Source organism: Primulina huaijiensis, chromosome 2 (assembly GCF_012295235.1).
Source record: "Primulina huaijiensis isolate GDHJ02 chromosome 2, ASM1229523v2, whole genome shotgun sequence".
Taxonomy (NCBI): Eukaryota; Viridiplantae; Streptophyta; class Magnoliopsida; order Lamiales; family Gesneriaceae; genus Primulina; species Primulina huaijiensis.
Window position 1 is genome coordinate 27,103,871 of NC_133307.1, and position 138,552 is coordinate 27,242,422.

At 34.2% G+C, this 138,552-nt stretch overlaps 18 protein-coding genes, 1 long non-coding RNA gene, 1 other non-coding gene and 2 pseudogenes across 40 annotated transcripts; 12 read left to right on the forward strand and 10 right to left on the reverse strand.

Moving 5' to 3' along the window:
* Nucleotides 1–2,343: 2,343 nt before the first annotated feature.
* Nucleotides 2,344–11,239, forward strand: LOC140971158 (uncharacterized). The gene is made up of 18 exons (XM_073433260.1): nucleotides 2,344–2,559; nucleotides 3,300–3,369; nucleotides 3,791–4,459; nucleotides 4,551–4,736; nucleotides 5,176–5,289; nucleotides 5,853–5,911; nucleotides 7,306–7,372; nucleotides 7,449–7,500; nucleotides 7,587–7,679; nucleotides 7,783–7,866; nucleotides 7,943–8,358; nucleotides 8,591–8,652; nucleotides 8,848–8,917; nucleotides 9,092–9,172; nucleotides 9,263–9,364; nucleotides 10,009–10,133; nucleotides 10,223–10,310; nucleotides 10,787–11,239. The coding sequence occupies exons 1-18, from the start codon at nucleotides 2,513–2,515 to the stop codon at nucleotides 10,883–10,885; spliced, it is 2,484 nt and encodes an 827-aa protein (XP_073289361.1). The 5' UTR covers nucleotides 2,344–2,512; the 3' UTR covers nucleotides 10,886–11,239.
* Nucleotides 11,240–13,453: 2,214 nt separating this feature from the next.
* On the reverse strand, nucleotides 13,454–16,796 carry LOC140971160 (probable serine/threonine-protein kinase PBL7). Its single transcript, XM_073433263.1, has 5 exons — nucleotides 16,584–16,796; nucleotides 15,591–15,757; nucleotides 15,271–15,460; nucleotides 14,791–15,182; nucleotides 13,454–14,115 (listed from the first exon to the last, which is right to left on the reverse strand). The coding sequence occupies exons 1-5, from the start codon at nucleotides 16,678–16,680 to the stop codon at nucleotides 13,798–13,800; spliced, it is 1,164 nt and encodes a 387-aa protein (XP_073289364.1). The 5' UTR covers nucleotides 16,681–16,796; the 3' UTR covers nucleotides 13,454–13,797.
* Nucleotides 16,797–19,777: 2,981 nt separating this feature from the next.
* On the forward strand, nucleotides 19,778–25,110 carry LOC140971159 (pentatricopeptide repeat-containing protein At5g02830, chloroplastic). 2 transcript variants are annotated; one of them, XM_073433261.1, is made up of 12 exons: nucleotides 19,784–19,859; nucleotides 20,240–20,327; nucleotides 20,780–20,984; nucleotides 21,413–21,520; nucleotides 21,668–21,832; nucleotides 22,196–22,759; nucleotides 23,250–23,315; nucleotides 23,433–23,513; nucleotides 23,635–23,732; nucleotides 23,956–24,160; nucleotides 24,400–24,460; nucleotides 24,616–25,110. In XM_073433261.1, exons 1-12 carry the CDS (start codon nucleotides 19,805–19,807, stop codon nucleotides 24,909–24,911), a joined length of 1,992 nt encoding a protein of 663 aa, XP_073289362.1. In that variant the 5' UTR covers nucleotides 19,784–19,804; the 3' UTR covers nucleotides 24,912–25,110. The 2 variants fall into 2 exon arrangements, with proteins under 2 accessions (XP_073289363.1, XP_073289362.1); XM_073433262.1 differs by lacking the exon at nucleotides 20,240–20,327 and having other exon boundaries at nucleotides 19,778–19,859.
* Nucleotides 23,904–28,054, reverse strand: LOC140971161 (thioredoxin-like protein AAED1, chloroplastic). The gene is made up of 10 exons (XM_073433264.1): nucleotides 27,780–28,054; nucleotides 27,005–27,146; nucleotides 26,862–26,907; nucleotides 26,639–26,698; nucleotides 26,147–26,183; nucleotides 25,820–25,899; nucleotides 25,561–25,652; nucleotides 25,326–25,386; nucleotides 25,083–25,127; nucleotides 23,904–24,230 (listed from the first exon to the last, which is right to left on the reverse strand). Exons 1-10 carry the CDS (start codon nucleotides 27,970–27,972, stop codon nucleotides 24,174–24,176), a joined length of 813 nt encoding a protein of 270 aa, XP_073289365.1. The 5' UTR covers nucleotides 27,973–28,054; the 3' UTR covers nucleotides 23,904–24,173.
* Nucleotides 28,055–29,058: 1,004 nt separating this feature from the next.
* Nucleotides 29,059–32,121, forward strand: LOC140971163 (zinc finger CCCH domain-containing protein 21-like). Of its 4 annotated transcripts, none has more exons than XM_073433268.1 (8): nucleotides 29,059–29,474; nucleotides 29,594–29,678; nucleotides 29,877–30,017; nucleotides 30,125–30,225; nucleotides 30,918–31,106; nucleotides 31,258–31,388; nucleotides 31,473–31,572; nucleotides 31,687–32,121. In XM_073433268.1, the coding sequence occupies exons 1-8, from the start codon at nucleotides 29,400–29,402 to the stop codon at nucleotides 31,900–31,902; spliced, it is 1,038 nt and encodes a 345-aa protein (XP_073289369.1). In that variant the 5' UTR covers nucleotides 29,059–29,399; the 3' UTR covers nucleotides 31,903–32,121. The 4 variants fall into 4 exon arrangements, with proteins under 4 accessions (XP_073289369.1, XP_073289366.1, XP_073289367.1 ...); XM_073433265.1 differs by having other exon boundaries at nucleotides 29,060–29,461; XM_073433266.1 differs by having other exon boundaries at nucleotides 29,060–29,461; nucleotides 30,128–30,225.
* A 1,242-nt stretch (nucleotides 32,122–33,363) lies between these two features.
* On the forward strand, nucleotides 33,364–35,978 carry LOC140961009 (floral homeotic protein APETALA 2-like). Of its 2 annotated transcripts, none has more exons than XM_073419338.1 (8): nucleotides 33,364–33,835; nucleotides 34,051–34,076; nucleotides 34,167–34,197; nucleotides 34,296–34,383; nucleotides 34,478–34,623; nucleotides 34,739–34,783; nucleotides 34,879–34,982; nucleotides 35,465–35,978. In XM_073419338.1, the coding sequence occupies exons 1-8, from the start codon at nucleotides 33,405–33,407 to the stop codon at nucleotides 35,596–35,598; spliced, it is 1,005 nt and encodes a 334-aa protein (XP_073275439.1). In that variant the 5' UTR covers nucleotides 33,364–33,404; the 3' UTR covers nucleotides 35,599–35,978. The 2 variants fall into 2 exon arrangements, with proteins under 2 accessions (XP_073275439.1, XP_073275436.1); XM_073419335.1 differs by lacking the exon at nucleotides 35,465–35,978 and adding an exon at nucleotides 35,096–35,310.
* Nucleotides 35,979–38,434: 2,456 nt separating this feature from the next.
* On the forward strand, nucleotides 38,435–38,552 carry LOC140971921 (U5 spliceosomal RNA). The gene has a single exon (XR_012174395.1). It is a non-coding gene; the product is annotated as a U5 spliceosomal RNA (small nuclear RNA).
* A 1,686-nt stretch (nucleotides 38,553–40,238) lies between these two features.
* LOC140971164 (E3 ubiquitin-protein ligase UPL4-like) lies at nucleotides 40,239–48,294 on the forward strand. Of its 3 annotated transcripts, XM_073433272.1 has the most exons (18): nucleotides 40,239–40,395; nucleotides 40,851–41,474; nucleotides 41,599–41,709; nucleotides 41,811–41,927; nucleotides 42,021–42,179; nucleotides 42,292–42,453; nucleotides 42,818–42,970; nucleotides 43,056–43,177; nucleotides 43,271–44,420; nucleotides 44,567–44,662; nucleotides 45,189–46,343; nucleotides 46,421–46,645; nucleotides 46,736–46,840; nucleotides 47,362–47,442; nucleotides 47,537–47,605; nucleotides 47,685–47,813; nucleotides 47,905–47,988; nucleotides 48,091–48,294. In XM_073433272.1, the coding sequence occupies exons 2-18, from the start codon at nucleotides 40,869–40,871 to the stop codon at nucleotides 48,154–48,156; spliced, it is 4,590 nt and encodes a 1,529-aa protein (XP_073289373.1). In that variant the 5' UTR covers nucleotides 40,239–40,395; nucleotides 40,851–40,868; the 3' UTR covers nucleotides 48,157–48,294. The 3 variants fall into 3 exon arrangements, with proteins under 3 accessions (XP_073289373.1, XP_073289371.1, XP_073289372.1); XM_073433270.1 differs by having other exon boundaries at nucleotides 47,905–48,288; XM_073433271.1 differs by having other exon boundaries at nucleotides 40,854–41,474; nucleotides 47,905–48,288.
* A 2,052-nt stretch (nucleotides 48,295–50,346) lies between these two features.
* LOC140971165 (probable rRNA-processing protein EBP2 homolog) lies at nucleotides 50,347–52,280 on the forward strand. Of its 2 annotated transcripts, XR_012174256.1 has the most exons (3): nucleotides 50,347–50,479; nucleotides 50,953–51,990; nucleotides 52,049–52,280. XR_012174256.1 is itself a non-coding variant. In XM_073433273.1 (2 exons), the coding sequence occupies exon 2, from the start codon at nucleotides 50,984–50,986 to the stop codon at nucleotides 51,857–51,859; it is 876 nt and encodes a 291-aa protein (XP_073289374.1). In that variant the 5' UTR covers nucleotides 50,347–50,479; nucleotides 50,953–50,983; the 3' UTR covers nucleotides 51,860–52,021. The 2 variants fall into 2 exon arrangements, 1 of the variants encoding a protein (XP_073289374.1); XM_073433273.1 differs by lacking the exon at nucleotides 52,049–52,280 and having other exon boundaries at nucleotides 50,953–52,021.
* Nucleotides 52,281–55,473: 3,193 nt separating this feature from the next.
* On the reverse strand, nucleotides 55,474–57,648 carry LOC140971167 (beta-1,4-xylosyltransferase IRX9). The gene is made up of 3 exons (XM_073433275.1): nucleotides 56,999–57,648; nucleotides 56,127–56,358; nucleotides 55,474–55,773 (listed from the first exon to the last, which is right to left on the reverse strand). The coding sequence occupies exons 1-3, from the start codon at nucleotides 57,646–57,648 to the stop codon at nucleotides 55,654–55,656; spliced, it is 1,002 nt and encodes a 333-aa protein (XP_073289376.1). The 3' UTR covers nucleotides 55,474–55,653.
* A 768-nt stretch (nucleotides 57,649–58,416) lies between these two features.
* On the reverse strand, nucleotides 58,417–59,723 carry LOC140971166 (protein OSB2, chloroplastic-like). The gene has a single exon (XM_073433274.1). It carries the CDS (start codon nucleotides 59,718–59,720, stop codon nucleotides 58,428–58,430), a length of 1,293 nt encoding a protein of 430 aa, XP_073289375.1. The 5' UTR covers nucleotides 59,721–59,723; the 3' UTR covers nucleotides 58,417–58,427.
* A 1,296-nt stretch (nucleotides 59,724–61,019) lies between these two features.
* Nucleotides 61,020–64,337, forward strand: LOC140971171 (lipid phosphate phosphatase gamma). The gene is made up of 2 exons (XM_073433282.1): nucleotides 61,020–61,971; nucleotides 64,049–64,337. The coding sequence occupies exon 1, from the start codon at nucleotides 61,284–61,286 to the stop codon at nucleotides 61,965–61,967; it is 684 nt and encodes a 227-aa protein (XP_073289383.1). The 5' UTR covers nucleotides 61,020–61,283; the 3' UTR covers nucleotides 61,968–61,971; nucleotides 64,049–64,337.
* A 164-nt stretch (nucleotides 64,338–64,501) lies between these two features.
* On the reverse strand, nucleotides 64,502–68,216 carry LOC140971170 (uncharacterized). Of its 4 annotated transcripts, XM_073433277.1 has the most exons (9): nucleotides 67,985–68,211; nucleotides 67,264–67,665; nucleotides 67,132–67,184; nucleotides 66,590–66,649; nucleotides 66,408–66,485; nucleotides 66,070–66,199; nucleotides 65,809–65,861; nucleotides 65,290–65,478; nucleotides 64,502–64,967 (listed from the first exon to the last, which is right to left on the reverse strand). In XM_073433277.1, exons 2-9 carry the CDS (start codon nucleotides 67,568–67,570, stop codon nucleotides 64,800–64,802), a joined length of 1,038 nt encoding a protein of 345 aa, XP_073289378.1. In that variant the 5' UTR covers nucleotides 67,571–67,665; nucleotides 67,985–68,211; the 3' UTR covers nucleotides 64,502–64,799. The 4 variants fall into 4 exon arrangements, with proteins under 4 accessions (XP_073289378.1, XP_073289381.1, XP_073289379.1 ...); XM_073433280.1 differs by lacking the exon at nucleotides 65,290–65,478 and having other exon boundaries at nucleotides 67,985–68,216; XM_073433278.1 differs by lacking the exon at nucleotides 66,590–66,649 and having other exon boundaries at nucleotides 67,985–68,212.
* Nucleotides 68,217–68,333: 117 nt separating this feature from the next.
* Nucleotides 68,334–71,427, forward strand: LOC140971168 (uncharacterized). Its single transcript, XM_073433276.1, has 4 exons — nucleotides 68,334–68,961; nucleotides 70,097–70,527; nucleotides 70,772–71,027; nucleotides 71,133–71,427. The coding sequence occupies exons 1-4, from the start codon at nucleotides 68,490–68,492 to the stop codon at nucleotides 71,270–71,272; spliced, it is 1,299 nt and encodes a 432-aa protein (XP_073289377.1). The 5' UTR covers nucleotides 68,334–68,489; the 3' UTR covers nucleotides 71,273–71,427.
* Nucleotides 71,428–90,669: 19,242 nt separating this feature from the next.
* LOC140971172 (polyubiquitin-like) lies at nucleotides 90,670–93,568 on the reverse strand (annotated as a pseudogene).
* An 814-nt stretch (nucleotides 93,569–94,382) lies between these two features.
* LOC140971173 (uncharacterized) lies at nucleotides 94,383–104,495 on the reverse strand. 10 transcript variants are annotated; one of them, XM_073433287.1, is made up of 9 exons: nucleotides 104,281–104,495; nucleotides 102,051–102,254; nucleotides 100,517–101,714; nucleotides 97,874–97,992; nucleotides 96,661–97,389; nucleotides 96,176–96,585; nucleotides 95,189–95,290; nucleotides 94,961–95,098; nucleotides 94,383–94,739 (listed from the first exon to the last, which is right to left on the reverse strand). In XM_073433287.1, exons 3-9 carry the CDS (start codon nucleotides 100,537–100,539, stop codon nucleotides 94,590–94,592), a joined length of 1,671 nt encoding a protein of 556 aa, XP_073289388.1. In that variant the 5' UTR covers nucleotides 100,540–101,714; nucleotides 102,051–102,254; nucleotides 104,281–104,495; the 3' UTR covers nucleotides 94,383–94,589. The 10 variants fall into 10 exon arrangements, with proteins under 10 accessions (XP_073289388.1, XP_073289387.1, XP_073289394.1 ...); XM_073433286.1 differs by having other exon boundaries at nucleotides 103,483–104,495; XM_073433293.1 differs by lacking the exons at nucleotides 100,517–101,714; nucleotides 102,051–102,254 and adding an exon at nucleotides 98,540–98,614.
* Nucleotides 104,496–105,627: 1,132 nt separating this feature from the next.
* Nucleotides 105,628–109,128, forward strand: LOC140971174 (syntaxin-71). Its single transcript, XM_073433294.1, has 9 exons — nucleotides 105,628–105,907; nucleotides 105,993–106,118; nucleotides 107,269–107,431; nucleotides 107,565–107,650; nucleotides 107,752–107,820; nucleotides 107,903–107,947; nucleotides 108,446–108,508; nucleotides 108,616–108,692; nucleotides 108,931–109,128. Exons 1-9 carry the CDS (start codon nucleotides 105,755–105,757, stop codon nucleotides 108,944–108,946), a joined length of 798 nt encoding a protein of 265 aa, XP_073289395.1. The 5' UTR covers nucleotides 105,628–105,754; the 3' UTR covers nucleotides 108,947–109,128.
* Nucleotides 109,129–118,119: 8,991 nt separating this feature from the next.
* LOC140971175 (zinc finger protein JACKDAW-like) lies at nucleotides 118,120–120,415 on the forward strand. The gene is made up of 3 exons (XM_073433295.1): nucleotides 118,120–118,688; nucleotides 118,791–119,190; nucleotides 119,345–120,415. Exons 1-3 carry the CDS (start codon nucleotides 118,553–118,555, stop codon nucleotides 120,261–120,263), a joined length of 1,455 nt encoding a protein of 484 aa, XP_073289396.1. The 5' UTR covers nucleotides 118,120–118,552; the 3' UTR covers nucleotides 120,264–120,415.
* A 2,625-nt stretch (nucleotides 120,416–123,040) lies between these two features.
* On the reverse strand, nucleotides 123,041–124,248 carry LOC140971177 (fasciclin-like arabinogalactan protein 11). The gene has a single exon (XM_073433297.1). It carries the CDS (start codon nucleotides 123,930–123,932, stop codon nucleotides 123,201–123,203), a length of 732 nt encoding a protein of 243 aa, XP_073289398.1. The 5' UTR covers nucleotides 123,933–124,248; the 3' UTR covers nucleotides 123,041–123,200.
* A 1,909-nt stretch (nucleotides 124,249–126,157) lies between these two features.
* LOC140971178 (G-type lectin S-receptor-like serine/threonine-protein kinase At4g27290) lies at nucleotides 126,158–131,723 on the reverse strand (annotated as a pseudogene).
* Nucleotides 127,119–129,626, forward strand: LOC140971179 (uncharacterized). Its single transcript, XR_012174257.1, has 3 exons — nucleotides 127,119–127,244; nucleotides 127,575–127,818; nucleotides 129,489–129,626. It is a non-coding gene; the product is annotated as an uncharacterized lncRNA (long non-coding RNA).
* A 152-nt stretch (nucleotides 131,724–131,875) lies between the features above and the next one.
* LOC140971176 (probable E3 ubiquitin-protein ligase LOG2) lies at nucleotides 131,876–134,983 on the reverse strand. The gene is made up of 3 exons (XM_073433296.1): nucleotides 134,290–134,983; nucleotides 132,727–133,213; nucleotides 131,876–132,307 (listed from the first exon to the last, which is right to left on the reverse strand). The coding sequence occupies exons 1-3, from the start codon at nucleotides 134,757–134,759 to the stop codon at nucleotides 132,191–132,193; spliced, it is 1,074 nt and encodes a 357-aa protein (XP_073289397.1). The 5' UTR covers nucleotides 134,760–134,983; the 3' UTR covers nucleotides 131,876–132,190.
* Between the last annotated feature and the right edge of the window lie 3,569 nt (nucleotides 134,984–138,552).

Sequence of the window (138,552 nt, forward strand, 5' to 3'; positions counted from 1 at the left end):
CATTATATTATATTTATGGTGTTGTTTTTGCGTTTATAAAAATAAGTTTCGGCGGCAACTTGTATTTTGATTATTTTTTTAAGCTTCCAAACATGCATTCATTAAACAAAGAGCCAAATGTTGTATATTATATATGTTACTTTGTTCAAATCTCCATTCCATTTGTTTGTTTTGTCAGACTACGGCTGCGAGGGCTGCTGCGCCCTCGCAACCTGCTTTAGAGGCTCCGTGATACTATGTCGGGCTGTGGCCATAATCTACTCGTGCACATGCTGAGGCTACTGTTGACACTCCCAAAGTAGAGGGGTTGATGCACGGAAACACATAGGTCTTTAGAGGCGCAGGTGAGGTTTCTAAATGGAGAACGACGACTACTATCACTATTTATTGTACTCCTTGGTTTCATCATTTTTTTGAGTGTTCATCTAGTGGAATCGCCAAATCGGAATAAAAGTGTCTCTAGCAGTATAATTAATGTGCTGGTAGAGTGGTTAGTTTAATTTCGTGTTTTAACTGATGATTTGAGAATTGGTGATTGGTTTAGATTTATGTAGGTTCTAATCCGGTGTAAATCAGAGCAGAATGGATTCCTTGTGCGTCAAAACGTGATTTGCTTTATATCCATCTCCAACTTTAGTGATGGTCGGTGAGAAGTGCATGTATCGCCAATTAGCGACGGTTTTAAAAATATCTGTCAATATTTCTACTGCAACCAAAGAATATTTCGTCGCTAAATAAACAGTAACAACGGAGTAAGGACAGCGTGCTAATTGTTGTTTCTTTTTTGTTGCGTGAATGATAATTCCGTGTAACTTTATGTCCAGAAAAGATAATAGCTCGCATAGTAGGAATTTTGTAATAATCGGGTCTCGTAGCCAACACATTGTCCCAAACTTTTTATTTTAGTGCCAGATCATCGGCTCGTGTGTATTTTTTGTATCGACTTATATTTAAACCTACCGTCCTCAAGACCCTTAAAAGCCAAAAATATATCAATAAAAACGCATCGGTTAAAATGCAAACGAATATGTACAACAGTTTCCTCACAATCTTCATTAAAAATCATCAACACCTATCCCACAGTCATTTTCTGCTGTTTAATCACACAAACTCAAACATCTAAAGTACATTCTATAAATGAACAAGAACTGGGCACGTGGAACGATCAGAGATAAGCCATTCATCTAAATATAGAAACCCATACACAAAAAAGATGATCATCATCAAACCAACTCAGCACAAGGGCTTAACTTCTGGGTTGCATTTTCAAGAATGGTTGCAGCACGGGAATTCCCAAAAACTGATAAGGATGAATAGCACAGATAGAGACCTTATCATATTCGGGTCCGTTCTCTTTCCGATCTGCTGCTGCTGGGTTTCTTTTCGCCGNGCAAAAACTTGTGTGAGACAGTCTCATGGGTCGTATTTTGTGAGACTGACTCTTATTTGAGTCATCTATGAAAAAATATTACTTTTTATGCTAAGAATATTACTTTTTATTGTGACTATCAATAGGATTTATCCGTATCACAGATGAAAATTCGTGAGACTGTCTCACAAGAGACCTATTCTAAATAAATATATTAACAAAAACGATACTTAAAATAATATAGTTTTTTACATGATAATCAACACGTATAATTATATCTTTTGCACCACATATTTCTATTGCTTCCTCTTAACGATCAGATATTCATATTTTATCGCTATAACAAGAAATGTTCCAACATTTGTAGTAAAAGACTTTAACCCAATTAACTTTACAACGTAACCAGAAAGTAAATTTATTAAAAGTCATAGATTATAATAATTAGTATCGCATAAAAAAATTTATTATATAAAAAATAATTGATTCAAACAATTGTATAGATTGTTTTTATATGATTTGGTTTTTTATAATTATTTTTAAATGAAAGATATCATGATTATTTGAATTTTGGTGTTGAATGAAAAGACAGATGATGACATCGAATAAATTTTAGCATAAAAATCTCAAGTTTAATAATATATTTTATCCGTCTTTTATATAAAAATTTGTTTGATTTTTTCACATAGAATAATAAATCATTATACTTTTTTACTTAACCTAATTTTAAAATGAATCCAAATCATGATTAACTAACTTAATATCAGTTTGGTTAAAATCGTCAGTACCAATGATTAAATTTAAGACAAACAAATTTTAATGTTGGCCCATCTGTCCAAGCAATATGGTCCATCTCATTTATTACATGATTAATCCACCGACACGATCACATGCCACTCGCTCATCGCTCGGCAACTCTTGCATTTACCCTACCGGGGCAAGCCCGAAACCCCGCTAAGCAACATGCACGTGACCCCCGGTTCTCGGTCAACTATCATGCACGTGACCAAATCTATGCATAGGGAGAGAAAATTCTGCTCAAATCAGCTGCGGAGATTATGGAAAATTCAGCTATCTGTTGAGCTACGATCGAGGAGAGGCCATTCGATTCTCCGATAAACGCTGTAAGAGTCTCCGCCGCCGCAGATGACGCTCAAACGCTCCCAAGTTTTCCTCAACTACGAGCCTAAACGGTAATAACTGTACACACTGTGACACCTGCGCATATACTCGAATACGTGTCGTCCGTTTGTATGCGATCGAGATTTCGCTAGTGTGTGTGTGTGTGTGTGTGTTTGGCTGTTATTGTTTCTCACGACGGCTGATTGTGCGATTTCTGAGCTTAACACGTGTAGATATGTTAGATGTTTTGTCGAATTCAGTGAGCGAGAGTATGGATTTTGACGCTAGGATCCGAAATTCAAGGAATTTTTTGTTTTCTGAGAGATGTTTTTATGATTAATGAGGTAGCGAGTTAACTCATTATGCCATATCTACTAACGAATCGGGATACATTGTTGATTGGAGGAATCCCGCTTTAAATCGATTCACACCATTAGATCGCCTTCCTTTGTGGATTTTGTGATAGCTATAGTGACAGAAGTATTTTAGTATCTTAGTATTGAGGTGTATGCTGAATGTTTGACACAAAAAAAAAATGATTGGAATCTGATTTAACCGAAAAGAACATAGATATGGGAGGTGTAATTGGGTATCTTATGAAGTATGTTGTTGTCCTTGTTGAGTAAGCGTACATTGCAAGATGATTCCAGGTAATCTCAGTAAGCAAGATCTTGTTTAGCAAATAATAGCTTTTCGTTCAAATTTGTTGTCTGTTTATAGAAGTTTCATCAATGAAGATACAGTATAACTGCATTTCAGTGACTGAATAGATTTGTGATTCTTTGTGATGCATAATCTGAAATGTTTACAGGGATACATATGGCTTTACTGTGAGACCTCAACATCTTCATAGATATCGAGAGTACACTGATATTTACCAGGTAATTGCTACTTGTACACCATCTTCAATTATACATTTACATACTTTATAAAATAATAGGGTCTCTTGCTTGTCCTTTTTCCTTTTATTTGATCTCTTCTCTGATGACTGTCTTATTTATGATGGTCGGACCACTTTGTTGAAGCCAATTTCATGATATTCACAATTTTCGCAAATCTCAATTCTCGCAGCCAAATTTAGTATGAATCTGAAAATTTATAGTTACCAAACTTTTGTTGCCTATCTCTCAATGTTTCAATGATGTGATTCTCTTCTTTCTACGTCAGAAAAGAACTAAATTTTGGCTTTTGTGAAAAACAGAAGAGGGTTGGGCGGGCATATATACTTTTTCTGGCAATAAGAAAGACGAATTGTAAGTAAGTGTATGCCTACCTGGTTTAGATTGACTCAAAAAATTTCAGGAAGAAGAAGAAGAGAGACTCCAAAAGTGGAGGGATTTTCTCAAGCAGCTACCACAAACTACTGGTGCACAAGATCCTGACCAAGATAGTAATAAGCTAGTGGTTTCGGTGGTTACAAAGCTACCATATGAACCTGCTCATACCCAGTCATTGGATGAAGAAAGGAAAGATTTAACTGAAGAAAGGTTTGGGGGTTATGAAGCACAGCAAACTAAGCCTGGTGAAGGGTTGAGTGGTGAAGGGGATGATTCAAGTGAAAAGAGGTCTATTTCTTGCACTCAGGAGGAAAGTGTTGGCACCAATGAAGCTCCAACTACCCGACACCCAAAATCTCGTGATGTGCAGACATGGTCTAACATTAACCAGTCTCTGAGTTCTATCGAACAAATGACTAACATACGTATAAAAAAGAGAAAAACCATCAAGGATAAAAATATAAAATCCCATGATAAGCTTCCATCAATTGCTGAGCCTCGGTTCTCAAGAGAAGATTCTGAAGATAATGAAGATGATGTATTCTATGACAATGAGATAGTTGAAGATAGTCCAAATGCTTCTGAAGTAAACAGTATAGCTATTGATAAAATATCCTCAGAACCTGTCTTCCCTTGGAAAGAAGAGCTAGAGTTTCTTGTTCGTGGAGGAGTGCCAAAGGATCTTCGAGGAGAGGTGTGGTCCTGGATTTTACCTATGAAGGAAATTGTTTCAATTCCATGTCCAGCATTGAAGTTTCTTCTATATTTTCTTTTTAATATGGCAGGTGTGGCAAGCCTTTGTTGGTGTCAGAACACGTCGAGTGGAAAGATATTATCAGGATTTGCTGGCTAATGATATTGAAGCTAATGATGACCAAGAGCACAACAAGTGTTTGTCTGGCGACGATAATACGCAACAAAATGGGAAGAGATTTGATTCGCCAGATAAATGGAAAAAGCAGATTGAGAAGGTCATTAGATGCATGGCTTCAATCTTTTTTATTTGTAGGTGCTACTTCTTTTAGGGTTCATCTTGGATGGTTGTCTAAAATGTTGTGTTAAATAATTGTCATTCAGTTGTGATTTTTATCTTGCACAATTAAATGCATGTATCAAGAATGGCACTGAGCTTCTTGATATTCCATTCAATACACAATCTTCATATTGCTGTCACATTGTTGATAAAACCTTTCACTATGAATGACCATCTGCCTGATCGATAGTTGTACTTTTTTACTTGTTGTATGACTCTTCTTTTGTCATCTCCTGGTTTTTGCCATTGATTTCCTTCCTCTCATTATGTTCACATTTACTCAAACGCCCCTTCATGTCATCTTATATCCAAGGATATTCGGTTTTGAAATTTATCCAGACTTCTCAATAAACTAAATTATCATCGCCTTGTTGCAGGATCTGCCCAGAACATTTCCAGGGCATCCTGCATTAAATGAAAAAGGAAGAAATTCACTTAGGCGAGTTCTTTCGGCATATGCGCGGCATAACCCCTCTGTTGGATATTGCCAGGTAAAGAATTTCTTTGTTTTCCTTTTCATTTTTTGGTATTTCATCCCTCCGGTTTAGTCTTGGATGTTGCAGTTTAATATGAAGCTTGAAGCATTGAGGATAAACTACAAACCAGGATCCTTTTTTATTCAATCTGAAAATTTTTCCATTGGAATCAAGAATATCCAGCAGTTAGACTAATGGCTTAGAAAGCTAAATTTGCATCAATTATGCACCAATTGTTTAAGAATGCATTGACTATTCATGGATAGTGACAAAGGAAGTTGCAAACTATAGGGAGACTATAGTTTATTAATTTGGTAATGAAAAGTTTCACATTGCTGGAAGCTGGGAAATATAAGGAAATTGTCCAGACAATATTATTTTTTGAAACTTAAATGGAAAGAAAGGATAATTTAGCTATATAAGCAAATGCAATTTTGCAGCTGCGTAGGACACTGGACTCTTACTTCAACATGCATTTGATGACATCAGTTCATGCCATCTCATGCTCTCTTGTCGAACTATATCGATACATAAATTCCTAACATTTTACCTTTATTTTTTTATCAATCTGCATGCAGGCAATGAATTTCTTTGCTGGTTTGTTACTTCTAATGATGCCCGAGGAAAATGCCTTTTGGTAAGTTTCAAGCCTCACCTATCAACCCCTTGTCTGAACCCATATTGCGCTTGATAATTTTGGGAGGATTATCAGTAGAAGGGAAACATCAATTATTGTCAAGTTTTGTGTGTAATTTATTGGCGTTCTTACTTCTGAATTGTCCTTTATTTCAACCATGAATTCAATTTTGGTATTTGTTGTGTCGGAAGTCATTTATTTTAGGAAACATAAAATATGGAATATAACTTGAATCACTTTTCTTCGAGTCCCTGACTCGTATAGCTATACTTTTACAATATAAATTCAACTTCTAGCCATTGACTCATTGTCATGCAAAAAGGATTGTTAATTCTGTTCTTTTATATTAATGTAATTCAGATCCACATATTCGGGTGATATGATGCACTCTGTTTTGCTCTTTTCCCTTGGACAGCACGCCATTGTTCGCCTGGAAACTCAAAACCAAAGCCAACTTTCTTGCAAAATTATTTCGACAGATCTTTTGTCATATAGTTTATGAAATAATGTCTTTTCTATGGCTATAAAAACCAGCGTATTTAGTATAATTTGTTTTATTTATTTCTTTTTCTTTTACAATAATCCATCCAGCAATTCTTTCTAGAAGTTGGCAGATGATATGTCCTAGATTTTTAAATGGAAATTGTGGTCAATAAAGTTTTTATTAATTCCATGTTCCTACGAGAATTCTCACAAATCTGCCTGCCCTTTAGACTACATGGCCACAGGGGCTGGAGCTTTATTGCTTTGTGATTTTGTACGCATTTTGTTGTGTCACATTATCCTTAGGGACGCTGACAGTTAGTTGTCACCATGTTTGGCTCAAACATTCAGTGCATCAGATTTTGCTGACATATTTCATGATTATCTCTGTCTTTTACTTGTTGACTCGTGTTCTCTACCTTTTTTTGTCTCTACTTGATTACATTAGACAACGATATACTGTTAGTCGTCAGCTATATTAAATTTCAAATTCATATCCGTGACGCTAAACTTTGTCATATTCTATTTGGAAAAATAAGAGCAGCTGCATTGCTGTTTAAATGAATATCTCTGCAGAGGTGTGGGTAGCTTGAATACTTTCTTGTGTTGATTATTGAGTATAAATGTGATATCAGTTGTCGTATTTTGGTTGCTCTATATTTTGTTATCCAAATGCTATATTGACTAGATTCAGAAATTTGTTTCCTATGTAATTATTAAAATGCTGTTTAAATGATAAAGTGACTGAAAGCAAAACCAAACCATGTCTTCCACGTAAAACTAAACGTATTGCCTTTGAATCCCTACACCAATATATAAATGCAAACATTCTTTTTGCAAACATGATTATTTATGAAGCAAACAGTAACAAATTAGCTAACTTATAAACTAGCTTGTTCCAAACCTTTCAGGACTTTGGTTGGTCTAATAGATGACTATTTTGAAGATTATTTCTCACAAGAAATGATTGAATCACAGGTCGGTATTTCAATCCTACGTTGGAAATATTTTATGCTTATCCGAACCTGGCATTTCTAATGATTTGTCATTTTAGGTTGACCAGCTTGTTTTTGAGGACTTGATGCGTGAAAAGTTTCCCAAACTAGGTCTGTCTGATGCTATAATTTTCTCTGCTTTGTCGCTCTAATTGTTCTGAATTTATAAAGTACTCCATTGTTGTCGTACTTTGCAGTCAATCATCTTGATTACTTGGGAGTGCAGGTTGCTTGGATATCAGGGCCCTGGTTCCTTTCAATTTTCGTAAATATGCTTCCCTGGGAAAGTGGTTCGGTCTTATGCAAATGATTACATTATTCAATTAAGTTGTACTTTGCATGCCTCATTGGTATTTTTGAATAATTAACAATTACCCATTTTCTTGAATATAGTTCTTCGAGTGTGGGATGTACTTCTATTTGAAGGAAACCGGGTCATGCTATTTCGGACAGCACTTGCTTTGATGGACTTATATGGTAATAACCCCAGCCTTCCATCAACCAAAGCTTCCATTTGGAGAACATGTTAAATTATTTGTACCGTGTTTTGCAGGTCCTGCTGTTGTTACAACCAAGGATGCAGGTGATGCTATCACGTTATTGCAAACTCTTACTGGTTCTACATTTGATAGCAGCCAACTTGTCTTGACTGCTTGCATGGGTTTCTTAACCGTAACTGAAGATAGACTGCAAGAACTTAGAGAGAAGCATCGACCAGCTATAGTTTCAGCTGTTGAGGAAAGGACTAAAGGCGGTCGAATTTTTAAAGATCCTAAAGGTCTCGCGACAAAGTTATATAGTTTCAAGCACAATCCTGAATTGATTGTGAAAGAAAGCAAGAGGCCCAGTGCCAATACAGTGGTAGGTGAAATGTCAGATCTAGAATCCCATGCTAGAAACCTGGATGCTTTTCTAAAGGGCATAACCGTTGATTCTGAAATAGATTCTCTTCCGGATCATCAAGAACAGGTAGCTTACCATCCATTTGACTGTCCAATTAGAATCATATTTAGTTGTTAAATAATACTTTTTTTTCAACATCTTATCCCTTTTTTAATTTAAGGTCATCCATGTGCAAATTTGAAAGTCTTGGTATCTTGTGGAAATCAAACAATTCCACAATTGAATGATTATATTAGCAATTACTAGACTTGATCAGGTCGCCCTTCTAGAGATTCAATTATTAACAGATTCTTTTCAGGTGGTCTGGTTAAAGGCTGAGCTGTGTAGATTGCTGGAGGAGAAGAGAACTGCTATGCTCAGGTTATTGACAGAAAAAATATACATCCAAGACCTTCAAACAGAAATCCTCCAATTGAAATTTTAATTTCCATCAGACTTGATTTTGATTTCATGATGAATCTGAACAGTTTGGTTGATATGAACTCCTTCAAAATTGCCTCTTCGAATAATACATAGATCTTTATTTATCAATATAATGATGGTCATCTTTTTTAGGGCGGAAGAATTGGAAGCTGCTCTTATGGAGATGGTCAAACAAGATAACAGAAGGGAACTGAGCGCAAGGGTATTTTAGAACTTTTTGTTTTTTGCCTAGTAGCAATTTTAGCCATTTTTCTGATTCACCAGTACACATCACCTTGGTTAATTGAGAATCATCTACTATTTTTTTTCCTATTTCTGGTTTGATATTTTGCCGCAGTTTCAAACATCACCTGAATGTTGAATATATACCCTGAAGGTTGAACAATTGGAGCAAGAGGTTGCTGAACTACGGCGAGCTCTGGCTGATAAGAAAGAAGAGGAGCAAGCGATGCTTCAGGTTTTTTTCCCACTTTTTAGTCTCAATATATAGCTGGGTAGAATTGTTTGATCTCTTTTTCAATTTATATTTCCGAGCAATTTGTTTTAGGTTTTAATGAAAGTTGAGCAAGAACAGAAGGTGACTGAAGATGCTCGGCTATTTGCGGAACAAGATTCAGCTGCTCAGAAATATGCAGTGCATGTCCTTCAGGTTCTATTCCTTATAGTTCATGAAAGTACTTGAATTTCAAATCATCTTATTTTAACAGGTTAGAACTGTCATGGGTCAGTAACCCTGTTTGACTCTACTTACTGCCCAGTTTTCCGAACTCCCACGATGCGGACAAAGTTCTCTTGCAAAACATCAGGCTTGTGCCATTCTCTTTTTCCATAAATCTTGTACCATGTGGCATGTAGAGCCACAGTAAAAAAGTTGCAAATGCAGGAAACATAATCATGCGTATAGGTTTCCTAAATGAAGTGCGACAAAGAAGTTGTTTCAAAGTATTTTCTAGTGTAAGATAACCTAAGCCTGGCGATTTATCAGTGAAACTAAAATTAAATGAAATATGCTTCATGGATTTTGTGTTCCATTTAATTAACTTTTGTCTACGTATTTCTGATTAGCGGGATGTGGCTACACTGGTATGGTGGGTACTGGGGCTTGCTGTGGACCTGTCAACTGATCTAATATTTCAAATATGTATTAAGCTTGATCTCTTTTAACCATAAGTTAGTATCTGCTGCCGGCACAAGGCTACACATAGAATAATACATTGTGGTTAAATGGTTCGGGGTTGATATTTGGAAATGTTGAATGTTGAATGTTGAATGTTTTTTATTTTGTTTATGCAGGAAAAGTATGAGACAACCATGAATACCCTTGCTGAGATGGAGAGGAGGGCTGTTATGGCAGAATCGATGCTGGAAGCTACGTTGCAGTACGAATCAGGGCAAAGTAAAGCCTCGTCTTCCCCAAGGTGAGTAAGCTACATAATTCGGCAACATTCTTCCATGAAGTTTGACCTTTTTGGAAAGATTTATTTATTCCATGGTGAAATTATTGTAGGCTTAGTCGTACAGAATCTCCACATGATGTATCCACAAGGAAGACAGGTTTGCTCCCCTTTGGCCTTGGTTGGCGAGATCGGAATAAGGTAATAACTAGTTCTCGAATGACATGTAACTCTTCCATTTACACTTTTTTTCCTAAAGACATGACAATGGGACAAATATAGTCATAATGTTGAATACTCGATCAAATTTGAACCGCAGAGGCCCATGAGCATACCATAAATCCACAAGAAATTCACAAGTCAATTTAATCAGAATTGGTTAGCAACAGGAATTTTAATGGGAAAGCAGTTGAATTTTAAGGAGAAAGAAGTTGAACTTAGCATCTATGTCTGACTTGCTCAACTTTAAAAAAATGGTGGGGAAAAAACTAAAACATTTCTAAAAATTCAAAAAAATGCGAGGGTTGTTTTTTGTCTTGTGGTTCATGTATTATAACTAAACCTTGCAACATCAATGGCATCATGTGTTCACATCTCGGGTTTATCTCCTTGTTTATGCTGAATTGTTCGGATGTACTCGATGCTTAAAGAGAAAATGAATGAGACTACTTTGACAGGGGAAACCCAGTAATGCTGTTGCACCTACTGAAAACAAAACAAGAGATGAGGGTACTGATTCGAGCAATGCAGACGACCACGCTAATGTACACCAATAATCGCGAAAAATAAGAAATTTTCTGGACAAAAGAGTATGGCCTCGGCTGCCAAAGTGCCGCGGTGCTTGTGCTGCTCCATGTTCCTTTCCACTTGTATGTTGCAAAAAGAGGCGGCATGTTCTCCGATTCAACCTCAATTGTTATTTTGAATTATAATTGTTGATGTGCATAATTTACTTTGTAAACAGAAGATGATTACTTATATGAATTGTTAATGATATGATCTTTTTTACCTTGAAACGACCTTAAGTATTATTAATGCTCAAACGTGAGTAATGGATGTTATCTCTATTGAAACACTGAAGTATGATCATCATCTATAAAATTTTCCAGTTGATCTATTATTTATCCGTAGTAATGCGAAATTTTGCTTTGGGTAATTTTTAAATTAGTTGTAAGATGTTTGTTACATTTAGGTCACAAACTTAAGATATCGATTTGTGACTTTTGTACCATTTATAACCAATGGCACTATGCATACAGGTTTACTATAAAATCTGAAACAAGATGGGTTTCGGGTGCGTTATCGAGTATGAGTTTGTGTTCGAAGATTTTTTCAAATTCTCGTAGCACATCATTCCCGAACTTGTCTCGATGATGATGACGATAATAACAATTTATTTTATATTTTAAATGCAAGATTTTTGCATATCAACAGCTATTATTTTATATTTTAAAATTTCTCATATTTTATTGATAAAATAGAAAATAACCAAAAAAATCTTACTTTTAACATTAAAGTTTAATATTATACATATTTCATCCAAACTTCTTATGAGTATTACAACAGCGGTCATTACTCATTAATTTTTACCAAATACACGTGTGTGCAAAATTTATATTTTATTAAAAAAATGGGATATGATACAAAATAAGACTGTTTTATTATTTTCACTTCCTCTGATGATTAATTGTATACTTTTTGTTACAAAAATATTCTTTTGAACTCTTCAATTTTATGTAAACAGATTTAGATATCAAAATTAATATATATCTGTTTTTACTGTTAAGAATTTTTATATGCAAATATTTTAACTATAAAATTGATAATAATATTTTTCTAAAATAAAAAGTTTGTTAGTATTCATGTTTCTTTTATACAAGATTTTTTTATTATTTAAAAAAATAATCCTTTTAGAATTACAGTGGAAAAAGTAATAAGATATTTAATAAAATATTGGAAAATTCACTTGATAGTTTTAATATTTGTTTTGTGTATTTTCTATGTTTAAAATTATTTTATTTAACCCTAATTTTTTAGTAATTAAAGTTTTTAGTTAATTTATTTTAAGAATTTAAACTATTAATGGATTTACTACAATCAATTAAAGTGTATTATTGTCAATTTATTACATAAAATCAAATTTGGCCAACTCAATGAGTATTTGAAGTACTATAACAAAAACTTGTGAGACAGTTTCACGAGTCAATTTTGTAACACAGATATTTTATTTGGATCACCAATGAAAAAATATTAATTTTTAAGCCAAAAATATTAATTTTATTGTGAATATGGAAAGGGTTGACAAGTCTAATGAATAAAGAGCTGTGAGACTGTCTCACAATAGATCTATTATACATTATATTATATTTATGGTGTTGTTTTTGCGTTTATAAAAATAAGTTTCGGCGGCAACTTGTATTTTGATTATTTTTTTAAGCTTCCAAACATGCATTCATTAAACAAAGAGCCAAATGTTGTATATTATATATGTTACTTTGTTCAAATCTCCATTCCATTTGTTTGTTTTGTCAGACTACGGCTGCGAGGGCTGCTGCGCCCTCGCAACCTGCTTTAGAGGCTCCGTGATACTATGTCGGGCTGTGGCCATAATCTACTCGTGCACATGCTGAGGCTACTGTTGACACTCCCAAAGTAGAGGGGTTGATGCACGGAAACACATAGGTCTTTAGAGGCGCAGGTGAGGTTTCTAAATGGAGAACGACGACTACTATCACTATTTATTGTACTCCTTGGTTTCATCATTTTTTTGAGTGTTCATCTAGTGGAATCGCCAAATCGGAATAAAAGTGTCTCTAGCAGTATAATTAATGTGCTGGTAGAGTGGTTAGTTTAATTTCGTGTTTTAACTGATGATTTGAGAATTGGTGATTGGTTTAGATTTATGTAGGTTCTAATCCGGTGTAAATCAGAGCAGAATGGATTCCTTGTGCGTCAAAACGTGATTTGCTTTATATCCATCTCCAACTTTAGTGATGGTCGGTGAGAAGTGCATGTATCGCCAATTAGCGACGGTTTTAAAAATATCTGTCAATATTTCTACTGCAACCAAAGAATATTTCGTCGCTAAATAAACAGTAACAACGGAGTAAGGACAGCGTGCTAATTGTTGTTTCTTTTTTGTTGCGTGAATGATAATTCCGTGTAACTTTATGTCCAGAAAAGATAATAGCTCGCATAGTAGGAATTTTGTAATAATCGGGTCTCGTAGCCAACACATTGTCCCAAACTTTTTATTTTAGTGCCAGATCATCGGCTCGTGTGTATTTTTTGTATCGACTTATATTTAAACCTACCGTCCTCAAGACCCTTAAAAGCCAAAAATATATCAATAAAAACGCATCGGTTAAAATGCAAACGAATATGTACAACAGTTTCCTCACAATCTTCATTAAAAATCATCAACACCTATCCCACAGTCATTTTCTGCTGTTTAATCACACAAACTCAAACATCTAAAGTACATTCTATAAATGAACAAGAACTGGGCACGTGGAACGATCAGAGATAAGCCATTCATCTAAATATAGAAACCCATACACAAAAAAGATGATCATCATCAAACCAACTCAGCACAAGGGCTTAACTTCTGGGTTGCATTTTCAAGAATGGTTGCAGCACGGGAATTCCCAAAAACTGATAAGGATGAATAGCACAGATAGAGACCTTATCATATTCGGGTCCGTTCTCTTTCCGATCTGCTGCTGCTGGGTTTCTTTTCGCCGTTTCCTTTGGCTCTAGGTGGAGTACAAGGTTGTCCCCAGCGCGAGTTCTGGATTGAATGCGGTTCAGGATCATATTTATGTGAAGCGAGATATGTCAGAGCTGTAACAACGTCCACGATCATGGGTCGTAAATTAGGTTGCTCCTGAACACACATTGCTGCAACGGCAAGAGCTTGGTACAGTCCCCTAGCTGGATACTGACCTTGGAGCGCTGGATCAGCTATCTGTGAGAATTTTCTCCTATCCTTGAATAGAGGTCTCGCCTGGTAAAAACATGAGAAATGTAAAAGTTCTAGAGCATTAACAATCATGGAATTTTTCTTAAACTAGTTTATAAAAAAATCTCTCGTCAAAATGTCAGAAAGAAAATAAAAAATTGTATCGTGTGGTTGGTACAATCAACTCAACTCAGCTCGAAAAAATCCAGCACCCGGACTCTGATCAGCAGTGAAATTTGAGCTTGAGCACAAATCGAAATTAACATCAGTTACTCAAGTCCAAAAAGTGTGAACTTTATCCGAGCATCAATCGAATTCGAGTTTAATGTTCATTGATGCAATGAGTAAAATGCCGTTAGGCCTTTCTAAATACATAACCCAGAGTAAAATGTACTAGAGCGGAGCTTTAAGGCTTCATTTGGGAGTTGTGATTTGAAGAAAAAGAAGGGAAAAGGAAAGGGAATTTAAAAAATCTGGTTGTTTGGGAGATTTTAATGGAAGGAAAAGAAGGGAAAATTTGTTAGAGTGTTAGGACAAAAGTTTCCTTTCTAATGTGGGAGGAAATGGAAGGAAACTTAAAAATCTCCCTTCCTTTTCTCCACCCTTCTTTTCTGCTCTCTTCTCTCCCTTTTTCTCTCCCAACTTCCAAACTAAGCCTAAACGAGCTCACAAGTGACTAGAGTTTCTTGCACCTCTGAATCTGTTAAAATGGGAACTCACCCATGCAACCAGATTGTGTTCTCCACCAGTTTTTGAATTGTCAACAGCTTTCCTGCCTGAAATAATCTCAAGAAGAACTACACCAAAGCTATAGACGTCTGATTTCAGAGTCAGCTGTCCGGTCATCGCATACTCAGGTGCACAGTAGCCATATGTACCCATAACCCTTGTGGATACATGTGTGTTATCCCCAACCGGGCCAAGCTTGGCTAACCCAAAGTCGGATAGCTTCGGATGATACCCTTCACCAAGCAATATATTTGAGCATTTTAAGTCACGGTATATAACAGGAGGGCTAGCTTTGTTATGTAAATACTCCAACCCTTTTGCTGCTCCAGCTGCTATTCTCATCCTTGTGTTCCAATCAAGCTGTTTCCTACCCGGTACTGGATCTGTATAACAAAATTTGCAAGACCAACGTTTTATAGCATCATTTTAGGTATAAAGTATTATTAAAATAACATTAATTATGTAACAGACCATTTAGATGTTCATCCAAAGATCCCAGAGGCATGTATTCATAAACCAGAAGCCTCTGGTCTCCATCAGCACAGTAGCCAATTAAATTTACGAGGTTCGGGTGATCTAATAAGCTTAGCATCAAAACCTCGACTAGAAACTCTCTGTTTCCCTGAAGCCCATTTCGATCAAGCTGCTTGATTGCAACAACCTAAAATGAACGTTACAAGTTTTTTTAAAAACATGCTAGTTCTCAACGGGTAAAAACCCAACGCACAAAAGCAAAAGAAAAAAAGGCTCCACTTTAGTAGACAATGAGATTTGTTATCTAATCCACATACTTGATTCGAGCTTTCCAGCTGTCCTTTGTACACTCTACCAAAGCCTCCCTCCCCAAGAAGACACTCACCACGAAAATTTCTGGTAGCAGCTGCCATTTCACGGAAAGTGAAAATCTTGGCCGCAATTTTATTGGACGATCCGTCTTTCAGGGCATCGTCAAATATACCTAACACAAATGACATATTATAGACTAACAGAATAATTACCGAAGTTTAAGAAGACAGGAGATATTTCTTCCTTATACCCATAGGGAGAAGAATACAGAAAATCTCACCAACCAACTATAGTATTCACTGTTAAAAATGGATTAGAAGGCCTAATTCCCTATGGATAATACAGAAATGTTATACATCAAATAGTAAACTAGTTGTAAATATGAGGCGAATACAATGAGAATCCGTCCCCTGATATGATAATTTGCTTGCTAAAAATTCAAAACTCCTTGAAAGTTCATCCAATTGAAAATATCATCAAAAAGATACTACGACGCCATCTGTGCCTCTCCCAGAAGGGCAGCCCAGAAAACAAATGGCATGAATTTGCATCCCTTTGTTCTTTCTGTGTAAAAATCCTTTTATTAAAAGCATGAATCATTGGAATCTAGGTCAAATCCTTAGCTCAAACCAAAAAGACTTGTACCAAATAATGTTTGTTCATATTACAACTAAGCAATCATAAAAAAGAAACCTCTAATTCACAATAGAGATCTGAAAACCAACAAAGCACAAAATTTCCACTCACTCGGGCTCATTCAAGCATAGTACCAAAAGGTAAGCGCATAAACCCACAAAAGAATCAAACTTTTTAAGATATTTAAAGAAAGACAGCATCTTTATTCAAGAACCCTTAGAACATCATTAATCAAACACATAAACAAATAACGAGAAACAGAGAACTGCTCTATACAAAGAAATTTCTACTTCCAAAAAAGAATCAATCCCTTTAAATGAAGTGAGAAATTATTGAAGCAAAAAATGAAATGGAAACTACACCTGAAGCGGGTCGGATTGGATCAAGAGACTGATTCTTCTTCCTCTTCTTCTTCTTTGAGTCCAACTTTGATTGTCCTGCGCAGGGAAACCATCCCATTTGCTCTCTCTCTCTCTCTCTCTCTCTCGCACACACACAGCTGGAGAGAGAAGGAGAAGGTTTAATTAATCAAATCTCTGAATGTCGATGATAAGAGGAAACGAGAATATTCACAGTGCAAATTATTTTCAAGTTTATAAAATTAATTTCATGAATTTTATTTTATATTACACTGATGTTTGAGAGGTCATCTCAATTTCTTTAACTTTTTTATTTTCCTTTTTTTATTATAAAGTATTTTGATAGACCTCCAACAATAGATAGTGAATTATGAACATAGAAACAATTAGAGATTTTTACACAAACAAATCGTTCTAAATTTAAACATTCGACTAGTTGAATTTAAGGTTGCATTTGTATCGATATATTTCAAATATATTTATTTTGTTTATAGAAATAAAACTATAAATTTTACATTCATATTTTCATGTTTATATAATAATTAATGTTAATTAATATGAATTTCATATTCAATCAATAATTATGTAATTTAAAATATATTCTACTTTTGTTTAACTCATGAATGTTTGGAGTATTTTGTATTTGGACTACTTTTGATGTGTGAAATTTATTTACTGATAAAAAATAAAAATTTAAGATTCGATTTATTGTTTTATTATTAATAATAAAATTATAATCAAAATTTATACTCAAATACAATATAAAAATAATTGAGTTAAGCCTGAGTTGAAACTCAAATAGTCATTCGTGGGTTAGTGAACTGGTTTTCTGGCTCAAATTTTAAATATTTTCATTTTAATGTATAAAATAGTTATTTATTCTTAATAAAAAAAATACCCTTATTGATTTTATATATAAAGTTCAAGAATATGTTGAAGAGCTCGAATTTGTTTTTTGAGTGCATTAGTATGTTTATATAAAATTTGTAAACCAAAATTGAACTCGTGAGCTAGCTAGCTAACCATGTTATGCCTACGAATTTGATCTTGAGCTTCAATTTTTTTATTCTAGTTTTTTTAACAAAAAAAAATTTATTTTACTGCTCGCACCGAAACAGTGCTTTATACATATTTTTTTAAATAAATCTTCAAATACATTGAAAACAAATTAAATCCAAACATATCATAACTTTTTGTGAATTTCAATTTTAAAAAAAATCAAATTATGACTTTTAGAATAGTAAATATTTTTTTAAAAGTATGAAATTGCATTGCGACTTGTGTAACCAATGCAAGTTAAGTATAATTTAATTTGCAGTAATTATAAATTGCAGTCTATTAAACGATGCGAAGAACAAGAGATGCTAATCATGTCATATGTCATCTCATCATCCTAGTCGCTTTGTCAGCAATTATTATTTGTACTAAAAAAATAATTCTTTTGTGAGACGATCTCACGAATTTTTATATGTGAGAAGGGTTAACCCTATCGATATTCACAATAAAAAGTAATACTCTTAGCATAAAAATTAATACTTTTTCATAGATAACCCAAATAAGATATATGTCTCAAATAAAAATTAATATTTTTTCATGGACGACCCAAATAAGATATATGTCTCACAAAATACGACCCGTGAGATATTCTCACACAAGTTTTTGCTTGTACTAAATGCACACGATAGAAATATATGGATGGGAAAACATTATCTTAATTGATTTTTCATGTACATGGCCAATTACTGTAATTAACCAGAGCCGTACCTGTGGTTCACAGGGCCTGAGACGATATGTTAAAAAAATGTTGGTGTGATAAATAACCGTAAAGCTTGCAAATTAAAAATAATCAAACAATAGATATAATGCAGTGTCATATGAACAATTATATTGGAAAAAGATTGAAATTGGCAAAAATTGTAAGATATGTTGCTAAAATTGAAATTTATCAATATAAACTATCAAAATAACAAAATGATAAATATAATGAACCAATATTGTAAAAATATATGTTTTGTTTTAAATAATAAATATAATATTTTATTCAAGAAAATAAAAAATAAAGATATGTAAAATAGGTAAGTATCACAATTTTTGTGTTTTATTTTTTAAAATGGGTCCAACTACATAAATTCAATAAAAGAGGCCAAATAATCGAAAAATAAAGTATAAAAGTTTAACGCATGAGTTGACACAAGATGAAATAATAAATATATTGGACAAACATTACCATTTCATGCATACAAAATTTTTAAAAATTTAATTAATGAGCCGTGTAGCTTTATTGTTTGGGCTCTACATAATTTGATTAAATCCCCAATGAACACAATCATCATATTTAATCATGTTTTCAATAGGTCAATGTCTAATTTTTTTTAAATGTCCAATGCACATACTATTTAGGTGTAAGCTCAACCAATGATTTTTTTTTTGGGTACTAACACGATGGCTTATCTCGTTTCACAGGAGGTACCGCCCTTTAATTAACCATATCTTCTCAATAATTATATTTTTTTATAATCATAAAAATCCAAACATGTGATGATGTTGATCTTGATATCAATAGTAGAATAAAAAATNTTACATATATACGTATATTATATTATTATTTATCATATCTTTGAGATCATTAATTTTGTTCTCTAAAAGATATCAAAAAAATTATCCAAAAACACTTTGTTTATGTATTAATAATTATTATCCTTATTTAATATTGAAATAAACGCGGGACACTTTGTATCAAAGATTAAACATATACACACATAATGTGCCAAGATGTACTGTTTATTCATGAAGTTCTTATGAGGACTTCACCGATATTTTTTTTTATAAAATAAACTTTATCAAACTGCAAAAGTTCGTGATGTATAAAATGATACAAAACAAATACTAAAAAGCAAAACAAAATTAGCTGTATTTTTTTCATAAAAGAAAAACGTAAGAGTTATTCAACCAAAATAAACAAATAAAATATTCCATAATATAGCATTAAATAAAATTTAATATTAAGATCGGTTGGAGGCTTTTTTAAAGTTCTTCGAGGTTGGGTTAGCCATCGATAAAGTTATTTTTGATCTAAAACGATCGGTCAAATAACTTTTAAATCAAAGTGCGGGGTCAAACTAATACTACCAGGTACCGTTTGGTTCATGGTATGAGATATATAGTATGGAGATAAGTAATATTTTGTAATAATAACNGATGCAATCAGAGGGGAGTGTGGACGAATGTTGAAATGCGGTGAAGTAGATCAAATTGTGGACTTGATGGTAACTCTTCATGGTAAGACCTTAATGGTGCTAGATGAAACCATGTCTGAATGAATTTTTAACCTATTTGTTTTGCAATTTGAGCAGGCCTTAGTCGGGAATATGCTTGTGATAAAGCATTAAAAGCCTACTGATGATTTAGGGTTTATTTTTGTTCGTATATATTTTTGTGGTCAAATTTACTAATTGATTGGATCATTATTCAATATTATGAGCTGTTTGTTTGTGTTGTAAAGTTTCTGCTGCGATCAGAATGAATTGTGTATAGTTGCGAGTAGAATGCAAAACGAATGGTTAAAACCTTAATCCATTTTGGCCGCACGAATATGTTTGTGAAATCGATAACCGAATAATTTGGGTAACATCTAATGAATGCATGTTTCATGGTTTCAGGATTTCAATTTCCAATTCAAAAATTGGCGGAGCCTTCTCATATCATAAACCTTTGTATCAAAAAGAGGAACCCTATGACAGCCATAAGGTTGTTGGTTTCAGTGCATTTTTGCTTTCTGTTTCCTTGATTTAAGCTCTTGGAGCTGAATAACAAAAAATGAAAATGTTACCACAAGTGATAGTTGAATTACTTATGACTTTCAAAGCTGTCTTCCTTTAATGACTCTATCCTAATTTGAAGTGTTTGTATGTCCATGTTTCTGCTCAACTTGCTAAGGGGCTCAATTTTGCTTTCATTTTTTGTTCTATTCGGTTATCACTACGTTATCTTTGCAGTATTATCACTCTTTATTGGATGTTGTATATCTCATTTGGTATTGCTAATCTTAGTCAGCATTGACATGAAGAAACTGTTGATCAAACAGATTAGTCTTGTTATTATTATTTTTTTTTGTGTGAACCATCTATTATTGCTTCTGCGATTACGTGTTAATATCTTGGTGTGATCTCTATTTTAAAGCTTCAATGTTGCTTTTGCAGGTATGCACAGATTTGCCCTCATATGGAAATTCTATTTTGCACTGTAATTCTTGAATTTGGAAAGAAAGGGGATTTGATGTCTGCTCTGAGAGCCTTTGAAGCTTCCAAGCAGAACTTGAATTGTATTAATATGCATGCCTATCGGACAATAATAGATGTGTGTGGTCTTTGCGGTGACTACTTGAAGTCAAGGACCATTTTTGAGGTATTTGTGATAAATTCTACTCGACATATGCTCAGCTCTTTTTTTATTAAACCATGTTTTTGCCTTTATGCATCTCTTGTTGTTTTTGAAATGTTATTACCTTTATGTTTCTTTCCCTTTCCTCACCTTCTGGACATGCTTATCACCTACAATCAATGAGTAGTTCTGAACCATGCCATTTTGTAAATTTTGCAAAGTAGAAGTGATAACTTGTAAACGCCAAAAACAACACAAAGAAAAATTCGATAGAACTCTAATATTCTATTGGGTGGCATATTCAAGGCACTTGTAAAGAATCTGGTTTGACAATAATTGAGAACAATTATTGGAGACTCCATTCGCCACAGTGTACTTGGTTTTCTTTATAAAATGTTTTATGGATGTTAATGGATGAATGCCTGCTGCCATAACATCTGAAATTGTCACAGGAGTTGCTTGCCAGCAAGGTCACCCCAAATACATATGTCTTTAACAGTCTCATGAATGTGAATGCCGGTGATTTGCATTACACAATGAATGTATACAAGCAGATGAGGGTAAGGTTCTCTTAAACTCTCTCATCCCCGCCTCCCACCAGCTTCCCCAGTTCTATGTATTGATTCATGCCTCACTTTTGAAATTTCTTTAGCGCATGTAATGGGTGAAATACTATATCAGAATATTTACTCAGGTTCTTTATCCAGAAACTTGGGGTGATTGCTGACATTGCATCTCACAACATCCTTTTGAAATCATGCTGCCTTGCTGCAAGAGTTGAACTTGCCCAGGACATTTATAAGGGCATACGAGATTTGGAGTCAAAAGGAGCGCTGAAACTGGATGTTTTCACATATAGCACAATGATAAAGGTGAAAGGTTGTTTACATTGGCTATTTTGTGGACTAAGTTGGAGTCTTGATTCCTGTCAGTTATTTGGCTGGTCAATATCACAACTAAAAAGTTTCGACTTTATTGTATCATGCACAGCGCTTGTGATATGTTCTCTTTTTTTTAAAAGGTTCAAAATGGGAACAGTACCTATTTTTTGCCCTTGTATGCATTAGCCTAATGTTGCAAATTAAATGGCTCTTGAAATAATATTTGGGATGCATATTCAAATATTCTGCATCATTTATATATTCTTTTGTGCTGTGTTCCAGTGTGTATTCTCTGGTCTGAAAATAATACTTTTGAGAATGTTAAAGTCATTCTACCCTTCCATCAACTTTCAGATCTTTGCAGATGCCAAAATGTGGAAACTGGCTTTAGAAATCAAAGAAGATATGATTGCATCTGATGTCATTCCGAACACGGTTACATGGTCATCGTTGATCAATGCATGTGCAAATGCAGGTCTGGTCGAGCAAACAGTTAAGTTATTTGAAGAGATGCTTCTAGCTGGTGGTCAACCAAATTCACAATGTATCAATATTCTTCTTCATGCCTGCGTTGAAGCTTGCCAATTTGATAGGGCCTTTCGGCTATTTCAATGCTGGAAAGAAAGAGGTTTTCATCAAACTACTGCAGATCATAACCAATATAATGCAGAGGAATTTCTAGCTATTGATCAAATGAAAAAGAGTTCCTCACCTTACAGGCACTTAACCGTTAAAGTTCCATTTAGGCCTACAACTTCGACCTATAATATCATGATGAAAGCCTGTGGCACTGATTATTACCGAGCCAAAGCTTTGATGGGTGAAATGAAAACTTTGGGCCTTTCTCCTAATAATATAAGCTGGTCGATCTTGATTGATATTTGTGGAGACTCAGGGAATGTTGCAACCGCAGCACAGGTAACCTATTCTAACCCATCATGTAAAGGATATGATCATGAAACCCCCTTAATTTCTGATACCTGTTGCTAGCATTACGAAATGCCATCAATTTACGGAAACTTTTTCCATTATATTATACGATTATTTGGTCCTGTGAGTTGCTTGTTAATAATATAATTCTCATGCAGTTGGTAAAAGTCTGACCATACTTTGTGATTATCACACTTGAGCGTAGGGTCTTAAAAGGAGTCTAAGCAGATAAAAGGTGGTTCCAGGTCATAGTTCGAACTAGGAAGAAATTCTCGAATCATTTAATCAAACACCATGCCTAGTGGATTCGATAGTTCCAGAATCTCATTTGTTGTTACCAATAACTTAAATGACCTCTTTAGAAAATTCAATGATGGCCTGCATGCTTTCATGTTTTGTGATAAATTCTAGTTTCCAAAAGTCTTTAGAATTTTTTACTCAGAAATTTTAAAACATGTGCTCTCTTCTTGCATAGCAGATCTTGAGTTCCATGCATGAAACTGGCATTCAACCTGATGTTGTTACATATACAACAGCTATTAAGGTTCAGAGATCATTTAATCAAGTTTCTTTGGCATTCTTTTGCGGCTCTGAGGAGCGGAGCACAGAGTTGCTAAAAGTTAATTGACACGATGTTTGTTTCTTTTCTTTTTAATTACAGGTCTGTGTGAAACACAACAATCCGAAGCTTGCATTTTCGCTATTTGCAGAAATGGAAAAATATCAAATAAAACCGAATATGGTAAGGTGTTCAGTGTAATTGTTTTTAATTTTTCCTCTTTTTCTTCTGTCACAATAGGTTAAAAAGTTCATCCGAATGGACTTCTGTTTCATTTTTGTTAACATCAAACATGTCATCACAGGTGACTTACAACACTATTCTTCGAGCTCGTAGTAGGTATGGTTCACTGCAGGAAGTACAACAATGCCTTGCTATATATCAGGATATGAGAAAAGCAGGGTATGTTAGATTTACTTTGTACGACCGCATATTAGTTGTGAATATTAGGACACAAACAATTTTACGCTGTAACTGAAAGGTGATACGAGTCCCTCTCAAACATAAAAGAATCTCAAATTTTGTGTGCAATTTGTTTATTTCCTCTACTACTTCTGAATTAGTTGTGCAAGGTGCAATTTGCGGTGTCTGTTATAATACGTTTGATGTATGAATAATTCTACAGATACAAATCGAGCGACTACTATCTCAAGCAACTAATTGAGGAGTGGTGTGAAGGTGTAATACAGAATAGAACAATGGCGACTGACCAATGTTGTTCTCAGAGGACCCATTTTAGGCCTGAAAGTATACTACTCGAGAAAGTTGCAGAACACTTGCAAGAAAACAATGCTGATAGCCTTTCCATTGATCTTCGAAGTCTCACAAAGGTACGGCACGCACTTACCCTTGGCCTTGAATATTGTGATCTGATGGAACTGCTTTACAAAGTCCAGTCACCTTTAAAACAAAATTGCATTAACAAACTTAGGACAATGGATATATTTTTTAGTCTCAGTTCATTTGGTATTGTTTGCTTTCATTTTCGAAAAATGAAAAACTAAGCATAGGATTACTTCATTTTCTTGGCCGAATTTGACCAGATCATTTGCTATATATATATCATTAGGTGGAAGCACGGATAGTCGTTCTGGCAGTTCTGAGGAAGATCAAAGAAAAGTACATTGCAGGTGACAGATTCGTCCTCCACATTTGAAATTTCAAACTCACACTAGCCACACCTAATCAACACACAAGAGATTCATATCCAGTGGATAGTATAACAGCTGTATTTAACATGCTGCCCTTTTTTTTGAAAGACTGTATACCCTTTTTTTGGTTCTAGGAGATTCAGTGAAAGATGATGTCTTGATCATATTAGGAGCCCGAGAACTCTATCAAGATGAGAATGGAATTAGGGAAGCTGTGATTAGACTACTGCATCGCGACTTAGGGCTTCAGGTTCTTTCATCAGAGGTAAAATATCAAAATTTGAGATCAGAAGAAGTACATGAAGGTAGCAGTTTGCCACCAGCATCTAAATCTCCTAGCAGGAGACCAGTAGCTCTACAGAGGCTAAAGGTAAGCAGGGAATCACTACAGCATTGGTTGCAAAGACGGCTCGATGCGGCAACAAATTAACCATTAACATACTCTAATGCAAAATAGGTAAGAACATCCCAAAATTTTACACATCATACTATTACCAGATCCTTTCAAAAATTATAGCATTATTCTTTATTTAACACTGCAAGTACAGAATATACTATTTACATGATCAGAGAATTCTCAAGCGCCTTGTAAACAACATACTTTCAAGATATCTTCTATATCTGGATCATCCCCTGCTTCTTTATCCTGTATAAATTAATCAAAAACATTATAAGACCGGGTGAATGTAAAATTGGTTGATATTACTCATTAGGATCATAATATCAAGGATATCCGGCTGAGTGTCTGTAAAACTGTATCTACTCTAGCAATCAACAGTCTCCAAGTTGAATATCGACTATGTTTCAAGAAAGTCACATATGATGAAAAGAGTAGGTGGCATACCTTGTGGATATATGAGATGTTATTTTTACCAGGACCAGCAACAATAATCCCACCTTGCTGCCTGCAAATTAACAAAAATTAAAGGCTTGAATCTCTGCAAGAGAATGGTTTGAAGGGGAATTGCAAGGAAAATTATACAGGGACATCTGCCAACAGAAGTTAGTTTTGTGGAGGTTTTCTTCCATCCCCCCTTTGAATGGTATCGATCTATATATACATGTATTGATACACATACCAGCCACCCCTTGTCCTGGTATCCTTCTCAAAGGAGAGTGCCCAGTCCTGGCGATACCCTTCCAAGTAGGCTTTTATTATTTTCAAACCCGCCTGCAAATAACAATTTTAAAAATGTTTGAGGCGAGAATCTTATGTCAAGAATTAAAGACCACAAACAAGCAGCACAAATAACAAAATCTTATATAGCTAGTGAAATGCGGTGAGAACTCGTGTTGGAGATGTTACATTCGAACACAGTAATAGGAGTGTCACTGTACCCCAGAGCTAAATGTGGTAGAAACTCCGGAGATGAAATTCATCGCCTTATATGATGAATAGCTAGGATCTGCATATACCTCTATAGAAAACACATATATTCCAAACTATTCAGTCCATCCAGACTTTGAAGAAGTTTATAAAGTTGCACAAAAACAATCTTCTAATCATTTGGGGCATCTATTTTTCGTGAAATGATGAAGACTGTGAAATAGTTTATGGTGAAAAGGAACAAAGTTTAGGGAGAATTTTTTTAGCATAATGCGGCTCCTACAATGGAGCTAGAATTTTGAAAACTAGTTTGAATTCAACATCACACAAAAACTAACCTCCTTGGAACTTTGTTTGTTCGGAGAATGCTTTTGCCTGCAAGAGAACTTGTTACCAATGGAATAAATTATCTAAGTTATGGATTAAACAAACTAAGCAAATTGTGTGAAGTTAATAGTATTTTTGTGTTTGGAGGAAAATAAAATTGTTCAAATGCAATGCAGGACACAAAATCAAGAAATTTAGAGATTTCCCATATGTCACATAACTATGGCAAATAATTAAGAGATTCTTAGAGGAGTCCGTCATTTTATTATGATATTGTCTGTAACATCGTGAAATACAATATATGTCCTAATCTAAAAGTCTTGGTAGTTATTATTCTCTCGAAAGAGAACACAAATCAAATCATGTTTAAACATGACTTGAAAGAAGTGCCTCAGGATCTTGGAGAACTTGGTAAAAACAGGAAAAACGTTAATTCAAGTTCTATTGAAAAACAAATGGTGCTGCTTCTGTCACGAACCCGAAAACGAGCAATGTAAATAAACCTGATCAACACTGCCGGGTCCGATTAAGACTAGTGCCACGCCAGCTGCATCCAACTTATCCTATGAAACAAAAACAGAAATTTCGTTCATCAAAATAACAGGCAGTGAAAAACGGTTACTAAAATAATGTAGAATCATTTTTAATCAAGTGAAACCATCTGCAGCTATCAGGGAATTAGCGTTCCAAAATCAAAGAAAGATTCTTCCTTTCGGCATATGTTACCTTCTCATTAGCAAGATAATCAGCCCTTTTTCGACAGAGTACACATCTGCAGTGGTAAATGTGAAAATCACGCAAATTTTTTCCCTTCCCATTTCAACAATCCACAAGCAAATGATCAAAGCAAAAATCTACAGTATAGTCACCCAAAATGTCGAGCAAATGCGACGACAGCTTTCCTATCTTTCCACAAATCAGAAATGGGAATTTCCTTTCCATTCAAATCTAACACCACCACGTTGTCCAACTGGCTAGCGGTACCCTCGGCCGCCGAAGATGTTTCAACACCTACAATCATAAAGAAGTCACTTCGACTTTGCAATGCATTGCATCAGATTTTGCAAGAACTTGTAAAATAGACAAGATTCTTGGGATGTTCTTCAGCTTTGCAAACTTTAAACGCCTGAAAAAACATTTATCTTTCATGTAGTATAACTTTTTTTGCTTTCTGTCACGACATCACTCCCATTTAATCCTAATTCACAAAGATTATTGCTGTATGAAACAGGTTTGAGGAGTAAGATGAGCAGTCCGTGAGGCATTTCACTCGAGTTCAGAGCTCGAACTTGCACATATACACAGAGAAAACAAAGTAATCAATCTCACTTTTATATCAATGCAAAAATGACGATGACTTCATCATCATCTTCTCCTCAATTTGATCCAAACTCCAGTATTCTGAGTTTCATCACTGCTATTTATTTTCACATTGAATATCACATATATGATTTATAAGATATTATCAAATTAGTTAATTCACTCAAAATCAAACAGATATTAGTCTGAAGAAAGCTAAATCGCACATTCCCTGCTACCTTGCTTAGCTCTAAACTACAAGTTCTGCGCCAACATATCAATATCACAAATACGTCAAGATGCGAAATGAGCAACCCAACAAGGAAAACTGAAACAAAATCTTACCCGTGGAGCCGGAGATGACGGACCATGTATACGGCGAATTCTTGGTTTGGAGAGACCGGTGGAAACGCGAGCATGAGGGCGATGGCTTTTGGAATCTGCGGATAGATGTGGTTGGAATGTGTAATTTGCTGGCAGTTACAGTATTTTGTGTGATCCTCCCGTCCGCTGTGGCTACTGGAAGAGCAAACGCCATTGGAGATTTCAGAAAACCAGAATTAGCTTCTGTGGCTGGTGATTCTTGGAAACCAGAGTACGCGTCTTAAAATTCTCTGCGCATTTGTATTTTGTTTTCTTTATATATTTTGCGTGGGTCCAATTGTGGTGAGTTGGAGCAGTTTATTTAATGAATAATGCTAAAATTACTATCACTATATCGTATCGTGAGATTTTATTGTTATATCGTGAGATTTTGTATTCAATATACGGTGAGATTTTGACAAATTGAATTTTTTACATTGTACAAATATAGATGTATATTAACATAACTCCTATTGAATTTCATCACTCGTACATGGTTAGTGAAATATACATTTGAAATCAAAGGCTATTATTGCCTGATGATTAATGAGCCATAATGAGTTGGATAGCTATCGCTGACTAATTTGATTATTTCATGACTATAATTATTAATTTAATAATCACTAAAATAATTATTCTTGTATATAATTAATTTATTTCAGTATATTAAATTAGTTACTTAAGTTAATTAAAATTATATAAATTATTTAAACATGAATTTATTTATATATAAATATTTTGTAGAATAAAATAATCATGGCATGTAAAATTGTTGGGAATATTCCAAAGAGTTGAGTTGAGAGAAATGGTTTAGCTTTTTATTTGATCCACATATCTATTTTGGTATAAAACATGTTATAAAATAGAGAAATAGTTTTTTTTCCATCCTAATTTTCGGCTCCGAGCTAAAATTGGGCCTAAAGCCCAAACCTGCCCAACTATTTTTCAACCCTTTGTAATCGTAGCCCATCCATTCGGTTAATCATGTGATAGAATTTTTAGAAATTCAGATAATCCATTTAAATGAAACTATATATTTATTATATTTTACTGGAAAAAATATTAATCAAATGACATCTGAAATAACTAATTAAATATCTTAGTATATTTTTTAAAAATCAATGGTAAATATATTGAAATTAGGTTGGGCCCAATTTCTGGGCTTTATTGTGGGTATGGGCTAGATTTCACGTCTAAACAATTATTGGGTTCCGTTTCGGGCCTCGGGTCTTTTTTTAAACTTGGTAACCCGAACCCGCCCGACCCCACAGTTGCAAATCGCAATCACCCGCACCGAATAATTTCTGCTCACCGCACGGAACCCTCGCCCCCAAAAAACACACGTAACGCCTCTTCCGCCGCCGCCCCTACATCGGGTCGCACCAGTTTCTCCGGCAACGGATCATTTATCGTTTAAACATCTACTATAAATCTAAGATTTCTTAAATATCGTGGTAAAAATCATAATTTAAGGAGCCAAATAAGGGAGAAGAATGCCTCCGAAGCAGCAATTGAAAGCGGATTTGGCAAAGAAGCAGAAGATAGTCGAAGACAAGACTTTCGGGCTGAAGAACAAGAACAAGTCGAAGTCTGTGCAGAAATATGTGCAGTCTCTCAAACAATCGGTTCAGCCTAAACCAGATGCTACCAAGATCAATGCCCAGGTCGCGCAAGGATGTATAAGTTTTACTTTTGTTTGTATCTGGATATATGGTATTGTTGAATGTTCGATGGATTGTTTCTTTCTACGGTGATTGATTTATCTATCCGTGTATTGTTTATTGGAAAATTAACAGAAGAAGAAAGAGGAGGAGCTGGCGAGAGAGAAAGAGCTTAACGAGTTGCTTAAAGTTGCTATCAGACAACCTAAAGTTCCTGTTGGTAATTTCTTTTACTTGCTTTTGTTATATCTGTTATCCTATTTGGTATCGATATGATGCAGTTTAATCTTTCACTTGTTAGCAAGGATAGGAAGAATTTTGTGATGGTGGTGTGTGTGAGAGTAGTGTGTTTACGTTCTTCCTTTTGTTGTGGTGGTGAGGTTACCTGGGTGGCTTATCTTTGATGTTTTGCATTTAGGTGTGGATCCAAAATCAATACTTTGTGAGCATTTTAAGTTGGGACAATGCGCAAAAGGGTTCAAATGCAAGTTCTCCCATGATTTGAATGTGCAGAGGAAAGGCGAGAAGATCGATATTTATAGTGATAAGCGCGATCAAGGTTTGGTCTTGATGTATTAATTGCAGCATTCAATTATTTCCAGTCATTTTTTAATAGTTCCTGACCTAATTTTCAATCTCTTTTAATCGTTTTCTTTGCTACAAAAGAAGATGGAAAGGAAACAATGGAGGACTGGGATCAAGAGACATTGGAGAAGGTTGTTGAGTCCAAGAGCAATGAGTACAACAAAAATAAGCCTACTGACATTGTAAGTGTTTGTTTGTTTGATTTCCTTTTTATGAATTTTTGCTTGGAACTATTTTTACATTTCCCTTTACTTGATGTTTCGATCCACGCACAATAATTTTATTATCAATTCTATACTGTGGGTAAGTTATGGATGTTATTTGCACGACTTGTGAGGATGAGCTTGTGTATATTCAAGTGATGGCTAGATAATACGTTTCTCTATTTTTTGATGAACGGTCATGACAAGCGTATATCATTTGGTCTTGCATGTAAACTGTATGGGATGAGAACTTAAGACTTGCATGAAGATTAAAGTGCTGGATCTTTAAAATTCTAATTGTACTGCAGAATATTGGGATGAATATCATCCCGATAAAGAAATTAGTTTAATAATGAAGGCTGTGTTCTGCTGAAAACAGAGTGGAATTTTTCGACTCATTCTGTGAACAGACAGACATGTTTGGTAATGAAAAATGGTCTGGTTTCATAATTTGTTCAATTTATTTATTACATGAATGAAATTAATTTTTTTTTACTAGATTGGCGAAAGGAGGCTGTGCGTACTTGATTAGCATACAACACGCTCCATTCGGAAATCTGTTTTTCGTTTTTTTTTATTGTACAATTCCCTTGCCATGCCTTGTTTGTTTATTTTTTTTGCAACTTTAATTGACAAATTCGATCCTTGCCTTTTCTTGTCATTCTTTGTAGGTATGTAAACACTTTTTGGAAGCAGTGGAGAAAAAGCAGTATGGTTGGTTTTGGGTTTGCCCAAATGGAGGTAAAGAATGCCATTACAGACATGCACTTCCTCCTGGATATGTTTTAAAGTCTCAGATGAAAGCTCTTTTAGAAGAGGAAGCTGAGAAACTATCAATAGAGGAGGAGATAGAAAACCAGGTAATCTGACAATGCAGTAACAAGTTTTGTTTTCATCAGCAATTTTATGTTATAATCTTATATTGTAGCTCCGTCAGTTCCTTAGCTTCCTCGCTCTCTCCTACTGATAATTTTTGATTCTATGCTATATGGTATGATACTCGGTTGGCAGCGAGCGAAAGTGTCTACTACAACACCTATGACTCCAGAGTTATTCATGCAATGGAGGCAGAAAAAGATGGAGGAGAGAGAAGCTGGCCTGGCTGCACAGAGGGCAGAGAGAGCCAAGAATGACCGCATGAGGCAAGGCTTCTTGATTGAATGCTTAGATCTTTTTATATTCCCATAGGTGTAGTATTTAATCAATATTTCTGCCTTGTGTCGCAGTGGTCGCGAGCTTTTTCTCTCTGATTCTAGCTTGTTTGTTGATGATGCTGAGGCCTACGATAAATACCAGCGAGAAGAAGAACCAGATCCAGAGCAAAAGGTAACTTTCCTATGCTTTGTTCATATTTCGTTATTTGTTTATTCTCCATGACTCTTCTTCTCTAGCTAAAACCCCATCATTTTATCTGCTATTTACTACAAATTTGATTAACAGACTCAATTGCAAGTCAACAAAGATCAAGCAATGGATGGGCCTAGTTCTTCAACTACACAGGACACAAGAGATAATCCCGAACATGACAATGATAATGGTTATGATGACGACGAAGATGATGATGATCTTGACATGGATGAACTAATGGAACTGGAAGCCAGTCTTTCGAGAACAACGTTACAAATCAGGGAACCAGTTGACAATGCTCGATCCTGAACTCAGCAGAATACCATCTAAGATCACATTTTTTACTCGACTCGAGTCCTAAATAATGCTCAATCACGACAAGCAGCTGAATTCGTCTTGTTTTCGTGGTTGTGCTGATATTAAGTTTTGTAAGGTCGATTATCTTGCCAACTCTGTCAGAGTAGTGTCTTTTTAATCCTGATTTGAGCTGGAAGTTCCTTGTTATAAACTCATCCGGAGTATCGATTCGATTGTTTTCTCCTTACGTTTTACCGTGTACGTGTTACTGTTTAATCTGTCTCCCCTCGTCCTTCATGCTAATTGCATTCTCCCAATGATAAGTTCAAGTTTTTTGTACACGCGCACACACAGCAAAAGACTAATTAGGTCTGGAAATTATGATTCTGCTCTAGAAATAAAAAGTCCAAGTAGTAAATTACCATCATTCTGAAACACAAGTAATATACACACAAAAGCAAAATAACCAACGATGGTCGTAGGCCGTCTGTCACAAGCGGGACGGCTTGTAACTTGTCATATAATTCGTCAATTATTAGTTATATTAAGTGAGGTGGGTTTGTCTGCAACTCGTCACAATCCAACGTTTAGTTGGGCGGAGGGGGCGGGCTGTCTGTCATTTGGACGGGTCAAGAAATTGTCCATCTAACTCGCTTATAGTGGGATGTGGATCAGCTCGATGTGCCTAATTCATTTTTATGGTTTATATAATTATTAAATTATATTTCTTTATATGTAACGTGAATTTTGAAGATTAATCTCCAAGCAATATGTCAAAAAGACTTTCAACTAATTTTTTTCTCAAAATTCGCTCTTAGTTGAATTAAAATCCCAAACTTTAAATTCCCGAACTTTGATTTCTTTTGCCAGTCACTCTAATAAGAAGATGCTATAATGTTAAACATGTCATCTTTATGTTTAACCATCCTATTTATCCAATCATTTTAATAGACTGTTTTAATATAAATCCTATAATCTTAAAGTTCATAAGCAACGTATATCGGTATATGATATAAAAAAATGTTAATATTTCATTTGACTTTAATATATTCCGTTTTACTACAAAAGTTACAGAGATGATATTTAATATTACTTAATAAAGTATATCAATGTTCGTAACTAATTTCTTGTGGAGGATATTCCAACAAACTTTTTCACCGTAAAAAGTAGAAACACGTTATTAAAACTGTCGGGTCTCCCTCTCTATGAAAATACACGCTTTAATTTTTTTGTGAAAAATATTTTTTTCCCCTTAACAACGAAAACTAATAATACTTTTAACTCCTTATGAATTGATATAAATTCCATTATTCTTTTATATATATATATATATATGTGTGTGTGTGTGTGTGTGTGTGTGTGGTGAACACATACCAAACATGTATGTGAGCTAGGATAACATCATACATATAACAGATAAAGAATCGGTATCAAAACTATATATATTCCTTTCTTCTTCCCTTGCATTCTCATTCTCTTCACTCGACATTATTAGCATTCGGCGCCATTTGGAGATGTTGAACCTTAAATTGACGATGGATTATCCATCAGTCTCCATCATCGACAATTATCTCACACAACCTGGCGATCATAACATGGAATACTCCGGCAGCTCTAGCTCCTCCGTCGTTAATTTGGAGACCTCCGGTGAAGAGGACTCTCTTCCCAATCGTGCCTGCGGTTTCAATGTTTGGAAGAGCAAACGACATGAGGTGGTTGACGACACTGAGAAATCAAGCGGTGGTTACGTGATGAAGGAGCTCTTCCCGGAGAGCGCTGGAGCGCTGGTGTTGGATCGATTGGAGAATCAGCGTGGACCGGCGGAGCAGAGTTTTGTTGCCCAGCAGCTGGTCAGGAAGGGGAGGAGGGGGCCGAGGTCTCGTAGCTCTCAATACCGTGGTGTGACGTTCTACCGCCGCACCGGACGTTGGGAATCTCACATTTGGTAAAGTCTCGTTTACTTCTTCGGTTACAGTTCGTAAATGAATAATCCAAAATCGATCGGAAGCAAATTTTTTCGTAATGTTGCGTGACGGCTGACGGAGAACGATTACTAGTTGTTGAACTTACATTTGTTCCTTTGAATTTGATTATTGTGGCTACTTGAGCTAGAGTTTGTATCCACTATTTGATTTGAGTTTTCTTATGTGATTTGTGCAGGGATTGCGGTAAACAGGTTTATTTGGGTAAGCTACCTTATTAGTGATTTGGCTTCGTTCCATTTAGTTGTATTGATTTTCTTGAAATCCTTTGTTTAATTAAACTTGAATTTGTAGGAGGATTTGACACTGCTTTTGAAGCGGCCAGGTAAAAGAGGTTTCAATTGTTGCAAGTTGAGGTTAAGTTTATGGATTGGCTGAGTTGTGGTTGATGAAATTGTGTGAATGCTGATACTTCTACTGTAGGGCGTATGATCGTGCTGCGATTAAATTTCGTGGGCTGGATGCAGATATCAATTTCTTCGCTGGGGAATATGAAGAAGATCTTAATCAGGTTGTTTGAGGATGCGATTTTGTGGTTTGATCCTCTCTCTTCTCTTCATGAGCTGACTCTTGTATTGAGACTTTATACTTTCTTTGATCCACAGATGAAGAATTTAACCAAGGAAGAATTTGTTCACATACTTCGGCGCCAGAGCACGGGGTTCTCCAGAGGGAGCTCAAAGTATAGGGGAGTTACATTGCACAAATGTGGACGATGGGAAGCACGGATGGGACAGTTTCTAGGCAAGAAGTAAGACGGCATCACAAAAACTGAGACCATTTATGAAAGGATTGATATGTTATTAATCATGATGATATACAAGAAATGGTGTGATATTCATTGTTTTTGGTATGTTGCATTGAAGGTATATCTATCTTGGATTGTTTGACAGTGAGATAGAAGCTGCAAGGTGAATGTTCAAGAAACATCACTTAGTGAAGCCTTTTTCATGTCTAAATTTGTCTGAGGCAGCTGGTTTGATCTGCATCTGTTGATGTTGATTAGGGCATATGACAAGGCTGCTATCAAGTGTAATGGAAGGGAAGCAGTCACCAATTTTGAGCCGAGCACATACAACGAGGAGATGAACTCCGAGACGAACAATGGAGGTAACCGTAAATTATTTTTAATCCTACACGCTCGAAATATTGTCCAAATCTTCGCTTTAGACCTTTGAAAAATTTCTTGTTTTGATTCACATGTTGTCCTTGATTTCTCTTAGATGGAAAAGACTATGATCTAGATTTGAACTTGGGCATAGCTCCTCCTCATGTCACCGATAGACAAACTTGTAACCTCGAGACGAGAAGTTTTATGCTCCACCTTGGGTCAGAGAAACTGCCTCAAGATGAGGCAAGGGCAATTGTTTAGATTCAAATACAGAGTTTGCTTTCTCATGATTTTGTTCTATAAGCTTGAATGTGATCTCTCATTGGGTTTCTCATTTCTTACTGCAGAACTCTGAACACCCTTTATTCTGGAGTGAAGCAGATTCCAATTTTCATCCCATATATAAAGTAGTCCATTCTTGCTGTTCCTATCCTTCATTGTGTAATAACTTCACTTCATTCTCAACATCTGTTTTGTGCAGGGAACGGTTATAGGAATGAAGGGCGTGGAAATGAATTCTTTAGCCAATTGGACGGCTTGGACATCCCCCGATCATTTTCATGGCGTTCATCCCATACCTTTCTTCTGTGCCGCAGCATCATCAGGATTCGCTAACGCAAGTTTCGCAGCTTCCAATCCAAGTAACTCATCCCATCACAACTACTCGATGATATATGAAAGCAGCCGCAACGTTTTGAGCTTGTCTTCCTCGTCACACCGACTCGCAGAGGATATCTAGAGTTTGTGTACTAAAAATACAAATCCATACACATATGGTGGTAAAAACGCTTTTAGTTTCCGTCCTAAATAGCAAAGCGTTTCACAAATCTGAATATGAATCATCAAGTCTTCCACTTGAAATTTGAATTTCCAGTCTCAGCATACTGCTGCATTTGGCGATTTGTATGGTAAAACTCATGCAGATGTAATCCATTTCTTGTTTCATTGTACTCAAAAGATTTTTGCTAACACCAGTAAATTCATGGATTGAAGTAATGTATTGGGTTGAGACAACACTCGAAATTTAGAGAAATTAGTACAATATCTTAAAAACAAAAGGTATGTTGTCCAACTTTTTCATTGATTTTAGTATAAATTGTGTAGAATTTATCGTATATACCCCACATTATCAATGGACTTAGCTAACATTATTAGATAAAACAAACATTTATTTCTCAAAATATAAATCAAGCATTGGTCCTTTAGTGTATAAAATAATATACTTTTGGTGCTGAAATCATATAAACTAATATACTATTTGGCACGTGCGATGCTTGTAATTTCCAAGTGTAAAAACCATAGTCTAAAGAGGGTAGGGGCCAATGCCATCGCAGTTGATTCATGGGTACTTGCAATGGAACAGTTCAAACTGAAGGTTGATTCCCGTCCTTTTCCTTTTAACATAATCGTATTATTTTTTGATATAACAATTCTTACTGTACATTTTTTTGGGTACAACAATTGTCATTTCCATTAAAAATATAGCTGTAAATTTTATCAATATACTATACGTTCATGAGAATCCCGACTCACTCAAATAAGGTTTTTAAAATTATGCATTTTTTGTCTCCACTTTGACATCACATTTAAATGAGAATGTTAATTCCAAACTTCTCATTCTTATATTTAATTTAACAACTAATATAAAAATCGGCATAGACGAACGTTTATACGCCAATTGACCGCTTCAAAAAAGTGCTAATCGGCCACCTAGGCATCTAGACGGACTAAGGCGGCTGAATATATTTTTTTTAAAAAAAATTATTTGAAAAGTTTGTTGGGTTTTTAAATTTAAAACTCAATTAAACTTAAAAATAAGTTTTTTTAGCTGTTTAAATCAAAGTCCAACGAAAAAGTATTATTATTGCTATATAAATTTAGATTAATTAAAATAAATACAATAATTTTATAATCATTATAGTATCAATAATTATTATTTTATTATTAATAAATAATAATAATAATAAATTTTTGTAGCTATTATTTTTAATTTAGTTAAAAATAATGATTTGATTATTAAAAATAATGTCATTTCATTCTCACGTCTCCATTTTATTGAAAAAAAATTGGGTGAATTTCAGTCAAATTTAGTGCACACTGACGAACTAGGGGTCAGCTAAAACAAGGGTCTGTTCATTTTTTAAAAATAAAAATAAAAATATGGCTCAGGGGTAGGTTTTTTAAAAATTAAAATAAAATTTAGCTACTTCATTTTCTCCAAACTCCCAATGAACTAATATGTCGAAGATATATATATATATATATATATATATATGAAATTTGAAGTTTTTTTTATATGGTAGATGGCGATTTCATAGGTCTCGAATCTAAGATTTCTTTATTTAAAGGGTGTATAGTATAATGTGATACTTGATTTGTGATATAATTTAAAATATTCGAATTTTTTTTAAAGAATATTCAAATTTTATTTTCAACGTATTACAAATAATTGGAACTAGGAAGACAGACTCAAAAGGAAGTATAACAATAATAATAAGTGAGATTGCAGCATCCATTAATAGAAATCGCACTCAAACACACAACTTCCATAAAAAGTGGGATTTTTTTACATGACTTGTCAATTCTACTTTTAAACACTAACCTTTTCTCTTCTCTTTTCTTTTCTTTTAAAAAAGAACTTTAATCTGATTTTCTCCACGCCAATGGGCTCTCGAGAAAATCCAGAAGTTATTTAAATGACCTCTTATCATTGTTACATGAGTTGAAAAATTTTACTTTTACTCAGCAATTTCGACTTGTTATTGTCGTATTTATTGGGAATCAAAATGCATCATTTATCACAATTTTTAGTACATATTAATTTTTTTTTTCATTTTTTTGCAACTATTGGTGATATTACGTCTAGACCAGTCTATTCAAAATAAAAAAGTGGAGGAAATATAATTTAGAACGAGTTTGGATGGGGATTTTTTTTTCTATCAAATTTGAAATGGCTCCACACCCCAATCATTTCAAATTGAGGAATTTAAAATCTTCTTGCCAGATCCGAATTGACTATTATTGAAGATATTTTGTTTCGAATTTTTATTTAGAAAATTTTTTTAAAATACTCATAAGATATTATTTTTAAAATTCAAGTACATCGTGTCCATTAATTGCATGTACATATATTTATATTAGAGAAGAGAATAATTTAGTGATAATAAAGTGATGATCTGGGAAATGGGCTTATAACCACAGTCCAGTTCAGTTGTTGTCCAGGCCCATAAATTTTTCACTTGACAGTTGGACAGCCGCCCATTTCAATTTTTACCCTATCTTCGAGATAGCATCCATCGACTTCGGATTTAGGGATTTGAGGATTGAAAGTTTGAAGCTAAATCGAGCTACAGAGTGTCACTTTGGTTTCGTCCCACATCGTTCAACATAAGTAAATGGAATTAACTATGAGCTATAAAATAAACACAAATCTCTAAATAAAAATTCACGCAGCCGTGCGATAAACACATAGCGAACTATTCTTTCGCCTTTTACTAAAGAATACCGTGTGTTTGTCGTCTATAAGCGGCATACGCTAATTTTTGGAGGGGTTGTTCCGAAAGGAATACCCCCAGCAAATCTGAGTTGCAATTTTTATCTATTAATAATAATAATAATAATAATAATTCATAATAATAATAATAATAATAATAATAATTCATAATGTAAAAATGATTTTGATATAATATAAAAATAATTTGATTGAAAATAAAAAATTGTTCGAATAGTTCTTTAGAAGTATCTAGTTATTTAAGTACTGACAATACCGACCTTTTTTATTCGAAATGTTTCCACTGACGAGCATCTGATAATCACGTACAAATGATCAATTCATTTTAATAAATTTAATTAAATAAACCTGACAAACCTAATAAATAGTACTTTGGTTAAATATATATATATATATATAATATAATTGCTCAGCAGCGATAAGATCAGCGTGAAGTGTAACGATTAAGCATGAAGTGGAATTAATACGTCAAGATCAAGCTACGTGAAGTGTTACTATTCAACTTTTTATGCTTAAGATTCGTGATAACTGCTTCTAAAACATTAAAATAAATAAATTTTATGTAATAAGTATTTTGAAATATATTTACTAATAATGGTAATAGTGAATGAAATCATCTACACTATTTTGTGCTAAATTTTTTTGTTGTAAAAATGTAAATACGACATAATTGAACCTTAATTTTCATTGTCTGACAAATAAATCGTTACGAACTTGAAATTGTTAAACCATATGCATTTGAATAAAAAAAAATATGACTTAAAATGGAGCTGATGATTTTATTCCATACTCGTTAGTCAAAATGGAGCACATATGTGCGGCAAATTGCATTTACCAACCTTGTAAAAATCAAAATAAAAAGCATAAAACACCCTACGTAAAACTATATTTATTTCTAAACCCTATGTTTTTTTAAAAGTAAGACACATTTTCAAAGGATTTTAGCCTATCAAAAGCTCGAAAAACTACGCGCGGGACGTGAATCGGAGAGACGGAAAGAAAGCTTTCTTTGAAAACTTGAAGGGGCCGAATGTTGCTGGTGTTTTGCTGCTAAAAACCGAGGGTTGCTGCTGAAGGGATGAGGGAAGGGGGCGGACAGTTAGTGTAATTAGGGTTAGGGTTGGTTTAGGTAGGGTTTAAATGGAACTTGCGTGCATAAATGAGATCTAATAAAAATAAATAAGTTTAAAAGGGTTTTGAGTCATTTAGCATTAAAATAAACCCATCAAGTCCAATTACACTCTCGAAAAATATTTCGTTTAGGTACCTTTTTGAAAATATTGTTCGAGCTTTCAAAAAATCATCTGATTCGCTAAAATTTGCATACCGATTAAAAATATGACCAGACGAGTAAAAATATCCACCAAAACCCATTTTCGAAATATACTTTTAAAAACACCTCATATTAAATTATTAAAATTAATTACTCAATAAAAATATTTTTCTCTAATTTTCCCCGATCTCCGTTCTCTTTAAAGTAGGGTTTTAAAAAACAATAAATTTAATAGAGAGTACGTGCTTTTTAAAATTTTGCCAAGCCAATCAAATGGGCCTACGGAGAAGCACATGGTATGAAGGCCCAATAATTGTTGAGCCTTGATACATTCAAAGCCCAAATATAATCTTGTTACATCACAGCCTTACACGTGTTGCTCAAGCTGCCAAAGATTAAAAGGACGAAACCGTAACTTGAGCATGTATTATACCTCTATACGGAACCATTTTTCGACAGTATATGTATTCCGTAAATTATCAATTATTCATTTAATTCCCATATAAAAAAAAAAAATTTTCTTCTTACTCTGTTTTTCCACCCATCAACATCATCATCATAATCGCTGTAAACTTTTTCACGAATTTTGTAAAGCTGGCGAGATCAATTTTCCGGTGACCTGTTGGAGGTAATAGTGAAACAGAGAGCGAGAAAGGGAAAAGTTTTTTGGGTTTTTGATATGTTTATCGGTGCTTGAATTCTAGCTTTTTAATTGATTGGCTCGATTTCAGTTTTGGTTTTTCTTTGTTCGTCTCTAAAGATGGATGCTTTTTGTGGTCTTTTTGAATGGTTGATTCTGATGTACTCTGTTGCATGATCAATGTTTGGTCTGGTGCAATTTTCCGTAGGTGTTGTTGATCATTGACGTGGTTTAATTCTTTTTTTTTCTGTGATGCTGTTGTTTATGTAGTTTGGTTTTATCTGTTTTTTAGGTTCTGGGAATTATAAAAAGATCGTGTTGTTTGGTTATTTTGCTGTGTAATATGGGCAGATGTTTGATTACTTGACTTTGTCTATTGTTATGATTCTTTACTGTATCTTTTGTGAGACGGGTCGATTGAAGTTTGTTATCTTTCTGTGCAGTAGTGTTGGGATTTCTGAATGGAAAATAGAGGTCAAAAGAGAACTGAAACAGTGGACGAATTGCCGGCCGATAAGAGAGCGTGCAGTTCGTTTGAGTTCCGTCCGAGTACCTCAAGCTCGTCTGCCCAAACACAAATGAGCTCTGCTCACGAAGCCCGCGATGCTGAGATGGAAACATCGTCTTCCACTTCTGGGTCAACAAGATCAGAGGTCGATGGGGAGAAGGAATCAACCAATGGCTCGTGTGATTCGGATAGCAGTCTCCGTGATTATTATAGGCATCAATCAACTGGTGATCACACTAAATTTAAGAAAGTGCTGTCGAGTTTGAGTGATGAGTTTGAAGAATCAGCACAGTTGGCTTTACTCACTGAGCTTTGCGAGTTGCTATCCTTTTGTAGCGATAGTTCTTTATCGAGCCTAATGGCAGACTCATTTTCTCCATTACTCGTCAAACTGGCGAAACATGAGAGCAATCCTGATATAATACTCTTGTCAATAAGGGCAATAACTTATTTGTGCGATGCCAATCCTCGATCCTCTGGTTTTCTTGTGAGGCATGATGCTGTCCCTACTCTTTGTCAAAGATTAATGTCTATTGAATACTTGGACGTGGCGGAACAAGTATGCTGCTGAAACTTAATCAGTTTAGAATTTTGTCATAAAACACTTGCTACTGTAACCATGTGAATTTTTATCTATGTAATTTGTATCTGGTTTTTCATTTTCATCTATGTTCCCAATGTAGTGTTTGCAAGCTTTAAAGAAAATTTCACGTGAACAACCTCTTGCTTGCTTACAATCTGGTGCTATCATGGCTGTTTTGAGTTATATTGATTTCTTCTCAACAAGTGTGCAGGTATTTATAGGCGTTTGTTTAAAACATTTTACAGCAGCGACACATGGTGCTATGTCATTGAAGACTTATCCCTTTCTCCTTTTGTTTTCTGGTACCTTTAGAGGATTGCTGTTTCAACTGTGGTCAATATATGTAAGAAACAATATCCTGAATCTCCTTCGCTTTTCATGGAGGCATTTCCAATTTTGTGTAATCTTCTACAGTATGAGGATAGACAGGTACACATTCGAAAAAGCCTCATCTTTGAATAATATCTGTATGAAAATCACTAATCTTTGTTTTTCTAATAATCAATTTATCTCCCTTTTTAGCTTGTTGAAAGTGTGGCCACTTGCTTGATTAGAATAGGTGAGCAAATCTATCATTCTCCAGATATGCTCGATGAAATTTGCAGGCATGGACTGGTACAGCATGCAGTACATCTCATTGGCCTAAATAGTCGCACTGCCCTTTGCCAATTGACAAATACAGTAAGCAAAATTTTTTGTACCCAATTTTCATGGATCTGAGAAACATTACTGCCATGAAAGATCCCATTTGTAGTTTTCTTTATGAGTTATGATTCTTATAAATGGCTCTCAGGGCTTAATTGGATTACTTGCCAAGTTGGCTGCTGGCTCTACTATTGCATTCAAGACACTTTTTGAGCTAAATATAAGCAACACAGTGAAGGACATGCTATCCTCTTATGATCTGTCTCATGGAACACACTCTGTCCCCATGTTGGATGGACATTACAGTCAGGTGTGCGCCCGTGATCTTTCAGTGCTAGATTATCTGTAGAATATAGCTTAATTTAAGCAATTTTTGCTGTATTCTTTGCTTCACTAAGCAGGGATCTTGATTATTTGTTTGCCTTCAAAAGTAACATGCTGGAGACCACCTATAGTTTGGATATTTAAATTAAACATTAGTGAATCTATGTATTTGGAATAATGGATAGTTAGAGTGATCGTTTGCAATTTCAATACAGATTGATTTAAGTTTTCTTGTTATTGATTAAAGAATTATTCGGTAGAGGTTGGCAAATTTCTTTGAACAAAAAGCCCATCTAAATCCTTCCACATGTACTCTATCTTTGCCACTTATTCGGGTCTATATTTCTCAGATACATGAAGTTTTGAAGTTGTTGAATGAGCTTCTCCCGGCAGTTTGTATGGAACAGGATGGTCAACTAAAGTCAGACAAGGAGGCTTTTCTTTTGAGCCATCCCGACGTTCTCCCCAAGTTTGGAGTTGATTTACTTCCTATACTGATTTGGGTTGGTGCTTTCATAAGTGATTACTTTGAGCTTTTTCTAGTTTTTCCTTCCTAGTCTTTTAGCTGCCTGTTTTATATTTAAGCAGGTGGTGGGTACTGGCGTCAATCTGCTTGTATGTTACGGCTGTCTCTCTGTTATCTATAAGTTAGTTCATTTCAGCACACCTGATGTGCTTCAGAGTTTGTTACAAACTGTTAACTTTTCAAGGTAAAATGGTTTCGTTTCTACTTAGTGATATTTCTTTGTCAGTGTTTATCTTATTTTAATCTGAATGCTGCGACCTCTTGTGTGGACTGACAGCTTTTTGGCTGGAGTATTTGTGAGAAAGGATCATCATGTAATATTATTGGCCCTTCAGATTGTTGATACTTTGATGCTCAAGCTTCCACATGTTTTCTTGAATTCCTTTATGAAGGAAGGTGTCCTGTTTGCCATCTTAGCACTGATTTCTCCAGATAAAGATTTGAAGCTTTTTCCAGTTTCCGATGGCATGCATCTGGAAACTAATGGAGCACAAAAATCAGCTTTCCGAGAAGTACGTAGATGCCCGTGTTATGCATTTGATATGGGTCAATCTTCAAAATCTCCAGAAAATGGTTGCTGCAAGCTTCAGAAAGACACTGTACATAATCTTGCAAGGCATATTTTGACTGCATTCTTTGAAACAGAATCGGTGAACCCTGAGAAAGGTGTGTCCAATATTCTTCAGAAGCTCAGAAATTTATCAAGTGCATTAACAGCCCTGTTGAGTAAATCCTTGGAGGAGGCTAATTGCAGTCAACTGGAAGAAGAGATTTATGGTGTATTGCATCAAATACTGTCAGAGCTTAATGAGAAAGACTCCATTTCCACTTTTGAGTTGGTTGAGAGTGGGGTTATTAAAGCATTAGTTAACTACGTATCAAATGGGGTGCATCCTGTCGGAGAAGAGACCTATGATACAGCCAATCGATGTTATGATGCTGAAAAAAGGTTTGAGGTGTTTGGACGACAACTATTGTCATGCAGTGATCCAGCTTTGGAGAAATTTTCTCTTTTGACAATAGTACGAAGACTACAAAGTGCTCTGTCTTCAGTTGAAAATTTCCCCGTCATCTTGAACCATGCATCTAAGCTGCGAAACTCTTATGCTACTGTTCCATATGGGCGTTGCACTTCGTATCCATGTCTCAAAGTTCAGTTTGAGAGGGAAAAGGAGGAGATCTCTCTTCGTGATTACTCTGAAGATATTGTGAATGTTGACCCTTTTCTGCCTTTGGATGCAATTGAAGGATATTTGTGGCCTAGAGTTTGTAACATTGACCCCAAGAGTTCGACTCTGGGGTCAAAGGATTTAAAGGGGAGTAATAGTTCATGTTCTCATTCACCATCATACTCGAGTGATTCAGTAGACAAAATTGCTGATGGTATTGTGTCTAAGAAAATGGTCGATAATGTTCATAAACCGCAGGTTTATTCTCGTCTATTAAACTTCTAGCTGATGAATATGCTTACATCTTATAATTTGTTTCAGGAAAATGAAATTCAAATTTATTTCTTATCACTTCTTTTAATTAGACACGAGTATACATCTGATTTGTTCTTTCTTCTTTACAGGATGGAAAGCGAGATGTATTGTTGTCTTCACCAAGGGGCACAGCATGTTCTGGACGAGAAATTCTGAATTCAGAGAAAGTAACAGGTGTCCATGTGGTATGATGCTTTCTTCTTGGTCACTGCTATATTTTGTGTTTATTAGCTTTAATTGCTATATATTTGTAGTCTCTTTCCCGGCTCTTTGGTCTCCCATTTAGTTATTTCCATAAAAAATAATTGCACTTCTTGGGTTTCTCCTCTCCATGTTGAAGTCTGTTCGATTCAGTTCTCTGAAATGTTTAATCACTTTAGGTTGTGTTTGGAGGGATGAATTTCAAGTCCATAGATTTTAAATGTATTTTGAAGTATCACCATAAACTTCAAATCCTTTCTCACATGTTTATATAATATTTCATGATAATTAGGATAGGTTTCAAGTTCACCCAAACCCAATAATAGTGTTATTTGAAATCCATTCAACTTTGTTTTAATAATATGTAAAGAAGTAATGTGTGGATTTAAGATTTGATCTATTGTTTCATCGTAAACAATAAAACTATAATCGAAATTATGAATTTCAAATCTCCCCCCAAACATAACCTTATGGATTTGTCTCATATAATTTTTATCTGATCATGTAAAGGGTGCCTTTGAGCAAGAGGAGGATAATACTCTTCAAAAGGATGATGCCGTGAAAACAGAGGAACCAGGGTGCAGTAACAGTGATGATACTTCGCAGAAGTTACTTTTGTATTTGGAAGGGCAGCAACTGGACTGTAAATTGACACTGTATCAGTCTATACTCAAACAGCAAACTGAACTTGAACATGATATTATCCCAAGTGCAAACTTGTGGACTCATATTTATAAAATAACTTATAAAAAAACCTCATTTTGCCAGCCGTCTTCATATAATTCACGAACAGTTTTTTCTGAAGTTGATGTGGAGAAATTGGGGTCTGCTCATGATATATTATTCCTTCTGAGAAGCATGGAAAGAATAAATAGAATGAGACTTAACCTGATGTCTCGTGAGAGAATATATGTGTTTGCTGAAGGAAGAACAGATGATTGGGATAAGTTTCACGTGGCGGTTTATGATGTCTCTCAAAATGAATTTGTCAACAGTAAGTTGAGTGAAAAACTAGAACAGCAGATGCGAGATCCTATGGCTGTCTCTGTTGGGGGTATGCCTGCATGGTGTACCCAGTTAATGGCTTCGTACCCATTTTTATTTGCTTTTGAAGCGAAGTGTAAATATTTTCATCTTGCGGCACTTGGAAGATTACCGGCTCAAATTCTTCCATCACCTCAAACTTATGTTGGAAGTTCTAGCGGCAGGCAGCAAAATCATGGGAACTTTCCACGCAAGAAGTTTTTGGTTAACAGGAATACAATTCTAGAATCTGCTACTCGCATGATGGAACTCCATGCCCATCAAAAGGTTCTTCTTGAAGTGGAATATAATGAGGAGGTGGGTACTGGTCTTGGTCCGACGCTGGAATTCTACACACTGGTATGCCATGAGTTTCAGAGAAATGGCTTGGGTATGTGGAGAGAAGACCAGGTCGACTGCATGAATGCTGCGGAGGCTGAGAATCCTGGATTTCTGGTGTCTCCTGTTGGACTCTTCCCCCGACCTTGGTCACCTTCATTGAGTACAGAAAGTAGTACATCATTTTCAGAAGTGATTAAAAAGTTCAGACTTCTGGGACAAATAGTTGCAAAAGCACTTCAAGATGGAAGAGTTTTAGACCTTCCATTTTCTCATGCTTTCTATAAACTTGTTCTGGGCAAGGTATACCAGTTTTGGTTTTGACACGTTTGGTTAATGATACATATAACAGTGTATTTGATGCATTATTTTTTATGCAGGAACTTACTGTGCATGACATCCTGTTGATTGATCCTTCATTGGGAAAGGCTTTATTAGAGTTTCAGGCCGTGGTTGAAAGGAATAAGTATTTGAGATCCCTCTGTGAAGAAGAAGAATCACAAGAACCTGGTGTATGTTTGCGGAGCACAAAAATTGAGGATCTCTGCCTTGATTTTACTCTTCCAGGGTATCCAGATTATGGCTTGGCACCTGACTCAAAGATGGTTAGATTTTGCACTGTCATTCTTCTTTGCCAGACGTTTTGGTTGATAAAATTGGATGCATTTATTATATTTTAAACTAATAATTTACAGGTAAATCTGGACAATATGGAGGAATATATCACCCTCATAGTTGATGCTACAACGAAGTCTGGAATTTCAAGACAAGTGGAAGCATTTAAGTCAGGTTTTGATCAGGTTTGTTCTCTGTCTATCATGAATGGTCATTTGCCTGATTTTTGTGAGATACACTTTGAATAGTTCCTTCTGTTTTCTTTCCTTACGTCCTATTCAAGAAAATATTGTGTTGATTTTGTTCATGAATCTTCTGCCGTTGTGAGGCGTATGATATGATTTACCAATGCCTGAATCTTTCTTCTATGTATAAAGATCTTGGAGTGTAAAATTTTATACATGAGATGTAAAATGTTTGTCCCAAATATTTGCGACTTGAATAAGGTTTGTGATAATTGAATGCCGTTTTCCACTCGCTCACATAGAAAGATAGTTATTACATGTGTGATGAGTTTATTTGTTCCTGCCAACATTGGTAAATGAGCTGTATTGCTTCTAAGTTAAAAATTATCTTTCCCAGGATTTTAAAGAGGCAACCTTTCGTATCTTTGCAAGATCCCTTTTCCTGGACTTGATTTTGCGTAATATGATATATTACAGAGTTTCTGATATTTGCTTCCTCCGACTTCTGCAATGGGTTTCAGGTTTTATCTGTCCAGCATCTTAAAGTTTTCATTGAAGGAGAATTGGAACGCTTACTGTGTGGAGAACATGCGCTATGGAATGTATGTATTATTAACAAATCTAACATCCAGTGAATGTCAATACTTGTTCTGGTCGCCAGCTGATGTCCTATTATATTCTATTCCTTTGATACAGTCGGATGAACTTTTGGATCACATCAAATTCGACCATGGATACACAATCAGTAGTCCCCCAATCGTCGATGTTAGTACAGTGTCATCTCTTGATTTCAGTTCTTAGTAATCCTTCATTTGAGCTAACGAGTATATTTTTCAACTCTCAGTTACTTGAAATCATGCGAGAGTTTAACCGTGAGCAGCAACGAGCATTCTTGCAGTTTGTGACTGGTGCGCCCCGCCTTCCTACTGGGGGCTTGGCTTCTCTCAACCCAAAACTGACCATAGTTCGGAAGGTCAGAGTATAGACATCCCTCGAGAAAGATCATACACCTTTCTCCACTAGACTGTAATTACTAATATTCTGGTATTTGACTTTCTTGACAGCATTGTGGCAAGTGGATTGATGCCGACTTACCCAGTGTGATGACCTGTGCAAATTATCTGAAGCTCCCACCTTATTCAACAAAAGTCGACCTCGCTCTTTCTATTCTACCCGCGATATCATTTCTTCTCTACTCTTTCGTGGATCAAATTCAGAAAATTGGCTAACTTTTCGTGTGTGTTGTGCAGGAAGTTATGAAAGAGAAGCTGCTATACGCCATAACTGAAGGGCAGGGATCATTCCACCTCTCGTAATATCCTTCTCTTTGCCGAAACTGGCATGTATATATCTACAGACTATAGCATGTGAATATGGAAGTAGGGGTAGTTGGTTGAAAAATTGTGGAGCAGATTTAATGGTTGGAGGAAAGAGCTGATTGAAGTATATACGTGNTATATAGACACACACACACAATGATGTTGACGATGAATAAGGTGACTGTCATTGTAAATCTATTCTTCAGATTTCTATGGCAAAATAACATCCTATCATCCAATTGGTATTTGTATAAGTTTAGTTTGATATCACAAAGTTTCATCGAATTCAATTAATAAAAGGGTATCTCATGTATATTTATGTATATAAATTTATTTGAATATGAGATATGCTTTCCTTTATAATAATATATACTATTTCTATATTTTGCCCTTTGTAATATATAATGACAACTGGGTACACACATAATTTACGTGTGTAATGCAATACACAAAATTATGTGTGGTATATGTAATTCTGATATTTACAAAATTAAATATGACATGAGATTTAGTAAGATGAATTTTCTATAAAATTATGAACTATGAAATATAATGTGAAATAAGAAAAACTAAAAAATAATAATTGATAAATAAAACAAAATCATTTTTTTGAAATAGTAAAACTGAAAAACAAAATTATATACATTATAATCAAATATGTGAGGGATAATTTCGAAATTAAAAAAAATCACCAAAAATTAGTTAAAGTATTAGAATCTCTTTCTTACAAAATAGTGTAGATATCCATATACCTCTGATAATTATTACCATTAAATTAAATATAAAATTTTTAAAAAAATATTAAAAAGTGGACCACTTATGACTAATCTTATAATCATTCATTTTAATGATGTTTTGTGGGCCCGGATTCAATTTAAGACCAGTTTAAGAATCTCTTTCTTGCAAAATAGTGTAGATATCCATATACCTCTAATAATTATCATACACACACACACAAACACACACACATGTGTGTGTGTGTGTTGGTTATCTTAATTTAATATTTACACGATTTTGTTCTACACTTTGTGTGTATTTATGATGATCTAATCGTTAGTATTATATATTTACATAAATGTAATTATTAAAGTAAAAAAATTATATTGCCAGATTATAAGTTTCTATTTTACCTCCTGGTTGCACGTATTTTGGTGTTGTTCCGGTTCAATTTTATTACGGAGAAACAGTTTGATTCGATGATAGTTCGAGATTTTAACGTTTTGGGAGAACGTCATATATGACTGTGTTTTTAGTGAAATGATGAAATGAATGTTATTATTTAAAATATATAGGGAGGAAAGATTATGAATTCAAAATGACCGCTTTTAATAAACATAGCATTCAGTTGGGATTTTAAATGAAAGATTATAAAATTTTAAACAAAGTTTTAAGGATTTTAAGGAAAGATTATGGTTTCCAGATATGAAACCATATAAAAAAAAATCAAACAAAGTTTTCTTTTCCAGAGTTGGAATCAAATAATATCCAAAACTTTAAACAAATATGAATGATTCAAACATAAGTGATTCTGACCGCTTGTTGGGAAAACTCCATATAAACACATAATTCATCATACTAAATAATTATTATATTGATTTTAATAATATCAGTTAATAAATATAGAATAAGTAATAGTAATAACTAAAAATATAATGATCTTATAAATATTGTAGTATTAATAACTATAATAATAATTTTTATATTTGTGATTAAAATGATCATATTTAATCAATAATATGTTAAAAATAGTTATCGTTTATTTTTATGTTATGTTCGTCTGTGTATCAAAAATAAAATTTAAGACTTTACATATAAAGTCAATCAAATTTTTTAAAAGGGTGAATCGGTTGGTCGGTTCATTAGTTCATGAGCGATTTAACTGGTTTAACTAATATAACGGTTTTTAGGTGTGGTCGACTTTGGACTAGTTATCAGTTCTCGGTTGAACCAATCGGTCTATTTCAATTCTGAAAATTTTCTTTAAGATTTATTGACTTATTTTATCTAAGCATTTTAACAAATTATTTTTAAAATAAGACCCTACATCTTATAAGCTATTAAAATAATTTATAAAAAATAAATTAGTTTAAATAAGTTTGATCAAATCTTTTCGTTATACATATGTTGACAAAAAAGAATAAAAACAAATGGGCCTTTAGCCCCAAATGTACTGGGCTTAAATTTAAAAGGATAACATTACGAGGGGCCTAGTCTAGTGACACCCTGTCTCCACAAACCCTAATCTCGTGGCAGTGAAGTTCGACCAGCTTGCTTCGTAGCTGATTATCAAAGAACGAGGCGAAGTTCGACGAATACAAGCGTAAGTTACCGAAATCCTAGTGCTTTATTTTGTTTAATTTTTTTTATCTTAGTTTGTCTCTGACGATTAGCTGATGAATCCAGACGTTTTGTATTCGAACATTTAAGACTTTAGTATACTTCCTTGAGTGATTGAACTTGTTTTTAATCTCGAACTGTGAATATTATCTGAAATTGAGTTTCTTATTTGAAGAATTTGTCAATTTTTGATGTTTTTGGGCTTCTAGTTGTTTATTTCGTAACATCCTGGTAATTGAAATCGAAACAGCTTCTGTTTTGAGGGAGTTCACGCTGTAGTTAGTTTTTTCTGTATAATAGGGAGTCTTGATAATTTGGCTTGTAAAAAGTAGAGTAAAAAGAAAACCTTCTAAAAAGGTGCAGAGAAATTTGTACTATTTCAGTGGGATTTTATATTTAAGTAAGCATTTGTCTCGTTCAAGCTCTTGGGTTATTTTTTGGTTTTCTTTTTTGCAGGCTCTCTCTAACTTTAGAAGAAGAGTCACACATGTCTAAGAAGGGAACAATGAATGGCTCAGGAGCAGAGGATGACGATCCAGTTGTTTCTGAGTCTGAATCAGGATCAGAAGATGGTGATGACGTGCAGCTGACCGAGCCTTCGAAAACTGCCGTTTACAACAAGGATGGCTTATTCGATAAACTTGCAGATATCAGCTGGCCTGAAAATGTAGACTGGATACAAAAACTTTCTATTGATATCGACCAGGGGCAAGAGGTCGATGTGAATGATGACCTAAACCGGGAACTTGCTTTCTACACACAGGCACTAGAAGGTGCAAGACAGGCCTTTATGAAGTTTCAGTCTATGGGGCTACCTTTCCTGAGGCCTTCGGACTATTATGCGGAAATGGTGAAAACTGATCGACACATGGAAAAAGTAAAGGGACGGCTCTTGTCAGAGAAGAGAAAGACTGAAGAGGCTGAGGAGAGAAGGAAGGCAAGGGAGAATAAGAAGTTAGCCAAAGAGATACAGGCTCAGAAGCAGAGGGAGAGGACTAAACAGAAGAAAGAAGATATTGAATCAGTTAAGAAGTGGCGGAAGCAGAGGCAGCAGAGTGGATTTGCTAAGGATGACAATGATGGTGATCTTAGCTTGGCTTTTGAAGATGGGAAATCGTTTGAAAGATCGAATAAGAAGAGGCCAGGGGTGTCTCCCGGAGATCGTTCTGGAGGGAAGGCAAAGCTAGGCGGTGGCAAGGGGAAGAAGGGATTTAATAAGAGGAAAGGCAAGGATATCAAGGATGCCAAATTTGGTTTTGGAGGGAAGAAAGGAATGAAAAAGCAAAACACGGTGGAGACAACCAATGATTTCAGAGATTTCAGTAAAAACACTTTCCCCAGATCAAAGAAACAGAAAAGGTGAGATTTTTTAACCTTATTTAAAGGATTGTGTATCTGAGGTGTTCATGTATCACCAATTTTGGATAGATTGTTATGATTAAAGCTGTCAAAACTGCGCTGCTTGATCTACTAGCATTATATATTCTGAGCAGGGTATGCGGAAATTGCCCTATCTCAATTTTAACTTGTGTTTTTTTACTTTAGTTTCTAGCAGCCTACAATTGCCCTATCTCAATTTTAACTTGTGCTTTGAGTTTTCTGTATGCTTTTGGCTGCAATTGATTGGGAAGTAATCCAAAAAAAAGCAGAAGAAATTCCCCAAAATTTCTTTGCAAGTTGTTGAATGAAGCTTTAGTTGAACATATGATCTCTTGTAGACTCGGAAAAACACTCCCAGCAATGTTATAAAATCCCCGACGGGTTAAAACATGTTTGGGTTTCGACTTTCATTTTAAATATACATGAAATTTATATGATTATTGATTAACAGTGCTTATTATATCGGGAGTACTTCTATCGATATGACATAACTTTGTTGTTTTGGTTTATGTGTTTGTTCTTTTTGTTTTTGTTGGAATGTTGAACGATGAGTAGACAATTCCATGTTTGAGATACATCTCGTTTTGTGTGCTGGACCAGTTTTTTTATGCTAAATGGTTTGAGATAGATTTTACATATTTTATTTGATGAATATATATGTTGCATTGGAATTACGTTTCTTTTAACTTTTACAGTTGCTCGATTAGTGGGCAAAATTTTGAATACAGATTTTTTACATAACCATTCAGAAAATTATTGAGCGTGCAGAATACATTGATATCAAACATGTTTCCACGTATGTAAAGTTCAATGACACAAGTGCATAAAATATCTATAGTAAAAAGTATTTTGTAATTTAATTAAAATCTTTTCACACACCAAGGACCTGAACTTCAGCCAGTTTTGATTTATTTGAAATTAGTTGAAACTTACTAGTTGTCAACAAAAGGTTTGTACCTTGAGTCATACGTTAACGAGTTGGGTTCGCGTTGACAATTGTCATGTCGTCGCTTACTCGAGGAGGCGATGGATTAGGTTACAACCCCATGCTGTCGCCAATGGTGGTATCAAAAAAGAATATAGCAAACCAGACAGGGGGCGTTCATTTTTTGAGTGCAGGCCATTAATAAATTGAAGGATGGTTGACAATGTGTTGGAAGAGCTTGCTCGGAGATTTGAGTTAAACACTAACTAAAGGGTCCTATGTATAGTTTAAAAACTAGTAAATTTTGCGTCTTTCGTTTTTCCGTTCATACATCATAGAATGTCCCATTCAAATGTGAGCAGTGAGTGTAATCTGATTGGGTGAAACTCCTCCTTGATCAAGTTCTCCTTCAAGAGAGCTAGTAGAGAAACACAAGACACCTTAACCACTGCTTGTCCCTTGCATCCGAATCCGGCGAACAACACTTCATACAGTAAGTGCGATGGTGTAAGTCTAGACTGTACGAGCATTAAGATTTAGGTGGAATCACGGATAGCGGGAACTCAACGTTTTCTTTGATATAGTTTAAGAAGCCGTCAGTGGGATCGAAATCAGCAACTTCTTGCCATTCTTTATGAGCCGAACCATAGTCTGGCTACTTGGTCTCAATGCCTAGCTTGTCGTCCCACTTCTGCCTTCTGTTGTGGGACTTGAGTTCGTGACGGGCTTCCCTAGCATGCATCTTCCGGTAAGATGGAAGCCGGGCAACAAATCCACCGGACAAGAGTGATTCTACTTGTCAATGCTGTAAGCAAGTTTCTCATGAAGTAAAAGACACGAATATTTTGACAATCATTGGAAACTGAGTTTGTATTTGGGGAGATGAATTTGAAATCTATGGATACTGCTAAGAATGTATATAATTATTTATACAAAGTATAATTGATTTCAAATGACATCGTAATCAACATAAAATATTATATAAACATACAAGAAATGAATTTTTTTATTTTTATAAGCAACAAAAATATATTTGAATGAATTTGAAACTCACGCAATCTCAAAATCCAATAATGATTTGAGTCACGCCAACACTAAAACTTTCCAGCGTAACTCACGACTTTAAGGGCTGCTAAAATGAATTTTGGCTTTAGGTTAACTTAACTGTCATATTAGCCCTAGATTTCAAATACCCATCACACATATTTCCTACAACAACAACCACCACATCTCCTTCCATATGCGGCATATGATATGCCGAGGCCCAACGTTTCTTCTAGAATCACCAAAATTGGACAAACTGTTGATCCATTAACTCAAAGGCGCAAAATATTCTTCCATCACACTAAATCAACAAAACTGCTTGAAAGTAAGATTCAATTCTATCAACTTAAAGCTCAGTTTTCTCTGAAGAAAAATCCTAAATGGTCTCAAACATCCATCCTTCATGCTCACGCAGGCAAAGATTGGCCGATGACATATCCTCTTCCACAAGTACAAAAAAATTATATAGGTTTGGTTTCGGTTCGAACAGGAGGTTGATTGTTTCATTCCTGTATCTTCATAAAGGAAAAAATATTAAGTGATACAAGCACAAGAAACAGGATGAAAGCCAAAATTTTTGGCGAAAACATAAATAAGGCAAAAAGAAGGAGAAAAACGAGTTCAAAAAAGGTATATTAGGATCTTTAAATTATGCGAGACTATATAATCAAGATGCATTTTGGTGAGCAAGGCCAACGAGCACGTGCAAGTATCGTTAAATGAAAAGAGTAAGTATTTTGAGTGAAATTCTGAAGAATATTATATGATTTTAAGTAAAATATATACGAGTAACAATACCCAGAAACCACGTATTTTCGGATAATCAATATTCAGTTTCGGACAAAGAAATCACACTCTATTTAATATATAAATTTTATTTTTAAGGTGGGATGTTTGTAACATAGATAACAGCACCTTTTGTTTAGTTTAATCAAAATTTTCTGTTTAAATCCACACTTTCTCGTCGATGGTGATCGTGCAAAGTTTATGCTCTAAATTCAATGTAAACTTGTGATTCTATTTATTTAGCGGTTTCACACACACACACATATATATATATATTTAAATATTGTGCAGAAAATTTTAAAATATCATAGTTTGTTGTCTAAGATATAATATACTAATTTTTGGAGTAATGAATTACTGAAATTAAAATATGGTTATTCAGAAGACTTAGAATAATGTACAAATGAGTTTTGCATGACGAAACCGGAAAATTAGATAATAATTTTTATTTTATTGTAAAATTAATATATTATGTCTTAGATAACAAAATATAATATTTTAAAACACTGGAAATAATTTCGAAGGACAAAATCAACTTTAGTGGTAGGTAGTTAAGTCCTGCTATTGCTACACAAATTGCAATTAAATAGAATAATGAAATGGATATATAATTGATTTGCACATGGTCAAAATGTAATTAATTAATTAATATTTTGCGTAGTTTTTTTATTTATTATTATATTTTTTTTCAAAAAATTCATATTGTGTATAGAACAAATTCATGGACGCATTTGTGAGACGAATATCTTATTTGGATCACCTATGAAAAAATATTATTTTTATGTCAAAATTATTATTATTTTATTGTGTAAATATGAGTATGGTTGACATGTCCCGCGGAATAAAGAATACAACCAAATACATGGATGATTTCAAATACAAAATTCCACAAAATGATGGCAAAAATAAGTGTAAAGCAATAATAATTTTTACAAACTAAAGATTTTAAAAAATGTGAATTTTTTTGTCAATTTCTGCTAAGCTTTCATATGGTTCTATCACCAGATTTTGATGATAATGTTCTATATTTTTGAGGAAATATGAAGGTCCCACAGCAAAACATTAGAGCAACTCTGGGCTGGAATCCCTTTTAAATTGGTTTCCTCTTCAAGAACTTCTTTTTCCACAAACTTTAGTGAATCCTGCAATTAAATTTAAAAAAAAAAAAGATTTTAATCATGAAAATCAAAATGTTGAAGTGTTATATAAAATGCACGAAGAAACCACCTTATATTAATAAATGCAATGATATATATACTAAATGTGCCGAATTTCTTACAATGTAGCATAGAGTTTTTCAGTAAATAAGGAAACTAAAAATATAAAATCACGCGAAACACGACACAAACTTCTTACTGAGACAAAACTATAGGAATTTTCGAGTGTTTGGATGCACGTGTTTTTACACAAGAAATTGAATCAATTAAAAATTACACATCACATAAAAATGGCTTATTTTAAAAACTTTAAATATTGTGTTGCATATGTATTGTACCTGTGATTCATCTTGAACAGAAGAAGTGCGGCCCCATCTCTCAGGATCCCAAAGAATAGAACTATTGAATGCAAAGCTTGAGATATGAATAGGGGGTGGCGTTGTATCTGTTAAATTGCTCACTTTATTCAGATGCCACCCCATAACTTCCGAAGAATCACAAATCGGCCCCTCGATTATCACCCTCTTCCGGTTTGCTGATAGTTTTGCTATTGGCCACGTCCCAAATGCCCTGAAAATCAATTTCATCTCCATTTACAAGCAATATCGATCTTCTCGCACTTTCACTTCAAACAGATTCTCTCGATTTATAAAAAATTATAACTAGTGATAATAATCTAAAGTTGAGAATTTGAGTTGTACACAACCCAAACAATATATTTTTCAAACATTCTTTTAAATAAAAAATGAAGTGTGTGTCAGTGTGTGTATATACATATATTATGATTCATAATTTTTCATAAACTGTAAACTATGATAACTAGAAGTATTATGGAAGAAAAGCCTAAATTTTAATTTTTCAATCAATACAGGAAGTCGACTTGTGGTAAAGAAAATATTGGTGAATTGGAATGATAGAGAACATAAATTTTTAAAGAAAATAGGAATAGTTATAATAGCTTTATCCTTGCAAGATACCCCTTATACTTGTCCAAAAATAAAGTATGGAGTGTGATATTTAATTTTATGTTAGGTTACGGTTTCAAGTTAATTAAGAAAATAATTAATGGATAAATTATTGCGGTTGGCACAAAACATACCTACAACACACACACACACACACACACACACACACACACACACACATATATATATATGTATATATGTGTATATATATATATATATTCAGGAATTGGCAGAATAACACTTACTGAATTGCTCTAATCTCTTCAAAGAAACTGAGATCATACACATTGGAAAGCCCCGCAAAGTGGACAATTCCACTCAATCTATGATGCTCAATGTGATTAAGAGCAATATTTCTCTGATAATCCATTTCAGAATTGAAATCTGTGAAATTTTCCTTGAACACAACATGTCTGTACATGATTCTGGTTTTCCTTAGCATCTCCGAAACCTTGGATTCATCGCACTTCTGTTCAACGACAATCCATAACAATGGCTGAGCCACCAGTTTCAATGTGTTGGCAAGTCTTGAAAGCAACACCTCACGAAGCTTATTTCTCCTACTTGTGGGAGTAACAACAATCACCAATCTTCTCGAATCGGTTTCTTGAATTTCCTCCTCCTCCTCTTCTTCTGGCATTACCTCGTTTTTCAAGTTTTGTCTGCTTGGTTTTAGTTCTTGCCTCTCATCCAACAAACTTCTGTTGAAATTATGTGTTTTTGTCTCATGAAAAACATCTACAGTTTTTGGGGCTGAAATACGACCTAAGAAGATCGAGGGTTTGTTGGCTGGGGCAAATCCGGTGAAAAATCCCATCACAAAACATAGTATAAAATGGACTATGGCTTTCTTCCACAAGTGCATCTTCTTCTTTGATCTTTCCAGAGATGCCATAGTCCAAGAATTGAGAGAAATTACTTAATATTCTAGGTATTCCGGCTGTTGGGAAGTTCTTGAAGAAGAGAATAAATGATTTGGGGAAAAGAGAGGGATATAATGATGTGGGATTTGTGATCAAATTCAAGAATATTAAACAGAAGTAATGCAAATAATATTAAGCTTCTAAAAAAGGCGGGATACAAAATATCAGAATTAAGAATTGAATGTAGGTGAATTGAATCATATAGTTGTTAGTGATTAGAATTATTTAATTGGTCAGGCTTTGCTTGACAGAGTCATGCCTTGAAATAAAAGAAATATAATAAAAAAGAATTGCTCTCTTGCACCAAATAGTTGTTGAGATGTAAATTCATCCACCTAATTTCTTTTTTCGTTTTCTACAATAATGATTATGAGTAGAAAAAACTTGAACTCGTGTGCTATAATTTGAAGTGTAATTACATACACTTCACATCTCAAAACTTCAAATACTAATTCTTGTACTTCGTGACTAACTGTGAATACAAAAAAAAGAACACATACAGTGTATTTGAAAATACCCAAAAAAAAATTATCTTTAAAAGGAATGAAATCTTTTTTTGGGAGTTCAGACCTTTGATTGACATCTAAAGCAATCCAAAAAAAGTAGTAATCGTTGAAAAATGATTCATTAACTAACACACGTTTGACATGATTTTGAATGCTGGTATACACGAGAAATTACGATTTCTATATATGACTATGTGAGACAATACCATAAAAAGTAAAGCATATACAAGGTGGAATTTGAATCATTAATGAATTACCAATCTTTGGACATCTCTTGAAGGCAGTAAACCAGGCAACACCCAGGCCGGTGAGCTGCTTAACCATAACGCTTCACCAGTCTCTTTGTGCTTAAAATCTGGTCCTTTTGGGTTTCTCTTGTTTGCTCTATTGTCCCACCATTTATTTGGATTTTCGACCAAATTCTTCCAAGAACCGTCCAGTTTTCTCGGTCTTTTCATTTCACCAGACCTTTCACTAATAACCTTAACGTCTAATCCCAGTTTTTCAAGCCCTGGCAACACCCATTCAGGGGCGCTACTCAACCAGAGTCCCTTCTCGGTCCCTTTTTGTTTAAAATCGGGGAATTTTTCCTTAACCAATCCATTGGACTTGTGATCACGATAATCCCACCATTGCTGAGGATTTTTCACAAGATCCCTCCATAAATCAAACTGTGAATCCCAGTCCTTTCTCTTTTGAACACGTCTTACGCTCTTCCCTTTACCTTTTCCTGATTTAAACCAATCCTTATCAACTTTCACAGCATCATTTCGACCTAGAACAGTTCCTCGCTCCTCAGAATCGGTGTTCAACAAGACCCCTTTTCTCTTTTCCATGAAATTTACTTTCAATCCCTCCACAAAGTTAAGATTTTCCGCCAAAACATAAAAACTTCCGAGATACTGATTTAACATCAATCGCATAGGATCCCTACTCAACTTTCCGGACACGTAAACAGTGTCACTTTCCTTTACATGGCACGCCACAATGTGGGCCAAATCACCTTCAAACACAACAGGAACTAACAAAGATATCTTTTCGCCGCCATCTGCTGGGGAAATCACAGCGGCGGCAAAGTGTTCCCCGTTAGAAGAAGCCTCAAACTTTACAGGGGTCTGGACATGACCGATCAAATTCACCGAGTTTGCGACTTTTTCTTGGTATGGAATCTCTGTTGGTCTCGGCCAAGCCGTTAGTACTATACTGTGCTTCTTGATTCCCTGATTCAAGCTTGGTGATATTTCAGAGGATTTCTGGGCTCCGGGCTTGGTGAATTGATGGGTTTTTTGGATGTTGCTAGTGGCTTTGATGGAGTAGAAATTGATTCGTCTGAGGGTGTTAAGGATTCGAAGGAAAGCAAGGGGTTTTTTTAAAGGGGGAGAGGGGAAAATCACATGGGCCGATAATTTGGCTGTGGAATGCACATTCATGGCGGGTAGTGGAAATGCTCCAGAACAATTGGGGGTAATATATGTTTGAATTAGGGTTTCTGTAGGGTTTTGATCTGGGTACGTGACTTCTAACCAATACATTTTCATAGTCAGATCTAAGTCATGAACTGAAACCAAAACATGATTTATTTGCAGGTATTACGGGTAATTCAATTTCTATTACCATAATCATATCTACACCACGTCATATGGAAATTTATATAAGTGAAACAAAATAACTTATTATTATTTTTATTTTCAAAACTAATTAAAATATCATTTTCTCAAAAAACAATACATTTAATCCACATATAATTTTATCGTACAATTGAAAAAATTATTTTGAAATTATTTAAAAATATTTATATATTTTAAAATTATGTAAATTATTTTTTTCTTATGATTTTCGATTATTTTTTAATGCTAAAAAACTAATTTATCATAATTTGATATCATTATCTCAGTTTTCTTTTGATGAATTTTTTTTTCATTATTAACAAATGTATTTGATAAAAAAATAATATATATTTATTATATTTATAAATCATTTTCCTTGTATATCATATATAAACAATACATGAATATTAAATATTATTAATGAGAAAGAGATTTAAAAAATAATAAGTAAAAATCATAATTGTATAAAATAGAAGATATCTATATTAGTTTAAGGTATTTTGCATAAAATCCAAAAAATAAATCCACGAGAAATTGTCTCCAAGTGAACAATATTATATCATTGTAGAAAATATGTAACTTTCATCATACAACAAATTATATCAAAGCCACAGTTTATATCGAGATACTTAAATGAAAGACGTGTGAGCTCCTATTAAATCCGCGATAAGCTCTCAATGTAAGTGGTGTTCCAAGTATTTCATGTAAGGGTGAATTCCCAACTAAGTGGATAGAAGTGGCCTCAAGGATGAAGGATGGGCTTGAGGAGAGACTCGGACAATGAGAATAATGACGATATTTTGTTTGAGGAGAGTAATATTGAGAATGCAACGAAAATCTCACATTAAAAATACATATGGAAGATCGTGAGTTTATAAGATAAAATATATCTCAATTGTTTTGAGATTTTTTTGTGTAAAGTTCAAAATCAAATTCATCAAAATTTATGTATAAAGTGGACAAAAATTATATAATTATGGAGATATATAAATTTCAAATAATGCGACTATTTTTACATATTTGAATAATCTTTTAAGAAATGAAATGCCAACCCGACAATATTGGTCAGGGATTTTGCACACAAGTCGGTTAAGGACCAATAATATAAAATATTTATATGATTATCTAAATTTAAAAACTAAATTTGAGAAATGTGATACAATGTGTAGGATAGAGTCATCGACCAAGCCCATAAAAATGCCACACGCGTTAAATTTAGACAGGCACAAATCATTTCACATTTTAATTCTTTTTTATAGTGCCACGTGTATTTCCAGTTACTCCTACTTTCGTCCATCGGGCATTTTCAACTGTTCCTGTACACCCTCGGCGCACATTAGCACATGCACCATACACCGATCCTCTTCCTTTACATAATGTTCACCTGAACCAGTCCAAGCGTTCATCTGATTTTTTCTTCACCATTTTCAACCCCCGATTTTTAACCAAGAATTGACCCAAATTAAGAATTGAGTGATCGATTCGATCAAAACGATGTCGGATGCAATCCCTTCTGTAACCCTAAAGGCCGTAACCCTAACCCACGTCCGGTACCGGAGAGGCGACCAAATCGGACATTTCTTGGCCTGGATTTCTCTGGTCCCTGTCTTCATCAGCCTTGGAGGCTTCGTGTCGCACTTTATCTTTCGCCGCGAGCTGCAAGGCATGTTCTTCGCCATCGGCCTTTTGATTTCGCAATTCGTTAACGAGGTGATCAAGAAATCTGTGCAGCAAGCTAGGCCTGAAACGTGCGCGCTGCTGGAAATGTGCGATTCGCACGGCTGGCCCTCCAGCCATTCTCAGTACATGTTCTTCTTCGCCGTTTATTTAACGCTTTTGACTCGTTATAGGATCGGTATTTTGATCCGGAAGCAAATGTGGACTATGGGTATCTTGGTTTGGCCGCTGGCGGTTCTGACCATGTATTCCAGGGTTTATTTGGGGTACCATACGGTGGCGCAGGTGTTTGCCGGGGCGGCGTTGGGGGCGGTTTTGGGTGGAGGCTGGTTTTGGGTGGTCAATAATCTGCTGTGGTGCCGGTTCCCGGCGATCGAGGAGAGTGCTTTTGGGAGATTCTTTTATGTGAAGGACACTTCACATATTCCAAACGTGCTGAAATTCGAGTACGAGAATGCGAGGGCTGCAAGGAATCACGTGTCTTACAAGAGATCAGATTAAATAGGTATGTGGAAATTTGTCTTGGGACTTGTTGAGTGTTTTTGTCAGTTTTCTTGATATTTTCACTGTTATCGATGTTTTCTCATCTTTTAGCATGCGTTCTCAAATGAGCAATGTATTGGCAATAGTTAGCTGGTAAAGTTGGAGATATGATTTTTAAAATACGATCTTTTCTCAAAAATTCCCCACCTTTAACTGATGTCTCTCGCTGAATGCCATGTTATTGGAAATTGTGGTGTTTCACTATAGAAATTTGTATGAATTCATGGCACTTCATGCTTTGAAATCGAATATATGCAGTTTTGGTATTTGCGTGTTGTGCTTCATCTGCCGTGTTTTAGCAGAGGAATGAGTGATTGTAGAAATTTGTAGTAAAACTCTTAGGTTGTGATAAATGGACATTTTAGAAATCTTTCCAATCAAGATATTCGAAAGCATGGATGAGAGATTCGGATTTGAGTAAATGTAAGATTAGATAGTGATATATACAATTTTTTCCCCTGATAGGACTTATTGGGTATGATTTCAAACATGCTAAACAAGTCTAAAATTTTTTATACCAGCCTACTCATTCTTTGTCATGAAGCCTAAACGATCTTTAATTTGCCAAATAGTGATCCTACGGAAGTACTGAGTGAACATGAAAAAACTCATTAACTTTGCGTTTGATTCTTGAGCGGGTAATGTTTTATAAATAATGAAAAGACCTGAGATGCAGACACTTAGCAAATAGGCAGGGATATTTTGCAACAAACAGTTAGATGATTGTATTCTTAAAGCATGTGAAGTTCCGTTGTTTGACACAGTAAGGTTACGATCACACGTCTATGATGGAATAACGAATGCTAATTGATAGAACCTGGGTTCAATTATGTGTATGTAGCACTCGTGTATTTTATTTTATTTTTGATCGGTAAATGTAAATTTTAGTTCAAAATTGTTCAAGACATTCAAGGGATACCAGGGCTATACAGCCAAAATATACAAACTACAAACAAAAACAGTACCTAATCCAAAATAAGGCTGATCAGCGCAACCGGATAATACAAGTGACGTTGTCTGTGAACAAAAACTTCAACCCTGAAGAAGATCTCATCAATGTTGGGACGAACACCCTCAAATATCAAGCAATTCCTAGTTTTCCAAATAAAATAGATTGTGCAAGAGAAAGCCCAGTGGCTCGCCAAATTAATTGGAGAGGATCGGCTATAAGGTCGTTTAAACCACTTAAGCGCAGCACTGATAGTAGTCATTGAATAATGGATATACAGTCACTTCTTAACCGTGAACCATGCTTGAGAAGATAAAAGCACGACCAAAGTATAAATGATCCAAAGATTCCAAGTGCCCAGAGCAAAGCACACAGCTCAACTCATCGAGGAGCGGGAGCCTATCTCGAGTAAGTAGTTTCGTTTTAGCACAAAGCCACAATACGAAAGAGTGTTTGGGTAACAATTTAGATTTTAAAACCACTGAGGTCCAAGGAATACGGGTAGGGTGCTCCGAGGGTACCACACTAAAGAAAGCATAGGCGTGATTAGAAATAGACGAGGCAAATCACTTAGATAAAAGGGAAATGACAGCAGAAATAGAGTTCACTCAGCTGAACAACATCAGCTTTAATAGATGGCAACTTCATGATAAGGGGAGAATCCGAAGGCTCTCTCAATGCCAAATATCCACTCAACTTGTATTAGTTAGATGGACCATGGTTTATGGTTGTTGTTTGGTGGCGGCTAGTGGATGATGTTTGGAACTATCTCCCCATTTTAGCTTTAGCAGCCCTACTCATTTGGCCACTTGGTGCACTTACAAATTACTGAAACAATGACTGCACGAATGGACTGGAATGATTTGCAACGAAAAGATTTCAGTTTCTTAATTACTTTTCATTCGACATATTTGGATAATTCAAATCCATGAAACGAAAGATGCCAAAGACGTTAACTTTAGTTATTTTTTCAACCATAACAGTGCATTTTCGAATCCTCAACTATTTTGAAACTCATCGAATACTTCAATCCACTTGCATCAAGTAGTATTCCTTCTGCGTAGTTGATTTACACAAATTTTTTATCCAGGTTCTGGTGCATCTGAAGATTGAAGGAGACAGGAAAATTAAAAGCTGTTATCTTTGTCTTTGGATCGTGGAAACTCTCTCTTGGAAACCAAGTGGATTTCCAGCAGCTATCATTTAATGAGTTTACTATATGGATACACACTGTTATAAGGACCTTTAATGAGTATACTATATAGACACACACACTCAGAACTTGAATCTAACATTCCACACAGTTCTGTATTGTTTGTCTATTGGCATTCTGATTTGCTGTTTCTTCAACGTGAAAGCTTTCAAGGCTCTTGTTTTCATCAGGATTCTGCTTGTGATTTCAATTGAGAAATGGGTACAAAAATTGTAGTAGTAGGTGTATCTTGCATGTAATTTTTTCTCCAGAAAACAATTGATTTATTAATCAAACAAGAAAAACCAGGTAAGTTTATTAATGTTTGTCAAAAACACCGAGACAATGCCATATTTCGCAAGGAGTTACACTGCTTTAACATTGCGTCCTGACCAAATGTACAGGACATGCCAGATGAAATGGGGAGATTCAACTTCGCTGTATTTATCCCTATGCACGTGAACCTAAAATTTGAAAAGCGACTTCAAAGGACTTCCCTTTCTTGCCGCGGAATCCTCACGATTACCTCGTAAATAGATTTGGGTATGGCTTGCTTTTTTCAAGTCTCTACCTCTGTGGATGACATTCTAATGTAAGACAATGTGGGGAAGGTTCAAAGAAGTGTAGTGAGCTATATATTGCTTGACCATCAATGACAGCCATGCAAAATGCCAGAATTGTTACAGATCTTCCATTGGTAAACACGTGAGCTCAATTCACTAGGAAGACAAGCTGACCAAACACCCAAATCTGGCAAAGGCCCAGTCAGAGCTACATAGTTTTCACCAGCTTTTCTCGACATCTTCTTCCAGTTAACCTGGGATTACGTAAATGGTTAAGACTTAGATTAGCAACGATGGCTGCTAAAGAAAATGCATTACTATCAGTGTATGACAGCCACATTCTTGATCCTGATCCCTCTACAGTGTCGGTTGTTCTACAGTTACAGTTTTGGTAATCTTAGAATTTGGTTCTAGTTCAGATGAATATGTAGCCAAAACCATGTGTAATCGTAAACTCACCTTAATTTTTTTTTTAAAAAAAATTAGTTATAAGAAAATAAATTATTTAGAACATAATTTTTTTAAAAGTAAATTCTTTTTCTACATAAAAATAGAACCAAAAGGTAAGCATCCTACTTGTCCAGGAAAGGCTTTGCAACACGCCTTGATAGTAGCATTCAGTTCCCAAGAACCATCGGTGAATGAACCATCGCTACTAGATACAGAAGATCCTGCCGATTGTACTTCGTTTTGGCCAGCACCACAATTCACCATAATCCGGCCATTAGGCGCCAATTTACCATAGAGTTCCAACCAAGTTGAAGCCTACTCAAGATGGCAAAGTACATCAATTTTTCATAAACCATAAATTAAGAAGTCCAAAGCTCGTAATATTAGCAGCCATGTGTATGAACTTCGAGAAATGAAAGGTTTTCCTATCAGAATTAACAAATGAGTGTGGCCCTTAGCGGATTTTTGATTATATGGCCCTTTCTTTGTTTTCAGTTTCCAGTTTCACTAGGTTCATATTTTTCGTATAAATTTTTATTCGACAAAAACTTGTACACGCAGATGCATTATGCAGAAGATAACTTATAGATTTCAAAAACTTCTGGAGATAAGCTAGTGGATTTCATATTCTCCATTCACCAATACCTCTTCCAACTGTGGCAAAACCTTCCCATTAGCAAACAAATCGACTATGATGCCTGAAACATATTGAGCACAAATGACCAATTACTCAATTGATCAAACAGGCGAAACATAGATTCTAATAATTCTATATATTTTCCCGAGTAATCGATGCCACTCATAAACAAAACAAAATTATAATCCTTGTTTATCGAAGGACACGATTTTATTAAATAGGATAAATTAACTATTTATGCATGAAACAAGAAAGATGGATTCTTTTACCTGAGTATCCTCCAGTAATACCAACTGATGGAGAAAACACATCACCAATGTTAATTTTAAGTATCCCACCATCACTGTTGTGCTTCTCGAGATCAGAAAGACCAAGATAGTCTCTCGACATATCTATCAACTGAGGAGCAAATAAAAATATATTACAAATCAAATCATAAATACCAGTTTAATCACGATGACTTGAGGCATTTTCAATGCAAGGTAGTTGAAGACGCTGAGATAGTGGTGCTCAAATAGCAAACTATGATGTTTCATTAGAAAAATGTTAGTTCGTACTGCCATAGCATCCAAAGATTTCCAAAGAGATATAATACTAGGAATATTACAATTTCGTCAATCTCCCACCCCTCGAGTTGCAACGAAGGCCATAATTCCAACATCAAATGAGCAGCTGTTCCTCCACCCTGAAATTGAAGTAGTGATCATGAATAACTATGCTCCAAGAAAACCACAACACGGATACCAAAACGATGTTGCACAAAAGTTGGAACAGATAGAGATGGCTTACCAGGCCAAAGATGGCAACTGGACCCCTTGGAATCACGGGCGGCAAGGTAGCAAACTCATCCTATAAAAGTGGAATTAAAACCTCCCTTGTGAATATAGTAGAGCAGAGGCAAGCTTATATAGCTTTTACACAACTTGGGTTTGGAATTTGAAATCCTTTATATTGAGTCATATCAAGTATATTTCATAGCACTTTCTCTCAATTTAAGCTCTCGTGTCAGTAACTATAATTAATCCCAAATCCACAAACAATGAAGTCATTTAAAATCCATGTAGAGTTTTTTTCCAAATCAAATGCTTTAATCAAAACATAACCTAAAACGCAGCTTATCGACCTGACATGAAAGAGAATAACCCAGTCAAAAGGCATTTTCGATTACCCAAAACTAAAATATTCTTAAAAAAAATCAGGGACAACTCAAGATCAGTCTAGGATTTGACAATTACAAGAATGAAACCACGAATACATTAATTGGTGTGTTCAACATTTTGGACATATGCAACAGGGATGAACTTTCATTAGAAGATCGAGAAATCACATACCCAATACGAGCTAGTCCATTTACTTCCTTTATTAAGGATGCTGTGAATATTACCTGCAAATTAGTTCCATGCTAGCTAACTGATTATGGGATTTCATGGGGAAAAAGAAAGCACAAAAGTCCACATATATACCAGTGGTGTCGAGAAGCAAAAGCCTTGAACTAGGACTGTCAAGGATTACAATATGGTTGTACAAACTTTGAATGGCCACCAGCACTTGAAAATCTTCTTCGTCCTCCTTTTCGAATTGTTCCTGATCGGACGAATAGCTAGTGCCACACTTGCATCTCCATCTTTTACCGGGTCTTTTATAGTTAGTTTGACATCTTGTACTTGCCTGAGGCGGGTAATACAAAGATAAACAGGACGCGATAGTATATGGAGGTGAATTCCCAAATCTAGGAGCCAAATGCAGTTGGGGCGAGACGAGCGTCAACATGTCAATTGTCAAGGAAAACACGTATTTCTTGAACAATGATCTTTAATCGACCGAGAAGTCCGAACTCAAATTCCGCAAATTCAGCAGCTAAGAAACTGGCATCATCAATTTTTATGCAAGAAATTATCAGACCCCAATTGTGCATAAATGATGAATCTAATACACAAGTAGATAACACCATCCGAATAAGTTAATCAAGAACGCCAAAGCCCATGTGTAGAAGGGATGCGGTTCAAGGGCGAAGGCGAATTTATTTGGTGACACAAACATTTTAATCACAGCAGAAGGATAAAATTTACAGATGACCGTTGACCCATCAAAGAACACAAAATAAATACGCATATTTCTACATTTTTCACCCCATTTACAATCGGTTTTCCCCCAGAAGAATATGTATAGAGATAAAGTATCTACCTTTGAAACTCAAGAGTCAAGTGTCACTCTGAGTATTTAAGCAGCCTCCGCCGATTGCTGAGATTAGCTCTGTTTCACTGTAAACACACCCAAGAACTTGAACTCTATCGTATATTTCACTTCTCATACAGAAAGGAAAGATTTCAAGGCATCGTCAGATTCATCACAGCCACTGAAGAGGAATGATGGATTAATGATACTTTTCGGCTTATTATTTGGATAAGTAAACCAAATTATTTTTTTACCAAAACTCCATTTTAAAAAAAGTATTTAAAAGCGGGAAGCACGTGCCTATCACGCTCAAAGGACCAGTGCCCGATGTCACGCTGTCTCTGCGAGCCTCACCAACACTTAGCCTTTTCAAAATAAGTAAATGTCAATGATGAAGCTCCGAGAACTCCCCCTTTTTTCTCCGATGCAGACTTTTGAGCTTCCTATTTTTCACACTTAAATCCCAATCCTTGTAAGTAGTAAACTCACATGCAATTTTAGCATTCAAACCCGGATGTGGCAAGTCCTATTGGCAGCAGCTGCAGCGGCAGGATCCGGGATCCTAGCCAAGAAACTCATAAACCCCACCGATCCTGAAAACCCCGTTTCAGATTTCAATCAAAATGGGCAAGAATGCGATCAAAATGTACGTATTGAGACCCAAGATCCAATCTTTTCTTACGATGAAGCCTTTCAAGAAGACAATTTTAGTGAGACAGATAATAATTACGGTAGAATATTTAAATTTTCAAGTACGGAGAGGAGGTCTAAGGACATTACCAAGAAAATGGGAAGTGGGTTTAAAAGTCTTGAGAAAAACGCTGGAGGGAAAAAGGGGAAAAAATGTTGGCCTGTTGAAGGTGGTGAGAAAGGATTGGTGGGAGAGCAGAGAGGAAATGGGAGTGGGAAAACAATCTCAGTTTGCTTGAAGAAGAGGAGAACTGGAAAGCATGCAGCTGGAAGGTGTGAATCCTGCGTTTCTAAAGGTTTGGTTCTTTCTTATTACTAATTGTTTCACTTTGCGTATATCATGTGGTAAGAAATTATGCTGTTATTTGAGAAGCAATGGTCTAAATATGTTATGCATTTTACTAATGCTTACTCACAAAGAGTAGTTCCAACACTTTGAAAATTTTCACGGCTCAAATGGTGCAGAAAGTGTCCCCTGTGTTAAATATTTATCATACTTCTACCAGGAGGTTAAAAATGTGTTCTTTAGGTTGGAGTATAAAAGTAAATTAAATCAGATCTTATCAATTTTGTCTAATTCAGTTGTGATGTTTCTATAAGTACATCAGTAGAATATCGAACAGCGATTGAAATAGATAGTTTTAACATTAGGTTTTCAACAAGTTCATCCTTGGTGTACGGAGTGGTGCTATTTAGTCATTCTGATAATTCCCCATATGCTTTGACAAATGACAAGTACCTCAAAGCATTCAAATTCTACACAGTACGCGGTGTATTCACATTATACCCCAAGAAGAAGAAGTGCAAATTGATAATTACCATTCTCTGCTTGCCTCAACTTCATAGATGCCACTCTAGTTTTCGACCAAGCTTTGAGTTATTGGCTATTGAAAGCATCATATTAGTTTAGTTAATTTCGTCTTGGTGCTCTAGGAGAACTGGTAAAAAAGGATGTGGCACAAAAAATATCTTAACCCTGGATTTTAGTATAGAGCTTCAAGGACTGTACGCATGTCGCGAGTAGTTTTCTAGTGAGAGAGAATTGCATGTTTAAGTTTAGCTTATGAATTTCCACAAAAACGGGATAGCAGATTACCAAGTCTCTTCCCATGTTACTGCGGCGATCATGTTTCTCCAATAATAAAAATATAGTTTGTTTGAATGAGCCATTACAGCTCATTGACTGGATGTAACTATCTTCGGTTAGCATGAATTCCTTTCTTTTTGAAAATGGAACTTGAATTCATTTTACTCCATCCTAATGAAATTGTTTGATGCTATAAAAAAGAAAATATAATTTTACGTAATACATCCGGATGCGTGAGTTCCAAGCTAAAGAATTGCACACAAAAAATTATTAGTTCTGTTTCTAGTTGCAGATTTTGGTCCATGTGTACAAGTATTCTAAATGCATCTATAATTCGTTTTCAGATAATTCCTTCGGTTTGGGTGTTGGCGTTGGAATAATGTATATGATGTCTGCTGGAAAAGCGGAAATCAATAAGCTGAATTGTGCAATGGATGAAACTGCTAAAACTGTCCAAGAACTAAAAGCTGAGATTTCAAGAAGAGCTAGCTCACGTAACAGGATAGAAGCCCAGAGAAATAATAAGCATATGGAAAGAATATACAATGCCCCTTCATTCCCTAAGCCATGCACCAAGAGTAAAGATAGCATCGAATCATGTTGTCGATCTTGGACTGAGGAAGGTGAATATACAAGCAGTGTTCTTACCGAAGACCGGCAGCTTGAGGTGCTCGAAATAGATCAGCTCGAAGTAGAGCTCGAGTCTGAATTACAGAAGCTTCCATGGTGTGCGATAGAAAGTTCCGATACTGAAGCAAGAACCGGTTTTTTAGAGGTGAGTTTTTTAAGTGCTGTATCACTTACTGCCCGCTGGTTTCCCTTTTTCTATTAAGTTAGTGGTTAACAAATGAAACTCATAATGCTGTTTTATTTTGCTACTCTTACGAGATTCTTGTGAATGGGTTAAAGTTATTACTACAATCCGATGAACTTGACGTGAATCATTTTCAAATCATCTAAATCATCATTCTCCTTGAGCAAGGGGTATTTTGTTCTTCAGTCTGAGCTTTATCATGCAGGATGAAGTTTTATCAAATGAAGTTCATCAAGAAGATTGCTATAAATCAAACTCGTTCCAACATAATGGAGTATCGCCATCGGAACTAGATAAGAAGTTGTGCAATCTACTCATCGAGAGACAGGGAAGCCAGATCAAGGAATATGAGGCTGAGCTGCATCAAGCTCATTCTAAACTCCACGAGAAAGAAGCTGAGCTCCAAGCACTCAAAGATTGTGTCAAACGCCTCACTGAATTTTCGCTAGCCAGTGCCTCAGGCTAGACCACTTTTCCTTTAAACCGAGCTTCCTTCATGAAAATAAGCTAATAGATAAGAGAAACATTTTTCAATGTACCTTCTGACTCCTGATTTCATTTTTTAGATGGAGATTCGGATGTCAATGAAGAGGATGAGAAACAAGGCCATGGGGGTGAAGAGATCATGGGACTCAACACAAGAAAATCTGTGGTTGGGACGAAGCGAGCCATGGGATTCAATTCATACGCCTGTTCCACAAGATGATGTCGTTTCGTCTCCAAAAAAAACCTGATACCTCCATGCAAAATATTGTCAGGGATCAATCAATAATTTGCAGTATCCCAACCCCTAGTTGGAAATGTTAATGCTGCTTATGTATGTATAATTTGAAATTTAGACATATCCTTGCTATTATAAAGCATCCGTCCTAAAGAAAAATTAGTCTATTTTATATAGTTCATAATAATAATAATAGTTAAAAAGTATGGATTTTTTTTAAAGAAAAAAGCATGTGTAAGAATTTGTGGTGTTCGACATATATTAAAAATAATGAAATTATCAGAATAGGATGTAAAATAGTAAATTCGTGTTTTATCAGAATTAAATGTTGTGTCAGATGTTACAACATCTCGGATAACATGCAGCGGAATATTATATTTTGTAACACAAATTCACTTTAAATAAATAGATGGACAAGATTAAATATGCACAAGTATAAATACTTATGTGGTGTCTTATGGTAAAAATTAATCACTAGAAAACTAAAACAATTACAAAAACTTATCATTAGTGATTTTCATAAAAATCAATTTCCTCAACAAATTAATATGAAAATTATATTTCCCTTCAGTATGCATTTTTTTCATATATACCTATCTTTTCCTGGTCCAACATTCTCAACATAAGTTGACAATGTTGAAAAATAATATTTAAAATGTGTGTATTGAATATTTGAATGTTGAAAATTAGGTGTTGAATATTGAAATTTGTGTGTGATGATGAAGGTAATGATGTAATTTATTTTTGGATTATTTGTAAAAATTTTCTATAAATAGATCTCTCATTTGTGAAGAAAATCACAATTGAGTTGAGAAAAAAATATTATAAAGTGTGTAGTGTGATAATTTTGAGAGTTTGAGATTTTTATTTTTTACCGTAAATTTTTACTTTTTCACAACACGTTATCAGCACGAAGCTCTAAAAGTCCTCCATATTTTTCCAAGCTCCGAACAGAAGAAAAAGGTAACAAACGTAATAATATTTATTTTACTGTTATTTATTTATTGTTTATATATTTAATATATAATATAATGTTATTATTAGAAATAATAAAAATAATTTTTTCAAAAACTTGTTATAAATCCTGGGAGTATGTTAAGACGACATCCCACTCTCCCGGTAAGGGATACGACAAGTATAAAAGCCTATAAGGTTTTTAAACAAAATAACTTATGACACCTAATTATAATAATGTGATATGATATACATAATTATTTAAATATGACTAATATTATATACACCATATTATTACCATAAAATCATACAAATACATACATTTATTTTTTTATACACCAACGGTAATAAACGGTAACAAAACGGCTAGTTTTTGCTCTATAAATACAATCTCACAAATACATTCAATCACTCCAACTTTCTCTTCTTCTCTAAAAATTATTCTTCATCAAATTTTCGAAGAAAAAAAGAAGATGGCTTTCACGAGGTTATTTTTAATTGTTTTGGTTATCATACTCACCAGTCTTGTATTTATCGTAGAATATCCTACTCGTGTGTTTTCTTTATTTTTACTAATACTTGTACTTGTTGTTTATCCATTACTTTGTATTGCAATATTAATTAATTAATAAAATGCATCGTAATTTTTAGTACCACCATGGCAAACTTGGCAAAGCTCGAATTCATCGCTCTTGATATTACTGGGAAAAACTATATGCCATGGAGTGTTGATGTAGAAATGCATATTGAGTCATTGGGTATAAGCGAGACCAATAAAGAAAATAGTATATCTTCATCACAAGAAAAAGCAAAAGCTATAATATTTTTGCGTGGACACCTTGATGAAGGTTTAAAATGTGAATATCTCATCGAAAAAGATCCCATGGCTCTGTGGAAAGGATTAAAAGAGAGATTTGAACATATAAGGGAAGTTATACTTCCGACCGCCCGTGATGAATGGAATATGTTAAGATTCCAAGACTTTAAAAAAGTCAGTGATTACAATTCAGCGATGTATAGAATAATCTCGCAGTTAAAATTTTGTGGACATGAGGTTACAGAATCGGAAATGCTTGAAAAAACATTTTCCACGTTTCACGCATCAAATATAACACTACAGCAACAATATAGAGTGCGTGGATTTGCGAGATATTCTGAACTCATCGCCTGTCTTCTTGTGGCGGAAAAGAACAACGAGCTATTAATGAGAAATCATCAGTCCCGACCCACTGGATCAACAGCATTTCCAGAAGTAAATGCTGTAAGCAAAAATGAATTTAAACCTGGAAACCAAAATCAAAGTTACAGACAAGATTTTGGTCGAGGACAAAATCGAGGTCGTGGTCGTGGTCGTGGACGTGGACGTGGACGTGGAAGTGGTCGTGGTCGTGGACGCGGCCGTGGTTTTGAAAATAATCGAGATAGTTATTTCTATAACTCATCTCAAAAGAACGTCCCAAACCACCCACCGAAAAGGCATCAAGAGAATATGAGTGTTAATGAGAATCACTCAAAAAGATTTGAAAGTTCTTGTTTCAGATGTGGTACTCCAGGACATTGGTCCCGTATTTGTCGAGCCCCTGAGCACCTTTGTAAACTTTATAAAGAATCAATAAAGGGGAAAGAAAAGGAGACCAACTTTACTGAACACAGTGAACCTTTGAGTGGTTCAACTCATTTTGATGCTGGAGATTTTCTGATTGATTTCTCAGATAATGATCAATTTGATGGTGGAATAAATATGTAAAATATTTTATTTTTTATGTATTCGTATGATAATGTTTTATAGTGTGTTATATTGTATTGTATTTTATTGTCAATAATTTTATTTCATTGCATATTTTTTTGAAGTTCAAATATGGAAAATGCTACGAACCAAGCTGAAGTTTGCATACCTGATAGTGGTACAACGCACACTATCCTCCGAGATAAAAGATATTTCTTGGAACTAAAACCAACAAAAACAACGGTGAATACAATATCAGGTCCTGTAGACTTGATTAAAGGATGTGGTAAAGCACAATTTTTGTTACCTAATGGTACAAAATTTTTGATCAATGATGCTTTATATTCACCACAATCGAAAAGAAATTTGTTGAGTTTTAATGATATATATTCCCATGGGTATGATACTCAAACAATGAATGAAGGGAATGAGAAATATATGTGTCTTACCACATATAAATCAGGAAAGAAATATGTGATTGAAAAACTACCAATGCTCCCTACTGGATTGCATTATACACATATACGTCCCATTGAATCAAACATGGTAATTGATAATTCTTCAATATTAACCAATTGGCATGATCGATTAGGACATCCTGGTTCAACAATGATGCGAAGAATTATAGAAAATACACATGGTCATCCATTGAAAGACCAGAAGATCTTTCAGAATAATAAGTTTCAATGTAAAGCATGTTCTCTTGGAAAACTTATTATAAGACCATCACCAGCCAAAATCCAAACTGAATCACCAATGTTTCTTGAACGTATTCAGGGTGATATTTGTGGACCAATCCATCCACCATGTGGACCATTCAGATACTTTATGGTATTGATTGATGCCTCCAGCAGATGGTCACATGTATGTTTATTGTCAACTCGAAATGTTGCATTTGCAAGATTACTTGCTCAAATAATAAAATTGAGGAATCAATTTCCCGATTATACAATCAAGAAAATTAGACTTGATAATGCTGGTGAATTTACTTCCCAGACTTTCAATGATTATTGTATGTCTATGGGAATCATTGTTGAGCATCCTGTTGCTCATGTACATACTCAAAATGGATTGGCTGAATCATTGATTAAACGTCTGCAAATGATTGCTAGACCAATGATTATGAAAACAAAGCTCCCTATTTCTATATGGGGACATGCAATTTTACATGCTGCTTCATTAATTCGCATCAGACCAAGTGCATATCATAAATACTCCCCATTGCAGCTTGCATTTGGTAAAGAACCAGACATTTCTCATCTGAGAATTTTTGGATGTATGGTGTATGTGCCTATTGCACCACCTCAACGAAAGAAAATGGGACCTCAAAGAAAGATTGGAATTTATATTGGTTATGATAGTCCATCGATCATTCGATATCTTGAACCACAGACAGGCGACGTGTTCACAGCACGTTTTGCTGATTGTCATTTTAATGAGGAAATCTTCCCAATGTTAGGGGGAGAACAGAAACATACCGAAAAAGAAATTACATGGTATGTATCATCATTGTTACATCTGGATCCAAGAACAAAACAATGTGAAAAAGATGTACAGCAAATTGTGCACTTGCAAAGAATAGCAAATCAAATACCAGATGCATTTGCAGACACAAAAGGGGTAACTAAATCATATATACATGCTGCAAATGCCCCTGCTCGAATTGAAATTCCGAAGAAACAAATTGAAGATAGTCATGATGTCATTAAACGCCTGAAGCGTGGAAGGCCAGTTGGTTCCAAGGATAAAAATCCTCGAAAAAGAAAATTCATAGAGAAACACAATGATCACAAAATAGAGAATGATGTTCCTGAAGAAACACATGATGATGAAAATGTTCTGTCAGAACCACAAACTGATGAGAATCATGAAATANTACCAGATGCATTTACAGATGCAAAAAGGGTAACTAAATCATATATACATGCTGTAAATGCTCCTGCTCGAATTGAAATTCCAAAGAAACAAATTGAACAAAGTCATGATGTCGTAAAACGCCTTAAGCGTGGAAGGCAAGTCGGTTCCAAGGATAAAAATTCTCGAAAAATAAAATTCATAGAGAAACACAATGATCACAAAATAGAGAATGATGTTCCTGAAGAAACACATAATGATCACAAAATAGAGAATGATGTTCCTGAAGAAACACATGATGATGAAAATGTTTTGTCAGAACCACAAACTGACGAGAATCATGAAATCTCTATCAATTATATTAATACTGGAAAAATATGGAACCGAAAAGATATAGAAGAAATTGATGATATATTTTCTTATAATGTGGCAATCGACATCATAAATGATAATGAAGATCATGAACCAAAATCTTTTGGTGAATGTAAAAATCGGCAGGATTGGATAAAATGGAAAGATGCCATCCAGGTTGAATTGGATTCGCTAAATAAACGTAATGTTTTTGGACCTATAGTCCTTACACCTGAAGGTGTAAAACCTGTTGGATACAAATGGGTTTTTATTCGAAAGCGAAATGAGAAAAATGAAATAGTAAGATATAAAGCTCGACTTGTTGCACAAGGTTTTTCTCAAAGGCCTGGAATTGATTATGAAGAAACGTATTCTCCCGTGATGGATGCAATTACGTTTCGGTATTTGATTAGCTTGGCAGTATCTGAAAATTTAGAAATGCGTCTTATGGATGTTGTTACAGCTTACTTATATGGATCACTTGATAGTAATATATATATGAAAATCCCTGAAAGATTTAAGATGCCTGAAGCACAAAGTTCAAAACCCAGAGAATGTTATTCTGTGAAATTACAAAGATCATTATATGGGTTAAAGCAATCTGGCCGAATGTGGTATAATCGGCTAAGTGATCATTTGATGAAAAAGGGATATGTAAATAATTCAATATGCCCTTGTGTTTTCATTAAGAAAACAACATCCGGATGCGTAATTATTGCTGTATATGTTGATGATTTAAACATCATTGGAACGAATAATGAAATTCATGAAGTTGTATCATACTTGAAGGAAGAATTTGAAATGAAGGATCTTGGAAAAACCAAGTATTGTCTGGGTTTACAAATTGAACAAAAAGAATATGTAATATTTGTTCACCAGAAAAATTATATAGAAAATATCCTTAAACTTTTTAATATGGATAAATCAAATCATTTAAGTACTCCAATGGTTGTTAGATCATTAAACATAGAAAAGGATCCATTTCGTCCATGTGAAGATGATGAAGATATTCTTGGTCCAGAAGTACCATATTTAAGTGCTATCGGTGCCCTTATGTATCTTACAAATTGTACAAGGCCTGATATATCTTTTGCCGTAAATTTATTGGCAAGATTTAGCACATATCCAACAAAGAGACACTGGAACGGAATTAAACATATATTCCGTTATCTACGAGGAACGACAGACTTGGGACTTTTGTATTCAAAAGATGCTAATCCAAGTATAATTGGTTATGCCGATGCTAGATACTTATCTGATCCACACAAGGCACGTTCCCAAACTGGATATGTATTTACTCGTGGAGGCACTGCAATTTCTTGGCGTTCACAGAAACAAACGCTCGTAACAACTTCATCAAATCATGCCGAGATTATTGCACTACATGAAGCAAGCCGTGAATGTGTGTGNGGATGCGCAATCTACGAAATCTGTGAAGAATTGTTCGTGTCAACATGAGGGGGAGTTTACGTGACTGCACTCTTTTTCCCTTACTATGGTTTTTATCCCAATGAGTTTTTCCTAGTAAGGTTTTTAACGAGGCAGTATAAAAACACGTAATGAAGACAATCATTATGATCATCATCACAAGGGGGAGTGTTGAAAAATAATATTTAAAATGTGTGTATTGAATATTTGAATGTTGAATATTTGAATGTTGAAAATTAGGTGTTGAATATTGAAATTTGTGTGTGATGATGTAGGTAATGATGTAATTTATTTTTGGATTATTTGTAAAAATTTTCTATAAATAGATCTCTCATTTGTGAAGAAAATCACATTTGAGTTGAGAGAAAAATATTATAAAGTGTGTAGTGTGATAATTTTGAGAGTTTGAGATTTTTACTTTTTACCGTAAATTTTTACTTTTTCACAACAGACAAGTTATATTTTTCATATATGCCTGTAATTAATTTTTTTGCATAAAGTACTTTTTGGTTTTAAGTGATTTTTATATTAAAAAATTAGCGATATTTGATTATTATTTTGTAAGATTTTTTCATAATTAATTTGAATAATTTTTAAATAGGATAATTCTCTTATTTTTTTAAAAAAAATTTAATAATAAAAAAGTATCTGACTCTTATTCTTAATGTTTTGACCGAAAATCTGTCAAATCTTATTTAACAGAATCTGTCATGGATTGAATTTTCATAAATGTAGTCACATGCATCCACTTTGGCCCCTCCTGAAACCGTGTTCAATTATATACAAAATCCTATACTTGAAAAAAAAAATCAATTAAAAAATAATTATTTTATCGACCAAATTGTGATATATATTAATATATTTGAATGCATTATTTTCTGAAAAAATATGGAAATATTGCTCAAATATTTTTACTTAGTATTTGAATTTTAGTTTGTTTCTTTGTGTTTTTCAGGGAAAATTATAATTTTTGTTGAAAAATTATTTAAAAATGTGTTAAATATTTGTGTTGAAAATGTGAATGTTGAATGTTGAAAATTAGGTAAAATTAGGTGTTGAATATTGAAAATTAGTGTGTGATGATGTAGGTAATGATGTATTTTATTTTTGGATTATTTGTAAAAATTTTCTATAAATAGATCTCTCATTTGTGAAGAAAATCACAATTGAGTTGAGAGAAAAATATTATAAAGTGTGTAGTGTGATAATTTTGAGAGTTTGAGATTTTTACTTTTTTACCGTAAATTTTTACTTTTTCACAACACGTTATCAGCACGAAGCTCTAAAAGTCCTCCATATTTTTCCAAGCTCCGAACAGAAGAAAAAGGTAACAAAAGTAATAATATTTATTTTACTGTTATTTATTTATTGTTTATATATGTAATATATAATATAATGTTATTGTTAGAAATAATAAAAATAATTTTTTCAAAAACTTGTTATAAATCCTGGGAGGATGTTAAGACGACATCCCACACTCCCGGTAAGGGATACGACAAGTATAAAAGCCTATAAGGTTTTTTAAACAAAATAACTTATGACACCTAATTATAATAATGTGATATGATATACATAATTATTTAAATATGACTAATATTATATACACCATATTATTACCATAAAATTATACAAATACATACATTTATTTTCTTATACACCAACGGTAATAAACGGTAACAAAACGGCTAGTTTTTGCTCTATAAATACAATCTCACAAATACATTCAATCACTCCAACTTTCTCTTCTTCTCTAAAAATTATTCTTCATCAAATTTTCGAAGAAAAAAAGAAGATGGCTTTCACGAGGTTATTTTTAATTATTTTGGTTATCATACTCACCAGTCTTGTATTTATCGGAGAATATCCTCCTCGTGTGTTTTCTTTATTTTTACGAATACTTGTACTTGTTGTTTATCCATTACTTTGTATTGCAATATTCATTAACTAATAAAATGCATCGTAATTTTTAGTACCACCATGGCAAACTTGGCAAAGCTCGAATTCATCGCTCTTGATATTACTGGGAAAAACTATATGCCATGGACTCTTGATGTAGAAATGCATCTTGAGTCATTGGGTCTAAGCGAGACCATTAAAGAAAATGGTATATCTTCATCACAAGAAAAAGCAAAAGCTATAATATTTTTACGACGACACCTTGATGAAGGTTTAAAATGTGAATATCTCATCGAAAAAGATCCCATGGCTCTGTGGAAAGGATTAAAAGAGAGATTTGAACATATAAGGGAAGTTATACTTCCGACCGCCCGTGATGAATGGAATATGTTAAGATTCCAAGACTTTAAAAAAGTCAGTGATTACAATTCAGCGATGTATAGAATAATCTCGCAGTTAAAATTTTGTGGACATGAGGTTACAGAATCGGAAATGCTTGAAAAAACATTTTCCACGTTTCACGCATCAAATATAACACTACAGCAACAATATAGAGTGCGTGGATTTGCGAGATATTCTGAACTCATCGCCTGTCTTCTTGTGGCGGAAAAGAACAACGAGCTATTAATGAGAAATCATCAGTCCCGACCCACTGGATCAACAGCATTTCCAGAAGTAAATGCTGTAAGCAAAAATGAATTTAAACCTGGAAACCAAAATCAAAGTTACAGACAAGATTTTGGTCGAGGACAAAATCGAGGTCGTGGTCGTGGTCGTGGACGTGGACGTGGACGTGGAAGTGGTCGTGGTCGTGGACGCGGCCGTGGTTTTGAAAATAATCGAGATAGTTATTTCTATAACTCATCTCAAAAGAACGTCCCAAACCACCCACCGAAAAGGCATCAAGAGAATATGAGTGTTAATGAGAATCACTCAAAAAGATTTGAAAGTTCTTGTTTCAGATGTGGTACTCCAGGACATTGGTCCCGTATTTGTCGAGCCCCTGAGCACCTTTGTAAACTTTATAAAGAATCAATAAAGGGGAAAGAAAAGGAGACCAACTTTACTGAACACAGTGAACCTTTGAGTGGTTCAACTCATTTTGATGCTGGAGATTTTCTGATTGATTTCTCAGATAATGATCAATTTGATGGTGGAATAAATATGTAAAATATTTTATTTTTTATGTATTCGTATGATAATGTTTTATAGTGTGTTATATTGTATTGTATTTTATTGTCAATAATTTTATTTCATTGCATATTTTTTTGAAGTTCAAATATGGAAAATGCTACGAACCAAGCTGAAGTTTGCATACCTGATAGTGGTACAACGCACACTATCCTCCGAGATAAAAGATATTTCTTGGAACTAAAACCAACAAAAACAACGGTGAATACAATATCAGGTCCTGTAGACTTGATTAAAGGATGTGGTAAAGCACAATTTTTGTTACCTAATGGTACAAAATTTTTGATCAATGATGCTTTATATTCACCACAATCGAAAAGAAATTTGTTGAGTTTTAATGATATATATTCCCATGGGTATGATACTCAAACAATGAATGAAGGGAATGAGAAATATATGTGTCTTACCACATATAAATCAGGAAAGAAATATGTGATTGAAAAACTACCAATGCTCCCTACTGGATTGCATTATACACATATACGTCCCATTGAATCAAACATGGTAATTGATAATTCTTCAATATTAACCAATTGGCATGATCGATTAGGACATCCTGGTTCAACAATGATGCGAAGAATTATAGAAAATACACATGGTCATCCATTGAAAGACCAGAAGATCTTTCAGAATAATAAGTTTCAATGTAAAGCATGTTCTCTTGGAAAACTTATTATAAGACCATCACCAGCCAAAATCCAAACTGAATCACCAATGTTTCTTGAACGTATTCAGGGTGATATTTGTGGACCAATCCATCCACCATGTGGACCATTCAGATACTTTATGGTATTGATTGATGCCTCCAGCAGATGGTCACATGTATGTTTATTGTCAACTCGAAATGTTGCATTTGCAAGATTACTTGCTCAAATAATAAAATTGAGGAATCAATTTCCCGATTATACAATCAAGAAAATTAGACTTGATAATGCTGGTGAATTTACTTCCCAGACTTTCAATGATTATTGTATGTCTATGGGAATCATTGTTGAGCATCCTGTTGCTCATGTACATACTCAAAATGGATTGGCTGAATCATTGATTAAACGTCTGCAAATGATTGCTAGACCAATGATTATGAAAACAAAGCTCCCTATTTCTATATGGGGACATGCAATTTTACATGCTGCTTCATTAATTCGCATCAGACCAAGTGCATATCATAAATACTCCCCATTGCAGCTTGCATTTGGTAAAGAACCAGACATTTCTCATCTGAGAATTTTTGGATGTATGGTGTATGTGCCTATTGCACCACCTCAACGAAAGAAAATGGGACCTCAAAGAAAGATTGGAATTTATATTGGTTATGATAGTCCATCGATCATTCGATATCTTGAACCACAGACAGGCGACGTGTTCACAGCACGTTTTGCTGATTGTCATTTTAATGAGGAAATCTTCCCAATGTTAGGGGGAGAACAGAAACATACCGAAAAAGAAATTACATGGTATGTATCATCATTGTTACATCTGGATCCAAGAACAAAACAATGTGAAAAAGATGTACAGCAAATTGTGCACTTGCAAAGAATAGCAAATCAAATACCAGATGCATTTGCAGACACAAAAGGGGTAACTAAATCATATATACATGCTGCAAATGCCCCTGCTCGAATTGAAATTCCGAAGAAACAAATTGAAGATAGTCATGATGTCATTAAACGCCTGAAGCGTGGAAGGCCAGTTGGTTCCAAGGATAAAAATCCTCGAAAAAGAAAATTCATAGAGAAACACAATGATCACAAAATAGAGAATGATGTTCCTGAAGAAACACATAATGATCACAAAATAGAGAATGATGTTCCTGAAGAAACACATGATGATGAAAATGTTTTGTCAGAACCACAAACTGACGAGAATCATGAAATCTCTATCAATTATATTAATACTGGAAAAATATGGAACCGAAAAGATATAGAAGAAATTGATGATATATTTTCTTATAATGTGGCAATCGACATCATAAATGATAATGAAGATCATGAACCAAAATCTTTTGGTGAATGTAAAAATCGGCAGGATTGGATAAAATGGAAAGATGCCATCCAGGTTGAATTGGATTCGCTAAATAAACGTAATGTTTTTGGACCTATAGTCCTTACACCTGAAGGTGTAAAACCTGTTGGATACAAATGGGTTTTTATTCGAAAGCGAAATGAGAAAAATGAAATAGTAAGATATAAAGCTCGACTTGTTGCACAAGGTTTTTCTCAAAGGCCTGGAATTGATTATGAAGAAACGTATTCTCCTGTGATGGATGCAATTACGTTTCGGTATTTGATTAGCTTGGCAGTATCTGAAAATTTAGAAATGCGTCTTATGGATGTTGTTACAGCCTACTTATATGGATCACTTGATAGTAATATATATATGAAAATCCCTGAAGGATTTAAGATGCCTGAAGCACAAAGTTCAAAACCCAGAGAATGTTATTCTGTGAAATTACTAAGATCATTATATGGGTTGAAGCAATCCGGCAGAATGTGGTATAATAGGCTAAGTGATCACTTGATGAAAAAGGGATATGTAAATAATTCAATATGCCCTTGTGTTTTCATTAAGAAAACAACATCCGGATGCGTAATTATTGCTGTATATGTTGATGATTTAAACATCATTGGAACAAATAAGGAAATTCAAGAAGTTGTGTCATACTTGAAAGAAGAATTTGAAATGAAGGATCTTGGAAAAACCAAGTATTGTCTGGGTTTACAAATTGAACAAAAAGAATGTGGAATATTTGTTCACCAGACAAATTATACAGAAAAGATCCTTAAACGTTTTAATATGGACAAATCAAATCCTTTAAGTACTCCAATGGTTGTTAGATCATTAAACATAGAAAAGGATCCATTCCGTCCATGTGAAGATGATGAAGATATTCTTGGTCCAGAAGTACCATATCTAAGTGCTATCGGTGCCCTTATGTATCTTACAAATTGTACAAGGCCTGATATATCTTTTGCCGTAAATTTATTGGCAAGATTTAGCACATATCCAACAAAGAGACATTGGAACGGAATTAAACATATATTCCGTTATCTACGAGGAACGACAGACTTGGGACTTTTGTATTCAAAAGATGCTAATCCAAGTATAATTGGTTATGCCGATGCTGGATACTTATCTGATCCACACAAAGCACGTTCTCAAACTGGATATGTATTTACTCGTGGAGGCACTGCAATTTCTTGGCGTTCACAGAAACAAACACTTGTAACAACTTCATCAAATCATGCCGAGATTATTGCACTACATGAAGCAAGCCGTGAATGTGTGTGGTTAAAATCAATGACTCAACATATCCAAATCTCATGCGGATTATCATTCGACGAGAAGCCTGTGATACTATATGAAGATAATGCTGCATGTGTTGCTCAAATGAAAGAAGGATACATAAAAAGCGACAGAACTAAACATATTCCTCCTAAGTTCTTCGCATTCACCAAGGAGCTTGAGAAGAATAAATGTATTGATGTTCGTCACATTCAATCAAGTGAAAACTCATCAGATCTCTTCACAAAGGCACTTCCTACGACAATATTCAGAAAGCACATATATAATATTGGGATGCGCAATCTACGAAATTTGTGAAGAATTGTTCGTGTCAACATGAGGGGGAGTTTACGTGACTGCACTCTTTTTCCCTTACTATGGTTTTTATCCCAATGGGTTTTTCCTAGTAAGGTTTTTAACGAGGCAGTATAAAAACACGTAATGTATACAATCATTATGATCATCATCACAAGGGGGAGTGTTGAAAAATTATTTAAAAATGTGTTAAATATTTGTGTTGAAAATGTGAATGTTGAATGTTGAAAATTAGGTAAAATTAGGTGTTGAATATTGAAAATTAGTGTGTGATGATGTAGGTAATGATGTATTTTATTTTTGGATTATTTGTAAAAATTTTCTATAAATAGATCTCTCATTTGTGAAGAAAATCACAATTGAGTTGAGAGAAAAATATTATAAAGTGTGTAGTGTGATAATTTTGAGAGTTTGAGATTTTTACTTTTTTACCGTAAATTTTTACTTTTTCACAACAATTTTAATAATGTAAGTTGAATTTTTAGTTATTTAACTTGTCACACTTAGCTTTTTATACCGTATTTATTTTTGGCTTTGATCTTTTATCCAGAAACCACTAGATCCATTGAATATAATTTATTTGACACATATTATCTCATACGTGGCATATGTGATGATCATAAAACTCATATTATTCACATAAAAATTAATATAATGAAAAAAATAAAGCAAAACAACATCTAATTATTCAAAATGGGAGGGAAAATGTTTGTCGTTTTCATTTATTTTTGTTTATATATATTTTAATGTATGTAATACAAGTTTTATTTTTGTCACATGAGTCACGTATGAGAATATTGATGTCAAATAAGCAAAGTGTCATGCAGAAAGAAAAAATCCAAATTACTATACAAAAACCAAACTTTAACAAAGTTACAAGATTAAATCCCAAAACAGATCAAATTTATTGTACTAAAATTGTAATTTTCCTAATTTTTAGAAAAAGAAACACAAAATTTGTGTTCTTTCCTCCCTACTCAATGAGTTTGCCTCTCCTGTGATTTATTAATAAATTTTGGATCGTATAGAAGATCTGTAAAATAAAATTGATCTGTTGCGTTTCGTTTTCAAACTCTGCTTCACATAATATCTCAACTGGCCCAAGAACTAAGTTGAATGGAAATTATATTATATATTTGAAATGATCATAAAATATTTTTTAAAAACAAAATATTATAATCGAAATTCATGCCACGGATCCAGCCTTGCTACTCTATGCAGTCTAAGAAAAATCTGATTGATTACCCACAAGTAAAAAGGGTAAAAAAAAAAAATATTTATCCACTAAATTCCAAATTTTTGTACCACACATTATGGTGTAAGTGGTCCCATGGCTATACTAATAGTGGAGTAATATCCGGTAAATGGCATCTACCGTTTCCGCGAAATATTTTAAAAAAAATAGATCAATTGTGCAAAATTTGTGAAGCAATAATTGCTTGTGTTTTTGAGTTTTTATAAATTTTTAAAATATTTGTGTTAGACTAATATCAAATTGTTATTATTTTTGGCAAAACGACACACTAAATCATGCCATCGATATCAAGATTATAAATCATGATGACAAAAACTTGTGTGAGACGGTCTTACGGGTCGTATTTTGTGAGACAGATCTCTTATTTGAGTCATCTATGAAAAATATTACTTTTTATGTTAAGAATATTATTTTTTATTGTGAATATCGGTAGGATTGATCCGTCTCACATATAAAAATTCGTGAGACCATCACCTATTCAATCATGAAATGTTTGACCCTTATTTAAAAAGGTCGTGTCCAGCCAAAATGGCTTATCATTATTAATGAGATGCATATCCATTACATACACGCATGGGCCTGACTACACACGCACCGCCATTAAGAAATACTACAGCTAATTCCTCTTCTTCTAGGCTCCATTTGGATCTCGGGGATCTCCTCCAAAATGAATGCATGAAATGGTAGTGTCCAGCCAAAATGGCTATATTTTAGACAATTATAGATTAATTTGATATTAATTCGGGTGACTCAATTCAAAAAAATTAAGAAATTACATAGATTAAAATTTTAATCCGGATAAATTAAGCCTAATTTTTAGAGGAAGATCCTATATAATTTTTTTATTACACATAAAAATACTACACGAGAACCGATAATTAAATACATATAATTATCACCAATAAAAAAATATAATTTAAATACTAACAAAAATTGATTGCTGATATGAGATTTAAATATACACAATATAAAGTATATTTTAATAGAAGATTAAACACTTTTTTTTTTTTTTATAAAGTATATTTTAATAGAAGATTAAACATTTTTTTTTTTTTTTTTTACTGTCAAAGCTCTCAACAATCAACAAGAAAGGATCAATACAATCACTTCATTTAATAATCAAAATTCCAAATTCTTGCAACTAAAAACAATGACATAAACAATTGTATTGGAAGAGAACAAAATTCTAAAACTAAAAAAGAACTCAATGATTTCTCATGTACGATACAAACCGGAGACACAAAACCAAATCAATTAAAAATAAAAACACCAACCGCGACATACAAAAAGACAAGAAATATCACATTCAATAAAAAAAAATGACATGGTAGCTGACCCAATATGAGAAATCTAACTCACCTGAGTAGCACAATTTAACAAAGAAATAGAGTTTTTTTTAGGCAAAGAAAGAAGGAACAAAGTACAAAAAGTCGACCAATGTTTCAAATTTTTAACAAAATAATTAAGAATCCACTTGAAATTTAAATGAAAAAACTAAAAATAACATTAAAAAAGAATACAAAATTAGAGGTCCCAACCAAGGGGAGGCCCTAGGCAGCAGCCTAGGCTACCTCCCTTTAGAGCCGGGCATGATATGTTGTATACATGTCTATGTTAAGATCTACAATTTAGATAAACTTGTTCTGTTAACATATTATTGAAAACTTATTTTGTACCTCCAACAATTTAAAAATGATAAGGGATTTTAAATTATTCGCAAAACGAAACATGAGACCAAATTAAATCTAGAAATCATGTATCCAAGTTCACTAAGTTTTCTCCTCAATCTTGATCTCACATTGAACAAACAAGAATAATCGGCCCTTGCACGAACATAAAATTTTCAATCCATGTAAAATTCTATTTTAATATAAGGTATATAACCAATAGAATAAGATTGATTATCTCGTAGTTTTTTTAAACAATGAGATGGAATCCACCCCATCCAAGATCTGTCATCGCGAGTGTTACTTACATTGGCCTACCCGCAACAACACCAACCGAATCCGGTACATTATGTCACGTTGCTCTGTACTTTTTCTCGCTAGTAACTATGCACACGCACAGACAACCACCACCACCACCAATATAAAAGACCAAAGAAGAACCTCCAAAACAAAGCAAAAATAGCTCATTTCATCTTTATTACTATCCTTGGAAGGCCATGGAACTCAAGGCTACAATTTTTGGCTTTGTACTTCTCTTCTTCCTCATCGCGTCGCCAAGTCTTTCGAGAGGTTAAATTTTTTTTTTTTTCTTCTTTTTAACCCCCATACAATCTGCTTATAAATTCAAACTTTTGTTGTGTATTGTCTTGCTAGGTTTCTTCTTCTTCTTTTTTTTTTTTTTTTTTTTTAAATATCATGTTTCGTATCATTTAAGGTATGCACGATTAGTAAAAAATAATTATACTTGTATTGATGTTTTTCAGGGAGGAGATTGCATGTTAGAAATGTGGAGTCTGAGGTTTATGATATTGATTACCGAGGCCCGGAGACTCACACCTATCTTCCACCACCGAGTCGGGTTGGGGGCGTCAGACCTAAACTCCATCGGGAAACAAGTTTGGCTCGTCACAGATCAAAATCTCACAATGTGATTAAGAATTGATTTTGGTTATTTTGTATGTGTTGATTCTTCAACATTTCAGGGTAAGAAAATTCATGAATGAAGAAAGATCTTGAAATTGGTCGTAAGTAGTTTGAGTGAGATCTCCATCATGTAGTAAAATGTATTAACATACGTTTTATCTCATATAAAAAGTAAGAATACAAGTGCTTTGAATTTGTATCTTCCTAAAGGAACTGCGGTTTGAAGAAGCCTTCGAGTTACCTATATACTATACACTATACAACATGTTATCCAGTTTCAAAGTACTAATTATGATTCATCAAATTTCCTTCTTTATTTATTTAATTTAAATTAAAAAAAATCCATATCATGCATTCAACATATCAACGTTCTAGAAACAGATTACGATTTTAAATTGTAACAAAAAAGATTATATATATCAATATCTTCCTCGAACTGGATCTCGCCTCCGGTTGATTACGTTAAGTTGAATGTGGATGCTGCGTTTGATTCTTCTTTGGATTTTTTCAGTATAGGAGTTGTGGCTCGGGAATATTTAGATCATGTTCTCTAGGCAAAAATACATTGTTTTCCGGGTTGTTTTTCTCCTCACCTGGCACAATGGTGGCCTATGACAGAAATGGATTCTAGAATGTGATGTTCAAACAGTTATCCAATCCTTGCGCATTTGCAACGGAAACTCCAACTGTCACAAACATAAACCATCTTTGTTCACTAATCATGGATGCTTCTGTTCGCTTTTGTTCTTGAAAAGTTAATCCAGTGAGCGTCATGGTTTACTACTATATGTCTATGTTGTGTTTAGTAATAGGATTCCATGACTTCTGTCTGTAATGGTTAGAGACCTAGTGGAATCACTTTTCTCTAAAAAGAAAATCACAAAAATCCTAGGAGGCAACATAGACAACATGAATACCTTAGGAGGCAAGACATACAATAATATCTAGTGGCTTGAAAATACCAAAAAATGAATCAAATGAATAAATGATTAATAATTTTTTATTTAGTTATTTTCTTCATATTACAATCATTTTTACAATTTTATGTGTTCAATCCGAATTAAACAAGTAGGTTATGTAAATGAACATGGTTCGTGTGCTATTTAGATACAAGATCTTGCCTTGATTATTATCCACAGACAGAAGTGCTTAGTTCGTACGACAACATGACAAGGCAAAGAGAATCCAATGGAGCTAAATGATAGAAGAATTGTGAAGCACTCGGACCTTATTGGAGTCAACAACAAGGATGAACAATCAATTTCGACGAAACCCACGGAAGACGACGAGCTTGCTAATGATCATGGCTGTACAGGAGTTTGTTCAAATACAAACTCGTTACAGATATATCTCCATCATCGAATTCACTGTACATAGACAGCTTGCTAACATGTCCTGCAATTTTTTATCTTGTATTCTTCACTAACCTATTTTTATCCAGTCTGAAGCATCAACTGCAGCCGATCAACCTAATAACTATTGAAGGGAAGACAAGAAACACAACTCAAATCTGTTCATCAATATTCCAGATGAACCAAAAAAGTGCACACAATTCAATTCTGGATTCAGATTCTTCATACTAGAGAGACCAAGCAGTTATTTACTAGAGATGTGCCTAAATGTGTCCACGAGACTGGTTCAAACTCTAAAATTTCCACCAATTTAGGTGTCGTTAAGCCATAAAATAATATACAAAACCAGGATATCAGGATATCGATATGTTATTCATACCCTAGCTACACCAAGGCATAACTAAACCTTAAAACTGCCAACTAAGAAACCTTTCTTCCTTAAATTAATTAAACTGGAAGCAATCACTTAAAATTGATATCAAATGAAGATGTCTGCATTAGAAATAAATTTATGTGGGAGAGAGAGAGCGGGAAGGAAGAGATAGATCTAAGAACAAAGACATCTCACCTTCAGATACCACTCATAACATTGATTCGCTAAAACAATGATAGACGTGTCTCAAAACACAGAGCCAAAATAGGTAGGAAATACCTTGCATATTCTAAGAATTCAAAGATTGCCTAGCGAAGACAATCGTCAACTGCTTAACAGAAGATGAACTATAAGAAGCATCATAAAATTTAAGCATTATCTTAAAGGACAAATTTAAAGACATATTGCTGTTAAATAACTCCAATAGCACACTCATTTAGAGATAAAAATCACATGATATGAAAATTAATGAATAGTAAAATGACATATACTTCTACATTATACCAGAAGTTGTACATTGTAGTAATAAAAGCTCTCTTCAAGTATTGATGATAACTTTCATCACGGACCAACATAATTAACATTAAGAGAACTATTATTAGGAGGAATTCCCAAAAAAAGAACAACATCCCAGCAAAATACCGAGACTCAAAGTTTGCATGTACCCAGTAGATTACTTGGAATTTATTCAAACACCCTGTAGGTAGAGGATAGGATACAGTGTATGGAACTCTGCTTTGGCAAACATCAGATGTAAATCCACTCCCTGCACCATCCTGTTAGTGAAACTCTATACACATGACAGATCAAAAGAGAACATGGAAGTGGAGCTTAGCATTATTCCAATAAAGAGATGAGCATGTATTTCATAACTGACATAGCCTTTTGATCAAGGACCTTTAATCCACAGTTATTAGAAAACAAGACAAACTAAGGCGAAAAGCTAAATGCAATTTCACAATCCCATTCAACTGTTAAAGACCAATGCATCAAACTCCACACACCAAGAAGTAATCTTTTCAATTGCCATGCTTCCCAAAACTCCCCTACTTCTTCTTGGGACTCTTTGCAACCTTACCACGCGCATGAACATCCTTCCTATGCAGACGCCGCTGACGCAATTCCCCTAACTTGTGTCCCACCATATTCTCCGATATACGAAACGGAATATGCTTCCTCCCATCGTGTACAGCAATCCTGTGCCCCACCATTTCCGGAATAATAGTCGAATCCCTGGACCAAGTTTTGATAAGATGTTTCTCAGCCTTCTGATTCATCTCCGTGATTTTCTTCATCAAGTGATTGGCAACGAAAGGGATTCTCCAGCTGGTGCCGCCTCCGCGGAGGCGGAGCACGAGGTGGAGAGTAGAATCCTTCTGAATGTTGTAATCGGCTAAAGTTCTGCCGTCCTCGAGCTGCTTCCCTGCGAAAATCAGCCTCTGCTGATCCGGCGGGATCCCTTCCTTGTCCTGAATCTTCGATTTCACATTGTCGGTCGTGTCGGAACTCTCGACTTCGAGGGTAATCGTTTTGCCGGTTAGGGTTTTCACAAAAATCTGCATTTTTTTCAAGATTTGAAAACGCTGCGATCTGACTAATGGAAGTTGAGGGGTTTTTCGTACTGCTGGTAAATTCAAAGTCGCCCTAAAGTATATAGTAATTACAAATACTCCCCCAAAATATTTCATTTTAAGATTTAATTTGGTTATTATTTTTGTCAACTGGTCAAGTATTTTGGAAAAATAATATAAGAAAAATATTGGTCAAGTATTTTGGAAAAAATAATATAAGAAAATATATTTTTCAGATATTTTATTAGAAAATTCAAAATATATCTGATTTATTTTCTAAAGCAGATATTTTTATTGAAAATACTGTCTACTGTCGATTAAGAATATATTGGATTAGTTTTGCCAAACTATATAGTTTCTAGTTGAATATGACATATTAACAGAGAATTTGTGGACGATGAAAAGTTTTATTAAAATTAATTAATGTACTAGGTGATATAAAACTAGAATAATGTGTTTCTTGAAATAATCTCATATTAATTTTTATGAAAATAAAATTATAATTTTAGACAAATCATAGAAATTAACATATGTTTTGATTTTATATATCTGGACAATAGTTTTTAAAAAAAACATATTATTATCTGCGATATCATTTCTTGTTTTATTTTGACGAATAAAAAGGTGAAGATTTTCTTATGATTAATATTATACGAAATGAAAATAATGATATTCTTTTTGTAATGATAATTAATCACTTTCTACTCTTTCTTTGATTTCGATTCAAGAGTTTAGACTTAAATAAATATGAATATTAAAAAAAAAATACAATTTTGATTTTGTTTTATGACTAGAAATTGTAGACTTTATGTTTTTGCCTGAAAAATTTGTATTTGTATTCGAAGAAGGATTTAATTATTAAAATCAAAACATTTGAAATTTGAAACAATGTTTCGTTTAAATCTGTTTTAAATGGAAAAAAAAAATATGGGAGTATTTAACTAATTAAATTTTGTCCAAATGCCATTTTTTGGTGCCCAATGTCTAAATGGCATTCCTCCACCATTTCTTTGTTTTCAATGTTCTAACTCAAATTCATCCCGTCAAATACAATCTTAAACATTGAGATCAATTCATCCAGTCAAATATAAACTGGTAAAAGATTTTATCTGGTTGAACCACATAATCAAACTACAGTTTCAAAGTTGACAGCAAGATTGGCCAAACATCTTTAGTCGGAAATCACTTCACCGCCACGAAGACGAAGAACCAGGTGCAGAGTAGACTCCTTCTGTATATTGTAATCAGCAAGAGTACGCCCATCTTCCAGCTGCTTTCCGGCAAAGATCAGCCGCTGTTGATCCGGAGGGATCCCTTCCTTGTCCTGAATCTTAGCCTTGACGTTATCTATGGTGTCCGAACTCTCCACCTCCAGAGTTATCGTTTTACCCGTCAACGTCTTCACGAAGATCTGCATACCCCCGCGCAGCCTCAGAACCAAATGCAAAGTCGACTCCTTCTGGATATTGTAGTCGGCCAGAGTTCTACCGTCTTCCAGCTGTTTCCCGGCAAAAATAAGCCGCTGTTGGTCCGGTGGAATCCCTTCCTTGTCTTGTATCTTCGCCTTCACGTTGTCTATGGTATCGGAACTCTCCACCTCGAGAGTGATCGTCTTCCCCGTCAGAGTCTTGACGAAGATCTGCATCCCGCCGCGGAGACGGAGCACCAGATGGAGGGTGGACTCCTTCTGTATGTTAAGTTATAATCGGCCAGAGTCCGACCATCTTCAAGTTGCTTCCCGGCGAAGATCAGGCGCTGCTGATCCGGCGGGATCCCTTCCTTATCTTGGATTTTGGCCTTCACGTTGTCGATAGTATCGGAACTCTCGACTTCGAGGGTGATCGTTTTACCTGTCAGGGTTTTCACAAAGATCTGCATGTTCGATTATACAGATTCTGAATCAAGAATTTACTGGGTACAGAAAAAAAGAGGATTCAAACAAAAGAAGATTGATCAAGAAATTGAGATGATCAGTTTTGGAGACTTGGCGTGCGCGCTAAGGAGTCTGGAATTATCGAGAGATGACGGGACTCTTCGCCGTCTCCCTACGTATTCTGGATCATTCCTTTTTCTCATTTTATTTATAATAAAATACAAAATTTATTAAACTAATTATATTATTGTTATCGTGCAATTTCTAAAAAACTTAAGAAAATCCACAAGTGAAAGTATTCGACTAGCACCAATTCCTAAAAACATTAGAAAATCCATCCATCCACAAAAAATACCATGCGCAAAGAACACTAGAATTTTGTCAAACCATCGTCTTAAAATTTATCAACTATTACGACCAAATATTATGAAAATGTCATAAAACTTTTGTGAAAAACACAAAGCCTCGGGTAAGTGCTAGCTAGCATATTTGGAAGGAGGCTCTTGATCATAATTGCCTACTCAGTTCACATCACCTAATGAATTTAAAAAATAAATAATTTAAGTTTTTTGGTCATTCTTCATCAATCAACAATCATAATCGTTTGATCAAAATATTTATAGATCGAGGTTGCTAGAGACATCCCGAGATCCAACCAAACTTAGCTTGTAAACAATCAAGTTAATTAAACCATCCCGACTCGAAGACCAAGACTCAATTTCATAATAAATCTAACTTTGTCACGGTCAATAAAACATCTCACATAACAATAAAATATTTTCATAAAATAAACTTATTGTTACCCGAGGATTTAGAAATATTTTCATAAAATCTGAAGAGTTATTTCCACAAATTTTTGGTTTCTCTAGTGTAAATAAATGAAAAGTTGAAAATACTAATAGAGAAGGCATTAAAAATTTAAATGGCTAATAAGACAATTTAAAATTCTAAAACTAACTTTCCCTACTTAAATTTCTTAATTAGAAATCGCGAAGACACTGTGTTTTCCCCAGAATCTATTTCAAACATCTCACATGAAACTCAAGAAAAATCGTTAGAAATTTTCAAAAATAAACAAATAAATTTAAATAGTTAAAAGGCGTAATGAAAAATTAATCAAGAAATTTCTGAACAATTTTGAGCATTACAGTTTAAATTAGAAAAATCCTGATGGTTTACATGCACAAACTTGAGTAACATTAACAGTATTTATTCCCTTAATTTTAATAACACTTATTGACAATAGATATATATATTACATACACAAACTTGACTTGATTAATGGATAGATCATTCGTCCTTCATATTGTCATCCACAGCAGCCGCCTTGCAAATCGGACATATATTCTTCATCGATAGCCATTTTCGAATGCAAGCCACATGAAAATCATGGCCACATGCTTTCACAGTCCCAACTTCATCCATGTTTCTGTATTCATCCTGTATTTAATGAATATAAACACAATCACGAAACAATTTTTGTCATAAGTGGCGCACCCATTTTAGTACTTGTAAAAAATTACAATTTTTGAGGAAAAAACATACTTTTTAATACCATTTTATTTGAAAGACAGTTGTCCATAATGGCCCTTTTGAATCCATCCTATTTCTCATATAGCATATATAGACGAGAGAAGCAAAAAGGAGGTAGAGATTCTTACCAGACAGATGACACATGTTCCTTCATCTTGGAATAGGTCTGATGAAAGATATGTGGATTCAACCAGACATTTTGAGATTAAATTATCAGACAAGCCGGTGCTGACACTTCCGATCCTTTCTCCAAGTGCAAGAAGTTCCTGCTCATGCCAAATGCGTGTGTATTTTATATATGAACTTGATGTAAAAAGAGAAAAAATGCAAGGAAAAAAGGAGGGTATTGAAGCCACCTCATAGGCCATATCCTCTATGTCAAGTCTCATGCCTCTGTAGTGATCAAAAAGAGTTCTGGATCCATAATATGGCGAGTGGTGGTCCACAGCCATTGCACCCTGAAAGATGAACATTTGAGCAACTAACTCAGGGGCTAATATTCATTTCTGCTAAATTGTAATTAGTCTTGCAAATAATTATTTAAGTCCAGAAAACATGCACTAGGCTCTGGAAAATAGACTCATCCTTTAAACTTCGACACAAGTTATGCTGCAGCCTTGATGAAGGGTGCATGTCAAGTCTTCACGGTGAAGTTCCACCCACATTTGATATGCTTATACAGATCAAGGCACCGTTTAAGCATGCTTTAAATGTAGGAATGGTAAAATCAAAATGCAATGCAAGACATTAATAGTTCATTTCGCTAGGACTTTAATGACAATATGTTTTTAGCTTGTAAAGTATAGATTCCATTATGTGCAGTAAAAGTCCCTTTAGATGTTAAAAAATTAATATATCATCCCTGGACACTTTACTGCAATTAACCACACTCCTTGGCTAGCACCTGGTGTTTTGTGTATAGGCTCTACAGTATCTATGCACCTTTGTACACCTAGCCCTTCTATTGCCTATGGTCTTGCATAGCTGCTCAACTGAAGCGCCGATTTTTAAATAAGTGAGCATTACAGTAAATAGGTGGCATCCTATAGTTAGTATTCATAATCAAACATAAATATGAACAATATCATACTTGGAACTGGTTCATTAATTTAAGGCACGTATCAATTATTAGTCATTATCCTTCAAATTAGGTCGAAAATATGCACTCAGATGACCATATCAAGCACAATCAAAAGAATAGAACCACCTAAAAAGTAAAGTTTGGAGAATTTTTTGGGAGGAAACTAAATTTATTAAATTAAAAGGTCATTTCTGTCGAGAGAAACTTAATTTATTTCTTTTCTTGAGCAAATTCTCATTCAAAAGACTGTAAACAGGAATACCTCTGGTGACAAATGATCATGTAAACTTGTTTCCTCGTTATATGCTCTGTGCCTGCCACTTGATGCCAAATTTCTCCAGTTCCTGCTAATCTGGCGCATCCTCAGGGAGGAAAAGTTTCGCAGATGTCTTGGGGGGTAACTTTCTGCAATATTTTGCCTCCTGTCATCTGGTACAGTCATGTGCCTGGGGTGAAGATTGCTTGGAGAAGCCCTGAAAGTTGGGATAGCTCTTTGATCATAACCACTTCGAGCTCCTGTGGCAGAGTTGGTACAGTTAACGTTCAGATTCTGAGAAACAGGATTCCTGTGTGAGGTTGTATCATTGTTGTATCCCCCAATTTCCGTGGCGCCATTCGAACGATTGTCAAGTAAATTCAAGGGGTTCAGATCATGACTGAAGAAACTAGAATCTGAAATTTCGAGAAGAGAAATACCTTAGTAAAACAGAAAGGGTGACACAATGAAATAAAATCACAAAACCTTACTTGAGTTAAACACCCCTCCATGAACAGCAGGTATTATGAGATTATAATTCCATTCCCTGGATGGAGCATTAGAAGCCTGCCTCCAAACATCCACCGAACTAGACTGATCAATGGTTTGACTGTAAACTGAATTGGAAATAGTATTGCTTGTCTGGTTGGGTCCCAGGGATACTGAAGTTCTGCTTCTCACGTTTCTCAGATTACCTTCAGTACCACTAGAGAGACAATTATATTCGTGATTGGGAGGATACTCCGAGGATCTATTATGAGATTCTGTACTGTACTTCTCCTCCCACTGGCCAACGTGCAAGTGAAGATTGGACACATTTCCAACATCATGATATCTGCTAGTGGACCCTCTGTCAAACACTGATGCATTACCAGGGTATTTGCGCTTGTATGGTCGTACACCACTAACCACTGTCTGATCCAAAAGGTCACCCTCTATTCTAGAGAATGTTTGCCCAAAATGGTTGGCAGAAGCCGGGTGATGAGAATAATTATTTTGGCCCATATGGAAATTTCCAGCAGCAGCTTGATGCAGATAAGGAGTATGAGATGGACCAGGAGCCCACAATTGGTGACGCGGCAATTCACCAACGTAATTGTATGAAGAGTATCTGCTTGACCTAGGAGCAGGTATCCACTGAGAAGTAACGCGCCCATCTTGGATTGCCATATTATTCGCAGGATGAGTAAGAGAATTGCTATCTGAAGCTCTAGCTCTTGCTACAAGAACAGAACAAAAATTAGATTAAAGGGAAATTTAAAAGCTGGCAAAGACGGTTACCAAGCATGATTAAGGTGTTACTCTGCCACGAACTACGGTTTCATTTCATATCTCAAAAACAAGTTCACAAATTCCAGCCCAAGATATGCTTGAATCAGATGAAACACGAGCTTAAAAGCATAAGAAAGTTAATCATCATTACAGATTTGTTTTTCTTTCTCAGGTGTCATTGAAATTCATGACAATAAGGGCAGACATCTGATTTGATGGTATCTCAACCAAAGGAATTCTCACACTATGCATATCTAGAAGTTGAAATGGAATGAACTAATGTTTCCTGACACAATTTTATTTGAAGACTATAGTGCCTGAGAAAGCTTCATCGAATGGGCAATAACTCCTCTCAAGATTAAAATGGTATTTAAAGATGGTACCAGCCTTTTCAAACAATAACGCAATACTACGAAAGTAGCAAATTTGTACCATTATGCATGTAAGGTTGCTCAGTATGATTCCATCGTTGATTATTATCAGTCTCAAAAATCTGAGATGTGTTGAACATATGCCTATGCCCCATAATCCAACGTCTCAGCTTATTAACCCTGCATGAATTGCATAAAATCTCAGAAGGCAGATTTCACTACCAGAAAAAAGCTCAGATTAATGAAAAAACATGTAAGAAATTAGAAAATCCTCACAGTGATTCGAAGAAGGTTCACATGTTCAAAGTCAAGCTACAAGCATAGATTAAACAGTAATGCACAAATGCAACCAGAATTAATATGCATGTTCCTCCATACTACATGTCTTACTAAGTGCACCACTCACAGTCTCTTCCCACCATCCAAGAAGATAGGGTAAAACAGGAAAAAAATATCTTTTAAAATTTATTTTTATAAATGGGCACCAAAAACTAGCTATATGCATTTTTCTCCATGACCTAATTGGATCGCCTAGCGCAAGAGAATACTCTTAAATCTGAAACATAATCTTAAATCTGGAAACAAGAATCCATAATGATGGATAAAAAATGGATAGTCTGGGAAAAATAGTGCATCGTGCTTCTAACTCAAGTATAATTAACAAGCATCACGCAAAACAATTTTACAGTTAACTAAGATATTAAGGAATCAATTAGCCTGGTAATACCTTCTATTGTGAAATAAGGACAGTCATCTGTCTCTGACAGAGGACAGTGCATCAAAGTTATCGGTAGGCTATCCTCTAAAATAATACAATAATGATGATTAAAATGCCAAATAAACTTACTATAATAGCTGCAGAAAAATTAACCTTTAACACTCTTGGGAATAGATATATAGATAATTGAGAAGAAAGAATGCCCTTTTAGATTAATTTTGGAAATAAGATCTCATATTTTCCTTGATTGGAACTTTTTTCATCCTTATCTTCTGCACCACCTTCTATTCTCAGCCATTGCACAATTAGGCTGTCCGACCATCAAAGACCCTCCATCCCACTTAATAATGTTTTTTTTCATGACCTTGACGGGAGTAAATCTTTTCTAAGAATCGTCTATCATAATCCTAACATAATGCATCAGTCTTCATATGCTTACGAAACTGGATCGAATTAAGCAAATATTTGAGTATTAAAATCATAAAATTTGCTAAAACTCATGCACACGGTCATGTAAGTCTCGTGATTTTGTATTTTGAAACTCAAACATCAATGAAACAAAGAAAATTACAATGCTTCACCTAAGGTGACTTTAGCAACCAGTTCCATTCAAGATCACTTGATTAACAAATATTTGCAGTTTTTCAATTCATAGGTCATATATGATTTTTCAATGTCTAGAGAAAGCAAATGTTCAGCTAATAATTCGTCACATGAAGATCTAAATTTCCATTCAAATGCATAGCCTAACTAGCCATTCCGATTATGCAACTCTTTCATAGTTCAAAAGAAGCACATAGTAAAGCATGTCTGGGTTATAATATGTAAGGACTTCAAATGTCATAGTATGACTTGCAGAGTTAAGGACAGAGAGTTTGTCAACTTTTCTTCCATTGCTCAAATACTTTACTTCTATAAAGCTCCCCACATACATGATATAAAGAGTTTCATAAGTGAAGGACGGAAAGTTTGTCGTCTTTGTATGCATAAGTATAAAATGCAAGGAAAATGTATTTGCATGAATTGAGGAGTTAAGAACACAGAGTTCGGCAACTTTGGTTTTATAATTCCATTGCCTAAACACTTTACTTCTGTAAAGCTCCCACACACATGATGCATAAAAGAATTTCATAAGTTAAACTCCATTAATTATAACATTTCTAGTATACTGAAACTGACTTAATGCTGATGTAAAATATTTTGACTCGGGGAAGGGAATGCTAAAAATTCACTCTGACTAAAACTCGTCTAAGTAAACTTCCACCGAAGTATATATTAAACTCAAGGATGTTTTAATTAAAAGGATCATCCTAAAATAAACTTCAGGCAAAATTACTAAATTCAATCATTTTACTAGAAACAGTCAATGGTGGTGTGGCCTCCCCAAATTGCATAAGAAGTACCGAGGATAAGTCCTTTCAGATAAGAAGTGAAAACAACTGAAGAATGTGGTCAAGGAAGATCCAAATTATAGATTTCACCAGAATCATATGAAGTGACTAGCATTGAAATAGTCACTAAGAATTCAGTATCTCGACTTCATGGCAGACATGAAACTATATCTGCAAATCAGAATCTCCTGAAAACTGTGGATAAATTACATTGTTATAATGTTTAACATTACAAAGAGAAACATCAAGGACTCCTTGGGCATAAATGTTACAAATTTCTTTGATCAAGAAAATAGAACAAAATTGAGTATTTGAATACATAAACAACCAATAACAAAACCTTCGTCATGCCTATCATGGCTGCAACACCATAACATTAACATTTCACCAAAAAAAAAGAAAAAACATTGAAGAATAAGTAGGAGAAAGTCGTGAGTCGTGACTGCACTCTGGACAATAATTGTGAACTACTATATACATCACTCAATGGGCTTCATGTTGGAAAATTTTTCAATCAGGTGAAGAAAATTCCAAAACTATTAACGGGAAATACAATCATTCCTATCGATTTACATCATTTATCAATGAAAATCACCAGGTGCAATCATGCCTTAGCATGAAACGAAGCTTCTCCACGACCAAAATCGATTTGCAGCAAAAGAATCTCCTACCAGTTGGGACAGATGTTCTCCATATCCATAGTCAGTCATCCCCATTGCCGTGCATCTTCTATTAGGTCATTGAATTACAAGCGAGCAGGAATCGATTCCCATGAGAATGCTAGTATGCTATTCAAACAACTCCCCCTGTCTAGTCATCTATTATATTGATGTGCTAAATGAATCCAATGCCTTAAACTTTTGAAACAGCCAATGGGCATCCAGCCTTGTATTCACTCCTAGACAGTATTGACAAGACCACAACTCATCTCATCTTAATTTCTCTCTTACTCAAGCTGTTTTTCAGAAACCATGAGAGTAAGATTACAAACAGTAAACTTTACATCAACTTAAGCATCAAGACCTTATTTAGAGTTAACTACAAGGCTGGTACACCAATTTTCAAAACTGAATTGGAGGAAATGGAACAGATTGCCAACAAGGATAAGTTATAGAGAGCTCATTCAAATGTATATTCAATTCTCTAGATATATCCCGAAATACAGGTAAGAGACGAGAATGAGCAACAGCTCACTCTTCCACCATACAATTCAAAAAATTGTAACCCAAGTGAGTACTCAAAGTTTCAAACACCTGCTACCAATTTAAACTGAGAAAAAATGGTTAAGGTAACTTCTAGAACCAAACAACTCAACCGGTATATATCAGGCATCATGCACCACCAGGGATCAGAGATTACGCCAGCGCTCTTGCAGCAAAAATAAAGAGATGGTTAATGTAACTTTTAGAACCAAACAACTCAACCGGTATATATCAGGCATCATGCACCACCAGAGATCAGAGATTATGCCAGCGGTCTTGAAGCAAAAAAGTTCCACGACACACATGCTCAGCATGCATGGCAATGATTATTGCAATTCTAGAATAAATTCACAGTGATGTACAGTTACCGTCACTTTCCTTGAGAAGAATGATGGATTGGTAAATAAAAATTTCACGAGGAAGAAATTAAATATGTCCTGAAATATTGTTTCCTATGTTCGCCTGTTTTTGTCCAAGGCTGAAGCACAAGACACAACCACTGCAGGTGGTCAATCTAAAAATTCTTGAAGGGAAGACCAGAAACACAACTCAAACCTGTTCATCAGTAATCCAGACAGACCAAAAAAGTGCCTGCAATACCATTTGTGATTCAGATTCTTCACATTAGAGAGGCTAAACATCTATTAGTAAGTATGTGCCTAAATATGTCTAGGAGAGTGTTCTTATTCTAAAGTTTCTATCAATTTAGGGGTCGTTAAGACATAAAAAATGCACAAAATCAGGAGCTCAATATATTATTGATGGCATACGTGCACAAAGATTTAAAAGAAGCCTTTTGCCCCTGACAATAATTATACTGTAGTATATACCTTCAAATCAATATCAAATGAAGATGTCTGCTTTAGAAATAAATTATCAGTGAGAGAACGGGGGGAAGAGAGAGAGCTAAGGATAAAGATGTCTCACCTTTACATCTCTCACGACGTGTTTTGCTAACTCGTTTTCATTTAAGAGTAACAATACTGATAGAGATATTCTCTCACAATGCAGAGTCAAATAGCTGGAAAAGGCATAAAATTCTGGACTAAAGGGCTCTCGATGTACATGTTCTAAGAAATTGAAGGCCAAATCTTCCAAAAATACATGCCACTAGGCACCTGCAACCCTTTCCTGCATTGTAAGAAATATCCAAAACCTATTTTTTCCCACTGATCTAAAATACCTCCACTGCTTGTTGCTTAACTAAGTAGCTAGTGCAGATAATTGTCAACAGAATATAAAATCAAAGAATCATAATTAAATTTAAGCATTATATGTCAGGGGAAAGGAACAACAAAATTTAAAGAAGATTTAATGTCAACTAAGTCCAACAAAAAATTCAGGTTGGAGAGAACAATCAAAAGTATCAGAATTAATAAATAGTCATAGTGATTAAAAAAACTTTTAGATTATATCAGGAAGGGTGGGACAAAATTGGGGTGAAAAAAGCTTTCTTCAAGTGCTGTTCTTAACTTTCACCATGCAAAAAAAAATTAACATACAGCGAAATAATATTTGGGGGAGGCCAGAAAAATGTGAAGACTCAAAGATTTGCATGTGCCTTGTAGGTGAGTTGGAATTTATTCAAACACCCTGTCGGTAAAGGATTCAATGCAAGGAAATGTGTTTTGGATAACATCAAATATAAGGTCTACCCTTTCCAACATCCCAATTAGTGGTGACTCAATATTAAATAATACAAGTTTACATGAGTTTATGTACAGTAATCCAACAATTCACAGCATAAGTTTCATGAAACAATTATAATTTAATGAAAAGAAATGAAAGTGACTAGGTTAAATTAAGTTGCACATGTTGCGCATGAGATTACGTTTAAAAAATCTTATAACATTTTCCAGCAGGTAATTGACAGCATGATGATCAAATTTATGATATTCTCAGTTTGGAGAAAAGTCATAAGGTTAAATTCAGTAAAAAAATTCTCTGTTTGCAATTTTCCTTCAATAAAGATCCAAGACCTGGAAAATCTCCTGATTCGAAGCAACAGAGCAAACGGCTAAACCTGAAACAGCTCTGGGAATCTAGCATAGAATACACATCATGACAGTTCAAGTAACACAGATTTACTCGGACAACTACTAATAGATATTGTAAGTAGGATCTCATTTAATATAAAAATACTGTACCTAATTTTTGCAAATTCAATAAATTGGTTGAATCACTAAACTAATACCAACCTCGTCTTAAAGTGAGTTGACATATAAAACGCTGACAAAAGTATTCCACGTAAATTCTGTAATCATCATATCAATTACCTCTTTAATTGTTGCAAGGCCACCAAGGCCAACTCAAACAAGTCCTTTTAACCATATGCCAAAACGAACGAAATACATATAACCTTTGTATTTGTAGCTGAAGATTACATCAACTTCAAATTTCCTGCTACATAATAGAAATCCTTTTGTAGGAAACATGTCCGCCCAAAGATAACTGAATTTGGAGTAGACTGTGAGAAGACAATATGTTTACGTCCTTGGGGAAATTTAAGAGCGGGGGTAGGGAGCCTCCAGCTCCCCACCACCACAGGAAAGCGGAAACTATATATTTCAGTCGGAATTAAGTGAAAAGGTAACTCCAAAAGTTACTGAACAACAAGAGTGACTCAGTAGAAATGTCATAATAAAGAAAGCATTCTACACAAGATACGGATTAACTTAAAACAGCATGCATTGCATTATTTAGGAATCTGATTATAAAGGTTAACAAATTCAACATAAAAACAAGTGGGCCGAAAAAATATGGGGCTACAAATATACATTAAGAATGCTACGGCCAAAAATAACTTCTGTTAATCAAATCGTCACCACCATAATCGCAGTCAAAACAAATGCATGTAAGAAAATCGCAAGAAAATAAAAACGAAATCAGAAAGTAAATACATTAGACAATTAAAGTGATACAAATTCATTACACAAAAACGTTTGTAGACCAGGATCATTCCAAAAATATATAGATCACCAAACATATAGACGATGAAGCACAATTGCTTGATCGGAGATTCTATAAAGAAAATTCCGATCAACAACCAATAATCAATACCGGCGGCATATAAAAACAAAATAATTTTTAGGTAAGAAGATAATCCGATGGTAAATTCAGCCTCTGACAAAAATTACATAAAACGAAAATTCAAAACCTTCGTATATCGACTCAATCGGGATCGGAGAGTTCAGATGAATGATCAAACGCTGCCGAATCGAGGGTGGGAAAATGAGAGTTTTCAGGGGAAAAGTGAGTGATTTGCAGCGGTTGATTGTGGAATCGATGCTTTAATTAACTAATAAGCCAAACGTAATAAATATTTTTGGTAAACATTGGTGTAATGAAGGAAGATGTTCGCGAAAGAATTGGTGAGACACGAGTAGAATACTCTATCCATATCATATTATTAATTCAAACTAGTTATTATAGAATTTTTTTATCATTATCGATGAATTAAAGAAAAATTTGAAGAATTATGAAAAGTCTAAATTGATATTTGAATTGTTGAAATAAAAAAAATTATATGTTGAAATTTTAAAAAAAAAACAAAAGTGTAATATTAGTATCAAGGGTAAAGTTGGAACAAAAAATTGATTTCTTTCTTAAATGATTACTATCATATCCTCAATTTTAATAAAATAAAATAGATATTTCCATAATATGTGAGTGAGAGATTATATGAATGTCAATATTCATAAATTCGATTCTACTTATCAATATTTTATCATTACACAAAAGCTATCAAATACGATTTACTGTAACTGAGTTTCATTCTTAATATTTTGCATCATTTTGCTCTATATTTTTTTTATATAACAAATAATTTATTCAAATCTTATCATTTATAGAGTGTTTGCTATTACTAAAAAAATATTACTGACTTTTGACTTTAAAATATCTTGTTTGTGGGTTTCTTAAACCCATATTTTGTGTTAACTTTTGCATAATTTAATTGAAATCCAAAAATACACAAAGAACATTGCACGAATCCCGTCACGAGCCTTGAAAAAATTAGAAATAGATATTACCATAGATACATTCTCTTGAGTTGATTGAAACTAATTTGTTGAGTGATTTAATTGAGTTATATAATATATAATTTCAAATAATATAAGATTATTATAACAATAAGATTAACATTATACTAGTTTTAAATTTATCGCAGTGATTTTAATTATAATTAGTTAAATTAGAAAGTCAATTCTTTCAAATTTAAATATGAGTCTAATATCTATACTATTTTATTAAAATTGAGAACATGATAATAACCATCTCAAAAAGACACTAATTTTTTCTTTTAATTTTATCTTTATATGATACTGATATTACATTTTTATTTTTTATTTTTTTTAAATTTCAACAAATACTTTTATTTTTATTTTTTTTTTTCAACGATTCAAATATCAATTTAATCTTCTTATAATTTTTATCGATATATAATGATAAAAAATTGAAAAAATGCATGTACTAGGTAACTAGTTCTAATTATTTATTAATTAATAATTCCAAGGGAAACAACTCCAGCCTGTTTACAATAGAACCCTCGGAGTCGTCGATCTCTCCCATCTCTTTTCGCGATCCAACAAATTCAAACCTAAACTCATCAAGAGCTAAATTCGAGGCGAAAAATGAGTGTGATCGATCTATTGACTCGTGTGGATTCGATCTGCAAAAAGTACGACAAATACGACGTCGCCACCAAGGAATCCAACGTCGCCGGCGACGATGCGTTCGCTCGCCTTTACGCTTCGGTAGAGTCCGACATTGAATCTGCTCTCCAGGTTGAGCTTTGTTTACTACATCAGTTTTCTTAGTTTACAAGTCTTTATTTGAGTTTGAGTTTCTTCTTTGCTGGAATTCGGGCAGAAGGCGGAGACAGCTTCGACGGAGAAGAATAGAGCATCGGTTGTGGCCATCAATGCCGAGATTAGGAGGACCAAGGCCAAATTGTTCGAAGAGGTTCCTAAGTTGCAGAGATTAGCTGTTAAGAAGGTTTGGCGTTGATTCTGGTTTGTTGTTAATTCACGTTAATTTGACTTTTCGGGATGCTTGATCGGCTTTCTGATTTTCAGTATTTTTATTGTATGCATTGATTTATTATTTCTACTGATTCTACATGGGCGCTATCATACTTCAGTTTCACATAACCCCTCTCCAATCTGTTAGCAAAGGAAGCGAATGTTCTGTTATCAGTTCCATTTATTTGTTTATAGTATCTACTTCAGTTGTTTAGCCTTTAGTTATTTGTTGTTATTTTAGCTTGAAGCTTGTGGGACAATTGTGTGAATCGATAATCCAGAGACGGATGATCAAGACTGTTGTTTACTTACTCTTGACTTGAGAATTGGGGGAAATGCTGGCTCCATAATGTTGTTTCTGTATTTTATTCTAGAGCTTGCAGTATCTGTTATGGGTTACCTAAACTATGATACTTGCTTTAATATATCATGGTTTCCCTCGAAAGAAGTAAAAGAGAACATTGAGCAAGCATTCGCTACCTTTTGAGGACCTAATATATGTAGAAGCTTGTTCCAGAGAGAGTGCTTGCGATTCACGCACAAATGCTGTACGTCTTGTTTAAATGTGATTCTAACTGTTTGACTGGCAAGACCTTGATAATAATAGATGATGCCTTTCTTATTTTTTCTACTTGATTTAGGCAATGACATTTCAAAGAAGTGCTGTTGAACTCTTTTCACATCACTAATTTGAAGATTAACATTTTAAGGGGAATACTTGTTCTCAACTAGAAAACTGCTTTATGGTTTGCTTTAAGATTGATTATGAATTGAAGAGCTGGTTATATGTTGGTAGGTCTTTGGGAATTTTGATGGGTGGTTCTTGATTTGACCTGAATGGCTGCTATTTCTTGGTATATTTGGACACTTTGTCATGGCATCTTGTAATGATTTGAATAATTAGTGTCAGAGCAGCTTCATGCAGAATTGTCTGAACTTGCTAGATTGTCATCTTGTCTGTTTGATTTGTTATCAAATTTTCTGCTGTTTTCAAGCCATTTGGATTTTCTTTTTTTCTGTCTTGGTTTTAGTTTCTGTTCTTTCATCTGTATTTTGTCTTGTGTAAACAAGTCTTGGTTTCTGTTTTGGACTTAACTTCAGGACTGACTATTGTCCTGTTGTAGGTTAAAGGACTTTCAACAGAAGAACTTACCACCCGTAATGATTTGGTCCTTGCATTACCGGATAGGATTCAAGCCATATCAGATGGCTCTGCGCCTGCACCTAAATCATCTTTCGGTTGGGGAACTTCAGCTCCTCCACGTTCGGATATCAAATTTGATTCAGGTTTTTTCTTTTCTACGAGGTTCATTTCCTAGATTATATATGTATTTAACTTTTTTATTGTTTTTTTTCTTGGACGAGTATCAGTACTGTTCATTATTTCACTCATGGCTGTGCAATTAACTTCAAATTCTAGATGGACGGTTTGACAATGAATACTTTCAGCAAACTGAAGAGTCAAGTCAATTCAGGCAGGAGTATGAAATGCGAAAAATGAGGCAGGCATGTTCTCAGCCGGAGCAGTATATCTTATAATTATCCGTGAAGCTCATTCATTTTTATCGATAGCGTCTAGCTAACAATGTCTTATCTTCATGACACAGGACCAAGGATTGGACATGATAGCTGAAGGTTTGGACACCTTAAAAAACATGGCTCATGACATGAACGAGGTTTCTTTTGTCAATTTCTGTTCCTCTCCTTTGCCTTCAACATTAATGGGTCGTAAATTGAAATATTATTTATTTTATGCAGGAAGTCGATAGGCAAGTTCCTCTTATGGATGAAATTGACACTAAGGTTAGTCAATATGATCAACACTGTAATATTTTAACCACAGATTAAGTTGTGTACTTTGTTCATGTTTTCTCTCTCATGCTCTCTATTTGCTTTAGTTACGTTTTGATGTATTTTACCTATCTGTAGTACATTTTGTTGAACCTTTATATTTTCTTACATTAGAAGAGGGTAGACAGGATTCTGGTTAATAATCACTCATCTACTTTTCATTTAATAAATGAATGCACATCTCAGGACCATTAAGGAGAAAAAATATCATCATATAGACAACGACACCCGACAGATCTCTCCTTCATTAGCACCTTAGCTTAGTAGATCTAGATTGCAATAAAAACATTATAGTTTTCTTTCCAATGCTGAGCAGTACTTAAAGTTTGCAGAAGACAGTAGTAACTTCTTGCTAGTCATGTGTAAGTGTTGAGAAATTGATCAGATGTACCTTGAGACTTTGTCGGAGATAGTTCTAAGTTCTTTTGTTGACTACTCTACACTTTACAGGTAGACAAGGCAACCTCCGACCTCAAAAACACCAATGTCAGACTGAAGGACACTGTTAATCAGGTAACCAAATCTGTAACTTATCGTTCTAGTTATGCTCTATTCTATCAGCACATTACACTACAATTTTTTCACTGGTACACTTGCTTGAAATTTTGTTTTTCTTCCAGCTGAGATCCAGTCGAAATTTCTGTATCGATATCATTTTACTGTGTATAATTCTTGGAATTGCCGCCTATTTGTACAAGTGAGTTATTGATTTTTGTTTTATTCATATAATGATTCCTGAACTTATAGGAAACTGGTCTCTTTTCTTAACAGTATGTAATTCTAACCGATTATCTAAGAATTACATACTAATTCCGCTCACATAATCTCTATGGAGTTAAATTTAAATACTAAACAATGGGATTCATAATATTCGTCATGGCAAGCTATTCAAATGCTTAATCGAGATTAATGCTGACTGGAATTTTTCCTTGCAGTGTGTTGAAGAAATAATTGTTGCGAGGTCTATTTGATGAAACTGCATGATGTATCTGGTTTATTCTGCACTGATGATTTGCCGCTTTATGTATGTTTGTATAATTATTTGGTATTCATGTTTTTTATGTTGGGAATATGATTGCTGCATCAAAATACTGCGTGTGAATTTAAAGGAGAGGCGATACCGTTTCGTTTAATTTGTCACTTTATGTTGGGAATATGCTTACTGGAGATTTGATTTTCTAAGGTACTTAGAATAATGGATTTAAAATGACACATGTGTTACGTGTATTTCAAATGCATAAAAATTATTATTATATCTATCTAAGTTTAAAAATTGGTGGATTTGAAATTCTCTGAACATAAATATATCCATATATATTTGTTAAAAATAATATTTTCCCACCTAAGATGTTATTGTGTGAAGTTGGGCAGTGTCTACTCACACTTCCATAAGGATAAATGAAACAGACACAAAAGTGAGATTTCACTGAAATGCTCTTTGTAATCGGCCCCCCTCTCTGCTGCATGAGAGAACGTCTTCTTGTACTGTCCATCTTTAGAACTTCGAACAAATTCAAGCTTCGACCGTAAACTTGATATATGACGCATTTAATTAGACCACTAGTTTCACATTTGTATTGCATCTCAAATTTCATATGAAGCACCAAAATTGAAATTGAAGTTCGGGAAAGAACTAGGATCTTGTTTTATCGTCAAATTTGATCTCATCAAATAGCAGACTTAAATATTTGGGATATTTTTTTAGTGGAATATTAAATAGAAGTCCGACAAGATGCGGAGGTGCATGTGATTGGACATAAGAATGACACCCTCCTATTTTTAGGAAAACAATTACTTTAGACTGTCACACCACGTATTACCTTGTACATAAAACAGTGTTTTTACTTAAAAAAAGATGAACCAAAAGTTTACCTTCACCTCGTGGGCCGTGTACAACCATTGGACAATGGAGGAAAAACTTTGACGTGCCAACTGTTTATGTCCTAACGATATTTCATATTCTCTTTATTTTGTGTATGATATCTATTAAGTGACAAAACCCTAGAGAAAATATTTGACGCCGATGGAGAAATATTTTTCAAAATTTCATTAATATCTCTATAATTTTATCACTTTCATTCTTCTTAATTTTCTCATTGTAACCCTTTGCTCTCTCTATAATTTTTCAATCAAGTGACCCAACAATATCCTTTGATTCAAATTAAATTAATTCTATATAATTAAAAATTAAAATGTAAAAATATTATTATTTTTGTATATAAATATTATACTCACGCAACACATATGCATTAGTAGCCAGTATATATTACTGGCGAAAGAGGCGTCTCCGCTTCTAATTTTTCTGTCTACAAATTCTGCATGTGAAACTTTTCAATACGGTGCAAATGCCAGAACAAATGGATTTGGCCATAAAATATCGGAATTTAGTAAAGTGTTGAGTGAATATGGTTCCACTTTTGGTTTAATCCATGCATAGAGTTGGTAAGAGAAATTCAATATAAGTCAAAAGGTAATACAAAAGGTTGACAAATCGCAAATATCTCATCACTAAAATCCCAAATATCAAATATCTCTCAACCCAAAAGTAAGGCTACCAAGTATTATATTATAGTGGTTGATGCTTGTATACATTTTCACTCAAAAGATAATAAAAGAGAGAATATGGTTTCAAGTCTTTATCTAGTCAATTTTACGTTGCCCCCAACCCGAGCAACCATTAGGCCGGGCAGGGCACTTCATTTTTGCAGATCCGGAAATTGTCAAGTTTCAACACAATCCACCTATTTTATATTAACGTGAGACGAGACAGACCTACCTCATTTTAACATCTCTGCATATAAGTTTGTCATCCAAAAGTTTCAGAATATTAAAGAACAATACATAGGTAAATGTTTACAACGCAATTCAAATTATTCCATGTCAAAATATATTAGGTCTGACTATATATCGATCAAGCTGTTCATTTAATTATTTGGATTAATTTTAATTTAAAAATAGTATATTATCTTATTTTTCAATTTATTATCTCATCTTAATCAAATAGAATTTGAGATAGAATTTAAAAAAAAATGTTTCATAATGTGAATTTGACACAGTTTAAATAAGACGACTTAGAAGTTAGAACTCGTCGGTCCATAAGAATTAAACTATATTCTTGATGATGACAACCAAAATTCTTTTAGGTCGCTTGATCAGGACGTAAACATGAATATCAACCATATCAATTAAAAAATATTATATTATAATTATCTACAATATATTAATAATTTTTGCTTATAAATTGTTGATAGAACATTGTGGAATTTATAAATATGAATCAACTCGAAAATTTCAATAATTAAACCATTTTCATTGGGTGTGAAATTTCAACTAATAATTATTAAGATAGTAGTGGATGATAGTGATGTCATACGTGATTGGACAAGCAAATCAAAATCTTTACGGGTTCTTTAATCTACCATGGAAATCAGAGTTAGAACACAAAGTTTTAGTGATTTATTTTATTAATAAATCAACCCACAATGTGTGGGCGTGCTGCAGTGCTATATCTTTAATTTTTAGATCGATTCACTCTTAATAAAAATATAAAAAATTATTAATTTAAAAATAACTAAAATCATCATATTTAGTTAATTATTTCACCTATATAAGCATTTAACACGTACAAAATATTGTGAGATCGTCTCAAATATTAATTTTATGAGACATATTTTCGACTTAACTCAATTCATGAAAAATATAATTTTTTTATGTAAAAATTTTAAAAAAAAGTAATATTTTTTATAATAGGTATGAGTTGGGTTGACTTATCTCACATATATATAGATAAACGTGATATCAAGATAATAGTCTATTTGAAAGAATTAATTCTTCAAAAGGTTGCTATTACCTAGCTACATGTTTCAAGTTTCAATTTGTTATGAATTAAAACAACTTGAAGTACTAAAATTTAATTCTAAGAAAAAATAATAGCAAAACTGTGAAGTAGTCAAACTAAATAAATTTTAATTATTCGTCATTTATATTACAAAATATTATGTATTTATTTTTTATTAGGAATAATTATAATTTATAATGGTAATAGTTCTACAAAATAAACAATTAATCTATTTATTTATATATAAATCGATATATTCAAAATTATCAAGATAGAGAGAGGGGTTGAGTGGTGGGGTATGGAAGAGAGAATAATTCATTTTGTAGTAAGATCCAAGGGCATAAAGCCAAAAGCAGTTAATTTCTATATTATTTTGCGGATGTACTTTATTATTTAAAATAATATATATATTGGAGTAGAGTAATTATAATAAATTTCAATTTTTATATAATAAATTATATCGAAGGATGGACCACTTGGTTTTGATGTCAGTAATTTATTGTAAACAGATTATTAATTAGTTATATAATTTTTTTTAAAGAAATGTGATTATTATTATTATTATTTATTAAAAAAAGATTGCTATACAAAAAAATTGTGGTTTTGAAAAAGAACTACTCCCGTTGGCTGACTTAACGGGTGGGCAAGATTCTGAAAATCATAAAATATATTGGTCAAAGTTTAAGGATGAAAAACATATTTAAATATAATTTTAATTTAATTATCTCGTGTTTTAACTTTGTTAGTAGTTAATGTGGTCAGCCATATATAGTTTTAATATTTGCCTCTTTTTTTTTTGGCAAATCCTCGTGTTTTAACTTTTATACAACTTCCTTCTTATGTATTATTGTTAATCAGCCGATAGTTATAGCTCATCTGACACTAAAAATCTCAAATTCGAGACGAATATCTGGTTCGAGCTAGCTCCAATTATAACATTTTTCTCCCCAACACAAAAAAAAAAAAAAATTAGTCGACCGTAATTTTAATCAGTTTTTTTACCAAATCTTTGTGTTTTAAATTTTATATAAATTCATTAATACTTAATATCACTTGATCACCGCTTAATCTTGCTTTTTAAATTTAAATACTTGGTGAGGAAGTCCGATGTAACTCAAAGTAACATTACATATGTAATTTTTTGAAATATATAAACGACACTTTCTAAAATAATTTAAATAACCTTACTTGTCTTAACCACTCCCTTGACTCAATTCTGGGATGTTCACAGATTTAATTTATTCTCCTCGAAGTTGTTTAATTTTATATATTTATTTAATTTGCCCCAATTTATATCTAGCTACCATGGAGAGTACGTTGCATTTTATACTATAATTTATAGAACGTAAAATTATTTTATAAAACTTAAGAATTATTGATGCCTCCTTCGTTATGTTTTCCAACGTTTTGGTGAAAGAGTTTTCACAAATTGAAATTTTGGTAGCTTTTTGTATGAAAAATATGATTGATATAAATATCATATCAAGTCAGGTTTTTTTTTAAAATAAATTTTATAAAATTTATAATATTATATTTTTTAGTTAAAAATACGATTTAGTTAAAACACATAAGCAATGTGCTGCACCAAGTCGAAATTTTTTGGCACCAAGTCATTATTTTATGCTGTCAAATTATCATTTTTCGACGCTATATTGATACTTTGTTGAAAAAAATCTAAAACAAATACTGGATTAAGACCTTGTGCAAGACGAAGGCAGGTTCAGATATTTTCTCAAACAAAAAATTACTATTATTTATAATTATTAGTGATAATATTAATATTAATAATAATATTATTTTATTATAAGTATTACTTTCGGGGTGGGTTCGGTGATCGGGATAGTAATCGCATATCCGTCTCGAACTACTTTCGAACCCTAACCAAAATACAAAAAAATCGGGGATACTCGTCCTCGTTTCGAGTTTTCCCTGCGGAGCCTCAAACCCGTGTGGAAAGTTGTCATCTCTAACCTTGTCCCATCTCACTCTCACAAAAGTTATTGGGTCTGCCCTTGGCTAAGAAAATGAAAATTATATCTCCTTATTACCATAGCTATTGCTAAAATAAAATGTTTCAAATAAGCTCTTAATTGTATACATAATTGTATTTTATTTTTAGTTAAGAAAAAGAGAATTGTTAATTATTTCTCAAATGGGTTGTGAAGAGGGAGGAACGACATGAATTGTGATTTGATTATGGCCTCCGAATGAGGGTGTAATTGGAAATGTAATAAGAATTAATTAGTATCTACAATCTAAATTTAATTAGTATAGTAAGAAATAGAGTAAGTTTTTGGGCAAACTGCATCGACATCTTTTATTATTATTATTATTTAAAAAAGACATAAAATTCTTTGCGTAAAATCAATGTGAATTTAAAATCCCTTATTTTTACAAATCAGACATAAAACTCCTTGTAAATGAGTAAACATGCTTGTTTATATATATAAAAAATAGGGATGTAAAAGTTATAATGTCCGCGGAAATGCCTGAGTTAATAAAATGAGTGAACAATTCACTAACAGTCAAGAGTATAATTCTTTTTATCAACACGTCTTATCGCATATAGTTTAACAATTATCGTTTGTCATGCTAATGTGGTTTGCAGACTGTTTTGTTAATATGAAGTTTATCTCGTATATATAAGAAAGTAACAGAGATTCAATTATAATAATTGAGGGCTGAGCAAATGCATGATGAATACGAAAACTATTCTTTTTAAAAAAAGATAAAAGACAAGATTTGATTTAAAGATGGATTAGTCTTGAAATTTCTTTATAATTCAATGAAATAGTACCAAAATAATATACAATATTTTCTTAAAAAAATTTGATTAGTATGCATGAAAGAGTAAGTGGAGCCACAACACCAATGATGAGTTTGCTGCGTCACAGACAGACACACACCCGAGGGGGTCCCCTGTGGCTCACGGGTTCCCTCAATTATATACATACATTCATAATATCTATAATATCCCATCGGGAATTGCGTCATTTCTGACAAACAACACTATTTGTAGTGTACACTATAGTAATCATAATTAAATATTTTAAAAGCAAATCCTATTATTATTACACTTGCTATTTTAGACAAATGAATTAATAATTTGAGACATTTTGATTATGAACACAAAATTCAAAAAACTATCTCAAATATATTCCTACAATTTTTATTATTTGCGCCAGATCGAATTTTTGTTAATATACTTGTATTTAATTTACATTATTATAATTATAATTAAATCACTTATATAAATAATTCGTTAAATAATGATAAAACAAGACTTCTTTTTCTATAATTGAATTTTCCAATGATATCCTTGAGGGAAAATACTTTTTTTTTGTCCAGTTTCTTTATCGTTATTTGTTTTAGGTCAGATAACTTGTCAATTTTTTATTTCGGTACATTATATTTTCAAATTAGGCTATTTCGCTTCATTTTCTCCTATAGAGTTGGTAATTTCTGTCGCAAAAAAAAAATGATGAGGTGGTGGCTGAAGTTGATGTGGCTAAACAATTGGGCATTTCTTGTCTTTTTATCAACTAGGACGCCATTTAATAGGGAAAATATTTTTTTGTCCAGTAATTTGTTACTTTTATTTGTTTTGGTCCACTAACTTTTCAGTTTTTGGTCTTGATATAATAACTTCTGAATTTCAACTATTTTGATCCATCTACAACTGAAAAGTTCATTTTTCACTCAAAAAAAAAAAACGTTGTTTATATAATTGTTAAAACACATTTTGTTGTCACAATCATTGAATTATTATGGTGAATGCATAAAACTTGTAAATTTTATTTGATTTGTTCGAATTTTTTATGTTAAGTTGCTTCCAAATAAATTAGTTTCTTTTCAAAATCAATAAATTTTCAAATTTTTTTTAACTTTAGCCATTGTCTAATCAAGTTTTTTGACAAAAAAATTAACATTATGGAGTTAGATGGACCAAAATAATTGAAATTTAGAAGTTATTGTAGTACCACAAAAAATTGAAAATTTAGTGGACTTGAACCGAAAAATGATAAGTTATTGGACCAAAATTTTTTTAAAAAATCCTATTTTTCAGCTACATCAGCTTCAGCCATTGCCCTTGTCTGCATTTTCCGGTGAAAATAGGCAACTCCGGTGGAGAATGAACAAAATAGCCGAATATGAAATGTACCGAAATAAAAAATTGACAAATTATTCACCAAAAACAAAAAAGGGTAAAGAAACTGGACCAAAAAAAAGTAATTTTCCTATCCTTATTTTGTCCTCAAATTTAGATATTCAATTTTTATTTGACAAAAAGTTTAATAATACGATATCACTAATTTTTAAATGTTTTCATATATTTAAAAGTATATAATTATGTAATATATTCAATTATTAGCATCTTCGATCCTACGCATAGTACAATTCATTTTTTTTTAAAAAAAAAAATCGAATTCATAAATTAAAAAAAATAAAAAGAGATTATACATGAAAAATTATTTTGACAAAGATTAGATACGTCTACATCTTATCATACAAGATGTTCGATAAAGTAATATCGATAAAGTAATATTACGATTCCATGCAAGCTCCACAAGTTATCATAAAAGTGGTTAATTAATAATAAGTTTAATTATTTTATCTATAAAAATTAACATTTTGAGTTTGGATTCTCCCTTTAATTAAACTCGTAAAATAATTATATATAAATCTATAATATATGTGAATATATACGTTTTTATACACGTATTTTTTTAGTTGGTCTGTCTTGTGAGGATGTTACGTACGATCGCACGAGCAGTAAAGTTGGCACACTTTTTAGAAACGCGATGGTGTTTTTTTGGGATCTTTTTACCCATCTTTTAGGTCCTATTCACGTGATAACTAAAAGTAGCTAGTCACTGTATATATATATAAACGTATTTCAATTATATTTAATCATCAATTTTAAATTAAAAAAAATTCTTAAATCGAGATATAAAATAAATCAACACATGCACATAGCCCCTAGCTTGTCAAAGCTAGCTAGCCTTAAATCATTCCCCCATTTGACCTTAGAGCACAACCTTTTTTATGGTCTTGATGCTCGAAAGTCGAAATCTAAATTAAGTTTCTCTCGATTATATCATTCAGGTGGTGAAAAAATTTAAAATTTATTGTAAAATAATGTTCCAAACCTTGTAAGAATAGTGGCGACGAGTTCCCGTCTATAAAATATGGATGTGTGGTGATGTAACATAGAAAAATCTCATTCGATAACACAAATCAATTTGTTGATAGTCCTTGTAATATATATTTTGAAAAATGTGCCATAATTCAATGTAAGATTAAGTCAATTTAAGGTTTTTCTTTGCGTCAAATTGTATATATAGAGCAAATCTTTAACGAATTCATTGATCCGTAAAGTGAAGTCAAGTGACTACCCTTTAAAGTCATTTCGAAAATGCTAGGCCTTTTTATTAGTTTCTTTTTTCAGAATCGAAAATTAAAGCTAATTTCCATTAGTTTTTTTTTTTTTTTTATCTCAAAACATTTAAAATCATATGTATAAATATTTAAAATAGGGCATAATTTTTTTGAAGTGGTACGTACATATAAGAATAAAATATCGAAATTTCGATGTTTATAATTTTGTTTCTTGCAATTTGATCTCTACAATGTCAAATTTTTAGCACAAGTATGTTGAATTAAGGCAAAAACTTGTGTGAAACGGTCTCACAGGTCGTATTTTGTTAGACAGATCTCTTATTTGGGTCATCCATGAAAAATATTACTTGTTATGCTAATAGTATTAATTTTTATTGTGAATATCGGTAGAATTGACCCGTCTCACAGATAAAGATTCGTGAGACCGTCTCACAAGAGACCTACTCTTGAATTAATATCCAAGAGATCCCGACATTTCGTTGATAAGCTAGACTCAAACCTAAGATCTTACTTGCAATAACTCAAATTTCTTTTGTTTCCCTAATCTACACACATTAATAAAAGAAGTCAATTATTAAAAAAAAATTATAGAGAAAACTCGAATCGAAACCCAAGAAATCGCAAACATGATTACACTCTTTTCTTTAAAAAAAAAAAAGAAAAAGGAAAATATTGTTAAATATTAGTTGTAATTATATTATAGGCGGTAAAGACAGATGACATGCACACAGAACTATATATTCTAGGTACTTACAAGCAGCATAAGGCCAATGAATACGTACAAATACATAAATGCAGAGAACCGGGTGTGGCCCCCATTCACCCAAAATCTATGGCTCACCGTTTTTCGAAATTAAAAGTGAATTTGTTTTCTTGAAGGCTAAATAAAGCTTAATTTCGAAGAGAGAATAGAAACAACAGAGTTCTTGTACATATAGCAGTGGTGGTTAGAAAAAAGAGAGGAAATATTCTCTTTATCGATCATTAATTAGATGGATTTTTTGGTTTTTTTTTTTTCTCTTGAAATAATATTGGTTCTAGCCCTTCACCAGATCCTCTCTGTTAGGAATATTAATCCCAACTTGAGTTGTTTTATTTCTGGGATTCGAAGTTTTTGCGTGTTTTCTTTCTGAGATTGGAGTATTATTAATTTCTCTGCTGCTAAAGATTCATCTGTCTGTATTTGGAGAAAAGTTTTCTTGTTTCTTTTGTACTGTAGCTTCCTCCAAATCTTTTTTTTTCTTTGTTCTTACTTTACTTGTGTGTGTGCGTGTCTGTGAGAAAATTTAAATCTTGGTGTTCATTATCGTCCTTGAATCATGTCCGGTGATGTGTTTTCTATTCCTATTTCTTCAACCAAAGTCTTCCCTCAAGAACAAGAGCAAAACCCTAACCCTAAATACAGCTCAACCAACCCTTCGGCCAAGAAGAGAAGAAATCTACCGGGAACACCTGGTAAGATTCGTGTCCACTTCTTCTAGAAACGTAATCTATAATAGGTTTTATTTGTTTTCTCACTTTATGCGATACATAATTTAGAATTGGATTATTTAACAGATCCAGATGCAGAAGTCATCGCTCTCTCGCCGGGGACACTCATGACCAAGAACAGATTCATCTGCGAAATCTGCAACAAAGGTTTCCAGAGAGACCAGAATCTTCAGCTCCACAGAAGGGGCCACAATCTTCCATGGAAGCTGAAGCAAAGAGCAAACAAGGACCAAATCAGGAAAAAGGTGTACATCTGCCCGGAGAAAACCTGTGTCCACCACGACCCGGCGCGAGCACTAGGAGATTTAACAGGCGTTAAGAAGCACTACAGCAGAAAACATGGCGAGAAGAAGTGGAAATGCGAGAAATGCTCCAAGAAGTATGCGGTTCAGTCGGATTGGAAAGCTCACTCCAAGACTTGTGGGACTAGGGAGTATAAGTGCGACTGTGGCACACTTTTTTCCAGGTATTTAATTCATCTTTCTTGTTTGGGAATATTTGTGGCAAGAATTTAATGCTGCCTTAATTAATGCACTTTTACAGTTTCAAAATTTATTGCGAGCAAATGATTAGGCAATTACTGTTGGAAAACAGTGTTCTTTACTTCTCCTTTATTGCAGGAGAGATAGTTTCATCACACACAGAGCTTTTTGTGATGCCTTAGCCGAGGAAAGTGCAAGAAATATCACAACTATAGGAACAAACAATCTGAACTTCAGAAATGAGCATAGTTTGAATGGGAATTTGATGAACCTCCAGCCTAGTATTTCTCATCTCGGGACCGGTTTTGGATCAATTTTCGGGGCCGGAAACTCCATTCTAGGGGACAATCACGATAGTCAACACAAGTCAAGACTACCGCTATGGTTGGATCATCAGAGGAATACTCCGAATTCAAGCCTTTTCATTCCTTCGAATTCGACCCCGTTCCCTGAAATGATGCAAATGGGATCCAACAATTTGTTCGGATACGGAAATCTGTCTCTCTCGCCTTTGCCTCAGTCGCAAAGCTTGAAGGAGGAGACGTTTTTGAGCAAGGGGAATGCAGATACGAATACGAGTAACACGATATTGGCTGATTCAGTGTCACCTCTTTACAGCTCCGAGAATCAAATGCACCACGCTGGTCCAAAATCTTCGTCGTCGGCTCCGATGTCCGCCACAGCGCTGCTACAGAAGGCGGCGCAAATGGGGTCAACTAAAAGCAACCCTACATTTTTTGGCAACACCGTCGGCGTACTGATGAATACTTCTTCTCCTTCATCTTCTTCCACCAATGCACTATTTTTCAGCAATCCTTTCACTCAGAACAGAAGCGAATTGCACCAGGTTTTCGGCAAACAACCGGACATGATTCAAACTACTAGCGGGTTGCATGGAGTGGTGGATCAGAATGGTTTAACGAGGGATTTTCTTGGCATGGGAAGAGGCGGCGGCGGCGGCGACCCCTTTTTCTCACCTGAGCTGGAGAAATTTGTTTCGATGAGTTCACCGGTGGGACTCAGCCAGTTCACTGGCAAATCAATAGATGAATTATAGTTTGTTTAATTTTGTTTGTTACAATATTTTCTTCTTTGTTTGTGTACTATTATACAATAAATGTGACCATTGTTGCCTTATCTAGAACTGGCAGTTCATTCAGTGTATTTGATCTTCTTCGTTTCTTCATAAAATCAACATTTTCATCATTAGGTATGCAGTGTTACATGTGCAATATCAAGCAGAGAGAACCAATCTAATGGAAACAAGTTTTCTGTGAAAAGTTTTTTGATGGGGTACTGCATATATAATGTAAGTCGTAGTTAATTTTGGATGATTTTTCAATCAGATTTGTATTTGTAAATAGGTAAATTTGCAAATCTGGTTCTATATATTTACATTTTTACAATTTTGGTTATTTTTTATGTAGTCGATTTCAGTTTTAATCTACTATAATTGTATATTTTTCAATTTTTGTTCTTTTCTCGACTTGACGAAGAATTGACACAGAACTCCCGATTAATTGAAAACTGAAAGATACACGACTAAGGTTTTATCATTTTCCAATCTTACTTATAATTTCTGTTTCTGTAATAAATATATAAACTCAGGAAATGCAGAACTCCATTCCAATTGTATCTCCCTATCTGCTTAGGTCTAGCAGGGAAATCACATTCCTGAGACAATTTTCGATTTTTACGTACAATTTATAATTTCGTATCATAAATATGGCATAGTACACTTTTTGGATTCAAGCAAACGTTTCGAGAATGTTAATCTTCATCGTTCTGACGGCTGCGTCACATCATTTTCCGACTGAACTCGAGCCGATATTGTTGCACTAAAAATGCAGTATTATACACACACACACACACACATCACGAATTAATTAATTAATTAATTAATAATAATAATAGTATCAATTATTTGCACCTTTTAAATTCATCATTCATTATATTCCTGCATGCATGCTGGCTGCTTTTCTTGAATTCTCTGGTGAGCTGGCCGATGAATTATGATATATTATTGGTTGACTGTTGGTTTCAGAAAGTGGGGCGACGCCTTGTCAACGTTAACAATACTGCATGACCTTGGAATTAGAGCAGAATGTTTAGGTAAAACATTTAATAATAATAATAATATAATATATACTTATGACACGATCTCATTAATTTTTATTCTTTTTATTTATAATAAAAATATTATTTTTTATACATGATATAAATAAAATATACATCTAACAAAATTGATCCATGAGTACGTCTCATATAAATTTCATGTAATAATAATAATTCATTCTCGGGCCGATGAAAAGATTCTTGCATCTGTTTTTGTCGGTATCTTTCCAACTCTGTTTTAATTACCTCTTTCTCATATTATTAATTAAAATTTTATATAATCACTTTCTTTTATTTTTTAAAATGTACATGATGCTACCAAATTCACTTTCACTTAAAAAAATCAGATTAGAAAAAAAAGGCATCATTTAAAGAGATTTAAGAATAAGTGACATAAGTAACTATCTTAGTCATCAAATGTAATTTGCCTTTTTTCGTAAAGTAATATATGAAAATAAAAAATATTATTAATAAATTAAACATCATGTTTGAATTTATACATTTACTTAAAAATAATAATTTTTCTTTCAGAATTTATATAAATATATATATATATATATATTTCTTACGAATTGATTTAATTTAATTTTAAATTATTAATATTTTAAAATAAAAATATAAAATTTAAATGTACACGTAATGCTTTTGCCATGATCTAGTATTATTCCTTGTGTATGTGTGTGGTACTTGGCGGGGACCCATACAGCAAGGATATGGGTCACGAGTGTCCTTCACAAATACACTTGTACGACATGTTATATATAACATATATGGTGCATGGCAAGTCGGACCACAAAAATATATTAGAGAGATGGATTTAATTGTACAAGGAATTTTTTTTAAAAAAAAAGAATAAATAATGCAATAATATTGCAATTTAATTCACTTTATATGTAATGGTATAATAAGCTAATTTTGTATATTTAATCTATTAATTTAGACATATGAATACGATCATCTAGAGTTTTATAAAACAAAATATCCAAGAGCCTCTGAAATTGAACGTGGATTGAATTTTAAGTTCTTATTTTTTTTCATTGAGTTTCAGGAGGAATATGCGTTTAGAATCCGATCGAGCCGTAGGTCGTAGTCGATAAAACGACCATTTTCGAAGGACGCCTCTCGATGGAAATATATTTATTCACTTGAAAAGGCATAATCATAATAATTAATCATAACACATGAAAATTATACTCATAATGATGATATACTTTTTTTTTTTTTTTGAAAAACACCCTATAATTTTATAGTTCAATTCTTTGGTGCACAAATCAATGTATTTGGGCCCAAATACAACATTGTTGGGCTGTCGTTTTCTACACACCCATCACACTTTTTTGGGCCGGCTAATTTCCTTGGCTCGTCGTTGTAGATGTTGAAATAATTGAATTTGAGTTGATAAATTTCAAAATTTTTGACTTATTTAGATAAAATAAATTTAAGTGAATTTTAAATTTATTTTGTATATAATTTACTATTTGTAATAGTAATAATTGTAATTGATTTGTTACGCGTGTCATCTGAAATTTATTCTTCAAATCATTTACAAAATCAAATCATTTTCTTCAAACCAAATCCTTCCATCCAAATACAACCTAAAATATATATCTTGCAACTATAATTTTCAGATTAATAATTAACACAATAATTCTACCATTATAAACAACTTAAATATTCTGAAACCATACGCTACTAAGTGTGTATTCCTTGGCTTTAGCACATGCATAGTTTAAAATTGATGAATATTGTACTTGATATTATCAATTAAAGGCTATTAATTTTATTACACATATGAAAAATAATAATAAAATAGATCATAACATAGCACTGAGCAATACCCAATCATAAAATATAAAGAAAAATATCGACTCATTCTCATTCAAGAAAGTGCAAGCAAAACCAGTACAATACTGGAGATGAATGCAAAAAACTGGTTTTTGGACAAACAATTTTCCCCGGAAGAATCCGACGGGCTGCCATCATCGGTTCCTGATGAAGAATCCGGTGACGAGGTAGCTTTCTTGGACTTCAGCGGTGCCGGAGCTGGCGGAGGCGACTGGAAAAAGATGAGTGGGAGCAACACTTGGTCCACCTGATACACAGCCAACTGGTTGTCGCTATACACAGAATTGGCTAACGTTGCATTAGTCACTCCGGTGGTTATATTCACTTGACTTCCATTTGCAGTCACGTTTAAGGGGAATGCTCCTTCGCTTCCGCCGGCCTGAGTACGTAGAGGATTACTCACGGTTTGGAACTGCGACGGCGAGAAGAACGAAGGTACGACGTGGAACTGTATCAGCTCGACTTTCTGCTCGTCGGTGAAGGAGTTGAGTGTGCCTGGTTTGAGATTGGAGAAGGCGTTATCGGTCGGGGCGAAGATGGTAAGGCCTTGGTTCGAGGTGTCGAGCTGTGTGTCGATTTGATCAGCCACTTTCGTGGTTTGTAAAAGGCGAATGAAGGTCGTGAATTGTCTGGCTTTCTCGAGGATCGCAGTGAGGTTGGTTGGCCCTGGTGATGCGGGGGCGACTGCCGGAGACTGGGCGGAAGTGGGGGTGGATTGGAGGAGGAAGATGAAAAGAAGAGAAAATAGGGAGAAAATATGCTTCATATTTTTTTTAATTATAAACTATATGAATAATTTTTATGTTATTTTATTTTTTGAAATATTTAATTTTGAATTGGGTTTTCAAGAAAACAAATAACGAAGAGGTTTGGTTTTATAATGGGTTGGAGGAGTTCATGTTTCTATTTTAAATTAGGTAAAAGATATCGAACTCATAAGGTGGAATGACTACTTCGATAATCTACATGCAACCACTCGATCGCTTGGAATTAAAGACAAACAAATCGCTGATGATTTGAAGAGTATGAATACAATCAACCAACTAATGCCTGTGGATAGATATGCCGAAACGAGTTGATCGTCGTACATGTAAATATTTTTAGATTATACTTGAATCGATGAATTTGAGATGATAAATTTTAAAATTCATTGTATTGTTTGGATAGACAAATTATGCAATTTCAATAGAAAAATTACGGTGGATTTCAAATACACTCATGATGGATGTAATTTGAAAACCATATATCAAATATTTTTCCAAATCAAAATTTTTTTTTCAAATCAAATTCATCAATTCAAATGCATAATTAGATTACTCTAGTCCATATGTATGAAATGTGACTGCATAAAAATTTGTAACGATTAAAGAAATTTTTAATGGTCGTAGACTTTAAACTGGTGTTTGATCGATGGTTGTCCATAAGGATAGAATGTATATTTCTCCACTTAAATTATTTGAAATTTGAACCATGTTTTCTTCTACAGGTTTGGTGGAGTTGCAAAGATCGTAACTCATGTCACTTAAATTATTTGAAATTTGAAATTTGAGTACTACACTACAGCCCATTTTCCGATTCAATGGGAGTCGCAACGTGGCAGGTTTGGTGGTGTTGCAAAGATCGTAACTCATGCCAAGTTGGAACGAAAATTCTCTCAAATACTATCAATTTGTATCAATGGAATTCTGATTCAAGATTGATATGGTCTAATAAGGATTTGGTGGCTTAGATTAAAAAATGATTTTGGTAAATTCGAAACTTTCGTTACACGTAATAACTTGTAAACTACGTAAATTAAATAAGCCGTATAGGGTAAGTCATGTAAAACAAACTCGCGTGTTGATAAGAAGAATCGAATCCGTGACTGATCATCAAAAGTTCACTCATTGAAGCAGTATGAGCAAATATTAAATACACTACTCATTATATATTAAAAGTGTTAAAAGACATTGTATAGCTCAAAAGTCAAATCCTATAATTGCACTCAATTGGAACAAGTTTGAGGAACCATCCAAACTAGACGTTGTGAGCCATATTTTCCTTCATGCATGATCTATATGAAGAAAAGGAAAACCAATTATTGAGTAAATATATATATATATATATATATATATATATATAAATTTTCATTGTATTTTGTTTCTGTTTTCTAGTGTAACACCAATAGTGATGACTCGGGATAGATTGAACAGAGATGCGAGTGCAAATATGAAGCAAAGCCAAAACGAAGGTAGAATAATCAAGCATGCATATAATTCGTGGGATTGCTAACAGGCTTTCATCTTTACGGTCTATCGTTATCACTTTTTCGGGTAATTAATGGTTGTATCTGTTGAGAGAACGAGCAATACTTTCTTGGTGTTTGTGAAATTGATTGTGTACAGAAGTAATGCAAGAAAATTGTGGTCTATCGTCTGCGCTGCTGTTGGTGTTTCCACTGTGATCAAAGCGATGATAAACGTAACAGTTTTCTTAGGGTCTTCCCATGGCATTGATGAGACATGAACTACCTCGTGGTTAGGTCGAATCAGCAAGGTGTAATCTAGGTGGTCTTCCCAAATGTAGGCCTGTCCTCTGGCAATAAACTTAATGCACCTGCTCGAGTGAAATAAGCGAACCTAAGGGAGAAAGAATGTAAAAAAGGATGAAGATATGAATCCACTTGACCAATTCCAGATACGATGATTACAATCTACTTTCATAATGAATTTGTTTGTCGATTAGAAAAGAATTTTTTGAATGAGTTTGCTCCAAGAATAGTTGAGAAGGGAAATTGATTGAGAGGGACACTAGGCGGAGTGGCATAGGGAAGGAGAGAAGTTGTCCGTGGAAATAGGAGTTAGACTGGAACTCTGCTCTTTTTTTTTTTTCCTTTTTTCTTTTGCATTATGATTTAAAATGTTACAGTTTTTATGTTTAAATTAATACTGTTCAACATATTTGCTAAAATATAGTTCAACATATTTGCTAAAATATAGATATACTAATCACCTGACTAAATTAATACTGTTCAACATATTTGCTAAAATATAGATATACTAATCTCACCAATCAATCATTAACAAGCTAGCATAGCCAACCATACAACTGGTTTCCTTTGGTTACATCCTTTTCCGTGTTTAATGTGATGCTTCCCTTGATACCCTGGGCCAACTAGTAAAAAGATTCAGTTTTCTACCTGCCTTTCTAGCATCACATACAAGTTTGTCTTATCTTCCGTCTAGCAATGTAATGGTGATTTCGTTTGTTGCATTTTCTGCATTTGTGCTTGATGGCCTCTGAGTGACAATAACTTCTCTTTCCGTGAAAAAACCTGGCTGTTTGGCTTCAGGAAGGACCCCTTCGTTGATCAACATAAAACTGCAGTAGACATACTTGGCCTATCTTCTGGTTTCTTTTGTACACATAACAGAGCAACATGGATTGTCCTTCGCATTTCAGAAAAGTAAAATGGTTCAGCTAAACCAGGATCAACTAGTTCCAGCGACCTCCCTTCTTTATAGAGTGTCCATGCCTGTAAATTTAGTTTATCACAGTAATATATATATTTGTTTCATATATAAAGCGTTAATCGTTTCAAGATTCACTTTTTAGTTCTAAGCTACTACACTTACATGTCCAAGAAGGTTGAGATTGTCAGCATTGTGAGAAAATCCTCTGTTTCTCATTCCACTTACTATTTCTAGCACTATGACTCCAAAGCTGAATACATCTGATTTTGCGGAGAATAAGCCATCTATAGCATATTCTGGGGGCATATAGCCGCTACAATAATGAATTAACTGGAATATAAATTCACAAACAGTGAAAGGTTATAAGTGACATGTGAAATTGTTGAGATGCTTACTATGTTCCAACAACTCGCCGTGTCTTAGCTTCAGTCTCGGTACCTTGAAAACATCTAGCCATACCAAAGTCTGATATCTTTGGGTTCATGTCTGAATCTAGCAATATGTTGCTAGTTTTGAGGTCGCGATGTATGATTTGCAATTGGGAATCTTGATGAAGATACAACAGTCCCCTAGCAATGCCATTGATAATATTGAAGCGTTTTTGCCAATCAAGTAACATGTTTTTTGTTTGGTCTGTTCAAATTATTCTACAAAGTAAGTATTTTCTGTTTGATGCGTGAAAATCATGAGTGATTTCAAAGATCCAACATCCACTGGCGGTACAAGATGAACTACCTAGTAGCCATTACATGAATCTTTCCTCAAGTTTATATGTTATATTGTTTTTCTGGTGACGAGCATTAGCAGTACTTGATTCGTCCTTGTAAATAATTACCTGGGGCTAAACATGGTTTAAATAAGATATGTTTAAGCAACCAAGTTCATTACTTCAGGCTACAACCATTTCTTTAATTCTCATGCAATCTGATTCGAGATATTAGCGTACAAAGTTCAAGTACTCTCCAAATAAAATCATGTCTAGGCTTTTGTTAGGCATATATTCATAGATCAACATATTTTCATCTCCTTGGATGCAGCCTCCTAGAAGCCTGACGAGATTTCGATGTCGAAGCTTCGAAATAAAGATGATTTCATTCTTGAATTCGTCTAGTCCTTGCATGGAGTCCTTGGATAAACGTTTCACAGCAATTTCTTGTCCATGTTCCAGAATTCCCTAATGTCCCAGCTTTTTAATGTAAGGTAGTAATTTTTAAGATTGTATTTGAATTGATGGATTTACCATTATGAATGTGAAATATTTAGTTCCAAATTCATTGATCCAAATGCATAGCCTTATTAAATTTCAGTGTTCTAAAAAGCTCCGCTTAAGCTTGAAGCTCGACAAAAACGCCCCGCTTCGGAGAAAGCGGAAAAAAGCGGTCAAACTAATTAAACGTAATTAAGACATTTAATTAAACGTGCTTAAGTAATTAATCGCATCTGTTTATTTTTTTATTTATTTTTAATTTTGAAGATATGTCTTTTTATTTTAAAATAATAAATTAAGTTTATAATTTAGATGTTTATTTTTTAATTTTAATTATGATTAAGCGTGTGTGACAATGATTTGACAAATATTTAATATTTTTTAATGTGGTCTAGTTGCAAAAACAATTAAAGATTGTAATTTTGAGATTTTTATGCTTTTATAAATATGAGAATTAATGCATCAGACTTAAATTTATCATATTTATGTATTATTTTGTATATTTATTGGGTTGAGAAAATTACAATTACACTAAAAATAAAACACTTTTTCACGCTTAAGCCCGTACTAATTTCGCTTAAGCTTGAAAATCTTGGAGCTTGACATCCGCGCTTCGGTGCGCTTCACGTTTTTTATAACCTTGCTAAATTTGAAGTAATAATTGAAACTTCATTTAACAACTTGTAATCAAAACTCCATTTAACAACTTCCGTTCTTTCCCAATCATGAAGTTTCCTGTAGATTTTTACAAGTTAAGAAGCTGAGTGTTCTATGGACACAGTAATTCGATCATGTTTGCAAAAGGTTCATTATTTATTACACTTGGGAACGTTTTTATCTTTAGCTCTGCTGCAAGTGTTTCTTGCCGTTTGTAAACCTAGTTTTTTATATTAGATAACTCTTGGCCATCTTTGATCAAATAATATTTACTCATTTTCCGTTTGTGATGACTAAAGCAGTAGTGATATTAAAATAAAAAAAGGTTATCTTGATCTTAGAGGTGAACAGATAATACCTTATAAACTGGACCAAAGCCACCCTCCCCAAGCTTGTTGTCAATCGAAAAGTGATCAGCAGCTCGCAAAATAATTGATAGACCAAATAATGGTAGCTCTGAGTTCTTCTCACTACTTCCAAAATGTTGGCCTGCAAAAGGAAAAACGTAATATACCATTTATACTGGAAGGTAAATACTTCAAATCTCCAAATGGATTGTTTTCTTCGCTGCTATGTTTCTTGAGCATAAAGTCTGTTCTTACCTTTTGTTCTAAGGTTTTGATAATTCAACCGCTTCCGAATATAGAGAAAGATGCTAAGGCTAATAAGAATAATAACCACCACTGATGTCAAACTCACTGCAACTGTTATATCCGTCTTCCTTCCTTTAGAATTAGCAACAGTTTCTGTCCAATCAAGCAGGCCATACTTCATTATAAAAATATTGGGACTCCATTTTTTCAAAAATATCTGTATCAAATCTTACATTTGAATTAAAAAGAAGAATTCTCATTTTTTCTCTCATGAGATTAATTTCGTTAAAGGTACTTCTATTCTTAAATAGCAAATGTAATCGGTCCACGATAGCACTGAGATATTTCTTGATCAATTTCACCCCAGTATAAAACTGACAAGTTGCCTGTACTGTGGATGGCATAATGTTCAGAAATCAGTTTCTTTGATCGTTTTGTGTGAAAAGCAGAAGATGAAGTATATGTTGCGAGCAGTGAACCTCGGTTCATCCTGAAGTATTACCTGCCTCCTCTGAGAATGACATTCTGATGTAAATATCATCTCCATGTTTTGGTCGATCTTTCATGTCACTCAAGTCTTCAAACCAAAAAAGACATCCTGTGCCTTTGCTTCGATCCAACTGTGCGTATGCCATACAAGAGCAGTCCTTTAAGCATTCTGCTTTGCAATCTTCAAGTGTCGAAATCTCGACGTAACGTGAATTTCTTGAGTCCGGCAATTGAATGCCAGAATATTTCAAGAATATATCTCCTTGACAACTCAAGTTACTCCGTCGAATGCATCCATTCGACCTATCTGATCTAGTCCAACCCTCTGGATCTTTGGGCACAAATCTATCTAGGCATCTACAGAAGGGAGAAGCGGTATTACATGTAGCATATGGACCACATAACTTGTATTGGTCACAACTATCTGCGGGTAGGTTGGCGTACATCACCCAACTTTGAGTTGCACTAACCCAAGTCCAACGTTGTACGTAACCACTCTGATTGACTACAGCTACCGTAATGACTGATGTACCGATACTCTCTTCCAAAAGGTATACCTCCTTCTCAGTCATTACAAGACGCAACATGTCTGTTGCATCATTTCTTTCCTCTGGTCCCCCACTGAAGCCAAATCCATTCCAAGGACCAAGTCTAAATTGTATTTTTGTACCTTTTTTTAATAGCACTTGTGGTAACCTGTTGGATCCAACTGAGTAACAAAATCGCCTGGAATAGGGTCGTCGTCGCTCTTCCAGGACGTTAAGTAAGTTTCAATACCTGTTACGTAGTTCCTTCCGAGCTTCATTCCAGGTAAACGCGTATCAGTGGGATGATCAAAACTCTGCCAAAGGAAATTCTCTGGCCTGTCATCATTCGCATCTCTTACCACTAAATTCCCTGAGTCTAGCAACTATGCAATCGGGTTTTGTACGGTCCTCGATTTTTTTGAAGACCAAACTGCTGTTCCGTTGGTGTCATTGAGTAGCACCAAGAATCCTGGCTCGACAACCTTTAGCACACCTCCTGGCCCTGTTAATGGAGCTTCTCTGCTGGCAACCCAAACGACTCTCCTAACTTTGATGCTCCTGTACCAAAGGCCCACGTATCGATTCGTTGACTTTCCTGTTCCGAAAAATCCCAGTTCAAATTCTCCATCAGATGATACCATGGTCTCACCATCTCTGATCATCTGAATAGTAGTTACTATATCTGTTGCACCAAAAGTTGTCTGAATAACGAAAAGAAGTGCCAAAGATAGGCCCCTTTGTAAAGTTTTCATCGCTACAGCTGCTGCTAGTTTACGTAAACGAAGCGTTGAAAACAAATGTTTATTTGGGAGCTAATTTGGCTTCTTCCAATCATGAATCGTGAAAGTGCTGTAGGTAGAACTTTTAGAGACTTAATTTTTAAAAAAATTTTTTTTTTTGTGTGATGGGTTTGTTATAATTAAATTTTGAATCCAAAACTCGTCTCAAAGTTTGGGATCTTTTGATGTCGAGCATGTTATAAATTAATATGCTTAGTGTATCTTTTTCGTCAACTGTATTATGCTGAAAAATATTTCTAAAACATAGTAAGGTCAATACAAGAAAAATATTCCAAAACGATGGCTGCAGCCAGTCTCCGGCATTGATGGAGATGCTTTTGTACAACGTTTAGCCCCTCCTTTTTTGGGTATTGAGTTTCTAGTGCTAAACCAAAACCAAATCGTCAATCAAATCGAAAATATTAGTTTTCGTAGAAAAAAAAAATTCTCAACAAACCTCACCCTTAACTAAAAAATCATTTATGGGATTAGATATATAATTTACCCGAAACTCATAGTCCATTACGGCTAAGCAAAGTCCTAACCAAACTTCAGAAGTTAAGTACTGTCTCATATAGCTAAGGGAATATCAATCAAATTAACAGTAATTAATCATGTTTTGAGGCCCTAATCATATCATATAACTTCAAGAATTGTTAAGCTAAGCGGATACTTGAAAAATCCAAATCACGTAGAAGATGCCCAAACCCTTTTGAGATCCATTTGTGTGCTGCTTCTCCTCCTTTTTGTTGGCTGTCTATTTCGCGCAACTTTTGAGACTAATTGAAGGGCAAATCTTTATCACAAAATTTTAACCGACCACACACTTGTCTGTCCTTATTCCTAAGTCGAAGCGAATTGAACCGGAAAAACTAGCTTATTTGTGGGTTTTTGAACAGAAAGACTCCTCGTTTCTTGCTTTCCTGTCTTTCTTCTGATTACAAGTTCTTTCATTATATGTTTATCCACAAGTGAACCATATATGGAGTAACAAACCCGATCACGGACTATGAAATAGCAGTGATTAACATCACATGTTTGCTACATGTTAATACAAGAAAGCACTTGCCTCTTATTGGGAACAAAGTAATAATAATGCAAAAGCCTGATTGAACTCGACAACACAACGCTGGAGAAAGCAAACGATAATATATTCATTCGACAGAAAGATGTTGGAAGATACGTCACGATGTAATTCTTAACATGATTCTTAAAAGGAATCAACCAACCAATGAGGCTTCTAGTCGGATAATTCGAGTCTAGGGAGCGCATGAAAGCAAAAACAATGAGAACTTTACAGCAGCAGCAGCTAAATGCTTTTCATTCATCAGCCCCATTGCTTACCTTGATCTCGAGGAGTCGCTCGACGGGCTGTCTGCAAATTGGGCATCGGTTCGTTTGGAACCTCAAAACTTTTGCACATTCGCTGCACATACACTGCATCGAAAAGGCGGAAATAGTTTCATGTAATTCATACTCCATCAAAACGCGCCTTTGCTTATAAAATGATGAAAGAATCGAGTCTTGAATCAAAACAAAAAAAGTCTCAGATAAAATTTCATTTTTAGTCTGGTAAACTGTAAGGTGTAACACATTCAGTCATGTATCTACGTGATTATAAAAAATAGCCCTGTTTGGATCCTTCTCACAAAATGTTCAATTTTCCAATGAAAATTTCTGAATTTTGAACATTTCGACCATAATTACTCAAATTGATAGTTTGGTAATAACTACAGGGCAGGATGAAATTTCTTTTAACATTTGAAAAAATCAACATCTCATCATATAGCATCCGGAGAGTGTGAACAAGTGTGTACAGAGAGAGGGAGATAGAGAGAAATGAGATAGGATGGTACCATATGTCTACAAGGAAGGACAGTAGTGTCTCGAGGTTCTGAAAGACATATAACACATTCTTTTCCAGGATCATTTCCATCGAATTCATCCTCAACCGAATTTCCAATCCCGTAAATCTCCTGTAACTCGTACCTCATGCCATTCACCCACAATAGTTGCTTCACCACCCTAACTCGATATCTGTCTTTATCCTTTGCAAAAAGGGCTTGAGTTATCTGGGAATTTGTTGATCCGTTGTCTGAATTTCCGCTGTGGTTATTGGGGGATGCCTCTGCCTTAATAGCCAGAGGGTAAATGTCCAAGTCACTATCTTTGGAGAATTCCCTCTCCTCAAACATTCCAAGGTCAATTCCAGTTCCATATGGTTGTTTAAACTTCTGGGCCAGACCTTGTTCAAAATGCACGGTGACGGGTGGGTGCAAGGTTTCTTTCATTGGAGTCAAGCAGCAATCTTCACCCTCCTTAGCAAAGAAAATTATGGTAATTCTGAAAGATACAAGAAAATGGAAGATGAAATAACTCATTGTTCCTTAGGAAAGAGAAGCATCCAACATAACTAAAAGGAGTAAAAACACTGGGAAAACAACTGAAACAAGTTTTATTTGAAGTATGAAGCTCGCAGAGTTGCAAGAAGGAATTTTTGCCATGCCATGAGGCAGTAACCATTTGCATAAGAGTTGAAGTTACACATGTCAAAGCACCCCATGTGCAGGGATGACGCCAAAAAACTGTTTTACATTTCCCAATCTATAATTGGCTAAAATAGTAAATCTCTTATCCCCTTAGAAACCAATAAAACAACAGAAACCTTAATAAAATAACCTCTACCACTCATTATGCATAAAGTAGAAGCTGATAAAAAAATCAAGATCTCAAAGAGAATTGGAATTTCTACATATCACCATGTTTAAATTTGAGCTCTGACTATATAAGCATGTTGTAAAAACAACTTCATCGAAGTACAACCGGGGCTTGAGCCGATCTTCAAAACATTCATTTAAGAATGAAAATCGTCAAGAAAGAAGTGATCCTTTCATCATTTCAGAGGAAGTTAATAAAGTTGCCATAAATAACAGTCCATATAATGACAATAATTTTATCGAGCAATATCTGAACGCTGGCCCTATATTCGTCAAGGACTTTGACATAACGGAATAATGACGGAGCCACAGGGGGCAGGCGGACAATCACTCCCTTCTATTTGTTATATTTTCTGAAAGGCGACTAAAACCTCACAATAACCCAAGCAAAAACAACCAAGTAAATTCAAGGGAGCATTTTTACGTGATATTAGGAGAGTAAATGAATTGAGGAAAATTGCGAGGCTTTTAAACTAGAGCAAATGAATTGAGGAAAATTGCGAGGCTTTTAAACTGGCTCAAATTTTATTTGGCCTATATTCGAAATTATCAAACTCGAGCCCCGCCAAAGATATGGCAACAAACTTTAAATCCAAATTCAAGGTTTTTTCAAATAAAAATGATATTGAGCAAATATTGAGAGTGGATTTTATCGTCACAAAATCCACAAGATTAAGAAGAGTATATAAAGAAAATTTATACCTTCCAGCAACCTCGGCATCGAATGTAAATGCAACGAGATACTTTCCTGGGTTCTCCCCATCGGGCTCGATTCTTAAGGTTTCCTTCTTCAGATTAACATCATTACGAATCGTAACCGCTTTCTGATGTTCCACGTACGGTTGTGCCGGAGGATGCATCACGGGTCCATATGGGTACCTCCCGTGAACCCAATTGACGTGCGCCGCCGCGTGGTGGTGATCGTACGGAGCATGCAAAGGCACCGGCATCGATGCAGGCGGTGGCGGCGGGAAGTAACCCGGGTACTGGTAATAAGGCGGGGCGTTCGGGCTAGGGTATTGCGGTGGAGGGTACGGCGTCGCTGCCGCAAAAACATATCGGTTGGCCGTGATATCCGGTTGCGGATCCTGCGGCGTAGGCGGCGGCGGAGGACTCCGCCGGCCCAGATTTCTCCTCCGCCCGTGCACTCCGTTGCTCCCAATATTACCCATGTTGAATGTAATTCTTGAATTCAATAAGAAAAATGCTTTCTTGAACAAAAAATACAGTTTACAGCATGAGAATTTAGAAGAAGAAAAATCCCCGAAAATCAATTAAGTAATGGAAATGAGGGGATTAATGGAGGTTTGAGTTTATGGGTTTTGTTAGATGTGGGGACGGCAGAAGACAGACAGATGATTGTGAATTGGGAAAATCATCATAAAATATTGGAAATGGAGAAGATTGATGGTACGGTAGACTCGTTAAAATAGGTAAAATACGTTCTGCTTTCTTTTCTCAAATATAACCAAAAATTGACTATTTAAGTCTGACTGTATTTGGAAATAGAAAACATAAATAAGCTTTTATTTCTTCGAAATAGTTTTAATTATTGAAGTATCAATATTATAAATATTATGTAACTATTTTATCATTTCCTAGTTTTTTTTTTTTAAGGAAATTGCTAGTAATATTTTAGACGTAACTAGCGATTTTTGCACTTGAGACGAGTGCATATTTATAAACTAGTGGATTTGTATAATATTTTTTTATAATTCATTTGATTTATATTTAAACGAGGATCAAAATATAATAATAAGAAATAGTGAGAGATTACCCGGTAATTTTGAGAATTGAACCTATAACTTAATACATAAGAAACAAAGACTCTATCCGCTGAACTACACGTAACTTGCATTAAAATTTTAACATTTTATTAATATGTAAAATTATTAAAATAGATCATGACACCAAAAGTTAGTTACTCTCAGTGCTTCAAACTTAATAATATAGTATAGAAGTATAGATTTAAGATAAAAGTATAATTTTATATTTATATAGAGCGTATTATGTTGTTATAATTTATGAACATTGGAATAATTATTTAAAATAGAAATCAACTAAATTGATTATAAATCATACAATTTAAAAATTTACAAATTCTAGAAAAACCGAAATTCAAATTAGAAATTTAATGAAATGTCATAATCTATGCAAAATGTAAATGTATTTTATATTTTTACAGGTTCCTTAAATTAAAATTAAAATTTTAATTAGAATATGAATAATCTTGAAATTAATTTTTTATTAGGTTGATGAATATATTAATATTGATAACTATTTACTTTTATAATATATTATTTGGCAAAAACTTGTGTGAGACGGTTTCACAAGTCGTATTTGTGAGACGGATATCTTATTTGGGTCATCCATAAAAAATTATTACTTTTTATGCTAAGAGTATTATTTTTTATTGTAAATATGGGTAGGGTTGACTCGTCTCACAGAGACGGATCTCACATGAGACCCACTCATATTATTTTTGATGAGAAATTACTAATTTTGGAAAAAAACTATATTTTTATATATATAGGTTATGCCTTGCCATTGTTTTATAACTAATTAAGAATCACCACAAAATAATTATAATTACCCAAAAATGACAAATATTTTTAATATAATTGTTATTTGTATAAAAATTGGTTTAATTAAAATAAGTAATTTCAAAATACCTATATTCAACTAAGTAATTACAAACTAGCAAGGAAAACAAATACTTTAAAAATAATAGCAAATTTTTTTTTTGTGCAATGGAACTAGCATAGATCAAGTTTTTCACAACCGTATGTTATTGTTAATTGGGCTTTATAATTTTTTTTGGACTATATCCAAAAGACTCATATCATTGAAGATAATTTTCACTTTATAAACTCTAGCCAGACCAGAGTACTCTAGTCCGAACATGGTCCTCTAGTCCGAACATGGTCCTCTCGTCCGGACAAACCATCTAGACTCATTCCATCAAGTCAAAATCTTCACAGGAAAAACACACATCTGTGCTCGTAGATTGTCCACCCAAGCTCACCTAATCTATCCGAGCATCATCAATAACCATTTATAAATTCCAATTTCCATTATTATATTATTAATTTATAATTATCTTGAATATGTTTATAAATTGTTCTTTAGCTCGTTTTTCCTTGAAATTAATCATAATGAATAAACCGGGGCCAAAATACTTTGATTTCGTTAGACTGCATAAGGCTCTATAAGTTTAGTACAAAGTATATGTTGTTCGAATTAATAGAGTAGATAAGTTTTTTTTATTAATGATCAGGAGTTCGATTTCTCCTAAAATCTTTTCTGATGAGTTTGTCACATAGGGCTTACCCGGTGTGGTTTAGTCGACTAATATAGTTTGCAAACTATTGCGTTATTCCAAAAGTTTACTCAGTGTGCACCGAAAATAGCGATTGCGGGTTGTCATGTCATAAATTTTTTTTAGTACAAATAAGGATTATTTGTTTTAATTCGATCGATAATCATTGAATGGATCAATTTACTTGTCTAGATATGTATCTTCTTCAAAAAATTATTAAAATAAATATTCGAACCAGTTGTATTATTAATTTTTAATGAAATACATGGATCGCGCCTTTATTTGAACGTTATTGAGCCGAATTGGACTTTAATAGTTGGGAATCTCAAATAATTGAGCGCTTTCAAAATCTTCTTCTCAAAGAACATTTTTCAAAACTAAATTTTGGAAAATAATTATTATCTCGTGAAAGCATGGAGATTCCTGGCAAGTAATTATTGTAAATGTTGGAAAAACAATCGAAACATGTCACTCAAAATATTATATGATTTAAAATATTTGTTATAAATCGATAATTGCTCCATCTTACGCTAAATATGTTGAGTTAAAGACACATAATAAAAAACAATAATATATAATTCGATCAAATAATAAGACTAAAATATTCATAACTACTTAAATAATATTTGTCTTTACCATCTTGATATCAACAATATTAATTAAATTTTCACAATATATAAAGATAGTTAACTATGTATTTCTCAATTAAAATCATAACCAATACGTTTAAATTTCCTTATAACATAATTATATGAGAAGTATTCATTAAATTCAAGTCAAAGAAACTTATTTCTTTGGGTTTATATTGATACTGCTTTGAAATCCAATTGAATATAAAGTACAGAAACTTGTTTCAGCAGTTTATTGCGACAAATTAAGAGCCCCTTTCTGGTAGATGAGATCCTACCTATGTGGGCACTACCCTCACTTCATTTCAATGGGTAAGATCTTGCCACACATATAATTTCAAAAAAAAAAGTGAGTCCTATATATGCATAGGCAAATCTTGGCCATACATCTTATCATGAAGGTAATGTCCACATGGGTACATTTCTCATCACATTCATCAATCCTACTTAAACAATCAGAAAGATTTCCTTAAAACACGTGATATTCTACTCAAAATAGTATGATCAAATCCTTACCAAAATGAATATATATATAAAGGATCTTCAAATAAATCACAGGAATGTACCTAGACATGACTTATCATTGAATATTTATCAAATATTTCCAATAATAAAGATATGTATGATTGAAAAGTTGTTCATTGCCTAAGGTTGATGGGTGGTGCGCCATTGATTTCAATTGCTTCCCTCTCTCCTATGGCCCATCCAGGTGAGGGGAGGATGAACTGCCATTTTGGCAGTTTCCCCCAATAGGGCCTTCAAAAGTCTCTTGGTGAATTTAGGAAGATTCTGCCAACACTGGAATGCTAGATCCTGCTGCGTAGGTGTTGCTCCGGTAAACCCAAATAAAGAACATAATGGATTTTAAACCGTTTCACGAACAAAACGTTAGAACTTTTTGATGATCGAGTTAGATGATATAAAGATAAAAGATTTCTAATAGTCAAATTGAATTACTCAACTCCACAATGAGGAGATTTGGCCTAGTATTTAATATACAATTTTTTTATTTATAAT

Coding starts and splice junctions, on each gene's coding strand:
- LOC140971158 (XM_073433260.1), top strand. CDS start 2,513: ATGACGCTCAAACGCTCCCAAGTTTTCCTCAACTACGAGCCTAAACG. Junction 7,501..7,586: donor TGAAAAGTTTCCCAAACTAG/GTCTGTCTGATG, acceptor CGTACTTTGCAG/TCAATCATCTTGATTACTTG. Junction 8,653..8,847: donor AAGAGAACTGCTATGCTCAG/GTTATTGACAGA, acceptor CATCTTTTTTAG/GGCGGAAGAATTGGAAGCTG.
- LOC140971160 (XM_073433263.1), bottom strand. CDS start 16,680: ATGGGATGGTTTCCCTGCGCAGGACAATCAAAGTTGGACTCAAAGAAG. Junction 15,183..15,270: donor TTTGGATGAACATCTAAATG/GTCTGTTACATA, acceptor TTTGTTATACAG/ATCCAGTACCGGGTAGGAAA. Junction 14,116..14,790: donor AACACAATCTGGTTGCATGG/GTGAGTTCCCAT, acceptor TGTTTTTACCAG/GCGAGACCTCTATTCAAGGA.
- LOC140971159 (XM_073433261.1), top strand. CDS start 19,805: ATGTTGAAATGCGGTGAAGTAGATCAAATTGTGGACTTGATGGTAACT. Junction 21,833..22,195: donor CATATAGCACAATGATAAAG/GTGAAAGGTTGT, acceptor ATCAACTTTCAG/ATCTTTGCAGATGCCAAAAT. Junction 23,514..23,634: donor ATCAAATAAAACCGAATATG/GTAAGGTGTTCA, acceptor ATGTCATCACAG/GTGACTTACAACACTATTCT.
- LOC140971161 (XM_073433264.1), bottom strand. CDS start 27,972: ATGGCGTTTGCTCTTCCAGTAGCCACAGCGGACGGGAGGATCACACAA. Junction 26,184..26,638: donor GACCCGGCAGTGTTGATCAG/GTTTATTTACAT, acceptor GTTCTCTTGCAG/GCAAAAGCATTCTCCGAACA. Junction 25,900..26,146: donor ACAAACAAAGTTCCAAGGAG/GTTAGTTTTTGT, acceptor TGTTTTCTATAG/AGGTATATGCAGATCCTAGC.
- LOC140971163 (XM_073433265.1), top strand. CDS start 29,291: ATGCCTCCGAAGCAGCAATTGAAAGCGGATTTGGCAAAGAAGCAGAAG. Junction 29,679..29,876: donor ACAACCTAAAGTTCCTGTTG/GTAATTTCTTTT, acceptor TTTTGCATTTAG/GTGTGGATCCAAAATCAATA. Junction 30,018..30,124: donor TAGTGATAAGCGCGATCAAG/GTTTGGTCTTGA, acceptor TTGCTACAAAAG/AAGATGGAAAGGAAACAATG.
- LOC140961009 (XM_073419335.1), top strand. CDS start 33,405: ATGTTGAACCTTAAATTGACGATGGATTATCCATCAGTCTCCATCATC. Junction 33,836..34,050: donor CGTTGGGAATCTCACATTTG/GTAAAGTCTCGT, acceptor TGATTTGTGCAG/GGATTGCGGTAAACAGGTTT. Junction 34,077..34,166: donor CGGTAAACAGGTTTATTTGG/GTAAGCTACCTT, acceptor TTGAATTTGTAG/GAGGATTTGACACTGCTTTT.
- LOC140971164 (XM_073433270.1), top strand. CDS start 40,869: ATGGAAAATAGAGGTCAAAAGAGAACTGAAACAGTGGACGAATTGCCG. Junction 42,454..42,817: donor TGGATGGACATTACAGTCAG/GTGTGCGCCCGT, acceptor TATATTTCTCAG/ATACATGAAGTTTTGAAGTT. Junction 46,344..46,420: donor ATAAACTTGTTCTGGGCAAG/GTATACCAGTTT, acceptor TTTTTTATGCAG/GAACTTACTGTGCATGACAT.
- LOC140971165 (XM_073433273.1), top strand. CDS start 50,984: ATGTCTAAGAAGGGAACAATGAATGGCTCAGGAGCAGAGGATGACGAT.
- LOC140971167 (XM_073433275.1), bottom strand. CDS start 57,648: ATGGCATCTCTGGAAAGATCAAAGAAGAAGATGCACTTGTGGAAGAAA. Junction 56,359..56,998: donor GAAGAGATTAGAGCAATTCA/GTAAGTGTTATT, acceptor ATTGATTTTCAG/GGCATTTGGGACGTGGCCAA. Junction 55,774..56,126: donor CTGTTCAAGATGAATCACAG/GTACAATACATA, acceptor ATTTAATTGCAG/GATTCACTAAAGTTTGTGGA.
- LOC140971166 (XM_073433274.1), bottom strand. CDS start 59,720: ATGAAAATGTATTGGTTAGAAGTCACGTACCCAGATCAAAACCCTACA.
- LOC140971171 (XM_073433282.1), top strand. CDS start 61,284: ATGTCGGATGCAATCCCTTCTGTAACCCTAAAGGCCGTAACCCTAACC.
- LOC140971170 (XM_073433277.1), bottom strand. CDS start 67,570: ATGTTGACGCTCGTCTCGCCCCAACTGCATTTGGCTCCTAGATTTGGG. Junction 66,650..67,131: donor AATGGACTAGCTCGTATTGG/GTATGTGATTTC, acceptor CCACTTTTATAG/GATGAGTTTGCTACCTTGCC. Junction 65,479..65,808: donor TTTTGCCACAGTTGGAAGAG/GTATTGGTGAAT, acceptor CATCTTGAGTAG/GCTTCAACTTGGTTGGAACT.
- LOC140971168 (XM_073433276.1), top strand. CDS start 68,490: ATGTGGCAAGTCCTATTGGCAGCAGCTGCAGCGGCAGGATCCGGGATC. Junction 68,962..70,096: donor TGAATCCTGCGTTTCTAAAG/GTTTGGTTCTTT, acceptor ATTCGTTTTCAG/ATAATTCCTTCGGTTTGGGT. Junction 70,528..70,771: donor CAAGAACCGGTTTTTTAGAG/GTGAGTTTTTTA, acceptor TTTATCATGCAG/GATGAAGTTTTATCAAATGA.
- LOC140971173 (XM_073433288.1), bottom strand. CDS start 100,539: ATGCTAAGGCATGATTGCACCTG. Junction 97,993..100,516: donor CTAAGGCATGATTGCACCTG/GTGATTTTCATT, acceptor CAATTCATGCAG/GGTTAATAAGCTGAGACGTT. Junction 95,291..96,175: donor ATGATCATTTGTCACCAGAG/GTATTCCTGTTT, acceptor TTCATCTTTCAG/GGTGCAATGGCTGTGGACCA.
- LOC140971174 (XM_073433294.1), top strand. CDS start 105,755: ATGAGTGTGATCGATCTATTGACTCGTGTGGATTCGATCTGCAAAAAG. Junction 106,119..107,268: donor AGAGATTAGCTGTTAAGAAG/GTTTGGCGTTGA, acceptor GTCCTGTTGTAG/GTTAAAGGACTTTCAACAGA. Junction 107,651..107,751: donor AAATGCGAAAAATGAGGCAG/GCATGTTCTCAG, acceptor TTCATGACACAG/GACCAAGGATTGGACATGAT.
- LOC140971175 (XM_073433295.1), top strand. CDS start 118,553: ATGTCCGGTGATGTGTTTTCTATTCCTATTTCTTCAACCAAAGTCTTC. Junction 118,689..118,790: donor AAATCTACCGGGAACACCTG/GTAAGATTCGTG, acceptor ATTATTTAACAG/ATCCAGATGCAGAAGTCATC. Junction 119,191..119,344: donor TGTGGCACACTTTTTTCCAG/GTATTTAATTCA, acceptor CCTTTATTGCAG/GAGAGATAGTTTCATCACAC.
- LOC140971177 (XM_073433297.1), bottom strand. CDS start 123,932: ATGAAGCATATTTTCTCCCTATTTTCTCTTCTTTTCATCTTCCTCCTC.
- LOC140971176 (XM_073433296.1), bottom strand. CDS start 134,759: ATGGGTAATATTGGGAGCAACGGAGTGCACGGGCGGAGGAGAAATCTG. Junction 133,214..134,289: donor GATGCCGAGGTTGCTGGAAG/GTATAAATTTTC, acceptor TGTATCTTTCAG/AATTACCATAATTTTCTTTG. Junction 132,308..132,726: donor TCCTTCCTTGTAGACATATG/GTACCATCCTAT, acceptor TTTTCGATGCAG/TGTATGTGCAGCGAATGTGC.